Source organism: Castor canadensis, chromosome 7, assembly GCF_047511655.1.
Source record: "Castor canadensis chromosome 7, mCasCan1.hap1v2, whole genome shotgun sequence".
Taxonomy (NCBI): domain Eukaryota; kingdom Metazoa; phylum Chordata; class Mammalia; order Rodentia; family Castoridae; genus Castor; species Castor canadensis.
The window spans coordinates 26,910,314-27,040,446 of NC_133392.1; the positions used below are offsets into that span (position 1 = coordinate 26,910,314).

At 43.7% G+C, this 130,133-nt stretch overlaps 3 protein-coding genes across 11 annotated transcripts; 1 reads left to right on the plus strand and 2 right to left on the minus strand.

Annotated features, from left to right (window-relative positions):
• Positions 1 to 2,295: 2,295 nt before the first annotated feature.
• Positions 2,296 to 60,034, minus strand: Wbp1l (WW domain binding protein 1 like). Of its 2 annotated transcripts, none has more exons than XM_020171191.2 (4): positions 59,902 to 60,034; positions 18,176 to 18,278; positions 7,150 to 7,311; positions 2,296 to 5,926 (listed from the first exon to the last, which is right to left on the minus strand). In XM_020171191.2, exons 1-4 carry the CDS (start codon positions 59,989 to 59,991, stop codon positions 5,181 to 5,183), a joined length of 1,101 nt encoding a protein of 366 aa, XP_020026780.1. In that variant the 5' UTR covers positions 59,992 to 60,034; the 3' UTR covers positions 2,296 to 5,180. The 2 variants fall into 2 exon arrangements, with proteins under 2 accessions (XP_020026780.1, XP_020026781.1); XM_020171192.2 differs by lacking the exon at positions 59,902 to 60,034 and adding an exon at positions 37,522 to 37,714.
• On the minus strand, positions 8,231 to 82,017 carry Sfxn2 (sideroflexin 2). 7 transcript variants are annotated; one of them, XR_012449639.1, is made up of 17 exons: positions 81,906 to 81,957; positions 81,247 to 81,339; positions 80,526 to 80,591; positions 78,153 to 78,330; positions 75,074 to 75,259; positions 74,745 to 74,915; positions 72,986 to 73,084; positions 72,061 to 72,136; positions 71,727 to 71,812; positions 70,139 to 70,199; positions 69,560 to 69,626; positions 68,879 to 68,928; positions 68,493 to 68,542; positions 67,330 to 67,377; positions 59,902 to 66,396; positions 18,176 to 18,278; positions 8,231 to 16,801 (listed from the first exon to the last, which is right to left on the minus strand). XR_012449639.1 is itself a non-coding variant. In XM_020171259.2 (13 exons), the coding sequence occupies exons 3-13, from the start codon at positions 75,232 to 75,234 to the stop codon at positions 66,297 to 66,299; spliced, it is 969 nt and encodes a 322-aa protein (XP_020026848.1). In that variant the 5' UTR covers positions 75,235 to 75,259; positions 80,526 to 80,591; positions 81,906 to 82,017; the 3' UTR covers positions 59,901 to 66,296. The 7 variants fall into 7 exon arrangements, 1 of the variants encoding a protein (XP_020026848.1); XR_012449638.1 differs by lacking the exon at positions 81,247 to 81,339 and having other exon boundaries at positions 81,906 to 82,017; XR_012449636.1 differs by lacking the exon at positions 78,153 to 78,330 and having other exon boundaries at positions 81,906 to 81,956.
• Positions 82,018 to 82,138: 121 nt separating this feature from the next.
• On the plus strand, positions 82,139 to 119,246 carry Arl3 (ARF like GTPase 3). Of its 2 annotated transcripts, none has more exons than XM_020171260.2 (6): positions 82,139 to 82,326; positions 89,645 to 89,788; positions 94,648 to 94,764; positions 106,140 to 106,190; positions 109,226 to 109,411; positions 118,968 to 119,246. In XM_020171260.2, the coding sequence occupies exons 1-6, from the start codon at positions 82,324 to 82,326 to the stop codon at positions 119,013 to 119,015; spliced, it is 549 nt and encodes a 182-aa protein (XP_020026849.1). In that variant the 5' UTR covers positions 82,139 to 82,323; the 3' UTR covers positions 119,016 to 119,246. The 2 variants fall into 2 exon arrangements, with proteins under 2 accessions (XP_020026849.1, XP_073934517.1); XM_074078416.1 differs by lacking the exon at positions 82,139 to 82,326 and adding an exon at positions 82,333 to 82,580.
• The last annotated feature ends 10,887 nt before the right edge of the window (positions 119,247 to 130,133 follow it).

Sequence of the window (130,133 nt, forward strand, 5' to 3'; positions counted from 1 at the left end):
AATATTACAGCTCCTCAGTCTGATTGACTAGTTAATTGTATGGTCTTTGGGACAACAGGTTTGGCTTCAAATTACCTGGCTCTGCGATCTTGGCTGTGTGATCTTGGACAAGTGAGTTCTTTCCTCTGAATGCTTCTTTATCATTGCCATTGATAAAAAGGAATGATTACCATCTATACCTAAGAGTGCTGTCTTGAGAAAATGTAGCCACCAAGATGTTTAAACAGGACCCAGTGTTGTGTGAACAGTAGACAAATTAAAATATTTTTATTACCTGCTTACCTCTCCAGCTTCATCTCTTGCCACTTCCCAGAATTCAGTCACCTAGAATTTAAGCTGCCTGTTACTTTCCATAGGACATGCAGTCTCCTGTGTAGGACTCCCCTGATTTTCAGCACCTGGCACAAAGTAAGAGGCACTCAATAATCTGAAAAACAAACACTTGCCTAGCATTCCTTTTGCCTTTCTTAACCTGGCAAGCATAGTTACTTCCTCCAGAAAGCCTGCTTGAACCCATAGTTGGGCTAAATTCTCATCCTCGGCATCCTAGACACACAAGCTTTGTGGCACTGTCACATGGTATTAACATTGCTGATTGCCTTGCTTCCTCTCCAGACTACTATTAGCTTTTCTACAGAGGAGCCTGGTTTGAGGCATCTCTGCATTCCCAATGCCTAGCACATAGTAGATGCTCAATAAAGGCTCAGCACTTGCTCTCAGGCTGGAAGCTGAAACCCAAACACATTCTCCTCTGCCAGTCCTTCAGCAAAAAGCTACTCAACAATCAACCAAGTCCACTACCCCCTCCTCCAGAGTCAAACCCTGGTTTTTGTACACATACACACACATACCAGCCACCCCACTGAAAACAGGAAAACTGGAGAATGGAGAGTTTCTTGAAATTATTATCAAAACTACTGTCTTATGCTTCCAGGCATTGATTGCTACAGTCTCCACCTGAACTTGGTCATGGGCCAACAGAGATAATCATCATACCTCAATAGAAAAATGTACTCAGTGACCCAGGAGCCTAGCCATCAAGGGTACAGGGACAGCCTCTGCAACCTGCCCATAAAAGCTGCACCATTTTGCTTTTGTACCACTTAGACATTAGCTTTAAAAAGGCAGGGATGGTGCGCACTTCAGTTCTTTCAGATGGTTTTAGAGTACAAGTGTTGCTAGTTGCTAACATGGCTCCACTAGGGTTGCCTGGAGGAGCCCAATAGTTGAGAAGGACCTTGACAGCAACTATTCCAATAGGGTCACTGAGGATCCAGGACAGTGTCCTCTGGCCCAGGGTCAAAGGCAGGGGTAGGCATCATGTCTGGTAAACCCTGAACTTTCAAAAAACAATGGGACTGATTACTGGGCAAGTCCCAAGTTTAAGGACAATACTCGCTGCCAGCACTCAATGAGACTAGGCCCATTAGTGAGCACTCTGCTTGGGGGTAGGAATCCTTCTGGGAGGGCTACTAGGCTGTGTAAATTTCCCCACCCACAGGTAGTCCAAAGAAAAATAGTGATGGACAGGGCTATCCTTCCCTGGCAGAGGCAGCTGGCTACTTCTCATGGTCTTTATTCAGGAATTTATACCTGCCTCAAAGTTCTAAGAGGGTCTTCATAAGAGGATAAAATGAACAAAGGAAGTCTGTTTTGGGAAAGAATCTCTGGTTAACAATGACAGAGGCAGGCAAACTAGGGGCTCCCCTACTACCTCAAAAATCAGTTCTGAGACTCCCTGCTTGGCATTTTAGACCCCCCCAGCTAGCTCCCACTACTGATGGAGAATATCTGAATCTGTACCACTCATTCCACCTCTAACTATCTCTGTGGTAGTTTGCTATTCCACACAGGTATGTTTTGTCTTTCAAACTATAATTTAAGATCTGGAGAACAAGGGCCTTGTCTTACATATGCATTCCACATTTCCTTAGCATCCAGCACTGTGCTGTGCACAAAGTGAGCAACTCGACACACATTTTATTAAATTCCATGGTCAAGCATCCACCTGCATTTGGGTCCTATAGATAAGAGCGTCCTGTTTCAGCTGTGGGGTATCTGACAAAACATTCCTGCTTTTTGGTTGGTTTTGGAGGGAAATTCCTCAGGGCAGAGTGCAGACTCAGCAGCAGCGCCCAGCCTGCCCTTGGTCTGTGGCTTGCTTTTGGCATAGCATCCTGTCCTCAACTGCTATGTTACACGGCTCAGTCTCTTCGTGGAGAAAGGAAAAGTGCTTATGGTTTGGGATCTCATCTGAGAAAGAAGAAAAAGGAACAAAGTGTGGCAAGAAAAAAGTGCAGTAGAATTTTTGGGATTTTTATTTGGGCTTCTCACAGTGGTTAGAGCCACTCTGTCTTCAGAACAATCACGGCACAGGAAATTCGTCACCACGACTGCCCAGAAAAGTCTGACCAGCTGAATCTTATTGCTTAAAATACACGTATTCACAATAACTGACAAATGGCGATGTGCTTCCCACAGGAATGTGCTAGCATCTGCAAATCTTCCAATCATAGCACCAACCCCTCACCAACCCCTTCCTTCTCATCCACCTGGTACACTGGACCCCATCAAGTCTCCCTCATTCTTCCTTCAATTCCCCATTTCCAGCTCTCTCTGAGCAGCAGCGACCAGACTGACTTGGCTATCAAGCCCAGCTCCACTGTTGCATTTTCTTCTCTTCAGACCTTCAGGGTAGGATGCTGCAGTGAAGCCAACAGTTCAACACTCAGGCCAGCCCCACCTCTAACTGGGGAAAGAAACTTGAAAGGGTCAAAACTCATCCATTTGATCAGTTAACTGAAGAAGGATTTATTTTGGTAAAACTTGTTCTCTTTTGAGACACTTCAGTGCCTTGTTTGGGATTAAAAAAAGAAGGTGGCAAGAAAAGTGAGGGCTGCTGCTGCACTCAGGCCCCTCTGGCCACAAACCAGCCTACTGGAGCCCACCAGACCTCAGCAGAGGAAAGTGAGCACTATGGCACAGAGTCTGCCAACGCCTCCTGGCAATCCCAGGCAGGGCAATGTCTGGACCACAGCCAGTCCAAGTTTGTCATTGAAGCTTCAGTCAAGATTCTGCCTGAAATTCCACCTTCACCTCTGTCCCCAGTGGTTGTGGACGCACCCCTGGGGGCTGATATAGAGGGCAAGGAGCAGCAGGGGGAGGCAGATGGTTCGGAGCATGTTTCCATGTACAAGGAAGAACACAGGTCTCTGAGTGTCCACAGAGCAATGTGCAAATCGCAGTGATGAGTAGAGTGAAACCTCTCCCTGGAACACAGTGTCTCTGGCAAACGATAGGCGCTGCTGTCGACAATGCTGCTGAACATACCCAAGTACACAGTCAGACACTTGTTTGGTAAACAGTAAGTGTGTAAAATAAATTACCTTGAGAGGGCCATTTGTGCTCCGGACATGTGGCTAGCGTGAGCAGAATGGCTGCCATTCAAAGTATTTCACAGGAACACAGGGCTTGGGACACACACATACATACACATAACACACACACACACACACACACACACACACACACACACACACACACACACACGCACATGTCATCCAAAGACATCATGTAGACTCCACTTTGTTCAACATAGATTTTTGGTTTTGTGGCATCCAAATGTAGACAGTCATTCACCTCACAGCCTTGGATTTGTCTGTTTTTGTGTGTGTGTATGTATGTGTGTATGTATATATACATACACATACATACATACATATATATTCCCCTCTCTCTCTCTTTTCCTTTCTTACTATAATATCAATACCTAGTCTGAATATCATTGTTCAAGAGCTGGGAAAGAACCAAACTCTTCATAAGGGCAGGGAATGTTAAGTTTCAGCGGCTTGTGTTGTCCTTTCAAAGTTTTCCTATCAAAGCTCTACTGGTTCTTGGAGGCCAAACAGTGACAAGGATCCTGTGGGTCTGTTGGAGGTGACCCTTACCTCCTGCCTGGGCCCCCAAGACTCTACACAGGCTATAGGAAAGCGAGTCATACCACTCCAGTAGCAGCAGGGATAGGACATGAGAACCACAGATAAACAAGGTATTTCTTCCAAGTGGTCAGTTTAAAACAAACAAACAACAAAAGACTTACTCAAAATTGAAGAGAAAATACTGTGAGAGAGCCAGGCTGTGGGACTGCCTTTCCAAAGACCCCCAGTTTCCTTAGTCTATCTGTTTCCAGAGAACAAAAAGACACAAAGACCCAAAGGCCATGCTGAGGATGGACGAGGACACTGGTCACCTGTGGGCACAGGTCAAAGGGCAGATATGCAGGAAGCTATACCTCTATCCTCCACCAGGTCTAGGGCATCCTGCTCACAGAAGGCCCAGATCCACCAACACCCAGGCCTGCACATTCTCTTCTGGCCAACTTGGGAAAGAGCCACAAAATTCCCTTGTCTAGAAGAGAATTCCTGCCTGCTCACTGGTAGCATTCTTCTTTCCTCCAGCTGGCTAATGTTATTTGTTTTTAAGAGAAAAACAAAAGTAGGCAGCATAATCTTCTACACCTGAACCAGCCTATTAGTCAGCCAGAGCTGCTGGGACGGGGCCACTGGAGGATGCACAGAGGTGCACTGCTCTAGTCACCTGGGATTTGAGAAAGCATCAAGGTTAATAAGGGTTATTAACCTGTCTCACACAATTAGCCCAAAGCCAGCTCTACAAACACTGGCAGCCACAGTGACAATGCCCAGGACCCTGAAGATTTCCTTCTTCACCCAGAACAAGGACAAGCTACTTCCTGGACTTAGACACAGCAAAATTCTCTTAAACTAAAAGTAGAGTATAAATCCACTCCATCACCAGGAATCATCCCAGGGTACAATCCCAGTTCCCCTCCTTGAGGGGCTTTCAAAACACACATCTCTCTGACCCAAGCAGGAAGGTGAGATATGACTTGAAATGGGGGAAGAAAGGGATGAGAATGGGGAATGAGGAATGAGTCACAGAACCAATTTCTAAGTCCTCCACAACACTGCACTTTTGTGGGGAAAAGGCATCCACACCCCAAACTGTACCTGGAGATGTAGAAAATATGGGAGAGGAGAAGAAAAAAAACAAACATAAAGAGAACAAAGTGGCTGCACCACTTCTGAAAGTCACTTAATGCTTCTCTATGAGTCTTCCCTCCCCTGGTTGTTGCCAAGTTCCTGGGCACAGGCAGGCCTGCCCTAGCTCGGGGAGCTGCTGCTCTGGGAGTTTGGTGAGTCCTGTTCATTGATGGTGTTCAGCAGCAGGCAGGCAGGCAGCCGTGGCAGATGGGGGTGCCCAAGCTCTCGAGCCTGCTCCTCAGAGGGCTGGCAGAGTCCTTCCTCCTCATCAACAGGAGGCCGCACGTGGCAGCTGTCACAGAAGTCCAGGGACCCATCCAGAGCATCATCGATGAGTGTGTTGAACTCTTTAAGGTCATCATCATGGTGGCCCCGATTGCACACACACACTTCAATGCCTGAGTCACCTGTGAAGCGACGATGTCTGCCAGGTGTTTTGTCTTTGCTGTCAGGGAATACGCTATCATGCTCAGAGCTGGAATCTTTCAGCAGCTCCTCCTTACATTCTGAATCTTTGTCCAGGAAAGCCCCTGGGTTCAGCTCCCCCAGGCCGGCCACTGAGCCACTGGGCTCCATTCCAGGGGCTTTGGTGGCTGCTCGGTCAGCTGGCACATCAGAGGGCTGAGGATCAGTGATGCTCGGGGGTCTTGTGATGCTTCTGCTGGACCCAGATAAGGGGCTGCTCTGTGCACCCTGGGAGGTCTGGGTGGGATCGGCTCCTGGAGGGCTGACACCTGCAGGGCCACACTGAGGAGGCAGTTGCTGTTGCTGTTGCTGTAGCTGGAAGGCACTGTATGGTGGGGGAGGAGTTGGAGGTCGGTTCACCACTTCCTCATAAGGAGGTAGTAAATAGTTTGGCAAAAACCCTAAAACAGGGAGGTAGGGAGAAGAAATTACTGTATTAGCCATCAACTTAGAGCACTGAACATATGCACTGACCCTTCCTCCCCACCTAAGCAAAGACGCCAAGTGGTCCCTATGGCTCTTGGTTGTGTGCAGAGATGAGGACTACAAGCAACTGTGCAGAAAAAGAGGAATAGTTTGATCGAACCTAGCTTGTTGGCATCTGAGAGGCCTTAATATGCTTTCATAAGCAAGGACTTCTTGCCTACCTCACAGGGTGAGGCAAATGTGGTAGATGGCCAAGAAATAACTTCTTTCTGCCTGGAATGAACCTGTTTCCACAGAGATGGAATTCTCATGTTTCCTGCTCAGACTATAACTTCCATCTGTCCCACAGGCCTCAGGGTCAGGGGCCCTCATTTAAGACTACCTAACCACTTACTTCTTTCCCAGATCTTTCCAGATATATACCACATATAGGAACTTTTTCGGGGAGGTTAAAATCTGTGTTGTCTCACTTTTCTGTGATTGGAAGTAGTCTGGAAAGACAAACTAGGCTTCATTCTGACTCACATCATTAGCAAGTGGGTTATAAGCAAAGGGTGAGGGGCCTGGGTCACCCAAGGCTCATTAAAAACATGCCAAGTGAGTTGTCTTTTGAATGTGTAAATGCTTTGAGGCATTCATTATAATGAGATGATCTCATTATAACAGTAAGTACTAGCATTTATTGAGCACTTACTATATGCCAGTACTATGATGAGCAACTCTTCTAGATGTGGAATTCAAACATTTGTGACCCTTTTGTTTTATAGAACACTACAGAATGGCATGGGACAGGCAGCCCAGCAGGGCCTCCAGGACCATTTGAGAGGTCACGTGTAAGGAACCCCAGCAGAGTCCAGGTGACTTCCTTGATTCACCAAGTTTCTTGGTTCTCAGGAAGCTCCAATGCCACCCCTACACCTGCCCCTTTCATGGCAGCCTCCACCAGGCATATCGCATGGCAGCAAATGAAACTGGAGGAACAGAAACTTGGCCAGAACCCAGCTACTGTTAGCACCAGCTCCACTGTGCTGAAGGAGCACCCCTGTCCCTGTACTTGTGAGCCTTGCTCTGGGTGGGGGGAATAGGGACAAATGTTCTCAATGCCTGCAGGGGCCCTGACCACTGATGTACAGTCTGGGACTGTCTCTGTGTACCAGAGTTCCTAAGGGTGGGGTATGGTGGCTCTTGGTGTACGTACTGAAATAAAATGGCAGCGCTGAGTAATTGTGGGCTTCCCGGTAGGCAATCAAGTTGATTTCATGTTGTCGCTGTTGCGCCTGAAGGCGGTGCTTGGCTCTGCGGTGGTGGCAGACACAGCAACAGCTCAAGATGATGATGATGGTCCACACCAGCCAGAACCCTGGGGAGTGGGAAGGCAAGGCAGAGAGGCATGCACACACAGTGAGCACCAGCCAGACCGGATGGGGCAACTCTCAAATAAGAAGGTCCCCAACCCTGCCCACATTGTTGAGGCTGACACTGTTGGATCTCACTGTTACTTTATGTTTAAGCCATGGATTCATAAATGTCTGGACAGCTAAAGATGCATAGATAGAAAGGGCAGGAATGTGAGAATGACAACAGCACAGAAGGTCACTTACTCCAGGGTGCCTCAGGGGTCTTGGGGGGAAGGAAGGGGGCCAGGGCCTTTCTCCAGCACCACTGACTGGTCCTGTGTTTTAAGTTTTGTGGGCATTAAATATGCTCACCTTTCAGAACAGTGTCCTCTTCTTCTCTTAAGAGATCTTAAAGGAAATGCTTTTCAGCTTTCCTGGGCTCCATCCCAACTCTCCTCCCCACACCAACTCACAAGATTAGCAATCATAAGGGGCTTCAGAGGTGCCAGATAAAGGAATTGTTGGGCTTCTCCTGATATCGCAAAAAAATAAAAAAATAAAAAAACAGGGGCTTTTTTTTTTTTTTTGTATGCCCCTGCAATATGACAATTGCTAAAGTTAGAGGTAGAAAAATTCTAATTGCCCAGGTCTAGCTCCCTCCTAGGGAGTGTAAATGACTTCCTGCTCGCTATAATCCAGTACAATCCCATCTCCTACTGTCATAATCAATCTACTCCCACCTCCCTCTAGTCTTGCATTTAAAAATTATGTGACTTATTTTTATTGGCTTTTATTTTTAATTAATAAATTAATTTGCACAGAGGTTTTTTTTTAATTCCCCTGGGACTGTTTTCAAACAAATATGATTTATAGAATATTATTTTTGACATATAAAGAGTTCCTGATGTTAAATGAAATAGGCAGGTTATAAAATGGCATGAAGTATGATCCCAATTTTTTTCTACATGGCTTGATTCTCACTGATTTAATCTCTCTCTTTTTTTTTTTTTTTGGCACTGGGGCTTGAACTCAGGGCTTGTAAGGTAAGCATTCTATCATTTGAGCCATTCCACCAGCCCTCACTGATTTAATCTTAACAAGACCAATGAAGTTACAGATAAAGAATGATAAAAAAATTCAATTAAAATATGTGGTGTATAAATATTTTCATATGCCAAGCTTCCATTTGTCTTTTTAAATTACTATAGATTTTACTTATTTAGTTTTTTTTGAGATGGGGTCTTGCTATGTAGCCTAGTCTGGCCTTGAACTCATGATCCTCCTGCCTCCAGAGTCTGAGTGCTGGGATTATAGTCATGTACCTCTAGCCCAGCATAATGCTTTTTGTTCTTTTTAGTGGGATTGGGGTTTGAACTCAGGGCTTCCCAGTACTTGAGCCACACTTCCAGCCTTTTTTGCTATAGTTATTTTGGAGATAGGGTCTCAGGTTTTTTACCCAGACCAGCCTGGACTGTGATCCTCCTATTTTATGCTTCCCACCATTACTGGGGTGACAGAAGCTCACACCACACCCAGCATTTTTTGTCGAATAGCTTGGGATGGCAGACACACACCACCGTACCCAGACATTGGTTAGGAAGGGGTCTATCGAACTTTTTGCCCTGGCTGGCCTTGAACTGTAATCTTCCTGATCTCAGCCTCCCAAGTAGCTAGAATTACAGGTGTGACTCACAGGTCCTGGCTTATTTTTTATTGACACATAATATGACCTGATTTTTGCTTTAAAACAATTGTACGTATTTTATGTATTTATATATGGCTAGGCATGGTGGCTCCTTGCCGGAGGTGGAGGCAAGAAGATCAGAGGTTCAAGGTCTGTCTGGACTATATAGTGAGATCTTCTCTCAAAAAATAAAAAAATTATATAGTGGTTGAGGATGTAAGCTCAGTTGTAGAGCACTTGCTTACCTAGCATGGGTGAGACCCAGAATCCATCCCCAGCATAATAAACAAACAAACATATGGACAGAAGGAGAGGGATGGTGAGGGAGCTAACCAGGAGGTTATTCTGGATGCAGGACAGCATCAGTTCAGGCACCAGTGCCTTCCTTTTTTGCTTATCTGTATTTCCAAGACGAACAAGTACTTCTTTGAAGTAGAATGAATATTTTTTCTCAAAAATAATTTTAAAATGCATTGTTATTGAATGAGAGTAGATACTGTTATTCATTTGTTTTCTATTCCTGAATAACTTCAATTGTTTTTCCACTATACATGCTATATGCATTTTTATTCACTTGCTTTGTAATTATAAATTTCTGTTTACAATTTTTTTTTTTTGAGACAGGTTTTCATTATGTAGTCCAGGCTGGCCTGAACCTCTCAATCCTTCTACCTCAGCATCCCAAGTGCTGTGATTACAGACACACATCGTCATGCAATCAGCATACCCAAGTGTGTTTATAATTTTTAAAGTATTTCCACATGTATCTCTTGTCAAAATGAGTTAAATCAAGTTAACATTGCTTTTAAAAAAGAAAAAAAAATCTTTCTCTCCCCCAAAACATTTGTAAATGAATAAATTCAATTTTTCTCCATTTGTATATACACAATATTCCAAAAGTTCCCGGTGACATTTAGGGTGTGATGCCTGACAAGACTATTCTTCACTGAATCCCCACAAAGCTGCCTCTGAGGCAGAGGCAATAGCCTGATGACTTTTTTCCTTTACCCATCAGCAGACAGGGGATGTATGCTGAAGTTACAATGCTCCCTTTTGGCCCTTCCCAGATTATACTACTGGAACTTACTTAACTTCCATTTCTTTCCTATCAGGTAGAAGGATAATTAGTATCTAACTGTATTTTAACCCCCAAGTCATTTTCTCAGTATTTCCTTATCTAAAGGTAAAACAACTTGTTTTATACTGTAGTAAGTGCTATCTAAGACATGATTTCTCAGCTTTCATAACTTTGTTTTAAACCCATGCATTTGGGGGAGAGGGACCGGGGTTTGAACTCAGGGCTTTGCATTTGCAAAGCAGATGCTCTACTGCTTTAGCAACACCTCCAGTCTGTTTTGCTGTGGTTATTTTGGAGATGGGGTTTTGAGAACTATTTACCTAGGCTGGCCTGGAACCACAATCCTCCCAATCTCAGCCTCCCAAGAAGCTAAGATTACAGGTATGAGCCACTGGCACATGGTTAAACCCATGCTTTTATAAGAAAAATCTCATGAATTGGTTTTCAGGTTCATCAAATATTCCTGGTCCTCTTGGCCATGTGGGTTGGCTTAAACCTCCTGACTCTCTGTGGTTGGTGAGGCTGTGGGACTAATTCTAACTACGGAATTGCGACTGGAAGTGACATATGTCATTTAGAGGACAGAACATTTCTTGCAGATGTGAGACTTTCATCTTCCCTTTGCCAAGGTAACTGGCAGATGGTTATTTCATGGTCAGCCTGGGTCCCAGAGGATGCTGAAGTGGGAACAAAGCTCACACTCAACCTTTAGTGGACATGCCATGCAAGAAACAAACGGTTACTTTAGGCCACTAGGATTTTGTATGTGTTTGTTTCTGCAGCAAAACCTAGCCTATCCCCTTATCCTGTCACAGTGTGTTCACAAGGTTTTCTGGAGGGGATGATTAGGAATCTTTTTTTCTTTTCTTCAGTATTGGGGTTTGAACTGGCTTAGAACTTGATAGGCAAGAGATCTACCGCTTGAACCATGTCTCCAGCCCCTCATCAGGACTCTTAAAGGAATTTCTAATCTAGACAAAGGATGAGGTCCACTGAATGGAAGTATAATAGAAAAAGACGACTTTTTTTTTAAGGAAAAATTAGAACAGATAGCAACTAGGAGAAGAAATGAGACAAATGCAACATATATCTTCAGCAAAGTTATCTTTGTCACATCTAACATAGCACAAAAAAATTTACATGCCTAGGGAAATCCCACAACTCTACTACTTTTTCTTCTTCTTCTTTTTTTTTTTTTTTGGTGGCGCTAGGGATAGAATCCAGGGCCTACACCCGCTTTACCACTGAGCTGCCCCCACAGCCTTAGCCTACTTCTTTCTCTTTTTTTTTTTTTTCTTGGTAGGATTGAGATTTGAACTCAGGGCTTCATGCTTGCAAAGCAGGTGCTCTACCATTTGAGTCATACCTTCAATCCATTTTGCTCTGATTGTTTTGGAGATGGGGGTCTTGCCTCCTTACTTGCCTGGGCTAGCCTCAAACCATGATCCTCCGCAGTTCAGCCTCCCACATAGCTAGTGAGCCACTGGGACCCAGCTCAGCCTATTTCTTTTCATTTCATATTATCGGAAGAAAAACTACCCCTACTATGTGCCAGCAGTGTGATGTCTCAAACTGAGTTACAATTTCTTCATTTCTAGCATTAAGACCATAAAGGAATTATTTGTGTGGCTCACAACTGGAGGAAAACTAACTTGAGAGCAGAATAGGTCTAGCGGCATGATGGGGTCAGTATAGGTTCAGAAAAGACCCCTAACAAGCTAGTCCCACTTGATGGAAAGTAGGTCAGAAGACATTCTGATTTGGCCTCACAAACAGGATCCTCTTAGAAGTCAAGCTAGTTAAAGTCATATCCCATCAATTTTAAAAAGGGGAATATGCAGACTAGTCCCTATGGTGTTGGGCTAAACTGTATTTAATCTTTTACCTAGATTTCAGAAATAAGGCAGAAAGGGTTTTATTTTTTTGTTTGCTTGTTTGTTTTGGGCAGTACTGGAGGTTAAACTCAGGGCCTCATACTTGCTGGACAGGTATTACTAGAGCCATGCCACCAGCCCTTTTTCCTGTTGGTTATTTTTGAAAAGGGGTCTTGCTTTATGCCCAGGCCAACCTGGACCATTTACTTGACTCTTATTTGAGCTTCCCTGCATAGCTGAGATGACAGGCACATACCAACCATGCCTAGCCATTAGTTGAAATGGGATCTCACAAAAACTTTTTGCCTAGTCTGCCCTCAAACTGCAATCCTCCCGATCTCTGCTTCCCAAGTAGCTAGGATTACAGGCTTGAGTTACCACACCCAGCCAAAAGAAAGTTTTAAAAAGTAAAAGCTCATCAAAGACACACACAAGAATAGAAAAATATGACCCTCCCATTATGTTCCTCCAATACACACCCACCCAGAGACTAGTCTTCCATGAAAAATTGAAAAATTGTGACCTTAGCTGGGCATGGTAATGCACACCTGCAATCCCAGCATTCAGGAGGCTGAGGCAGTAGGATCATGGGGTTTGAAGTCAGCCTACAGAACACAGTGAGATCTTGTTTTAAAAACCTATGTGTGAGGGAGTGTGTGATGGGGCATGGTGGTTCACAACTATAATTCCAGCTACTACACAGGAGGCACAGATTATCTAGATTTTGAGGCCAGCCTGGGCAAAAAGTACAAGACCCTATCTGAAAAACAAGTAAAGCAAAAAGGAATGGGAGCATGGCTTAAGTGGTAGAGTGCTTGCCTACCAAATGAAGGTCCCAGTACCATCCAGAAAAGAAAAAAAAAAATTATAATCTAAACTCCATGGAAGGGGGAAAAAAAAAAAGGCTGTGATCTGGTGATGGGGATCATTTGTTATGCTATGCAAAATGGAAAACATATTTTTAAAAACAATCACAGTCCAATGTAGGAACTGAGTCATGTGCCCCAGAATTCACCACAAACTTGGGAAAACATCACTCTTCAACTGGCAGGAAATTCCTCACCAGGGAACCAAATCATAAGATAAGTTAGCTCTCCTTCTATCCCATAGGATGGTGAGTGACTTCTCTGTTCCTTTACAGCTCTCAGCAGGAGCTCCTGCCACTGCCACTGTGGAAATGGACTGAATTTGGAAAATGAAGACTTCAGAGACTTGCAACTTCATCTGAAAGACAAGGTGACTTTCCTCTAAGTGTGACTGTAGATCCAGAGGAGAAGCAGGTGGCCTAGGTTCAAATCCTGCCTCACAAGGAACATTTTCCAGCCTTGTGATCTTGGTCTTTTTGTTTTTGCTTCCCTCATCTGTAAAAAGGGAAGAATAACGGTCTCTGCTGCATTTAGTCGTTGTAAGGTCTGAGTTGACACATGTAGAGTACTCAGAGCCGTGCTTATGCATGCTAAGTTCTCCAGTTTATTATGATTGTTGTGTTACAGGCATAACCACAGACAGGAAGGATTTCCTTTTAATTTCTTTTAGTCCCCTAAAAGTATTCTATAAAAACCATGGGTTAGGAACAAGTCCAAAAAGTTATTCTAGTTTATGTTCTTAACAAAATTTACTGGAAAAATCATGCAACTCCTATTTACTGAACTCCTGCTTTGAACAAGGAGCTTTGTCAGCTAATACCAGCATCCCTGCTCGGATCAACCTACCTTTGCCCAGAGGCCTGGACCACTTTGCAGCTCAGCTCCAAGTGGGGCTTGGAAGGAGGCCCCACTTGCAGGCCTCCTACAGGCCAATCTGCTCAAGATGGCAAATGCCATGGACTTTCCTTTACAGCAGCTCAATAATGGGTATCTTAAGGCTGGGTGCATGGCTCAAGTGGTAGAGGGCTTGCCTAGCAAGTGCGAGGTCCTGAGTACCATCAAAAAAAAAGGGTATCTTAAGGCAAACTAAAAAAAAAAAAACAAAAAACTTATACATCTATTGGAACATTACATGGTACCCCATAAATAGGTACAATTTTATAAAGGCAATTAAAATAAATCTTTGTAGATGAAAAACAAGTTGGATAGCACTGACTGGATTTGCTAATAACCAGTTTAAAGTCATCTCAGAATGACTGTTCTCCCCACTTAAGCCCAAACCAGGGAAAATGAAGTTGGAATGCGTTTCCCCCAAATGATCTCAGGAGCAGGAATTTCAGTTCTGACTTATTGGAAAGTGTACCTTGGTGAGTGGAAAGAGCCCTGGGATGAGAACTGGGAGATCTGGCTTTGGACTTTTTGGTTTGAAGGATGTTCCTGGACTCCCCAGGTCTCATTTGCTCTATGTGTTCCAGGGAAATTCACCCACACACATAAGGCATTCAGGGTCCTCAGTGACCTGAGCCCATAATCCTTCCAGCTTGGAGCTCAAAACCCTGGAAGAAGGGTGGCTGTGGAGTGAGGCCAACTCTGCTACTTCTCAGTTGCACCCAATGGAGCATTTTCCTTTTAATGCCCCCAGATCGGAGAAGCAGGGATAGCATGCATACCTGGCAGGGTTGTCACTCAGGTTAAATAAGGTGATGCAATGGAGACCCTGCTTAGTGTCCACCACTGGGAAGAGTTTTATCCACATACAAACCAATCTCCCATCTCTTCCCAGGCAAGCCCCACAACCCTAGGGCAGTGGTTCTTTCCCACAGGGCCGTAGATTATGGCAGTCTTCTGTCTAGGAAGTCCTTTTGGCCTACCTATCAGATATAATCCTATCCACCCTATAAGGCCCACTTCAAATGCCACCTTCTCCACACAGCTGCTCAGAAGCTTCTCAGCCAAAGCAAACTCCTTATGAACACCCACAGCACATGGGCACACACATCCACCTTTTCACATTACTAGCCACACATCTTATCTCTTCTCTGTGATGGCAAGAAGTATGTGGTACCCCCACCCCAAGTTTCTAGCACAGAAGAGGCCATGATATCAACTAAGAACCTTCTAGAACTGCAAATTCTCAGGTCCACCTCAGGCCTGCTGAATTAAGAATCTGGGAGTAAGAAATCTGTTTTAATAAGTCCTCTGAGAAATTCTGATGCCCACTGAAGTCCAAGACTATTGGAATACAAATCTGCTGAATGGCTGACAGAATGAATTAAAGTTCGAATACATGGAGGTAGTCATACCAATTACCAAGATGTTATAGCCTCAACCACTGTACTGGTTAAGTGGGTTGTTTTTGTTTTGTTTTGTTTACCATACTAAGGTTTGAATTCAGGGCCTCATGCTTGCTAGGCAGGTGCTCTACCACTTGAGCCACACCTTCAACCCTTTTTGGCTTTTTAGTTATTTTTCAAATAGGGTCTCCTGTTTTTGCTCAGGTGGGCCTTGGACCACAATATGCTTCTTAACACATTATAGAGATGCACCACCACACCCAGCTTGTTGGTTGAGATGGGGGTCTCATTAACTCAATCTACCTTTACCTCATTTCCCAAGTAGCTGGGATTACAAAGGTGTACCACCATGCCCAGCCCAAAATAGGACCTTCAATTCCTGTCTCATGCAGGCCCAATAATTGGTTTAGGTTACAACAGCCCAAAAGCTTGCTAGTCAAAGCTCAAGGTCAGAGTGTGCTAGTATGTCTATGTAAAGTGTGTGTGTAGTCATCAACACACAGGAAAAGTCAGTTTAAGAGAGGTAAAAGGGTTGGTGGAAACAGCATTTTTCTCAAGGACTTTCTGTAGGCTGTAGGCTACAGTTAAAAAGTAGGCTACAGTTAAAAAGGCACCTTGCCTGAGGAAGACTCTGCCAACTTTTTTTCTTCCAAAGGAAGGAGAGTGAGACACCAACCCAAAGCCTGTTATTTTCACATTTCTGGCAAAGTTAAGAGGCAATTAGAGGGAACATGATTCAAAGAAACAAAAAGTGTAGTTTTCAGCATTTGGGATGTAGAGGCAGGAGGACTAAGAGTTCAAGGTCAGCCTAGGCTATATAGTGAGTTCTAGGCCAGAATGGATTACACGGTGAGATCCTATCTAAAAAAAAAAAATTATATATATATAGCTTTACTGAGAATTTCATGGCTCACTCCAACCCCCAACCTCTTCTAGCAGAGGCCATGACCTGAATCAGGAGGAAAATCAAAGAAGCTCCTGAGAGGGACAGAATATACACTGGGCAAATCCTGACCAGAAAGCCACTGCTGGGCACAGTAAGAGGAACATTTTGCTTTTATGGTCTGCGTCCCTCTAGAATTTGGAAAGCATATGCCAACCTGAACAATGGTTAAGTCCTTTAGCCTCACATAAATGTTTGTTTCTCGTGAACCTCCTCCTTTCCCCATAACTGAGCATAACTGGGGAGACAGTGGGCTAGCTCTTCCTTGGACTCTAAGTCCTTGGGGTGAAGCACAGCTTCACAAACAATCTCCCTGCCATGTGGGTCTCCCTGTCCCAGCCACAAACCTCCCACTCCTGCGGTTCTGGTGACCCAATTCTGGTGGCTTCAAGGTCTGCTCTGTAGACGACCCAGGAGGCCTGTAAATCTGAATTGGAGCCATCAGCAACTCTGTTCCTTTCCACAGCGGATGCTGCCTGGGCTGGGCCCCAGAAAAACAAACTGCAGCTCTGGGGCTTCTTGGCAGGCCAGCTTCAGCTTTTGTTTTAACAAGGGGTGGGAGGGAGAATTTGAACCCTGTGGTTATCTATATTTTAAAAAATTTAAACACAGTCAGTCCACCTGCTTGGCACTTCATGTTCTTAGTCAGTTTCTCAGCCCTATCCCCTCTAAAATAGCAACAATTCTGTACCCTTTTTTGTTGCCGCTTGTGTACATGGAGGCCTGGTGGGAACCTCAGGAGCTCTGTCCACTCCTCCTGCAATGGACTTTCCTCTGAAAAGCAGATGAGACAGTCCTCAGTCCCCAAAAGGGAAAGGCAAGGGCAAGGTTCTATATGGAGGACCCACCCTGTTGATTATGAGAGACAACTGCATTTCATAGCGACAGACTTCTCAGCCAGGAGTCGGATTGCCCTGCCAGACCAAATAATAGTCCTTGCTGCTTTCCCTACCATATTGCTGACAATGGCGAGGGGCTGAGGGTGAGAGAGGAAGGGAAAAAGTCCAGGGGTAGCAGTGGAAGTAGGGACAGAGTTTGACAAAAAGCCCAAAGTTCATTTCCATATGGAGGCAGGGGTTCAGAATCATCTGCAACAACAGTTTACACTTTCCTCGGTCAAGATACAGTTGTAAGGGCTGGCAGAGTAGCTCAAGCAACAGAACATCTGCCTAGCAAGCCGGAGGCCCTGAGTTCAAACCCAGTACTGCCAAAAAAAAAAAAAAAAAGAGAAAGAGAGAGAGAGAGAGACAGTTGTGAGAACCACTGCAATGTCAGTGACCTGGGGGCTCTCTACTCTAAGCATGCCCCTAGTCTCCCACTCTTTGTATAGCAACTTACACCACATTGTCTCATCTGAATTCCAAAAACATCAGCGTACAAAGTGTGTCAGGTGAAGCCACCCTGAAGACCACAATGTCACCACTGTTGTACAGCTATGGAAAATGGCAAGTGGTCCCATACTCAACCTAACCAATGGCAAATGAGGATTGTCTCCATGTGGCATTCAGCTGACAGCCACAGGTTAGGTTCACTGGAAATGCCTAGCTAGCTGCTTCCGTTTGAGAACAGGGGAAGGAGCACAAGAGACTGAACATCAAGACTCCCTCTCTCCAGAAGGACGCCACCAACCGAGAACTAGGGGAAGAGAACTACTCTGAGTTGCCTCTCAGAAAGAGGCCGCTCCATGAGGCTCTATGGAGAATTCTGGACACATGGTGGGTCCTATACTAAAATGGCACTGGGGCTAGCCTACCTAAAGTTCAGCCTGGCACCCAAAGCAGCTTGGAGGCAGCAACCTCAACAAAGAGGACAAGTCTGGACCTCTGAGCCCAGCTTCCACAACAACATCAGCAGCTCAACACATGGAGGAAAGGTATCAAGGAGAATGCAGGCAGGAGCACCAGCAGCAAGCTGGCAACTGAGGCCTCAAAAGAGGCTCAGACCATTTTTCTTGGTCTTTAGCCCCAAGGGTACCAGAACTCTCCTGCACTACAAAGGAATCATTTCTGGAACCCACAACAAGTTTTTCTACTCACCAACACTATCCCCAAGAGAATCAGAAAAGGCTGTCCAGCCCACAGTTTCCCAAAGAGCAGAGGCTGTAACCAGGACCCTGGGATGCCAAGAATCCCTTGAGCAAGGACTTACACCAGAGTTCATAGTAGTAGTTGCAGCACTGAGACTGTCCACAGCAGTGTCCTGTATCACAGATGTAGCTTTGATTGTTGGTACCCACACAGGCTTCTTTATCCTAAAAAAATAAAGAAGCATTTCAGCATAATAAATGACAGCTTTTAAACATCACTTTTCTCCTCCTCCTCTTCTCCCTGGTTATCTGCTTGTTCATCCCCAAAACGGTGCCAAGGATTATTCCATTAAAGACACAACATAAAAAGAGTCACATAATGACAAACAGAGTTTAGAAAAACAAATAGGTTTATCAGTCGGGGAGGAGATCCAGCACATGAAACCAAGCAGTAAAGAGTGAGGCTCCCCCAGACAGAGCAGAAAAGAGTTGCCTCAATTTCTTTACGTCTAAGAAGAAACATTTTGTGTTCATGTGTTAAAATTGGCTGATAGGAAGGTGATGGTTCTCCTGTGATTAGCAGTAGGTTTTATATGAAACCACGTTTCGGTGAAACTTCAGAGACTCTATGATTAGCATCTAGTCAGTCACTCCATTTTCCCTTCAAAACACATGTTCTCCAACATTACTTACAGAGAGGGTCAAAGGGTTTAAAAATAAAACAAAACAAAACCTGCTCCTCAAATCTTCACTCTTCAGAATAGGTGAAGCCTGGTCAGGTGACCTCATCCAATTTCAATTTGCTAGGTCATTTTTGCTTATCAAACCATCTCTTAAGAATCCTGACTGAACCTGGGTTTTATACTGCCCCTTGTCAGGGACAGCTACATAAAGGGCACTGCTGAATAACCATCTAGCAGCTTGCCAACTTCTGTTTATAGCACTGGTGGATGAGGGTGGAGGTGAGCATTTTTTGATATACATATTTCACATCTAAGATATGAAATGCCCTATCAGCCAACCTTAACCTCAGCTTCAGCCCATAAGTACTTTGGGCTACCTCCAGTCATCTGAAAGTAATCTGCTGTATCTGGCTTTGATACTTGTTTGTTCATTTAGGAGGCACACAGTCTGCCAAGCACTGTGTTGGGTACAAGGAATACAAAGATGAAGACATTGTTTCTATCTTCAAGAAGCTTAGGGTTAAGAAAGAAAACCCTGCTCAGCAAAGAAACTCAAACCACAGGATTGTATTTGCGACTCCTCAGGCTGACCCTGCCCATGGCACACATCCGGGCCCACAGCTGCCAGTGGAAACTTAAGTCACATGGTCAAGCCTCCTCTGTGGGACTGGCTTTACTACACTGTCTTCTTGGCCATGGCTATACACAAAGCACTCCAGTGACTGTCTACAGGGCCTGAAGCCAGGCAGCAACAGTACAGGTACCTGAAGCCACCCGGAGAAGACAGGAGAAAGGACAGGGCTATACCCCAGATCCCTGGCTTAGTGCAAGTTCCTACCACACATCCTTAGGTGTTTCTTGGTCTTTAACCATCTCATATCCTGGGATAGGAGAAGAAAACATGGGAAAAGCCATTTTGTAAACTCTGACAATGAGGGTTTCATGACATTGCAAATGGAGTTCTTTGTTGTCATTATCCTAAACAAAAAGACACTAGCAGGTGGCTGTCCAGCTGGAGGCTCCCTCAGAGGGGCTGGTGGATGTGGAGAAAACATAGCAATGCTTGCTGCTTTTGCTAATACCCAGCCTCTCCAACTTCAGAGCAAAACACTCCTTTCATAAGGACATCCGAAAGTTTCTCCCAAGTTCACCAGGCCTGCAAATACCATTCTTCTGGTACTGGCTTGTAAGAGCAAGTTCAAAGTATCCACATAGTTTCTAAAAGAGGCTGTGCTGCATACACCCAAGCACATGAAAGAATTTAGTGACCCTTCTGCCTGGGGAAAATTCACCAGATGCTACGTGAGGCAAGGCATGCAATGGAACATGCCTGAAATCTAAACAAGTGGCATCCTTATGACCTACTGGTGTCAGCTTTTCTTTTGGCTCTTCCATGCCCCGAGGCAGGAGGCCTGGTATAAACAGAATGCCACTGGGTTTGCCACCCCACCTCCACTTTCCCAGGGAGAGCAGAACAGTTAATGGCACCACGTGATCCAGTTCCTCAATCACACTTTAACCTATGATAGCTAGTTCCCTGTGCGGTTCTGCCTCTCCCAAATACAGGGTCCCCACGCTGCCTGGATTGGTCTTGGCTACAGGAATTGTTACTTTCTGCTGCAGGAGGAAGGAATGAAGGCAGGCAGTTAAAGAAGAGAAGAAGTAGGATCTGAGAGCATTATCAGTAAAGAAGTAAAGGAGGATTCAGAGGATGTGAGATGTGAGTGCGAGGTGATCTCCAGTAAGACCTGCTAGTATAAAAAGAAACCTGGCAGCTTTGGATTTGGCCCCAGCTCTGCCACTATAGACAAACAGGACTTTGGAACAGGACCTGGCCCTAGGACTAGTTAAAATGATCTCTAACTCTCCTTTAGCCCTAAGGCTTTTGGGAGGTTTTGCTAGGTAATGAACCCAGGGTTGCTCAGCACAGGCTCTGCTACCCTAAAATTTTCAATCTACCCATTCCCCCATCCTATCTCTGACCCAGCATCCTCAGACCAATACAAGACCTCATGAAATCTATGCCTCCTTTCAGTCAAGCCAACAGCAAAGAACACTGGTGTGGAAATGCTGCCTGGTGCTTTCTCATCCTTTCTATATGAGGAGCCTAATTGTAGATCACCCAGAGGACTCTCAAAAACCTCCAAGCAGCTCAGGATCCTCAAAGTTTAAGTGGTTAAGAGTCAGCTAGATCTGGGTTCAAATCCAGATCCTACACTAGGCCTATTTAACTGTTTAAGCTCCCACTCTCAATATTATTCTGTGTCATAACTGCTAGGCATGGAAGAACATCCTAACAACACTTTGCCTTACTTAGCATTATTTCAGAACAACAGTAAAGCTCACTGCCATCATGTGGGCTGCTCCAGATACATGAAGAAAAATAAAAATGCAATGGAATGAATGTGGAAAGGTCAAATATGTAAAACTCCCAGCACCCTTTATGATTACCCTTGCTTTCCTCCTAAGCATCTTCAAGTACATTATATGTGTATATCATTCAGCCCAAGTCCTGAGTAGTAAATATCCCTTCTGCTCCTCCAATTCCAGAGGATGAGTCCAAGAATGACCTGTGATCTCCCTGCAGGCAGGAGCTGTACCTTCTCATTCCCTCCACCATCACATCATAGCACATCACAGTGCTATGAGATGATGGCCATGCGGCCTCCATGAAGACAGAGAAAGCTAAGGAGAAGGACAGCCCATGTGTAGCATGCACTTCCTAGGTGCCAGACCCTGTTCTAAATGCTTTCCAGGCATTCTTTCATGGAAAGTTCAGAGCAACTCTAAGTGAACAGTAACAGGGCACTGAGGCCCAGAGAGACTAAAGAACTTGCCCAAGGTCACAAATCTAGGAAGCAGTCCCATCAAAGTTTTCTGACTCCAGATGCTGAGCTTTTAACTATTAAGCTATGGCCTGCTCGGGTAAAGTTATACCTTTTGGGCTATTTCCCATTCTTAACTGCTTAAATGAAAGTCCTAAACCAAACAAAATCAAGGATTTACCTTTGATGGAAAAGATAATGACTCGTCCCTGGGGACTCTAGACTTTGGGAACAGTATACCTTATCTTTTACTGAGCAGCAAGAAGGGGGTGACATGCTTGGGGCTCTTTCCTTCTTGGTTTAAAGGATCACATTTTCACATACACTTTTCTGACGAGAGGAATAGTATCTCATCCCAGTATGGAATGCAGGACCTTCATTCCTTCCTTCAGCATTCATTGAGTGCTTCACTGTACCTGCCCTCAGCTAGGCTGGGGAACACAATGAGCAAATAAGCAAAAGCTATCACAATCGCTGTCCTCACATGGCTTCTCAGTCTAAGGAAAGATGATGACATAACCCACAGAGAAAACTACAACTAAGTTTCTAAAAGATCAGCTCTAGTAGCTAATAAATAAAGTCCAGATTGGCTTCTGGGAGGAAGGTAGGCTTGAACTAAGAGAGCCAGGAAGTCATTATCTAGAGAAGAGGGACAGGACAAACATTCCACACAGAGAAAATGGTACCTAAATTCTTTGGCTAGAAGGAGATGATTGAAAAAGTAGGTAGGGAAGTTAGGTAAAACAGGGACCAGATAATGCTGGGAGGTGAAGATCAGAGTCGCACTTTAAAGTTACCTTTTTCTTGTCAATGTTTTCATTTGTACAAAACTCCATAGCTAAAAAAAAATAAAAAATTAATGCTAGAAACAAAGAACTTGACAAAAAGGAACTTTATATGAAAAATGAGTGCTCTTATGCTGAGGCCTTTCACCTGAGGAAAGGATCCTTGTTTGTTTGCTATAAGTCTGTTCTTCAACCCTGGTACCAGAGTGACCAGCAACAAGAGACAGAGCACACATGGTCACCAACAAAAAGCATAGGCACAAAAACAAAACGAAACAAATGGAAACAGTACGCCTTCTGCACATATGCAAAAAATTATCTCATGTCTTTAGTGGCACCATAAGCTGCAGGACTGACAACATTTTCCTTAACAGTTTCCATGTCTTGTAGTTACTATTCTTAGCTGAGCCACTGTAAAGGTCAATTTAATCAGTGTAAGAACTTTCTAAGTGCCAGCATAAAAGGAGACACTGAGCGGTAATGGTTCCCCAGGCATGGTTTTAATTTGCCAATTTATGGAGTTGGAAAACCCTGCTAGCAACTGGCTGATGGCAACATCATCTTCAGTTCCTTAGGAAAACACTAGAGTTTTCAAGTTCAAGAGTGAAAAACAGGAAAACTGAAGTCCTTCATCAGATGTTAAAACACAGGACACCAACTATTACAGCTGCTTGATATGAGTGACTTTGGAGCACCACCACTGGCTCTACTGCAAGAAGAACAATTGCTAACAGAAATGTTCAGCTCCCCAAATCACTTAACAACTATGCATTGCCCCCTCCACCTCACCACATGCTAGGCACTCTGTGGGATGCTATGGCTATGAGCAATGAGCAAGAAATATGGACTATGGGGGTGGAATTCTGCTTCTAACAATACAAGTAAGTAGGTAGCTTTAAAAGTTCTCTATCACAAAACTCCCAGAAATACTGGATATATAACAATATCCTTTTAATTAGTTGAGCTTGCAAAGAAAATTCCCAGAGACCAAAAATGATAGGGGGAAACTAGAAACCACACGTAAATGAGGTCAGGCCTTTCCAGCTGCCTAGAAAGTGGGCTAGTTCGTTGATCTGGGGCAAAACAGGGAGCTGAAACTGAGACCCAATATAAAGCTGGGATCCTCAAAAGAAAAGAACAGATCAGGGGGGAGAAAAATTAGCTCACTGGCACACAGTGACAGGAAGAAAGGTCTGGATGGAAAGGAAAAAAAAAAATTGTCTAATACCTTCTCTCAAGCTAACTTGGGATTTGAATTATACTACTTACATGATCTGAGAATCTCCAGGCTAAAAACCTAATAAAAAAGTAGTCCCAGAGCTGGGCATGGCGGTACATACCTATAATCCCAGCATTCAGGAGGCTGAGATAAGAGGATCACATTTGAAGCCAGACTGAGCTACACAGTGAGACACCATTTTCAAAAAAAAAAAAGGAGGGGGAAGGGGTCCCAGGGTGGCAATATCCCTGTGACATCTGGCAAAAGACATATAAAACCCTGAAGAGATCACCCTCAGCAAGCACCTGAAGGAATCCCACAAACAGAACTCTGTTGAAGGTGAATTCATAATCCAAAATACAAGAATACAAAATACAAAAACATATGCAAAAATAATCTGTTACAAAAAAGACAGGAAATTCAACAAATAGAAGGTACCCAGAGAGGGGAAACAACTGACGATATCAGAATGATCAGATGCTCTATAAAATATAAGAGGTTTCAAATGATTAAATCCAAAAAGGAAGAATTCAAAACATGAGAAAGAACATTACTAAAACATGATAGTGACAGGTAGATTTGGGGAAAATGTAAAAATAAAACTTACTGAAAAATAGTTGTTGAATTAAAAACTCAGCAGATGGGCTACACAGAGATCAGACCTAGTTAAAGAGAGAATAATGGCAGGGTGCTGGTGGCTCATGACTGTAATCCTAGCTACTTGGGAGGCTGAGACTAATAGGCTCTCAGTTCAAGGCCATCCTGGGCAGTTTTCGAGATCCCATCTCCAAAATAACCAGAGCAAAATGGACTAGAGGTGTCGCTCAAGAGGTACAGTGCCTGTTTTGCAAGCATGAAGCCCTGAGTTCAAACCCCAGTTCTACCAAAAAGAAGAAAAAGAGAATTAATGAACTAGAGAACAGATCTGAGAAAATTACCGAGCAAAGTACTTCTCCCAATTAGGAAAAAATATGGAAATAGAAAATGAGAAACAAGAAGCTCAAGAAAGAAAAAGAGAATGGAGGAGAGGTGGTATTTAAAGAGATAACTGAAAAATTTCCAGAACTGGTTAAAGATATGGATTTTTCAGATAATCATAGACTCACACCAATGCACACTGTTTGAAACTGCAGAACAAAGACAAAAAGATCTTAAATGCATCATAGTTGAGAAGATTAACAACAAATAAAATTAGAATTTAAATAGTAATAATCTCCACACAGACAACAAAACTGGAAAATAGGAGAAAGATTTAGACAGGGTGGTTAGGAAAGGCCTCTCTGAGAAGGTGGCATTTGAATTGAGACTCAATGACAAGAAGGAACCATCTTAAGCAGGCCTAAAGGAAGTGTTCCAGGCAGACAGTATGTCAAGTTCATGCAAAGACACCAAAGCAGGAATGAATTTGGTGCTCTCAAGGAACAGAAAGGTTAGTGTGGCTGAGTACAGTACATCTCAGGAACAGTATGTGAAAGAGAGCTGAGAATTCAACAGAGGCCAGCCTTCATATACTTTGTACAGTTAAAATAACATCCAAAGCACCATATCTTGCAAATCCACCCTGTCTTTAGCTAGTTTCTCCCTTTGGTTATGGTGGAGATTTTAATAGATATAAAAATATTTTTGCAACTTTTACATTTACTTTTCAACTTGTGTTTCTTTTTTTTTTTTTTTTTTTTGGTTCTACTCAAGCTGTAGCTGCTATTACAGAGTAAGCAACAAAATCAATTTTCCTTCCATTCTTAAACCAGGAAGGCTTTCTAGAAAGTAGACCAAATCTAACACTGCACATCTGCTGGGGCAGAGTTCTTTCAGATTTGGGTACTGCTCTGTAACAGAAGGACAATGAAATCTCCATAAACAAGACAGACTTGAAATGGCTGAATAAGAAAAGACAGCAAGCAACTTTAACTTAAAATAAGCTATTTTTGTTCTATCCTAGATAGAATCTTCAAATTCTGAAAATACAGCACTTTTATGGCTAGGTCCTTAGATCTTTCTTTAAAAAGATCTATAAGTGGACATGAAAAATACTGTTGAAAGTTTCATGGATTTACCTATATTTTTACAATCAGAAAGTTAAGATCATGTCACCCTTAATACTATTGGGTTTTAAGGTTGTTGGTCAAAGAGTTAAGGGAAATAAACAGAATTGTTCAAGGGTAGATATTTTGAATTGGGTGAAGGGGGTTGCAGAAGAATTGGGATAAAGGAAGAGTTGGGATGAAGGAGAGTAAGCTCAGAATAATTGAGCCTGAATGACAAGGAGTCATCTTAAGCAGGCCTGAAAGAAGTGTTCCAGGCATAGGATGTGTCAAGTTCATGCAAAGACATCAAGGCAGGAATGAGTTTGGTGTCCCTATTGTTTCCTACCTGGTAGTCAAATCTCCCTTTCTTTGATGGTAGGACTGTCATATACTATTTTTGTACCCTCCACATTACACCCCATACCTCACAATTACTGTTAAGTTTTGCTAGCTAAAATAGCTCAGTTTCATCCTTTCTGATGATGGGCAAGCCATGCTGAGAGGTTAACCAAGGCTCAACCTTGCATGCACTGGGAAGTCAGGAATGGAATTTTATGCTAGTTAGCTGAATTCATCAATTTTCCAAAAGAGCAAAAAGCCTGGGTTAGGTGGAAGGTTCCCCTAACCAAGCCAGTATGTCTTGTCTGACAAAATTCAGGAGTGACAATGTGGTTCACCCTGAACTCAGTCCCCATCCTCTAGCCGTAGTGTCCCCTAAAGAGTAAAGCCAAAGACTAGAGCTAGTGACACACTTCAGAAAAGCCTAGAACAAATAGAGGTAGTTAGTGCTGCTTCCAGGTATGCCTGGAGTGTGCACTGCTGAAGAGGAGTTCCAGGGGCCCTCCTGCAGGAGGACAAGATTCATTTCCTTCAACCTCTGAGGGTCTTCTGAAACAATCTAGTCTGAGGCCTCCCAAAGATTGATACAATCCAGGAATCTGAGGAAGAGTAACACAATGAATCAAATCAGTGTGCCTTACAAATAAATGAATATGCCTCCAAACAACTAGGTGCATACTTAGACAATAAATGTAACAAAATATAATGTGTTTCCCAAAGTGTGGTTTGTGGTTCTCAAATCACCTTGATATTAAGGTGGGTGTGTTGGTATGCATCTATAATCCCAGCTACTTGGAAGGTAGAAGGCAAGAGGATCTTGAGGTTGAGGTCTGCCCAGGCAAGTTAGCAAAACCCTATCTTAGAAAAAAAATACCAGGCTGACAGAGTGGGTCAAGTGGTAGAGTGCCTGCCTAGCAAATGTAAGTTCAAATCCCATACCAGCAAAACAACAACAAAATGGGTAGGGGCTTAGCTCGAGTGGTAGAACACTTGCCCAGCAAGTATGAGGCCCTGGGTTCAATCCCCAATACTGGGGGAAAAAAAAGTGAAAACAAGAACAACCAACTATATTCTTTTTGTAGAATCCCAAATAAGTCCCAACACAGTTCCCCACAAGAGTACCTACTTAGAGTCAAGGAACATTAAATTATTTATACTCTCTCTGCCTCATTCCATTAAAAAATGCACAATAAATAATAATGTAAATTTGAGAAGAGCTGGCACATTGGTTGGGCACACTCCTATCTCACCAGCACTGCTGGTGCCAAAGCCACCCTGCAACTGGATGCTCATAAACAGCCCCCACAGAGAAGGCAGTGAAGTTAAAACCCATTTCCTGTGCTGTTATCACGAACCCAAATAACAATTCAGAAAAAGCCACTTGACCCTACAGGAAAATCCCAGAGCAAAAATTAGAAGTTGCAACATGTCCCCTGGTCTTATTAAGGTCCACTTGTCCTACTGCATGCAGGCCTGTGGGGTCTGGCTGACCACATGGCACAAGTTACTTTCACCCCTGGATGCCCAGAATACAGCCTGCCTTGAGGTACCCCTAAGCAATCCCTCCTTCTTCTGCCACAGCTTAAGTCACTGAGAAGTATGGTTTCTTTAACAAGGGCTGGTGCAGAGCTGAGGCCTGAAATAGCAGATGATTGTAGGTAAGATGCAGTAGTGCAGCTCAGTAGCAGGTGGCACACAGGTAGAGCTTCCTGTCATCTGTCCAGTTAATCTGGACAGTCTGAGCCAAAAACTTTGCAAGACCCCATCCTAATGGAAAAAAGCTGGGCGTGATACCACACCTGTCATCGCAGGTATGGTAGGAAGCATAAAATAGGAGGATTGAGGTCCAGGCTGGCCTAGGCAAAAGTGAGACCCTATCTCTAAAATAACCAGAGCAAAAGGGAGCTAAAGGCATAGTCAAGTGGTAAACAACTGCCTAGCAAGTGCATAAGCCCTGAGTTTAAGCCCCAGAACACCAAAAAATAAAATGATCTATAAAGTGGCAAAGCCTCAGTCATTATTTAGAGAAATGATGATATGGACACATATGTAAACACACATATATAATTAATATATGTCACTCACATTGCATAGTGTACTCAAGTTTTCAAACTGCCACCTCCTCACCACTAGACAGATGAGGAAACTGACCCTGAGACTTCAGTTCAGTTGGACTGTCAAACTCTGCTGTTCTTTTAGTTCCATATTCTGTGACTGGGTTCTAATTCATCAATGTCTTTATTGTATTCTGAAAATGGCTCTTGAACAAATAAAAATAACCACTTTTTGCCTAGAAAGATGATAAAGTTTTCAAAGGGATCTGAAATATTGAATGTACACATTCATTTGTTGTTGGTGTACTTTAAGAGATTCCCCAGTTTCATCTGAAACTGAAAAGTACACGCCATTAACCCACTCATTTTAAGCATAATCTCAATTTAACTCCATCTTTTTCTCAGCAGGTTTCTGTTGGAAGCAAAGCAGATCTCACAGTAAGATCTGTCTCATGTGGTGGTCTAGAGACAGCACTGGAGATTTATGGCCAGCAAAAAGTTTAACACTGTTCAAGGAAACTGTTTACTTCTACCTTAGGCAAAGGGTCACATTAAAAATGTTCTCACTGCAAACAGATACAAGAAAAGGAAGGCTTTGGAGTAGAGAGGCTATGTCTCTAGAAGATTCTGAAAACTTCAAAAGAAACAAGAACGTTCTGAAGTGTGAGGTCTTGCACTTAGCGGTTAAAACAGACTCAGATGACTTAGAAAAGTAGGGATTTATGATGCTATGAGATCACAACAAACCCAGCCACAGCACTAGGTACCTGGCTTGAAATATGGCTGTTATCTGAATAACTGCAACCCAATTATTCTGTAAGCTGTATAAAGTTATCCAGGTATTACTGAAAAACCAGGGGGTGGTTGTTCAGATAACTCAGAATGAGATGAGATTTCATCAAACCCCAGAAGGGTTTGATCTTATCTACTCAAAAAAACAAAAAACCATATATACATATATATGGTACCTGCTAGGTAACGGGGCAATCAAGATATCAAGATTCTAAATCTCTGGGCTAGTAACTGAACTCAAGTGATTTAAAACAGCAGGAAAAGATATGCAGGCTTTCCCTTCATTAAAACAACTCAAGCCAGGAATAGTGGCATACGGCTATAATCCCAGCTACTGCACAGGCAGGAGGAAGATCATCAGTTAGAGGACAGCCCAGAGAAAGTTAGTGACACTCTATCTCAAAAACAAAATACTGCTAGGTGCTGGTGGCTCATACCTGTAATCCCAGCTACTTGGGAGGCTGAGACTGGGAGAATCTTGGTTCAAGGCCAGCCCAGGCAAATAGTTCACAAGACCCTATTTCCAAACAACCAGAGCAAAATGTACTAGAGGTATGATTCAAGTAGTAGAGCGCCTGGTGTCCAAGCATGAAGCCTTGAATTTAAACCCCAGTCTCACCAAAACAAAACAAAACACAAACAAAAACCCCACACCTCCTTTCCTTGGGCCCATGAGTCAGGCTTTTTAAGCAGAGCAGAATGCTGTGTAGCAGGAGTTTCTACCCCAGGGTTTCACACTCCTGACACCAGGAATCAGACAGTTCTTTGTTGTAGAGGACTCTCCTGTACATTGTTAAAATGATTGGCAGCATTCCTGGCCTTTGCTCACTAGATAGCAGGAGCAATTACCACCTCCTCAAGTTATGACAACCAATAATACCTAGGGATGTTACCTGGGGGGGCAAAACTTCCCTGAGTTTTGAAACCCTGTTCTAGTCAAATTATACCACACAATCTTGTACAGAAATGTGTTCCATCCAGTCTTGCTCCCTTATTGCCTCATGGGCTCTGTACTCAGTAAATTCCCAAAGGGCAGAACTGATGTCAATGTCACAGGTTTACCTAGCCAAAAAAAAAAAAAGCCCTCAGAAAGTACTGGATTGGGTTTATGCCTGTAATCCCAGCTAATTGGTAGGTAGAAAGGAGGATCTCAAGTTCAAGGTCATCCCAGGCAAAGTAGTATGACACCCCTTCTCAAAAACAAAAGGGCTGGGATGTAGATTAAACAGTACAGCATTTACCTAGCACGTATGAGGCCCTGGGTTTAATACCAGTGCAGGAAAAGAAAGTATAGACCTGGGGAGTGTGGAGTCAAGGAACTCTAGGAGCCAGCTCCCACCCCAAGACTCCTCCTGCATCTCAGGCACACTGTACAAGCAGCAGCATGACCTGATCCTCTGAGGATTAATGCACATTGGTGAAAGACCAATCAATTGTTGTCTGGGCCATGACTGTTTACAGGAACCCAGCAAAATCTGAGCCTGGCCCCTAAATCCAGAATCTCACATGGAGATGGAGAAGTGACTGCACATTCTATTTTTGCTGGCAGTCTACACCAGTGTATACCAGGCCTCCACACCATACTCCAGAGCCACACCCATAGAGGTTAGAGGTCACAGGTATTAACACCATTACCTGGTGGGAAACCAGCAATTTCTAAACCCTTGATGAAAACATGGTAAGTCAGCTGGTGTTTGAGACCTGCAGTCACAGTTCAGTGGGAGCCCCTGAAATCATGTGTTTAGTTAAGCAAGAGAAACAATGGTAATAAACACCCTGGCTTCCCTGATAGAAGGCCTACGGGAATCAATGTCTTATGTACAACACAGTACCAGTAAACTCTAAGCCACTTTCAGAAAAGAAGTCAGTGTGCTACACTCCAGCCATTGGGAAGGCAAGTCTCCTTCTCTCCAGAACTACACATGGCCCTCTTCTCTTGTAGTTGAAAAAACAACTTAGAATTTGATTTCTTTTGTTTTTTTTTTTTATTTTGGTGGTACTGGAATTTGAACGCAGGACCTCACACTTGCCAGGTAGGTACTCTACCACTTGAGTTACTGCTTTAGTTATTTTTCAGGTAGGGTCTCATGGTTTTACCCGGGGCTGGCTTCAGCCAATGATCCTCCTACCTACAGACTCCCAAGTAGCTGGGATGACAGGCCACCATGCCCGGCTTATTGATTGAGATGGGGCCTCTCTAACATTTTGACTGGACTGGCCTCTAACCAGGATGATCCCCATCTCTTTATTCCCAAGTAGCTGGAATTACAAGCAAAAGCCACCAGGCCTGGCCTGATTTTTGTTTGCTGTATACCCTGGCCTGGCCTCAAACTTTAGATCCTCCTACCTCAGCCTCCTGAATGCTGAGACTACAGGCATGCACCACCACTCCTGTTAATCACCCTTCCAAGACTGAATCACTACTTCTAGCAACCAGCAACAGAAGCCTCTTGTGAGGTCCAAGGTTCAAGTTCAGTTGAGACCTGCCCAAAAAAGCAATGGCTACAGAGGGGCACGGAAATGGCAAAGGCAGGTCAACATTCTGGGCTGTTTCAACTCACTGTTGTTATAAATTAGCACCAAATAGCAAGATGGGATAGGGAGGGAAAGTTAAGAAACCAGTGTCTGGCTGCTAGGGAATAAGGGCAGGAGAAGGAATTTTATAGCAGTTTTAAAATAGCCCCAAGTTATTCTGTTTTCATGGACTAAAATTTACCTCTTCAAGGAAAAGAGGTGGGAAGGGGTGGGTCAAACTCATGGGATATCACTGGAGGAAGTAACTGTTTTCTTTGGCTTCATCCTAGATAAAAGTTTCAAAATCAGTAGATCCAGTCCTTTTTTCCACTAGGTTACAGTCCTGTCCACTGCTTTCTCATCAGAGACAGAATGCAAAACAAGCCACACCCCCTTAAGCCTCTTTCAACAGAGATGGCTGGGGTTCCAAGTTAATGTGAACGGCCTTGGGTGAGAACTGCCTTCTCACCTTTGGGTAGTGGTCACTTACAGAATTTTTACAATCAGTTCAGATAAGGATTCTGGCTTCAACCTTTGTAGTACAAACAAATGTCACCTTGCTGTCTGCTGCATTATATACAGCTAGTTCCTATCCAAGAAGGCTCTTGCTTAATTTGTCCTACCCTGGTGGAGGGAGGCTAAACTCAGAAAGGTCACAGGCTGACAGGTCAGTGCCTAGGATCCTCTGCAGAACACAGAACAGGCAGGGCGGAGGAGACCTGCAACAGACTCTGTGACAGATGACCAAACCAGAGTGCTGTGTGGGCACCCAGGATGCTCCACAGCCACCACTACCACCACACATCAACCTTGTAAGCTGCAACACAGCCCTTCTCTTGAGCTCTAGTTTCCTTATAGTAACAAGGAGATAAGACTTCCTCCCTCATGAATGACTGTGGTGAGGTAACAAACGGCCAAGGCAATGTTGGCTAATAGCAGTTTGGGCTTAAACTGGAGGTTGGCAGATTCCCTCTTCTGTGTCTTGGTCTACCCCTGCAGCTTGAGCTAAGCTGGGGATAGAAGCTAGGGCCTTATGCATGATAGGCAGGTACTCTATAACTAAGATACATCCCCAGCCCGCTAAAAGCACTTTCTGTGCCTAGGGAATAACTAGTTCAGCACTCTGGTTAGCTTGTCATTTTCAGCATCAGGTCAATCAAAAGCCTGTAGGTACCAGCTCACAAACAGCAGCTGGGCACAGTGAAATGCACATATATAATTCCAACTACTCAAGACACTGAGGCAGGTGGATTGAGAGCTCAAGGCCAACCTATGCAACATAACAAGACATCCCACACACAATATCTCAAGAGGTTAAACAAACACAAAAGGTTACAAACAGCCCCTTAGACCAGGAGTTAGCACCCTGGGCCGTGACAAATTTTAAAATGGGAAAGGACCCTAACAAGGGTCCCTCTTCTATCACAACTCTGTTGGAGACCATTCATTTCCAGTATTAGGGGTCACCTCACCTCTTTTTTTTTTTTTTGATGGGGCCAGGGTTTGAACTCAGGGCTTCCTGCTTGCAAAGCAGATGCTCTACTGCATGAACCATACCTTCAGTCCATTTTGCTCTGATTATTTTGGAGATGGGGGGTCTCGCAACCTATTTGCCCAGGCTGGTCTGGAGTCTCAATCCTCCTGATCTCAGGCTCCCAAGTAGCTAGGACTAGAAGCATGAGGCATTAGGGCCCAGCTTATTCCACCTCTTGCTATGAACAATTTGAGACACAGTGGGTCCCTCCCAAAGAGAAAGGCAACATTGTGAGGGGTGAGTTGCAAATTACTGTCTTAATGGATCTAGTATACATTCTAACAGCTAGAACTTACCATTCACTGGTCTTTCCACACACCTAACACCTACGGTGCAATAACTGGTACTACTGGACTGTAGAAGGGGCCAACGCATCATACCTCTGAACTCCTGCAGCATTCTGTCCCCCTCCAATGTCATTTGTCATCACTAGCCAAATATTCTGATTTTATCTGTACACTTACTCTAGTTCCCCTACCTGACATTAAGCAAACCTCTTGGGGCAGCAAAAGCATTTTACCTCTTTATATTGACAACATGCTTTGAACAAAATAACTGCACAAATTTTCAGATATAGAATGCTGACCATTAAAATTCTCCAGCATTACTAAATCAATGCCTCCTAATTGGAACACAAACTAGAATTCACTCAGATCAGCAGACTACGCACATGCTGTTGCAATCTTGTTCTCTGGAAATCAGTAATTTACCTGTTAGGTGTAAAAGCCAGAAAACCTATCTTTTGATCTTTTCAGATAATAAAGGGACAGCATGGTTAACTCTGTGCTATATCTAAAATATGGTATATGGTTGCATACCCAAAAAGTTTAGCAGGCAACTTTCTTCTACTGAACTTTCTTTCACTCCTCCACTTGGTCATTACTGTACCTTCCAATGAGCTGTCTTCATTGTCCCTTGCATGAAAGAACTCATACATCCTGTGGCCTACTCCCTTTTACATACATCAAAATCAGGCCACATTCCTTATTAGACTAATGAGGCCCTAATGTATCCCTCCTACACTGTCCATAAAGCACACCAATACCTGTTGAGCCCAGGGGTCCTTGTCTTACCTCAGGCAAACTCAATTCTGAGACTCACACATGAACAAGTTTCCCTTCTCATCTGCAGGAACAAACAAAAACAACACTCCCAACCTGATCTGTCTGGAATGTTCCTTCCTCAGCTCAGAGGTCTGGTAAACTCCTACTCTTCCTCCTCAGATCAAATATCACCTTTCCAGACAGCCTGCCATGTCTGCCCAGCCTGATTTAGGTGTTTCTCCACCCTTTGCTACCTAGTCCCTGGACATTCTCTGTTATAGTCTCAGCCTACTGTCTTATTATTTCCATGCTACTGAACTCCAGGGGCCAGAGGCTCTCCAAGCATAGCCAAAAACAATTTGGGTCAGAAACACCTACAGAACTTAATAGAAATACATATTCCTGAGCCCTAGACCAAGACTAACAGAATTTACCTTCTTTGTTTGTTTGTTTTTGGGCAGTACTGATATTCTACCATTTGAGCACACTGCAAGACTTTTTTTGCTTTAATTATATTTTAGATAGGGTCTGGGTTTTTTCGTTTGTGGCTTCAAACTGCGCTGATCCTCCTACCTTCACCTCCTGTATAGCTGGAATTACAGTGTATTGGGATTGAGGGGTGGGGGGGTCCTTGCTAACTTTTTGTTCAAATTATCCTCAAAGACTCTTTGATAATAGCCATCCTAACAGATGTGAAGTGATATCTCATTGTGGTTTTCATTTTCATTTCCTCAATGATTAGAGATATTGAGCACCTTTTTCTTTAAGTGTCGCATGTCTTTTTTGGAAAAACGTCTGTTCAGGTCCATTGCACAATTTTCAATTAAAGGGTGGTTAAAAAAAAAAAAACTGTCCTCAAACCGCTATCCCCCAGATCTCCACCTCTCAAATAACTGAGACATACAGGTGTGTGCCATAACTTCTGGCTACATTTTACATATAGTAAGCCCTACTCTCAGGTGGTTTTTATTTTTTAAAACAACTACATAAGAATATAAGCTCTTTGGAAGTAAGGAGTGTCTATCTTTGCATCCTTTGTGCTGGGCCATGCTCATGAAGTGGTCTAAGTCTCCAGGCAGTGGCTATTCTGTAGAGCTGCAAATAGGAAAGTCTTCCGGAGTCAAATGCAAATGGCAATACAAAGAGCAGGTGGTGCCTTATCCCTACCTGGACAGGCAGGAAGTAAGTCTGCCCCAACTAGACAACACAGGAATCCTGTAACACTCTCACACACACTGGCAATGCAGTCTAAAGAGTAAGAAAAATCTAGGATTTAGATAACTCAGATTTTTTTTTTAATTTTTTTTAAACTTCAATTACCATTTCCCTAGCAACTTGGGGCAAGTGGCTTAATTTCTACAATCTTTCACCTGCACTGCTGTTAAGACAGAGTAATACTATCACACAAGACACAAGTTGCTGTGTGGGTTAGGGAACATAAATAAAAGTAAATTCATATTATATATGATGAAGAGCGATTGTGTGTATGTGTACACATATATATTTGTGTCATTCTTTTAAAATAGGATGATCACCAAGTAGTTTTTGAAGGCTGGCTTTTACATGGCCCCAATACAAGACATAGTGATACTGTCAGACCCAGAAATGCTAGAAATATACAAAATTATGTGACAAAAAATACTCCCAAATTAGTGCAGGCAAGGTTTGAGTCTGAGAAGACAAGGGAGGGAAAGGCCTCTGATCAGCCTTCTACCAGGAACCTGTTCAGAAACCAGCCTAGAAACCTGTTGCTAGTACTTTTATACCCTCCCCAACAACTATCCAGTCAGCTCTCTGAGGGTTTTAATTTGATGCTACCCACCACTTCATTCTCCCACTTCATTGAGTGGGGGTTCTGGGACACAGGGCTTTACTTTTCTGCCACCTCAATATATAAGATGAACGGTACATTAAAGACAGCCTCCCAACTCTAAGTCAGTGCACAACATAGGCACAAAATGACTTGGTGCACAAGCTCACTGAACTTACACCCACCTCTATTGTCTCCTTCCCACCACAACCCCCACTTCTGCAAAGGTACCAGTCCTGCAGTTTTTAGTTGCCTATACCCCGGCAGTCTTGGCACCTTTAGGAATGAGTAGATCAACACAATAGTTTAAGGGCTGGAGGTGTGGCTCAGTGGTACAGCACTAACCTAGCCTAACAAAACGAACACTTAAGTGTTTACTAAATGACCACTCTCTGCCAGCCTGATGCTAATATTTGTACACATTCTTTTGTTAAATCCTCTTCAAGAGTATTCTTCTCTGCATTTCAAAGATGGCACCCAGAGCTACTAAGAGGCCTGCCCAAGACACTAGATGTGTGTGTTGCGGGGGCGGGGGGCGGGGGGGGGGGGTGGTGTGTGGATCCACATGACTTCCTGGATCCCAACCTTGCTCTTTCCACTGTCAGGCAAGTTCCCCTCTCTGGCTGCTGACATAGCATGGGATGCTTCAACCATCTTATTTCCAACACTGGTCATCATCCTCTCTTGGATCACTCTGCCCACAGGTTAAAAAGACAGCTTCTCTTGGGGGAGGGTGCAAAGGATGCCCAAAATGGGGCTGCAATTCTGCCTACTGACTATATCAAAGGAACACTCTGGAGATGATCAAGAGCCATCTGTGATGGACTGTTTGGAGCTTTTCAGAGAGGCTTACTTTTAAAAGAACTTCAGGCAACCTAAGAGAGATTTGCCTAGCACTTTCCTTTCAATCTGCCCTAGCAGACTTCTGATCTAAGCTCATCTGCAGCTTTTCCTCCCCTAAAGGACAAGCAGAAGAGGTCTGTCCCCTAGGCTCTTGAAGCCCTGCTGCTGGTTACATTTACACATTCCAAAACAGACATGCCTCTCACACCAAAGAGGGGGTGGGGGTGTCCAACTCTCAGAAGCCCTGGAACAAATAGTTGGCAACAGCTGTGTTCTCAGCGGACAGCAGTTGGTCCCTTGCTACTGTTTGCTCATTCCACACTAGGTTACTGGCTATAATTTAGTGCCCCTTACTTCAAACAGTGGCTAACAAAGCAATCAGGTCTCTGCTGCAGGGGTCTGTTTGCCTTGCAAATCAGACAGCTGGGCCCAAATAGGATCAATTCCACACCACATTCCCCTGAGGTGTCCCGGGCATCCCTCAGCCACACAGCCTGACCACATGCTTAAAAGGAAGAAAGCCTGGGAATATTTTCCTTTACAAGAACAGAGCCCCACCACACATGTACACACCCATCCCTCCGCTAGCCCCTTCAGAACCAGAGAACTGTGAAGCAATCTCTGCTAACACACCAATCAAAATGGAGAGGGAACAAAGGGATCTGGAGCAAGAATCTCACTCTGCCTCTCCCCGCCAGCTTCACTCTTCAACTGTTTCCCTCATAAATCTACATGAATGGTTTATGGGGTCTAATGGGAATCAGAACTGGACTGCCCATAGCCACCTCAGGAACATAGAGGGCTAAACATACGGTGCATCCAGGGGTCAGGAGCAACCAGCAACCAGGAGAAAAACTGCACATTTCCGTGGAGAACTGGCCTGTCAAGGCTGAGACATTTTCCAAAATAATCCCCTCACCCAGAGCAGTAGTACAATAAACACCTCCCACCCTTCTCCCTTTCCCAGCCCTAACCCATCCACACAGAACCATTCAATTACCTGTCTAAGACCCAAAAGGAAAGGCATCCTGCAAGAGCATCATCCACACTAACGTTTGGAACAAAGGGCTCTTAAAAGTTCAAGTTTTGGAATGAGCATGGCCTCTGGAGGGCTTGACTGCTCTGCAGTCAAGGCGCTACCAGTTAAGCCTTCCAGAGCAAGAAGAGAAAGTAAACAGAGTCCTGGGACCCAGCCGGCAGCTCCCTCCTGCTGTCCTCAATACTCCCCCCTCCCCCTCTTGGCTGTGGCCTACCCCCACCTTCTCGTGACTTATCTCAGGCTCAGCACAGCCGAAGCTGTCTGCCAAGGGGGAAGTGACATCAGTTCAGGCACAGCAAAAAAAAAAAAAAAAAAAAAACTTCAGACAGCTGCTGTGGAATACTGAGGAGGACATGCTGCAAACCCATGATGCTGGTCAGACCCACTAGAACTCAGGCCTACAACTAGGAATGGTGGGGGCTGTCTCCCACTCCTATTAGTTCCCCTGGCTCTGAGCAGGTTCTGTGTGTGTAAACCAGAGCTGAAGAGAGCTATGCTTTTCTGAAAAATGACTGACTGTAACTCCCCACGTATTCTCCTTGGGAAAGAAAATCAGGCCCAATGACTGTCAGAATCACAGAAACTTTCCACCTCCAGCCTAGTCAGAGTCAGTACTCAATAAACAATAGTACATTAAGCTGGCTGTCCCAACCTTCTCTAGGAAAGGAGGTAAATGCAGGGAGGGCCTAGAGAGGTACCTCTTCCCAGCTAAGGTAGGCCATGGTACCTTGGATGCTGACCTCCAGGGCCCTTGTTCTACAGGAAAGCTTATATTTCATAAACAAACCACACATGCACAGGGGCCAACATCTTTCCTCACTTGTCTTATAAAGGGTACAACAAGTCCCATCACTGTCTCCAAGTTGCCAGTAAAACAGATCAGCTATATTTAAACCAACTCTTGCTTCAGAAAAGTTCACTCTCTTAGATTTGTCATGCTTCCTTCCCTAAGTTCAGTTCATGGAGAAAAGGGTTCTCTAACAGCAAGCTTCGCCCAAGACACAAAGGCCCTGGGGTCGGTGTCCTGATGTGACTTTTCCTGCTCAGTGATGTAAGCCAACTCTTCATTGGCCACCACCCCTGGAATAGCAGGTCACAGCAGCTCTCCCCAGGCTTGAAGCCTACACCAAAGATAATATTAGCAAAAGACAAAAGGTTCAAATTTGGGTGTGGATTTGCAGAAATGACTTCTTACTTCTATTCAAATTTTTTAAATTTTTTACTTATTTTTTTGTGGTGCTAGGAACGAAACCCAGGGATTCACTATATAGCAGGCAAGGGCTCTACCACTGAGCTGTATCCCCAGCCCAGAAGTGACTCTTGATGAGAACAGTCTTCAGAGGAATTTTATCAGTACAAAACTATGTAATAACTTCTTATACTACAAATTAATTGTATGTTCCATGACTCAATAAGTACAGCTCATCTTTATTTCTATTTTCTGCAATAATTTTCCCTCAGTGAAGGCCTCCATGACAATGGCACGGCACTGGGCATGACTCACGTAAGTCAAAAGTGACTCTTGCAAATTAGTATCTATAACCCCCACCTAGGACAGTAAATTAGCAGCACACAACACTTTTGGTGCACAGTGAGATGCCAAAAGTACTTTTTGATCATTAGAATCACCTAGACACACAATGTGCTTGCTACAGGTCACCACTGATGGTCAAGGTCACAACAACTTTCATGACAAGCAAGAAATTGCGCCAAGCTGGCTGGGTCATTTCCTCGAGGCTCATGGAAGAATGGATCCCAGCCTCACTGCTATGCAGAACAGAAAAAGGCTGGTGTGTAGAGGAAGTGGCCTTCTGCAGGTACTTGGGGACTGGGGAGCCATTCTTTAGCAAATAACATATTCTCAAGACACAGTCAAGACAATCTATCCCACTTCCTCACAAACAGGCCAAACTGCCAGACAGACAAGGCTAGAAATCAAGGCACAGCCGCCAAGGAAGAGCAATGAGGCTGCCTTCACCCCCTCCTCTCATTTCTTCAGTTTCCTGGCAACCACTGGGAACCAGAAAATACGTACAACTAGATTAACTCTGGCAAGCAAAATGGCCCTCCTGGGCAACTCTGGTCTGCACTGACCCAAAAATACAGACCAGCACCTGCAGTTCTCCACAGAAAAAAACACCATGGCACAAGCAAGCCCATTCATTCACTCCACACCCACTGAATGCATGCAGCATGCCAGGCACTGTTCTCAGCACTGGACACACTGGCCATGATCAAGAAACACTTCTCCAAATCTTGTTCTGACAGGCTATGGACGTCTAAATAACATTCATCAGTGGTGATTTCAGAAGAAGTGGAACTTTAACAACATTACTAGAAATTTTTTTTAATGAGCAAAAATTGAATCAAAATTATCAAAATTGCATCACAGACTTCCTGATTTCCCCCCAGTGAATCATCCTTTTATGGATGCTATTCAAGACAAGGTTTCTAATCAGCAGTTGTCTGGTTTTATCTTCACACAGGATCATACATTTCTGAGTACAAAGCAGCATTTACCCCCAAGCACCACATCACATGCTATGAAAAAGTGGCTGCTGACAACGTTTCTCACTAATCTACTTCTCGCTTCAGCCCCTCACTGACTAAGCTTCACTAAGCATTGAGATGGGGATGCAGAGTGAGGAGACAAAGGGACTGAATTAGCAAATTCAGGCATTCCCAACAAGGTGAGTTCATTTTCTGCCATGCCCTAGAAATATCACCGATCTAATGATAAACTTTGGGATTTAAGAAGCAAGATGACCATTAGCCACTTCTGCTAGCCTAAAAAGTGACCCGGGTTCATATACATGATGGGCCAAGGTAGGGCAAGGCCTTCTTCAGATAATTTTAGTCATCTGCTTATCAATGCAGAATTAAAGTCAAAGATGAATTTACCAACTTAAAAACAGAGAAAGAATAATAGGAGCAGGAAGGGGAAGAAGAAGAAAGGCGTCAGACTGAACTAGAATTAAGCCAGTGTAATGTGAAAATGTAAGTTAACCTCCATTTATGGCCTCACGCAATGTGGAAGGCATCCTTCCACTGACCCAGCCCCCTCTTCTCCAGTTCAGATTAGTATTGTTGAAAATCTTGCCTTTGGATTCTGATTAACTTAGTATTTAAGAAGACAAACTGCAGCCGGGTACCAGTAGCTCACTCCTGTAATCCTAGCTACTCAGGAGGCAGAGATCAGGAGGATCATGGTTTGAAGCCAGCCCAGGTAAACAGTTCTGCGAGACCCTCTCAAAAAAACCCATCACAGAAAGGGTTGGTAGAGTGGCTCAAGGTGTAGGCCCTGAGTTCAAACCCCGGCACCGACAAAAAAAAGAAAAAAGAAGTACTGCAACAACATATGTTCATGGAATTCACCTTTTTTTTCCCCCCTGTACGAGGGTTTGAACTCAGGACCTAACACTTGCTAGTCAGGTGCTCTTCCACTTGAACCACTCCTCCAGCCTTTTGTGTGTGTATGTTGGGTATTTTTAAGATAGAATCTCATGAACTATTTGTCCAGCCTGGCTTCAAACTGTGGTAGAGTCTCACGAACTATTTGTCCAGTTGGCATGTGATCCTTCTGAGCTCTGCCTCTCCATAGCTAGCATTACAGGTGTGAGTCACAGGTGTCCTATCAGAATTCACTCTTTAAGTTGACTACAGTCAACTTAAATCTTTTAACAACATTTTTCTAAGCAGGCAATACTTCTGGGGCAGGGGCAGGAAGAGACAGTTACTTGTTCAACCCTGACTATGATCCAGACTGTGTGGAACTTCATCTCACAACATCTCCCTTAACATCATAAGAACCCCTTAATGTAGTATTGTTACTCCTTCCTGTTGTTACTCCTTCCTGTTGCTCAGGTGCAGAAACTTAAGTCATATGGAATTCATAAAACTTGACCAAAGTCACACAGCTAGCAGGGGAAGAGCAAGGATTTGAACAGTCTCTGGCTCCAAAGATTTTTTTCCTTCATGATACAGGAGCCAAATATTAAAAGACCAGAGTTACCAACAAGAAATAAAAAATAGCGAACCCCAGAACTGATATGCAGATCCTTTCAGTGCTCCAGAACTCCTTTATGAGACTGTCACTTCTACTGGTGTTGGGGAGTGTAGAGTCAGGGACCTTGGGTCTCACTTTGGAAAGCAGGAGGCGAATGACTGGGAAAGCCTAAGGTTCTCATTAGTCCCCACACACAACACATCCCCACGCAGGAACAAGCTGGAGATCTTCCCCAGCTTTGGCTCTCAGGTACCCTGTGAAACTGTTCCCACACCCAGATCATACGGACCATGGAGGCTGAAGAAAATGGGGGCTGATAGCTGGGGTATCTTATTGCAATCAAGGAATCTGAAGGCAGAGAGTGGTGTCAGAACAGGATAGTAACTGCCAGGCTTCTAGGATAGGAGATAATCTCTAGCCCTAAAGCCATCATATTTCCAGCTTTGAATCAAAGCTGCTTTACAGCACAGAATATCTGAGATAAGACTTTTCTTATCTTTTAAAATGCTTTAGAGTTCTGGTGTGTGTGTGAAGAGAAGAGAAGACAAGAGAAGAGAACAAGACGAGAAGAAAAGTAAATACTAACTGAAACCCCAAACCAACACGAGTGCCACAATGAAAGTTGAAAGGAAACTTTTTTTTTTTTTTTTTGCGGCAGTGGGGCTTGAACTCAGGGCCTCGTTTGCTAAGCAGGCACTCATCGCTTGAGACATCCACCAGCCCAAAAGGAAACATCTTCATGTGACGGGTGTAAGGCTACACAGCAATAAAAGAATCTTGAAGTAATTATTTTAGAGAATACCATGAGACTAATTTCAAACCCAGATAAAGATTTATAGAACTTTGCTAAGCAGAAATGCAAAAGACTACTCAGCTGCTAGAAACCAAGAATTCTAGCTTATCTGCACACTGGGGCTGTACAAAGGCAGATATGTGGCAGGTCTGTTGAGGCAAGAAACACACACCTCTTCTGGTTTCTGAGCAGGACAAAGAGTTCTACAAATCACGGGGCTTGTCCTTCTACAAAGCATCCCATGGTTGCTTTCCTCTGGCTGTGTCTTTCAGGAAAGATGGCTGGGCAAACAGTCCTTTACTACAGTACATAATCACTTGCTACTGAACCATAATCAGACAGGGAAAATTCAACACATGTTGAATCATATTTTCAGACAATCATATTTTCCAGATAAAAAACTTGAGCTTCAGTGCCATTAGGTAACTCCTTCAAGGATATTTATCACATAGGTCATTACAGCCAGCATTTCAACTAGGCCTGTGGATTCCAAAATGTCTTGAACACACATGGAGATAGTATTTTGATATTAATTATAATTGTCATTCTACCATCATTTGTGACTTAATATTTATAGTCATACCCAGCCACTGAGGATGTATTGTGAGAATGACAAAGACACACTATTGGACAAATCAGTCTTGTCCTGCACGGTTTATTTTTTTGTATATGTGCTGCCAAAACAAGCACAGGGTTTATTTTTTTGGGAGGAAAGACGAGCATACATAAAAACAAAAAACATGTGCACTGCATAATAAATGTTTGTGTGGGTAGGGCGGGGTGGTGGAACACAAAAGAAGAGCTCAAAGAAGGGATAATCCAGCCAAAGAAAATTTTATCAAGAGATGGCAGCAGTGCATAAAGCTTAAGGCCACCCAGGCAAAGTTAGAGAGACCCCATCTCAAAAAACCTAATAAAATACAAATAAAAGGGCTAGGGATATAAAGTGACAAGAGCATGTGCCTAACATCCACAAGGTCCTGAGTTCAAAAAGAAGTACCACGAAAAGAAGAAAGAGAAAGAGACAGAGAGACAGGGGTGGAGGGGAGAAAGAGATGGCTATGAGAACAACATGGAATATGTGGGCAGGAAAGATGAGCACACTGCTGGGTCAAGCATGGACAACAGTATGGAAACAGGAACACAAAGAGCACACATGAAAGAAAGAAGCAAAGATTACTCGGAGGTAGAATGTGGAGACCGTAATCACGTGTGTGTTTGATGAGTGCCTTTGAGCAGCCTATTTTTCTTATGTGTGAAAAGATTATGATAGCACCATTATCATCAAGTACAGGAATTCCAATTTTACTAAGTATCTTAGGCCCTCGTTTTGTTGCTTTAATTATATTCATTACTAAAATAGGGTAATGTTGGAGTTGGTTTTGCTCTACTGAAGGGAATGGGAGAGATGGAGGGAAGATACACACGTCAATGGTACAGCCTCAGTCTTTTAAAGAGAGGAAGAGAAGTGAAAAATCACAGAAGCATTTACAACAGCTTCCTGAGGTTTCTATCTCTTGTTTCTCTGATCGCCAACAAGAAAACTGTTCTGTAGTTGAAAATCAATCACTCATAACTATTACCTTTATAGAGGAGCATTCACTGCCCCCTCCAGAGTGTCCAGGGGTCACTGGAGCTTGCCCCTGACAGTGGGCTGTCACCAATGGTTAACAGGCTCTCACTAGATCTGCAACTTGAGCTTCAAGTATAAGACAGACTTGTTTGGTTTTCTATCAAAATGCTACGTTTGTTTTTCCCACCTTGTAAATAGCTCAACCCCAACCAAAGTGGCAAGTAACCAAGAATTACATGGAAATAGCAAGTTACAGCTCAGGGCTATCACCAGACATATTTATGCATCCTAAACTAAAGACTGGAATAAGAGGAGTCAGTGGCAGAGTACTTGTCCACCATGTATGAGGCTCTGAGTTCCACAGAGGAGGAGAAGATGGGAGGGAGGAAGGGAGAGAGAGATGGGGATAGAGCGGGAGAAGGGTGAGAAGAAAAGATTAGAATAAGAACAAAAAGAGGGACAGAGGTCACATCACTAGGATGAATGGAAGTGAATACAGATATAAAGAAAACAACACTGGCTGTGATAAGATGCTGAAGCTGGGTGTTTGGACATGGGACCTCACTAAACCATCCTCTTTGTCTTTATTTTTTAATATGCTTGAAACTTTTGATAACAAAAAAAATTAAAGAACTCATTGCTAAATCAGAGTCCTTATTAAAAAAACTAAGGAACACCAAAAGTACAAACAACAAAACAAAAAATGGATTAATTAATTAGACTTTAAAACAGGTTAAAAAGACAGCTTCTCTTGGGGGAAGATGCAAAGGATGCCCAAAATGGGGCTGCAATTCTGCCTACTGACTATATCAAAGGAACAGTAGGATTTTTCCAAAAATTCTCTCTACACTAGCAAGTGAGGGCAAAAGTCTTAAATTAATCTTTCACTTTATACGTTAAGCAAAGATTAGAAATCAATATAAGGGTCAAGGAAAATGACAAAGAAAAGTGTTTTGGGGGAGGGGAAGTTTTGCTATGATTAAAACTCCTAGATCTGTTCAGGTAACAATGAGAAGCTAAAGCTAGAAGAGTACTTTGGACACTCAAAGGGTTGAGGGGTACAGTTGGGAGTAACTCTTTTGTAAAGTAATAGAACACTATGAGAGTTCTCAAAGAACTTTCATCATTAGCTAAATGTTCTAATACTATTCTTCGCCTAGATCTTACTTAAAATCTCATATACAAGATCCTATCCTACAACATTAAGGAATTAGTGTCCATTTTTTAGGGTGTGATACAGTATAATGGTTATGTTGAGGAACAGAATCCTTCTCTTTTAGAGATTCAAACTTAATTGTTTACAGCTGAAACAATAACGAGTCTGCAATGTGCTTCAACATAACTTCACTAGGATGTTTCAAAGGATACCATCAAGAAAGGAGTGGGGGGGACATATATTGGGAGAAAACAGTTACAGCTTATTCATCTGATAAGGGATAAGTACATATTTGTCAACTGTGGCACTCTTCAGAGGCCCGACTCTTAGTACATGCATGTGACACTCCAAAAGAGACAGCCTAGTTCTCTGGCCACATGGGCCTCTTATCACAGAAATGGCTGGCTGTGGAGCCATTTCAGGACAATGTTGATAGAAGTGTGGAGGCTCAGGGAGGTTAGCTGGCCCAGGGTCAGGAGTCTAGGTGGTAGCATGACCAGGTCTGGAATGAATGTAGGAACCCAGACACAGCCTAGTTTAAAGGGAAAAATCTTCCCCTGGGCATCACTGGAGTCCCACAGGAAAACTTCTTCCCCTTCCGTCAGATGCAGACTTTAAAATGGGCAAAGGACTGAATTTTTTTCTCCAACGTAGTTATAAAAATGGCCAATAAGAACATGAAAAAAAAAGGGTTTAATCCCCAGCATGACAAAAACAAACAAACAAAAGGCACAGGGGGAAAAAAACACTCAACACATCACTAATCATTAGGGAAATGCAAATCAAAACCACTAGAAACTACTTCACTGTCACTAGCATAGCTATAATAGTAATTAAAAAAAAACAGACATTAACAAGGCTTAGAGGTGATATAGAGAAACTGGAACCCTCACACATAGCTGCTGGGGATGTGGAGTGGTGTAGCTGTTTCATCAAAAGCATGTCAGTCTCTCACAAAGTTAAACAAAGGCTGGGCATGTGTGCTCACACCTGTAATCCTAGCTATTTGAGAGGCTGAGATTGGGAGGATTGCAGTTCGAGACAAGCCCAGACAAAAAGTTTGTGAGACCCCATTTAATGGAAAAAAGCTGGGCATGGTGGCTCACGCCTGCCATTCTAGCCATGGCAGGGAGCCCAAAGTAGGAGGATCATGGTCCAAGACTGTCTGGGCAAAAAAATCTAGACCCTATCTCCAAAATATCTCGAGCAAAAAGGACTGGAGGTATGGGTCAAACAGTACAGTGCCTGTCTATGAAGTGCAAAGTTCTGAGTTCCAACCCCAATATTGCAAAAAGAAAAAAAGAAAAGAAAGAAAAGTTAAACAGAGTTACCATATGACCCAGAGATTCCACTCCTAGGTATTACCCAAGAGATCTGAAAATTTATGTCCACTTAAGAACCTCTACATCAATGTCCACAGCAGCATCATTCGTAACGGATCAAAGGTGGAAAACAGCCCAAATGACCATCGACGGATGAATGGTAAGTAAATCCATATAATGGAATATTAATTGGTTATCAAAATGAATAAACTACTGACATATGCTATGATATCGATAAACCTTGACAATAGTAGGCTAAGTAAAAGAAACCACTCCACAAAAGCCAGATGGTGTACCATTCATATGAAAGGCCCAGATCAGAAAATCCATAGAAAGAGAAAGATCAGTGGTTGCCTGGGGCTGGGTGGGAGGGCACAGGAAGAAAGTGGGGGAGAGTGAATGCCAAAGACTATGGGGTTTTTTCTTTCTGATTTTTATTGTTGTTGTTTGGTAGAACTGGGATTTGAACTCAGGGCTTTGCACTTTCTAGACAAGCACTCTACCATTTTAGCCATACTTCCAGTCCCTGTGGGGATTTTTTTGTGATGATGAAAATGTTCTGAAAGTCAAATAGTGGTAACAGTGGTCCAGTCTTCTGAATAAACTGAAAATCACTGAATTGTACCCTTGAAAGCATGAATCTTTAGCAGTACTGGGGTTTGAACTCAAAACCTCCCCCTTATTAGGAAAGCACTCTACCACTTTAGTCATGCCCCTGGCCCTTTATGCTTGAGGTGTTTTTCTGAACAGGGTCTCACATTTATATCCAGGTTAGACTTGGATCTGCCTCCCAAGTAGCTAAGGAGCAATCAAGCTATAAGAGCACTGGCCTAGCAAGCTTGAGGCCCTGAGTTCAAACCACAGGACCACACACACACACACACACACACACACACACACACACACACAAAAGTAGTTAGAATTACAGGCATGAGACACTGTGCCTGGCACAATTTCTTTAAAAAAAAATCTTCAGGGCTGGGGATATAGCTCAAGTGGTAGAATACCTGCCTAGCAAGCATGAAGATAGGCATTCAAACCCCAGTATTACCACCAAAAAAAGAAAAAAAAAAAAACAAAAAACAAAACAAACTTCATAAACCATTCTCACTTCAGAAAAGGAAATACAAAATGGAAGTTGGGGACAGTTGTCAAGAAGCCCCAGGGAAGGTGGGCCTGATGGTTCACTTCTGTAATCCCAGCACTCAGGAGGCTAAAGCAGGAGCATCACAAGTTTGAAGCCAATCTGGCCTACATAGTGAGACCCTGTCCAAAAAAAGGAAGAAAGGAAGAAAGGAACCAATTGCTGAAAAAACACCTCTTATGTTATATGGAAAATAATTCACTTGCCTTTTGGACTGAGAATTAATCAAAACAGATTCTTAAATTCTTCCAATGAAACCAAATCTTGAGTCAGAGAACAAGGAAGCCCTAATGCTTCCTCAAAGGTTGAGGAAAAACAAAAACATAACAATAAATGGCAGGCACTGTTTTGTTTTATACAGTACTGGGATTTGAACTCAGGGCTAAGTAAGCACTCTACCACTTGAACCACTCTACCAGCCCACTGTTGTGTTTTCTAAATATTGTAACTATTAACTTTCACAATAACCCTATAAGCTTGCAGATGGGGAAATTGAATTATGGGTAGTGAGGGTACGGGCTGGCTTCAGATGCAGGCAGGAAGACTTCTGAACCTGCCCTCCTAGCAATGCTACTTGCAAGTGTCCCTGCTTCTGGGATGACCATACAGAAAGGTGACTGATCAGGTTCACAATCAGACTTGCATGCCATACCGTAATTGGAACTAACCTCCACATCACCTGCCTAACATCTTCCAAGGGACCACAAACCACTTCCTTAGCACCTGGGCAGGCATGTCTAGTCTTCTTCAATTACAGGTTAACTGTCCTTGGGTGAACCCTGTTCCCTGCTCCGTGGAGTTAAGGACTACAGACAGGGAGGAGACTGGAGCTAAGCAAACAAGAGACTAATAGACTTTTGAGAAAGTACAATGAAATATTCCCAAGTCTTCAAAGATAAGAAGAGGGTGTAGGTGAAGAACCAGGCAGGGGGGGGTTGTCTTACACACCCTATAATAGGAATGAAAATGGATAAAACCACTTTGGGGGGCTAGAGGTATGGCTAAAGTGGTAGAGGACTTGCCTTGCCAATATAAAATCCTAAATTCAACCCCAGTTCAAAAAAGAAAAAAAAATTGCAATCACTTAGGAAAGCAATTTAGTACTATGTAACTTACATAGTACTAACTTTTAAATGTATCTACCCTACAAACCTGTAATCCCCAATTCCACATTCAAGAACAATGAAATAGGTACAATGCTCACCAAAGCACTGTGTGAAATGGCAAAAGCCTGGCCACAATATATGTTCATTTATGGAGGAATGGTTAAATAAATCATGATACAAAGCAACAGGATACTGGCATTTAAAAAAATCAGAGGCAGCCGGACACAGTGGCATACATCTGTAATCCCAGAACTAGGAGACTGAGGTCGGAGGATCATAAGCTCAAAGCCAGTCTGAGCTACACAAAAAAACAAAAAAAAAAAAAAAAATCAAAAAAACAAAAAAATCAGGCCGGGCACTGGTGGCTCACACCTGTAATCCTAGCTACTCGGGAGACAGAGATCAGGAGGATCATGATTTGAAGCCAGCCCAGGCAAACAGTGCCACCAAAAAACAAAAACAGAGGTATATATATATATACACTATTATATATGTTCATAATAGTGTATAAATAATAATTATAGATTATATACTATCTATATAATATATTGTATAAAAATTACATAAAGTATCCTTTTTTTTTTTGGGGGGGTGGTACTGTGGTTTGAACTCAGGACCTACACTTGCTGTGCAGGCGCTCTACCACTTGAGCTACTCTAACAGCATTTTTTTGTGTTAGGTATTTTTGAGATAGGGTCTCATGAACTATTTGCCTGGGCTGGCCTCAAAACTCAATCCTCCTGATCTTTGCCTCCCGAATAGCTAGGATTATAGGTGTACCCCATTGATGCCCAGCTTATTTTGTGTGTTTGTGTGTGTTTGTGTGTGTGTGTGTGTGTGTGTGTGTGTGTGTGTGTGTGTGTTACTGGGGTTTGAACTCAGGGCTTCATGCTTGCTAGGCAGGAGCTTAACCACTTGAGTCACAATATCAGCCTTATCCTTTTATTTCTGAGACAGGTTCTTGATGTGTATCTCACCCTGGCCTCAAACTCATGATCTTTCTGCCTCAGCCTCCCAAGTGCTGGAATTGTAGGCATATATCTCCACATCCAATTAAATTATTCAATTTTTGTTTTAAAATAAAGACCTCACCCACATCGTTTGTTTATATATATGAAGTATTTATATATTATATTAATATATCTATACATAGATAGCACAGGCAGAAAAAAATCAAAAAAAGCACATCAAACCATGAACTTTCACTTAGTGAAAGTGATAGTTCATTTCGAAACGAATACACTTTCAATACTGAAAACAAGTCCTCTCTAGAGAGAGAAAATGAGAATGACTGAACTTTCAGTTTTTACTTTAAATATTTTTGGATTCCTATATTATCTACCATTGTTATGAGCATGTGTTGCATTGGTAATTAAAAACTAATGTAGCTGGGGGCGTGGCTCAAGTGGCAGAATACTTATCTATGTCTTGGAGGCCCTGGGCTCACTCCCTATAACCACAGGGGGTGGGGGGGACCGGATATAAATGATAAAAGGTATCTTAAAGCTCAAAGAAAAGCAGCAATGAGCTCTAGGAAGGCAAATGAAAAAGATAGTTCATAGTGGACCTTGTACCAAGTTGGACTGGAGAACATTTTCTGCTCCTATTCCCTGTGAACACAGCAGAAGATTTGCAAATTTAAACCCAAGAAAAAGAAAGGAGAAAGCAGGATGAACTTGTCATACTACTCAACTCTACATTCAAGTCTCAAAGAGCTACAATATTCCAACTTCCCACTGCAGAAAGCCAAATATCAACTTCTCCCAAATGAAACACTAAAAAGGTATTTAGATCTGATCAATAAATTAAGCTGCAGAGTTTTTGCTGTTGTTTCTGTGTTTGGCAAAAAGGGCAGGTGGAATTTTAAATGAGGAAAATAAATTAGGAGATGGAAAACCAAAAAAAATTCACAGTTTTGAAAACTATGAATATTTGCTCCATGAACACATACATACATGACTGATCTGAAAGAATGTGTAATAAAATTCTTCTTGCTAGATATTTAAAAATCAAAATAGGCATGTTTTTGTAACTTCATTCTGAGACAAAACCCTCCAAGCTACAAATATTCTAAATATTCTATTTTTGCCTCTTCCAAAAGAAGTTTAAAGTTAGATTCTTTAAAACACCTGAGATCTGGAATAAAAACTTAGCCTTGGCACTGTGATGATGATGGCACCAGGGGCAAAGGATACACATCTCATCTGTTTTCCCATAGAAGAAAGCATGGAAAGAAGAAAACCAAAAGTAAACAAGTCAGAACTATGAGAATGTTAGTGAGTAAGCCAGAGTATCCCAGAAACCCACTCCATCCAAGATTGCTGACCAAAAGTCTGAGACTATGACCTACTTTAATTCCCACATTAGGAAAGCCCAGAATTGGATCAAGAAGCCACAGAATTCAATAGAATGGGATTAGTTTCCCTTTCTTGACTTCCTAGGTTGCAATGCTCTGGATTTGTGTTTCTTTGTTTGTGGTTACCACATCCCATGCACAGTTCAGACCAGAATGTGCCCTACCTAGTGGAGCTCAAAAGCATGGTCCACAGGAAATGCCCATAGGCTAGACCTTAGCCCACTGTATGCCACTGAAAAGACAGGTCACCAAAACCTGCCATCACTGCTTCCTGCCACTCAATGGCTGCTCTTCTGGGCTATACCATTAACCAGGTCATCAAGGCACACTGATGGTTATAGGGCAAGGAATGAACCCAAGTCATTGTACTACTTGGATCTTCATGGTCCCCCAAGTGTTAGTTCTAAGAACTGAAGCAGGCAAGGGAGAGGCCCTCTCAGAGGTCTGGATGGTCAGACACTCAAAAAGCAGTTGGAATTCTGAATCCAAGATCCATAAAATACTCAGAGGATCTATAAAGACTTGCCTGCTGGTGACAGACACCTACTGCTGAGGTGCATGCTGGAGGCCTGAAAGACAGGGCTCTCCTTTAGATATAACCACCCTCTGCCTGAATCTAAGACATCTGGCTTCTCTTATAGCAGAACCTGAGAACACCCAATGGTTTCCACAGCATGTGTGAGAAGAAGCCAATATCCCTGAGGCCAAAAATGAGCACAGAGCCAAGACTTGGAATGGGGAAAGGAAAAAGTTCTAAGAACATGACTTATTTGGTTATAGGATCATGGAGGACACTGGCCACTGGGCTTTCACTGGTACAAAAACAAATTATGTTCTTAAACTAAAACCAAAGGGCAGATCAAAGCAAGAGAAAAGTTCAAGACTGAGTGAATTTAAGCATGCATAAAAGCCTGAGTCCCATCCTTAGCACTGCAAAAAGCAAAAGATTGAGAAAATAAGGGAGGTTTACCTACTCACTAAACCACAAACTAAAGTACTTTTTTTAAAAAATATTTGATGTTGGCTGACAAAACAGAGCTGACCAGTAAAGTGTATCATTGAGATTTAGCATATTAAAGCTTAGACTTGTTCCACCTAAAACTTGTAGTACAAGGTTATTTCATATAACTCACAATGTTGTTCTCTCCTTTGAAGTCTTGCAGACTTCAAACTGCAAGAGTGAGGAAGAGCTGGTCTGGAGTGGACGAATACCACTAATTTAGGGCTCTTCCACCTTAGCACCAGGTGGACACTGAATTCTCTGTTGAGAGAGTCAGTCTTGAGTAGTATGGAATGTTTGGCAGCATCCCTGGCTTTCACACACTAGATGCCAGCAGCACTCCCAAGTTGTCACAATTAAAAATGTCTCCAAACACTGACAAACGTCCCGGAAGAAGGGCAAAATCATCTCTAATTGAGAACTACTATTATAAACACACAGGTTCACCATGAAAAGTAGTCTACACAGCTAAAAGATCATAGGAACAACCCTAAACCCAGATGCAGAACAGAATCAAGGAAGTCAGGTAAAACTCCCCACATCTTAGTCTCTGAACTTACTTTGGGAGTTGACACTAACTTGCCAAACACCTTGTACTCTAAAGACCACCAATACCAATAATAGTAAAAATTATCATTATACTTGATCATTAACTATATCCCATGAGCTTTAAATAAGTTTTCCCCTCATGACAACCCTATAAGATACATGCCAGTACTCTCATTTTGTAGAGGAAGCTGAAACACAAAGAGATTAAGTAACTTTCTCAAGGATAGTACCGGTTTGAAATTCAACTGGTCTGATCCCAGAGCCGTGACTTTCCTATTATGTTAGACTATAACAAACCTGCTGGAAAGCTTAGATCAGCATTACCCATTATGTAGTCACTAGCTATATGGACACGTTTAATCTACTGTAATTAAAGTTACAGAGTTACCATGTGACCCAGCAATTCCACTATTAGGTAGATATCCAGGAGAACTGAAAGTCTATGTTTACACAAAAGTTTTTTTTCCCTTTTTTTTTTTTTTAACAAAAAAAAGAAGATATATTTATTTGACAGCCTCTGACACTGAAAATGCATCATGATCTAGGATGATTTTGTACTTAGACATATTTAAGAACTATTCACGATAGATAGTTCTACACATTCAAGTTTTCATCTAAGGTCACACAGTCCACAGATTGACAGCTAAATGCCCAGCACAGGTAGGTGTGTACATATCAGTAGCTGATATTAGTTTTAGAATTCCACAGGAAATACTAATGATAATGTGATAATTTTGTTAAAGTTAACATGTCACAGTAAGCACTAGTCTAATTTTCAAGGCCTGAAGGAGAAAATACCTGCTGTTTCAATATTCTATGGTCAAGGAGGAGAGATTTTCAAGCAAGGAAAGAGGTATGCACCCCACACTGATGGTGCCATGCATCTTTTTATCCTTTAATCTCTTGGAGGGGTTGACAATGGCTGTGGATTGTTCTCGGGTGGCCTGTGCTGTCATGGCTGATAAAGACCATTGTCACATAGAAACCTGAGCAACAGTGAGTCGGTGGCTAGTTTCCTATTTCCACATGCAGTCATGCTGGACAGCTAGAGATGCTTCTTCTGTCTTTATCAACAGCTGAATAATAAAGGAGGTCATCCAGATCTAGTATTCCTCCAGCTCCATGCCCCAGGCGATGCACCTGTATCTAGTAGTTTGGCTCCTTCCGGTAGCAGGTCATCACTTGCTAAATGAGGTTGCAAATTTTCATGTACCCATCTCTACACAGCATGACCACCTGGATCCTCCCAAAGCACACAGTCACTTTGATGGCAGGTTGCCGCAGCAGGCCAGCTGCACCCCTCGCTGACTTTGGCATCTCTGGAATGGGGCGGCTGGACGCAGCTACAGGATGACTGCAGGGGCACAAGCAGGTGGTACACTAGGGAGGCGCAAGCTCAAGTGACACCCAGCCCACTGGCTCTCACTGTTCCTGGCTCTGCTTGCCTCTCCTAGCCTTCTACCACCTGCTGGGGCATTTCTGTGTGCTCAGCCTCAGCAGCTGCCCTGATTGTGTAGCTGGGCAAAATTTCTATAGCAATATTCAACACTGCATTATTCCTAATAACCCAAGAGTGGAAACAGCCCAAGTAACCATTAGTTGATGAATATATAAATAAAATGCAGTGTAGCTACACTATGGAATATTAATTAGCGAGTCTAGTATGATACATGTTACAACATTACCATGAAAACATGGTAAGCAAAAGAAGCCAATCATGAAGGACCACAAAGTACACATTTTCATTTATATGAAATGTCTGGATGAGCCGGTCAGGAGGCAGAGCTCAGGAGGATTGCAGTTAGAAGCCAACCTCAGGGAAATAGTTCTTTAGACCCTATCTCAAAACCAAAAAAAAAAATTCTAGACTGTATCTTCAAAAAAAAATCACAAAAAGGGGCTGGCAGATTGGCTTAAGCTGTAACAGCACCAGCCCAGCAAGCATGAGGCCCCGTGTTCAAAACCCACTATAGCCCCCTACCCAAAAAAAACTGAAAAAAAGAAATGTCCACAATAGGCAAGCCACAGAAACAGAAAGTAGACTAGTGATTGCTAAGGGCTAGTGGAATAGGGAGCAACAGGCTATGGGCTTTCTTTTGGAGGGGGGGGTTGACAAAAATGTAAAATTAGACAATGGTGAGCACCACATGATTTTGTGACAAACTAAAACAGCAATTTATGTATACTTTAAGAGGGTGGAGTTTTGCTTTGCCTTGTTTTTTGGTGGGACTGGGGTTTGAACTCAGGGCTACACAGTTGCAAAACAGGTATTCTACCACTTGAGTCACACCTCCAGTCCAAAAGGATGAATTTTTGGCATGTAAATGATACCATAATAAAGCTACAAATTTTTTTTTAATTTTTATTTTATTCATATATGCATACAATGTTTGGGTCATTTCTCCCCCCTTCCTCCCACCCCTTCCCAGGCTATAAAAATTAAGTGATTAAAAATTCAGTTTCTCAGGCATCCTAGCCATGGTTCAAGTGCTCAACAGCCACACGTGGCTGAACGAATACTGGAATTGGGCAGCACAGACAGATGTCATTTCCAGGATCACAGCAAGTTCTACTAGACAGCATAGCCTTAGACCACTAGATGAAAAGGCTTCCTCACCATCGGCAGCAGCCTCCCTTTCAAGGCTCACTTTTGTCACTCTTCCAAACCCCCATACTCAAAGCTTCCATCACAACTATGTGTCACCTCCCAACAACCTCCATCTTCACTCTTCTACCATGGAATACACTTTCCCCTTCTAGGCACCTAGATATTCTATGAATCCATAACAACCATTAAAGTCTAGACCAAATGGTATTCTTCTATAAAGCTTTCCCCAGGTTCCCATCTTTCTCTTGCTCCTACTGTCCTTCATTTACACTTCCATTTCAGCACAGAGCCCTCTGACTACAATTCATTGTATATCTTATCTATCCTCCTCACAAGAAAACCAGATCCTTGAAGTCAGGGATTCTGTTACGCATTTGATGATTCCCAGAGCCTAGCAACAGCCTGTTAGACTTTGGTAAATGTCCATTCTTTGAATCCTACAGAATTCTACCAGAAGGAGTAACAGAAACTCAAGGTGCTGGTTCTAGATAAATGCTCACTTTGGGATGTCAGACAAAGAGAATGAGACAATGGGGACCAGATTCTGGAAGCCTTACATCCCACTATTTTATAAGAACGAATGATGATGATTGCCCAAAATTCTATTAGTAAGAAAGGGAGTGGAACTTATAATCCTAGTAGTCAGAAGGCTGAAGCAGGAGGATTCTGAGTTCGAGGCCAGACTGAGTTATGTAGTAAGGTCCTGCCAAAAAAAAAAAAAAAAAAGCCAGGCACCAGTGGCTCACATCTATAATCCTAGCTACTCAAGAGGCAGAAATCAGGAAGATTGTGGTTCGAAGCCAGCCCAGGTGAACAGTTGGCGAGAAACCCATCTCAAAAAGAAACCTATCACAAAAAGGGCTAATGGAGTGGCTCAAGGAGAAGTCCCTGAGTTCAAGCTCCAGTACTGAAAAACAAAACAAAACAAAAACCAGAATGGTATTTCCAGACTAAACACTGGTGACTAAAGGTGGTGTACAACTAAGGGATATTGTGGAAAAACTAGCAGAACAGGGGCCCTACCCAACTTGAAGTTTTAAGATTGGCAGAGAAAAGGTAAAGACAATCTTGCTGGGCACTAGTGACTCATGCCTGTAATCCTAGCTATCTCTGAGGCTGAGATCAGGAGGATTAAGGTTTGAGCCCAGTTGGGGCAAATACTTCACGGGACCCCACATTCAAAACAACCAGAACAAAAAAAGAAAAAAAATATATGGACTGGAGGTGTATCAACTGGTAGAGCAACTGTTTGGCAAGCACTTGCTTTCTAAGAGCGAAGACCTTTGCAAGTGCAAAGACCTGAGTTTAAACCACAGTCCTACAATTATTTTTAAAAAAGACTACATCTCTACAGATTTGTGCCCAGACCATTGACTGTGTCACCTTACAGAAAAAGACATTTCTATAAGTTTATTTTAAGTAAGTCAAATATTCTGGTTGAATCTAAACATTAGAATAAAAGCAACTCTGTTATCTCCATCATAATTTAACTAGAGGAAATACATCCCAAGGCCTTCCTGTCTGGAAACTCTGCTGCTCTTTTTATTCTCTGCAGATTCAAGGAATCACATCTGTGAGTCAGAGTGACCTATGGGACAGTTAAATCTTAGTTCCTAATTGCAGGAGTGAGCTAGGTTGACGAACTTTCTAGCCTGCATGGCAAGAAATGGCTGTTCTAGTGCAGAGCAAGCCGCCTATAAATATCATATACTTCAGATATTAAATGTATGTAAAAAAGATTATATTTAATAGATGCATTTCAGAAAGGCAAATGCAAGATGGTACCCATACCATTTTCCATACAGAATGAGTTCAACAAGTCCTCCTCAATTCAAAGTGAGTCAAAAGTCACTGTTGAAATAAGATCAGTGAGTGCCTGAAGTACATTCTATGCCAAATGATCTCTGGATTTTTTTTTTCCTTACTGATGTGTACAAGCCAAAAACAAAAACAAACAAACAAAAAAACCCTAAAATGATTAAATTGTAATAGACTCAGAGTTAATTATTATATGGTTACTTCCATCCCTAAGGTTAAAAATCAAAACACAAATCTCACCATCTGTATTTACTAGTATTCTTGGACAGAAAGAGACAAGGATGTGAAGGGTAAGATGGGGGTGTCCAGGCGAGGATACGTAGAGGGTTAGGAAGAGGGAGATGGCTCATTACAGTAACCATGTACTAGCTGATGGTTAGTGCCAGCACCCATCCAAACGGAACAAAGTATAAAAGCCACTCTGTCCCCAAAATAAGTATTAGAATGCCAGAAATATGATAAGCAGCTTGTGATTGGCAAACTGCAATTACTGCATGACACTAAAGATTCTCTTCTACATCTCACCACTTTCCAGGGTCCAGGACCTGCCAGGAACAACCACCTTCCATTCTTTTCCTTGCTGATAGTTCCTGATTATCAGCCAGCCCTCCTCCAAAGGCTCTACATTCCTCAATCAACCTTCTAGCAAGGTTATTTAATGGTTACTGGGAACAATCTTTTAAGGTACTACAGAAATAGACATGTGCAAAACAAAAAGTAAGTTCATTCTATATTTTGTTCTGTCAATACCTATACTTAACTGGGCACCAGTGGCTCATGCCTATAATCCTAGCTACTCAGGAGGATCATAGTTCGAAGCCAGCCTGGGCAAATAGTTTCGTGAGACCCTATCTCGAAAAACCCTTCACAAAAATGGGGCTGGTGGAGTAGCTCAAGGTGAAGGCCCTGAGTTCAAGCCCCAGTATCACACACACACACACACACATACACACACAAAACCTATACTTAATTTTACCAACTTGAGAGTTATAACCTTTCTAGTAAAGAAAATTTGTCTCTCCTGCCAGCTTACAATTTTAACTGGGAAAACAAAGAACCCAAACAGAAGCTAAAACTGAAGGGTCTCAGTTCTAGAATAGAGAGTATCCACTTGACCACAAAGCAAGCTCTGCTTCTCTTCACATGTCATTTCCAATATGCATAAATATATTCTTGAGAAAAAAATTAAATTCTTCAACAGATAAACTGAAAACAAATTGTGGCATATATACACAATGGGACATTATCCAGCCATAAAAAAGAAATGTAGTTCTGGTACATGCTATAATGTGGATGAACCTTGAAAACATACTAAGTGAAAGAAGACCTCTTATTATAGAATTTCACTTATATGAAATATTCAGAATAGGTAAATCCATAGAAATAGAATGCAGATTGGTGTTTGCCACAGAGTAGGGGAAGCAGAGATAGGGAGTAAGTAAGTGGTTAATGGGGACTGAGTTTTCTTTAGGGTGAAAATGTTTTGGAACTAGATATTAGTGGTGGTTGTGCAACACTGTGAATGTACTAAAATTGTTCATTTTAAAATTGTTGATTCTGTTATGTGAATCTCAACTCACTTAAAAAAAAAAAAATGAAGCTGGGCATGGTATTGCATGCCTGTGATCCAAACACTTTAATTCTCAGTCACAGGTGGCAGAGGCAGGAAGTTCTCAAGTTTGAGGCCAGCCAAAAAAAATTAACCAAGTCCCAGCACTCGGGAGGCTGAGGCATGAGAATCACCAACTTGAGGGCAGCATGGGCTACATGGCAAGACCCTGTCTCAAAAAAAAACAAAATAACAACATAATCAATTTCTTTAAAGCTGAGGATACTAGTGGGCAAAATAAGATGCCCATATGAAAAGGCATCTTATTAAACTCCTAGGGAAAAGATAAGTATTTGTGCTTGCACTGTTTCAGCTCTTGATCACAACATGAAGTTCAAGTGCTAAACTGTACAGACTTTGCCACAATGCAGTTTGTCTGTGTACGTGAAATCCCTTCTGAAAGACAGTGAAGACTACACAAAGCAAAGAAAATAAAATGGCAAACGCTTTGCCAAATTTAAAGGAGGAGGGGTGATTCCCCCTACTGCACCCCACCCAATTTGGCACCAAGAGTAACGCTCCCATTAGGGTTTCGAAATGCCAGTCGGGGCTGGAATCAGCACCAGCAAGCTTCTCTGCCTGAGTAAAGAGCAAGTCACCAGACAAGAAAAGCTGGGGTGCTCTGCTTGTTGCCCATACTGGCATTAGAACCACCCTTAGCTCAAAAGCTCTGTGCTGGCTCAGATCAGCATTATCTCTGATCATCTCTCCCAGGCCAGCCAGCCCAACACCAAGGGCTTCTTACAGCTCCTGTGCCGCTCCTCCTGGGGGTCCCACCCTACCTTATCGCACCTCTCTAAGAATCCTGCCGAACAACATGCCACCAAGGTACCATGGCTTACACCATTCGAAATGGAACTTTCCCTTGTCCAGCCTGAAATAAATATCCTCTCAGGCCCTCCTCCCTCTCAGGCCAGTTAAGCAGCCTGTGTATTCCTAAACATACAGACTTGCACACAGCCTCACCTGCCTTATAGGGGTGAAGAGGGGGGCTCGAATGAGCCCCACCCCACCCCTCTGCGAAAACCAGTATCAAGAAACAGCACACCTACCATGCCTGCCGTATCAATGGCCCCTCAGCCGCTTGGCACCGTGCCTCTGCCCCCTCCCTGACACCAAAACCGTCACAGGTGTGCCTGGACTAAACACTGACACCCCCTTAGCTGCTCTCCACGCCAGACACGGGCGCCCCTCTCAGGACCCCTCAATTCCTGGCAGCAAAACTCCTTAAGACTCCCTCCAGCCCGGCCTCGACGACCCCCAGGCTCCTAGCCTGACCCGGACGCCCCCTCCCCCCTTACCTGCGGGGGTTCAGCCATGACTGACAGGGGGCTGGGCAGCGCCTGGAGGAGCAGGAGCGCCATGCCACCCAGGAGCCTTCTCCTCTCCATCCCCCTCCTGCTCCTGCTCCTCCGCCACGGCGCCGCCACCTCCCTCCTCCTCCCTCTCTTCTTCCTCTTCTTCCTTCTTCCCTTCTCTTCCTGTTTCACTCTACCCTCCCGCTTCCGGCTCTGCTCCGCCCCGCCCCAGGCAAAACACCCTCCCAGACACAGGGGGAGGATCTCCAGTTCCAGCGCCTCATTGGCTCCTAACCCTTCGCCCACGGATCAAAATTGTTGTCTATCAAATTCAAGTCCCACCCCCATGAGCTGCTCAGCCAATGAAAAGTAGGAGGAAGCCGGGCCATCTTGAGTGCTGCGAACTGATGTAAAATGCGTTCAGACCCGCAGAGAGTGGCGGAAGTAGAGTCGACTGGGGGGGGCAAGACCCTCCAGAAGATGTATTGAAAAGTCCTCTTCGCATACGGCCATTTTGAGTGTGGCGGAAGTTTTAGGTTTCTATAGTTCAACAAATAAATGAGAAGAGATGTAATGATTGTAAAGGGTGTTTGAAAATAAGTGTTTTTTTCCAGATGGTAACCAAGCAATCCTAAAGAGGAAAAACAATTGCAATCTAAAAATCTTTGATGTCTTTTGTTTTGAAGCACAGACCCATTATCAGGGTTCCTTTGCCAATCTCAAACTACTCAAGCAGCATTTTAGGTCCTTTTGTATTCCCTATTACACAGTATTTTGACTGAAGCATGGTGCTTTGTCAACCCAAGTTTTAGGGACAAAATTCTAATGACTGTACTTCAGAAATGGCTGTGAAATTCACCTCTCATTTCTTTAACCCATGTTCTTATCTTCTGGCTAAAGACAAATGACCTCCCTGATAGCCTGCAGACTAACCAATTCTTCTCTATCAAATTCCCTCCACACACCACAGCAACATTGCTGTACCATATAAATCCAAACATTATGTGATGGCTTTCTCTTTTAAAACACTTCAACTGCTTACAAGATATTATCATTCAAGTTTCTCAATATGGTCCTTCCTGTGATCTGATCCCCACCTTCTTCATCCCATCTCCTGCCACACATGCCACAATGAACACTTAAGAGATACCAACTTCTTTACACGTTGCACATCCAGTTCCCTGTTTACAAATTCCAAGCTCTCATCCTTGTTTCTTCTGGGTTCACACAACCTCACACACTGTATAGAATCTGCCTACCTGGTTTGTAGATTTTTCTATGGCACACCAAGGCACTGTCATTGTCCTCCTCCTCCTCCTTTTTTAAATCTCTACAACATCCTATACAGGTCTGAACCATGAGCTCAATCAATATTGGTAAAGTAATTGAACATGCATAGCATGCATGAGGCCCTGGGTTCAACCTCCAGCATCAAAACATAAATAAACAAATAAATAAATAAAGAGGGGTTGGGGATATGGTTAGTGATGGAGCGCTTACCTAACATGTATGAGGTCCTGGGTTCTACCCCAAGCACCACAAAAACAAATATATCCTAGCTACTCGGGAGACAGAAATTGGGAGAATCACCATTCAAGGCCAGCCTGGGGAAAAAAGTTCAAAAGATCCCATCTCAAGCAATAAAACATGAATATGGTGGCATGCATCTGTCATCCCAGCTACACAGGAATGGAAGCACAAATGGGAGTGCAGGATAAGTAATGGGGAGTCGGGGAATGAAGGAGATTGATGGAGGGGTTGAATTCAACTATGATATTTTAAGAATTTTTGTACATATCATGATGTACCCCCAATACAACAATATGATAATTTTTTGATAAAAGTAAATAAATGAAGACCCCTGGCAAAGAACTCAGCTGAGTATTTTACAGGCTGACGCAGTCTAGCCCCCAGCTAAGCCCAGAGAGTAGCTCTCTCCTTAAAATGTTGGTAAAATGTGCCAGGAGCCAGTGGCTTACACCTCTAATCCTAACTACTTGGGAGGATGAGATCAGGAGGATTGAGTTTCCAGGCCAGCTTGCAGAAATAGTTTCCAAGACCCCATCTCCAAAATAACCAGAGCAAAATGGGCTTGAGGTGTGGCTCAAGCGGTAGAGCACCTGTTTTGCCAGCAGGAAGCCTTGAATTCATACCCTAAACCCACCAAAAACAAAACAAAATGTTGGCAAAATGAGAAACAGGTAAGAGTGAAGAAACCAGTTTTGTCCCAGCTTCACAATACCCATGGTTCTGCTTCTTATGTTTTTTTTTCCTTAAGTGTCTTTTTTTTTTTTTCTTGAGATGGAGTCTTTCCATTGTTGCCCAGACTGGCCCCAAACTCCTGGTTTCAAACAATCCTCCTGCCCCCACCTCTTAAATAGCTGGAACAAGCACAAAAAACCATGCCTGGCTCTGCCTCTATCTTGACTCCACTTTCTCAAGTGCTACAAAACCTGACAAGCATTTTTCCCAACCTCTAATTTCTTAGAAATTCAATCATCTCTCAAATCAAGCTCCTGAAGAGGAATTAAAGCTTGAGTACTGGGCCAGGGGCAAATTAATTTCCTGACACAGGGTCTTCCCAATTCTGGCCCCCAGGAGCCCTAAGAATTTCATATAAAGGCTTGGTAGCATCATTAGGAGATTCCAGTTCAGCCTGGCAAATGCAGGGGATTCTGTTCTATCTTTTTACCTGAGAGCAAAAAGACAAATACAAAACCCTTCATAATCTGGATTAGCATTTCCCACACTAAAGTCTTTTAGTCACCCTAAGTACCTTTTAACAACCCACAGGATACAAGTCAAAGAAGGCAGAGATGGTACAGAACCAGGCTGAGAAGCAATCTAAGGAAATGCCTGGAGCCAGATGTGGTGGCACATGTCTGTAATCCCAGCTATTCTGGAGGTGGAGATCAAGAGGATCACAGTTTGAGGCCAGCCAGGGTAAAAAGTTGGTGAGATCCTATTTCAACAAATAAGCTGGTGCAGTGGTATGTACCTATAATCCCAGCTACACAGGAGGTATAAGCAGAAAGATCTTGGTCTGATGTCAGCCTCAGGAAAAAATGCAAGACCCTGTGTGTGTGTGTGTGTGTGTGTGTGTGTGTGTGTGTGTGTCCTAAAACAAAACAGGGCTGGAGGTATGGCTCAAGTGGCAGACCACCTTCCTAGCAAGCGTGAGGCACTGAGTTCAAATACCAGTAAAAAGCTGGGTGCTGGTGGCTCACACCTGTAATCCTACTACTCAGGAGGCAGAGATAAGGAGGATTGTGGTTCAAATAGTTCATGAGACCCTATCTCAAAAAGCTCCTTACAGAAAAAGGGCTGGTGGAATGGCTCAAGGTGTAGGCCCTGAGTTCAAACTCCAGTACTACAAAAAAAAAAAAAAAAACCCAGTAAAAGGCCTGCCTAGCAGGCTTGAGGCCCTAATTTCAAACCTCACTACTGCCAAAGAAATAATAATAACTGAAGTGCCCTTTGGACTGGGGGTGGTAGAGCACTTGCCTAGCATGCACAAGGCCCTGAGTCCCATCCCAACACTTCAAAGATAAATAAATGAAAGACCCCTGAGTACTGAAGCCACCACCTATTCTTGACTTTTCAAGAGTGATTGTCTATGAAGAGAAGAGGCGTGCATGCCAGAAGGCTTGAGAAGCTGGAAAGCCAAGGGAAAGGCTGTTGGTCTTGAAATAGTATCAGTGAGGAGCTGTTCCTGATTCTGGCTAGCTTTGATAATGTTACTTTTTCCTGTTTGCCTTTGGAAATGGGTAAAGCTAAAACCAGGCAGCCCATCTTAAGGAAGCTCACTCAAAGACGTTACTATGCAGACAACAGCTAAAATCAAATTGCCATGTTATGATACGGGTGAACATTATCCTCATTAAGTGCAAGAAATCAGAAACAGAAGGCCCCATTGTATGATGCCATTTACACAAATTGCCTAAAATAGGTCAGTCTGGAGACTAGCAGAGTAGTGCGTGTCTATAATCCCAGCACTTGGAAAGCTGAGGCAGGATTAGGAAATTGAGTTCAGTCTGGATCACATAGTGAAACCCTGTATCAAACCAAACAAAAATAGACAAGGGGTTGTGAGGGGGTAGGGGAAATGGGGAGTGACTGCTAATGGGTTTGGAGTTTCTTTTGGGAGGTAATGAAAATGTTCTAGAATTACAATGGTAAGGAGTCCACACTTCGGGACTAAAAACACACTGAATTGTACACTTTAAAAAAGGACTACACTTGTAGTCCCAGCACTCAGGAGGCTGAGTGCTGAATTTGAGGCTAACCTGAGCTACAGAGCAAGACTTTGTTTCCAAATAAGGAGTGAATTTTATAGGTGAATTATATTTTACTTTTTTTGTGTGTGATATTGGAGCTCAAACTCAGGGCTTCATGTATGCTAGTCAAACACTAAACCACTGAGCTACATCCCCAGCCCTGTATACCTTTTTTGCATTCACTTTTGGGATTTGAACTCAGGGCTTCACACTTGCTAGGCAGGTGCTCTGCCACTTGAGCCACTCCACCAGCCCCTTTTTGTGTTGGCCTTTTTTGAGATAGGGCTTCACAAACTATTTACCTGGGCTGGCTTCAAACTGTGATCTTCCTAATCACTGTCTCCTGAGTAGCAAGGATTATAGACGTGAGCCACCAGCGCCCAGCTGCCTGGCTTACTCTTTTTAAGTGTGGAGAAACAAATTACAGCTGGGAATCTCAGCATCAGAAAGGCGGTCCTTTCCCTTTAGAGCAGTAGCTCTCCGAATCTGGAAGACTAGCAGAATCAGCAACACCGGAGATTACTAGACATGCCCGTTCTCAGGCTCCACCCCAGACCTCAGAATTGGAAACTGGAGATGGCCTCTGTGATCTGTGCCTTTGTGAAAACAAAAACAGCCTGCCAGGTGAACAGTTATGCCCATTTTTAAGAGCCACTGCTCTAGAGTGTGGAGTGCCAGGGCCAGACAGTAAATATTAGACTTTGCATGCTGCATATATTGGTCTCTCACATAGACTTGTTCTTTTTCCCCAAAAAAATCTTTATAAATGTTCCCAAGAGGACAAAAAACAGGTAGCAGGTAGGTTTGGCCCTCTGTGTCATGGCTCACCAACCCCTAGGACAACAAGGCTTCCATCCTGGGAGATCTCTAGAGCTTCCAGCAGACAGGTGGGTTCTTTCCCTTTAATTAGGAGAATAAACAATGGTCTCCAGGCATCAGACAGGTCCGATGCCTTGTCCCCCTTAAGTTATGACATCCTTTGACATGCCAAGGACCAATAAGACCAGGTTCTGTTTCCCACCAGGTTTTATCATCTCAGTATGAAAACTGGTTTTCATGCTCTTTTAAGTAATTTATTTAATTCAGTGTTAGCCTTTGAACGGAATCAGCAAATCCCACCAGACAGAACTCATACACACACTGACCCCAGGTAGGCCACCCCAGTCCCCCAGGGAAGGGAAATGGTGGTGCTTTGCTTTGCACACTCTTAAGGCTCTTTTTTCCTGGCTGATTTCCAATCAGAGGTGTCCAAGTAAAACTCGCCTTTCCTATCAGTACACACATACCAGTCTCTCTCTGGTGTTTAACCTAGTGGACTGAGTAAAAGAGCAGCCAGGAAATCATATCCATTAACGCATGTGGCTAAGGCCTATATACATCCTTTTCAGTCATATTTAGGGGAAATTAATTTTTAAACAGGCAGTAAGAGAAGAGTTACACCATTTTAAAGTCCCAAAAATAGATCTAGACATGATTTTAGGACAGAAAATGAAGTCACAGGGCTTGAATTACCACATAGCTCTATACTTCATAGGGTGCCTTGTTGTTTTAGCACAAAAAACTCCTGGGTGTCTGATAAACTCAAGTCTAGCAGCATTCCCAAGGAAGCCTCCCAGCCAGGGGACAATGAGGAGAATGAGGAAGGGTGAAGATGAGCCCCAAAGTGCCACAAACTGCATTCCCCCTTCTCTTCCTGAGCCCAGCTAGAATTGAATGGATAAAAAGTTTCATTGTGGCCAGCCATGGTGGCTCATACCTGTAATCCTAGCTACTCAGGAGGAGGAAATCAGGAGGATGATGGCTTGAGGTTTGTGAGATTCCACGTCAATCAATAAGAGCTGGGTATAGTGGTACATATCTGTCATCCCAGCTACATGGGAAGAATAAATAGGAAGATCGAGTTCTAGGCTGGCCTGGACATAAATGAGAGACCCTATTTGAAAAATACCTAAAGCAAAAAGGGCTAGGAGTGTGGCTCAAGAGCACCTGCCCACTCCTCTGCCCCAATCCAGCCTGGCTTTCAGACATTGCTGCAAAAAGGAAGTTAGCACAGGCGAGCACAGCAGCAAAGAAGGAAATGATGAATATGGGAATAGACTGGTCCTTGCTGGTGTGGGTTATTTAGAGACCCTTATTGAAGTAGACATAAGGTATATTTTCTCCATACTTGGTCTTGATTGTGTCTTGGAGCTCTGGTTCCAGATAGTGAACTGGCAATTTACTGAAAACAGAGTAAAAGGGGGTTATAAGCATGTCACCCAGAACAAGTGGCAAATTGCCCTCAGGAAACATCCAACCCAAATATCACCTCCAAGAAGCCCTTCCTGATTTTTCTAGCCAAAATTATTTTGGTTACAATGTATTTGTATGCTACAATGTTGCTTTTACCTCTACTTCATTCTCCCTGGGCTGTTCTTTGTTTAAACTACCATCTTCTCCACAGCATTATAAACACAATGGTCAGGACACAGGGAGTGTCTAGCAGATGACCACAGGATGAGAGTACTGAGGAAGGGGAGACAGCACCTTCTCCATATACTCTCAAGCTAGTCCTGTCTCCCAGAGCCAGTCACTACCCCTCCCACACACAGTCTGATCCCTTCTCTTTCCCACCATCCCTTCTCCCTTGTAGTACACACAAAGGAAAGTACAGAAGTCCAAGTCAGTGCAGAGGTCCAAATATGAGCCAGAATAAGCACCTTATTCAATTTTAAACACCAGATCCAGAAGTCTTTGCTCCCATTTCTTTGGTGGGGAACAGGAAATGCTCCTCTCTCTCTTTTCTCCCTGTTCCTCTCCTAATAAACTTTACTGTTACTTTTATAAAAAAAAAAAAAAAAACCAGATCCTGCCAGGGAAGTTCCTCCTAATAACCCAGCCAGCAGGAAAGAAAGTCTCTTATCCCTCACCATCTAAGGCAGCCCTTGCTCCACTGGGTGGGAACAACCTCACTCTTCCTCCTGCTTTCTCCCTCCCTTGGAGATCTGGCTGGTTTGCCATTCACCAGGTGTTAAGATGGCCAGAGTTTAAGCTGATAGGCACTTGTCCTTGGAAAATGGTGCCTTCCTGTCTTGTCCCTCTTCCCTGGATGGAAGAGGAAGGGAGCAAAGGCAGGGTGTCCAATAAAACAAAGTAAGCAGCAAACAGCCAATACCATTCCTGTGGGAAGAGTCCACATGCCACTGGCACCATGAAGAGGAGGCTGGAAGAGAGGAGAAACCAAAATGTTAGTGGTCATCTCCCTGCAGCGCCGCCCGCACTCCATCCCTAAGTCCTAGAAGGAAGGGGAAGATGCCCACACACCTGGCCTGCCTTCCCAGATGGCCCCACAGTCCTCTCCCTCCACTCTTCTCTGTCCTCTGAGTATCAAGAAATTCATCTTGGTGTCTCATCTCAGTGCCTCTCCATCCCTCACCCCAGCCCTAACCCCACACTCATGTTTAAGCAGATAAGGAAAACAATAAAATGACTGGGGAAAGAAAGGAGTGGACCATGAGACCACAAGCAACCATGTCAAGTAGCCATGTCTTGTCATTAGTCTGCTGACCTGGCAAAGCATGATTAATGCTAGGATTACATCTGGGCAATGGCAAGCTCCTAAGAATGCTGACATGAACCTGAGTGCTGGTGGCTCACATCTGTGATCCTAGCTCCCCAGGAGGCAGAGATCAGGAGGATCAAGGTTCAAAGCCAGCAGGGGCAAATAATTCATTAGACCCTATCTTGAAAAATCCTATCACAAAGAAGGGTTGGTGGAGTGCCTCGAAGTATAGGTCCTGAGTTCAAACCCCAGTACCACACAAAAAAAAAAAAATGCTGTATCATTTTCTTCCTGCATGAGGCTGGGACACCTGACAGTCCCAAGCAAAATTGTCATCATTCTTATATCTCTTCTCTAAAACTGCTACAGACTTGAGGTCAGAGGGGAGACCCTGGGAAACATCACACCTTCCATTCAGAACTGTGCACAGAACCTAGTCGTCATCCCACTGACCTCCAAAAGAATTAAGTGAAAGCTTTCCAGGTGGACTACAGGTATCCTGAGCTTAGCTTAGCCACTTTTCTCTCTCTCTCTCTCTCTCTCTCTCTCTCCCTTCTTTCCTTTTTTTTTTAAGACAAGGTCTTGCTACATAGCCCAGGCTAGCCTTGAACACAGATGCTCCTGCCTCAACCTCCCAAGTGCTAAGATTACAGGCGTGCACCACCATGCTCAGTCAGAAAAAGGAGCACATGCTCTCTGATACAGGCTACACAAGAAGACTGGTCTTAGGTACCCCAGCCACTACAGAACCCAAACCATCAAAATACCATACTCACAAGCACCCAGACAGCATAACTTGCAATGGGGCATGCAACACCTTGACTTTCTGCACAAAAAAAAAATAAAAGAAAAGCCCACTTGGGACTTAAATACCTTAAGGTGGACTCCATGCCTGCCCTACCAGGGATCAGTCAGCTAGAAGAAGCCTGAGACCAGGACCTGCTGACCCTGAAGGAGAGATGGGGTATTCTCCTGGCTGTCTGCAGACAATACCAGGAAACTGGCTCTGATGATTAAAATGAGAGGCCAGTGGGGACTATAGAAGTTCTACTTGAGTGAAATGATGGAGTGGTGGATAGAGGGGAGGAGGGAAGTATCAGGAGACCCAGGCAGTGTGGCTGGAGGACTCTAGGAAGGGAAGATACCAGAGAACCCTTCTCACCCTCATGAAATGCAGTTTCTCCAGCCTTTCCATGATGACAGGCAACAAGACTGGAAGAGAACAAGGAGAAGCTGAGGGGAGGGCTAGAAGACTCCCCAAAATGCCCTTCTGCAGTCAGAGAGGCTTTGGAAGCTTTGGAAAATACTTGACACTGGGGAGAAGAACGGAGACTGTGTAGGAATGGCCACTCCCGACCTCTCTCCCCCGAGTCCCAGAGAAAACATGCTTCCCAAACTTCTCAATGTACATACCTGTAACAAGAGGAGAACCTGTATCACTAAGCCCAAAGTAGCCCTCTCAAAATTAAAAACTTTCTTTGAAGGCTCATGCAAACAAATTTTATATCCTACTGTGTAATATTTCCCTAATGGAAGCAAACCATGGAAGGGAATTTATTTCTACTACTGTTTCCTTGTACCCTACACTGCCCAGCACAATAAGCACTGGTGCTTAATTAGTATTAGTTGAATAAAAATAACTCCACCCCCCTCCAACAGCTCTGATGAAACAATGTTCAAGGAATGTGTGTGATCTCCTGGGCTTTTAGCACTCACACAAACCAGTTGGAGAAGCATAGCTATAAGAGGTTGATATCCCACCTCCCACCTGAAAGCTGAATGTAGTTGAGGGTTCTGCCATGTATTCTAAGATCCCCAGGATGAAAGGGGTTCCCCATCTTACTCATGCCAGGAGCTGCCATGGTGATCCGAGAAATAACCACTTGAGTGATGCCTATAGCCGCAGCTCTCTAAGGGCAAAAAGATTAAGTAGTCAGGAATGACCTATCCAGTACACACATGGGCTGCATTGCAGGTCAGGTTATGGACAAGTCTGAGCTGGCTTTAGAAGTAGAAATGAAGACAGGCACTCACACCTGTAAATCCTAGCTCCTCAAGAGTCAGAGATCAGGAGAATCATGGTTCAAAGTGTGCCTGAGTAAATAGTTCGTCAGACCCTATCTCAAAAAAACCCTTCATAAAAAAGGGCTGGTGGAGTGGCTCAAGGTGTAGGCCCCAAGTTCAAAACCTAGTACCCCAAAAGAAAAAAAAAAAAGAACTAGAAATGGCAGAGGAAGGGCATAAGAGGTCTGTTCTGAACAAAGAAACCTAGGGAAAATTTAGTAGGGAATGAGGATGGAGCCAGGGACAAGCCATCTCACTCCTATAATGGCAGGCACCCAGGCCTGCTCTGACCACTAAGGAGGGAACAGGACCTAAGAGTAGAATTCCTTCCTCCCATCCCAAGGGATGTCTTGCTCACCTGGGAATGGCCAAGCTCATTCTGATTCCCGTCCTTCACGCAGACGCCCTGGATGAGTTCCCTAAACATAAACAGGAATTGCTGGACTTGAGAAAGAGGTGTTGGGAGCCTGCCAGGCATGTGACACACCAGGGGATCAAGGGCACTCAAGCTCTAGGAAACCCCTCCTGCACCTGGCCCTTCTGCACTCCAGAGAATGGTATCTCAGAATGATCTAGAGCAGTGGCTGAGAGTGAGCCTTAGGCTTATACCACCTCGGCTGACTCCTGAAACTGCAGAGTATGTGTGTGACCTACAGCATGATCCTTAATCCTTCTAAAACCTCAGTTCTCATCTGCAAAAATGGGGCTAATCCTGGCACCCACTTCAAGGAATATGGTGAAGATTAAATGAGGTAATGCCTGTCAAGTGCTTAGTTCAGCACCTGACAGAGTGACCACTTTGTCACTCTGACTGTTCTTCTAGGGCCAGCTCTTGACAGCACTCACTCAACCTGGGACCAGGTAGTTTGCTCCACTCATTCATCTGCTGGGAACAAGTGGATGGGGGAAGGACAGAAGAGAGAAGCAATGTGTATGCATGACCTTCTTGTGTTCTTTCTACAAGGACCACTGTGGCAAATCTCCATTTGCTAATAATCCCAAGAAAACATGGCTTGTGGATACTGACAATGATGACAATGGTACCAATAATAGCCGATGCTTATGCAGCATTTGTTATGTCCCAGTGGTGTTTGGAGTGCTTCACGTGTATTGCATCTTCAAAACCTTAAAGCAGGGGATCATCTATGTGCTCTCTATTCAAAAGACAAAAACTGACCATTTAAAAAAACAAAAAATGAAACAAAAAATAATAAGCAAAATTGAATTTAAAACAAAAGAAAGAAAAACTGGACTGGGAGTGTAGCTCAGTGGCAGAGCACTTGCCTAGCATATAAAAGGCCCTCGGTTTGATTCCCCAACACCAGGGAAAAAAAAAAAGAAGAAGGAAGGAAGGGAGGAAAGGAAGGAGGGAGGGAAGGAGGAAAGAAAACTCGTGAGATCTACTGAGTTTCTCTTTTACCTTTTATACTGAAAAGTTGAGAGGCGGTTGCCTGGAAAACATTTATCTATTCCTCTTCTTTCTTTCTTTTGGCAGCTCTGGGGTTTGAACTCAGGGTCTCATGCTTGCTAGGCAGGCACTTTACCACTTGAGCCCCTCTGGCTTCTTACAAAGCTTCTTGGTTCTGCTCTATCTTTAGGTGTCTCGCTCTGCTAACATGACATTGGGTAAGCCATTCCCAGGGTTTTGGAAGACAGAGTTCATGACTCTAACACCATTTCAACCAGAAAGACAGGATGCAGTATAAAACCCCAGAGATTCATTCTCTCTCCCCGCCACCACATAATAAAAGCCTCCCACAACACTCAACACACTGACTAACCCTACCTGCCAATCCTAGGACTAACACTCCAGGGGCAGCCAGTCAAGGACTTCACAGACTCAGCCCTTGGCCCTCTCCTCACCAGCTCAGCCCTACGAAGCCCCCATTGCCTTGTTTCCCCATAGCCTTGTGGTGCAGATGTAGAAAAGGGCTCCCTGTACTCACTGCTGTCGCATCATTGGGATATTGACACAGTTAGCTGCAGCCACAGCGGCAAAGGGCACCCAGCGGCCCACCAAGGGTGGAGCTCTCTGTTGAGGGCAGGGAACAATGGGAGTTGTTTAAGCTCATGGGAGGATGGGAGTGGAGGGGAGGGGAATTCAGGATTATAAAGAAAGAAAGACAATTAAACCTTGCTACTGCCACAACTCCAGACACCCAGTCTGTGACCCCAAATTCCTGCAAAGCCAGGGAAAACCAACCTGGGACAGCCCTGATGTCTTCCCTAGGACTTTGCTGCCCCCTGGTGGCCACTGTGCTCAAGGCGGCCCAACCTTACCTTTGTCCACATGTTCATGCCCACAGCAGTGGCTACAGCAGTAGTAGTAGCTGTGAAGTAAGAGAGGGCCATCTGCCTAATGGAGGAGGGAAATGACAGGTGTTGGGAGTGGGGACCCTGATGGCTGAGGCCAGGCCAGGGACTCAAGTGAGGCTTCACATCTCATGTGATCTGTCCCCAACCTCATCTCATGGCCCTTTGCCTCCTCATCGCTCTCAATGCCCTGGCTTCCTTGGCCTTCTTTCAGTATTTTAAACACATCAAATTCTTTCCTGCTGCTACTCCCTGTCTGGTTAATTCTTCCTGCAGCTGACTCTTTATCCTTCGGAACTCAGCTGGAATGTCAACTCTACAAAGAGGACCTCCTGACCAGCCTATTTACATGGACACCCCTTTGCTGTTCATTGCCTTGTTACCCACCTTGTTTATGTTCTTTATGGTAGCAATCCCAATTTTTGAGACTTTTTTTTTTTTGGAGACAAGGTCTTTCTATGTAGCCCAGATTTACTAGGCAGTCCAGGCTGGCCTTGAACTTGTAACCCTCCCGCCTGAGCCTTTGAGAGAGCTGGAATTACAGGTGTGCATCACCACACATGACTTGTGCTTGTCTTCTTGAAAGGCTTTAAACTCCACTAAAACAGGAACTACTACAATGCCTTAATTTACCAAGATATCTCCATGTCCTAGAACCCAGACTGATACATAAGACAAATTTGCCAGGTGAATGAATGAACACATTTTGAGTTGGTCTAGGAAGAAGACGCTCTCCTAGTCATCTGAGGAAATACTTCCAAACCCTAGAAAAGAGTGACTTGGCCACCTGCCCAGTCTGGATCCCACCTAGGGAGGAGTGATAGCCCAGAGACACTTTGGAAGGGTTATTCTTGGGGAAGCAAGAGGACAGCCTGGGGTTCAGGCCTCCTACCTGACTGATGTGGGGGAAGCTGCATTCCTGTTGGTATAGTTGACTAAGGCATTGAAGGATTGGTTCACCCACTGCCAGAAGACCACCGCCGGCATAGTCCTACCAGGAAGGGAGGCCAGGAGAGGTAGAGAGGATAGGAGGAACAGCATGGATACACCAGGTACCACATCACCTGCAGTTCCCTAGGCTGTTCCCATTCTGTTTTATGTACCCAGGCTTTTGCACAGATGGGGCCCTCTTCCTGGAATATCCACCATCCTCCTTCCATACACAGCAAAATCCTGCTCTGTTGAGACATCATTTCCTCCTTGGAACCTTCCTGACCTTTCTCTGCCCCTCCTAAGTCAGTCATCCCACACGCCCTGCTCCCACAACCCCAAATTCTTCCCCAAACCTACAACTTACCAAGCAGCACTCCATTTATGTGTTGGCGTTCTCAACAAACCTCCCTGAGGGAAAGTCTTTATATCCCTAGCACCTGGCCCAAGACCTAGCTCAATAACTGAACAGATGAATGCATGGGGTGGGAAAAGGCAGAAGAGGAAAAGCGGGGATCAGGGAAGGAGGAGGAGGAAGGAAGAAGAGTCACACATCCACCAGCCACCAAGAAAGCTTATTTCCTCCCCGAGCCAAGAGAAAGGATCTTTTCTTTTTTAAATTTTGGTGTTACATTAGAAAAATAAATTCATTGTGGAGTATTTTTCTTTCTTTTTTTTTTTTTGTTATTTTTACATTTTTTTTAAATGGGACTGGGGTTTGAACTCAGAGTTTCATGTTTGCAAAGCCACATCTCCAGTCAATCATTTTGTTATTTTTGATGAAATTGTGAGTGGAATTCTTTTTTTTAAATTTTTTTATTATTCATATGTGCATACAATGCTTGGGTCATTTCTCCCCCCTGCCCCCACCCCCTCCCTTTACTACCCACCCCGCCCCCTCCCTCTCCCCCCCACCCCCTCAATACCCGGCAGAGACTATTTTGCCCTTATCTCTAATTTTGTTGTAGAGAGAGTATAAGCAGTAATAGGAAGGAACAAGGGTTTTTGCTAGTTGAGATAAGGATAGCCAAACAGGGAGTTGACTCACATTAATTTCCTGTGCGTGTGTGTTACCTTCTAGGTTAATTCTTTTTGATCTAACCTTTTCTCTAGTTCCTGGTCCCCTTTTCCTATTGGCCTCAGTTGCTTTTAAGGTATCTGCTTTAGTTTCTCTGCATTGAGGACAACAAATGCTAACTAATTTTTTTAGGTGTCTTACCTATCCTCATATTTACCTTGTGTGCTCTTGCTTTTATCTTGTGATCAAAGTTCAATCCCCTTGTTGTGTTTGCCCTTGATCTAATGTCTGCATATGAGGGAGAACATACGATTTTTGGTCTTTTGGGCCAGGCTAACCTCACTCAGAATGATGTCTGGAGTAAGTATTTTTCAAAGAAGAACTTAGGATAGCATATTTGTTGAGTTCTAGAGAGGGCTGCTTCCATTAAGATCCAGGCACCCACAAACTTAGGTGTGCTGACTACATGAACTTGGATGTGTTACTTAGCCTCTCTAGAGCTCCATGTATCAAATAGAAAGATATCAGTACCGCTTATTATACGGCTCTTGAGAGCGTTAAATGAGGCAACACATGCAAAGAACTCAGCGGAGTGCCCAGGCTCTGGTAAGTGACTAGCAGAAGGGACTGTTACTATAGGTTGACTCCCTGCCTGGAAGACCCGGGCAGCTGCGCATCCTGCTGTCTTGTCCCCAAGGCCCACCTGTAGAACTGGAGCATGAAGCCAGTGATAATCATGCCACCAGGGACCTGGAAGGACATCCGTCCAATGACATTCATCTTCTCTCCAGTGTCAGGATGGAAGGCTGAGTCATACAGCTTCTTGGCATACAGTAGCTGCTCCGCTTTGGTGCCTCGGGGCATGAGCCCCATCCTGTCACCCAAGGACAACAGGCAGTTGCCACCCAGCCTTAGCCACGTCACATCTCCCAGTCTCCCCGCTCTCTTTTCTCCCTCCTTCCAAAGTCCTTCAAGAGACTGCTACCTACTCCTTCATGCGAAGGCCTCTCGCTCACTCCCTTGACCACTCACCTGCTCTTCTCCACCATGGCCTTGGCCCAGTCCAGCTCTTGCTCTGATACAAATACAGTGCGGGGATCTGTGACGTTAAAGAAGTGCTTCACCCGCCCAAGGAAAGTGCTCTGGTCCCACTGAGGAGCATCGATGTTAAAGCCAGACAGGTCAGCTTCCATCTTGCTTACTCATAAAACTGTGGACCTGAGAAACAGAGGGAGAATGAGGATTGTCCCCCAACCCAAAGCCTGCCCCAGAGGCCCTGAACACATCCACCATCATAGACAAACTCACCAGCTCCTGATCATTCTCTGATTTGGCCAGGGTGACCCCTGTGAAAGGACACTGGGTGCCAACATGCATTTCCTGGGAGCCTGCTGGTGACTGGCCCTATGCTTGCTCTATAGAAAGGACTGGACAAAGGGATAAGGCAATGCTTGTCCCTGGGGAGCCTGACTAGTGCCCACCCGTGAAATAACATATAAGATTCCTAATGTTTCTGGTAGGGAAGTGGGAAAAGAAGCCATTTTGAAATAGGAACATTCTGATCTTCTTCCACAGGCCTGCCCTCAGGGAAACTCTTCTTTGCCAGAGTCAAACCACCTTGGGGGCGAGGAACTCTAGCCCCCTGGAGCCTTTCTGCCTCACCTCAAGGAATGAGGTGGAGACTAAGAAGCAGCTGTGAAGGCCAAGGGGGCCAGGCCTGAAAGACTGAGAGCAGATGCTTCCCCTCCCCCACCTAACCACTGCTTCTGTAGGGCTCTTGTGTAACAACAAGAGGTTCCAACAGAGAGATTGCAAGTTTCACAGCTTATTCAAGAAGTCTCTATGGGCTCTGGGGAGGCTTAATGGTAGAACAAGGCTCTGCATTCAATGAAGAAGAAGAAAGAAGGAAAGGAAGTGGAGGAGGAGGACAAGAAGGAAGAATGAGGAGGAAGAGGAAGAGAAGAAGTAGAAAAGATGATGCTGGGCACCCTACATGGAATCCTAGCTACTTGGGAGGCTGAGATCAAGCAAATAGTTCATAAGACCCCATCCTCAAAATAACCAGAGCAAAGTGGACTGGAGCTGTAGCTCAGGCAGGAATGCTTTGCAGCATAAAGCTCCGAGTTCAAACCCCAGTACCACCAAAAAAATAAAACCAAAAAACATAAGGCCCTGAGTTCAAACCCTAGTACTGGCAAGAAAGAGAGAGAGAGATAGAACAGTGAGTTTGATTTTTCCATGTGTTGTTTCAAGTGCCATGGACCTGCAATAGACTGCCACCCCCCCGTCTTGGTCCTTTCCAGATGCCTCCCTGTTGGTATAGCTAGGATCTGGAATGTACCCTCAAAGGTCTATGTATTAAAGGCTTGGTCCTCAGCTTGGCACTATTGGAAGATGGTAGAAACCTTTGAGAGGCAGGCATAATGATAGGCCTTAGGTCATTGGGGGTATGGCCTTGAAGGATCTTTCTCTCTCTCTCTTTCTCTCTCTCTCTCTCTCTCTCTCTCTGTCTCTCATTGCTTCCCAACCACCTCCACCAGGCTCTCCCCATCATGATGTATTGCAATCACAGACCCAAAAGCAATAGGGCCAGCTAGCAAAAGACTGAAACTTCTAAAACTGTGAATCAAATAAACCTTTCATCTTTTTAAGTTGATTATCACAAGCATTTTGCTACAATCACACAAAGTTGACTAACACACCTGTGCAGAATGTTGTTTCCTACCTTTTCTACTAAGTAACAGCTGTTCATTCTTTTATTTTTTTTTTTTAGGAATAATTTCAAATTTACTTGTATACCTTCTACTACCAGGACATTTGTCCTTTTTCTTGAAAATATCACTTTGACTAAAACATTCACCTGTGATGTCAGAGGGCGTATTCATTCTCCTTACCACTGTCACCCTGATGCCTACCTAGCACAAGTACAATAGCTCCTGAAGGAAAGGTCCTGATTGACTCAGGTGGGTGTTCAGGCTGGAAAGAAAAGCACAGAAGTCAAGACTACAAGTAAAAACCTGAGTCTGCAGCACTGAGGTCGTTTAAGCTAAAGTCTTCCAGTGAGAATACACAGAAATGGAAAGGAGAGAGAGCTGAGGACAAACTCTGATAGACAGCTACATTTAAGAAGCAAACTAAGAAAGGGAAGGCTCAAAAGATAGGCAAGAACATCAGAGACAGGTGGGAGGAACTGTCAAATGGGGAAAGGAGAGTAGTGGTCAATTTTAGATTTTTTGTTAGAGTGGAAGAGACTTCGGGAGGTTGATATGCAGGGAGACAGTCATTTCTAAGAGGAAAGAAAGGAGAGATCCAATGTGTACCCTTGTCCAGCTAATATAGCAGTCTCTGGGGAAGACACAAGCAAGCAACAAGCATTCACTGCTTAACTCTGACTTCAGCAGCTCTGGTTCCACTTGGCCGCCTACAGGCTGGTTCAAAGACCAAAGGCATTGCCCTCAGTCCCAACTGAGCACAGAGTGGGGAGTGGCAAGAGTTCACTTTTCAGACTCTACAAGAAGCTTAAAGGTGTCTGGCTGCCCAGTTGATTACACTGTGCCTTGACTTACAAAGCCTCAGGTTCACAGTCACTAGAGACAGCCAGACCGAGCAAAATGCTATGCCTTTCCCTTAACACCATGCCCAGGTGTACACACACACACACACACACACACACACACACAGAGGTAAACACACAGGCACACATGCATACATGGCCAACCTTCTCTGACATTTCTCTCCACCCTCAACTCACCATTGCAAAGTCCACTGCCCCTCATAATGGGGTAACCACCTACTAAATTATGGAAGAACTGGGGTTTGAATTCAGGGCTTTGTGCTTGCAAGGCAGGCACTCTACTGCTTGAGCCACACCTCCAGTCCTGGACCTTTGCCTTTTTAACTGAGGTCAGGACAGAAACTGCACAGTCCTTGCTTCATATAAACCATAAAGATCCCCAAACATTACATTATCTTTCCAGAGCATTTCCTTCCACAGGACACAGTTCTCTGACTCCTTCAGGGCACTCAGGTCCTTCTGTTATATACCCCTACAGCATCCTGTCCTTCTTTGCAGCATGCTAGCTTTTGAAATTGTCACTTTCTTGTCACTTACAGTTTCTGTGTAAAGTCTGTCTCCTCTGACAGACTGTAAGGTTCATTTGATCATGGACACAGCTGCATTGCTCCTATGCTCTCTAAAAATATTTACTTCCTCCCTGAAATTCATTCCAATTTATTCTTAGGTTCTCTTGTCATCAAGGATGTCATCTCTTTTGAATCAAACTCAGAACCTGCATTGGTTACAGAAGATCAGGCTTTCATGAAATTGCAAACTGTCATCCCCACCTATACAACCCATCTATATCATGGTCTGTAAATCTTCTCCATAGTCATTCTTCCTCCTCCCATACAATGCATACCTATTCTTCCCTAGAAAGGTCACCATCATGTCCATGGTGGCCCTACTTCTGAAGGCTTATGATTCCACTACTAGGAATAAGGTGAGAGGTGGAAATCAAACAGGTGACTGACCAACTGATGCCTCCCTTCTAGGATTAGAGGATGTCAAAGTTCAAAGACATTAGGGACCCAAGATCTCAGTTTACTAAAGCCTAGAAGGTTCACACTGGCTGAATAGCACAGTGAGCATTTATGGCACACATGGCCCTGTACAAAGCACTTGTGGCAGATATAAAGGTGAACAATAAACAGATGCAGTCCTCAAAGATCCAACAATAGCAGGACCTCATTCTCCCAAAGCCACAAGGCTCTAAGTGACTCTAGATACATCCTCTACCCACAATGACCTATTTGTTTTCTCTTTTAAAAAAGAAAAAGAAAAAGAACAGGCCTGTATCCAAGCACTTAGAAGGCAGAATCCTGCCAGGTTTGAGACCAGCCTGGACAAGACACTGTGAAAAAAATGAATGCTGAGGGCGGGAAGTGTGGCTGAAGCAACAGAACATCTGCCTAGCAAGTGCAAAGCCCTGAATTCAAACCTCAGTACTAGGGTACGGGGGAGGGGGGAAAAGAAAGAGCAAGAGAAAGAAGGAAAAGGCTGGCACTGGTGGCTCACACCTGTAACCCTAGCTAATTGGGAGACTAAATCAAGAGGATTACTGTTAGAGGCCAGCCCAGGCAAATAGTTCATGAGACCCCCCCCATCTCCAAAATAATCAGAGCAAAATGGACAGGTGGTGTAACTCAAATGGTAGAGCACCTGCTTTGCAAGTGCAAAGCCCTGAGTTCAAACCCTAACAAAAAAACCCATAGGCTGCAGTGGCTTATATCTGTAATCCCAACTATTTGGGAGGTGGAGACAGGGGGGATCTCTATTCAAGGACAGCACTGACAAAAAGTTAGCAAGATACCATTTCAAACAATAAACTGGGTATGGTGGCATGCATCTGCTATTCCAGCTATGCAGTGAAGTGTCAATAGCAGAATCATGGTCCAGGCTTCCAGGGTGCAAATGTGAAACCCTCCCTCAAAAATAACTAAATCAGGGCTGGAGATGTGGCTTAATCTATAGAGTACCTGCCTAGCAAGTACAAAGTCCTGAGTGCAAACCCCAGTACTGCCAAGGGCAAAAAATTAGCAGGTTATCTCAACAAATAGCTGGGTATCCCAGCTATCCAGGCAGCCTTGTTGGAAGATCATGGTTTGAGGCAAGCCTCAGGCAAAAACTGGAGACACTTCATGGTGGGGAATAACAAGCAAAAAAGGCTGGGAGTGTGGCTCAAGTGGTATGCCTAGCAAATGGGAGGCTTTGAGTTCAAACCCCAGTACCACCCAAATTTTTTTAAAAAGAGGGAGTGAGCTGGGCACTGGTGGCTCATGCCTGTAATCCTAGCAACTCAGGAGGCAGAGATCAGGAGGATCGGTTCAAAGCCAGCCCCCGGCAAATAGTTCACGAGACCCTATCTTGAAAAAACCCATTACAACAATAGGGCCTGTAGAGTGGCTCAAGGTGAAAGCCTTGAGTTCAAGCGCTGAGTTCAAGCCCCAGTACCACAAAAAAAAACAAAAGGTGGGGGGGAGTGAATGAGAAAGGAGAGAGCTCTGGATATAGCTCAAGTGATACAACACTTATCTAACAAGCTTGAGGCCCTGGGTTCAATCCCCAGTACTGCAAAAAGAAAAAAAAAATTTTAATTAAAAAAAAAAAAGAAAGAAAAAGGAGAGGAAAAAAGAGTACACTTCCCCCAAAGTAACATTTATCCTTTCTAGAGAAAGCTGAGAATAGTCTCAAACAGTATCAGTGCTCAGAGAACAGGGGCATAGCTCAGTGGTAGAATGCTCGCCTAGCATAAGCCTAGACTCTGACTCAATCCTCAGCACTAGCAAAGGGAAAAAAAAAAGCTAAGGGTACAGGCTTCCAAACCTCTCCTGAAGTATCTTCTTATAAGGAGAGAAAGTACTCAGATTTCCCTGTTTGTAGCCCCAGGTAAGGGAGAAAAATCAGATCATCATCATTGGTACTCACATCAGAAGGAAATCAAGGCAGCTTAAGATTCGAGAAGAACTAAGGGCAGATTCACATCAAGGTTGCCTACAGCAAGTTGGGGAATGAGAGAAATAATTAAACCAGCAGCCCAGGTCCATGCTTATGGATACTCCTCTGACTCCAAGGCAACTGTGAAAGAGACAACTAGAAAGAGAAACCCGCTTTGTCATTTCCACAAAAGAGCCAACAATCTGGAGAAAGGCAGATTACAGGGGTGCTCACTCTAAACACTCACTTTGCACCCCTTTAGTCAAGGTTCTGAACTGAGTTTTCTCTCCAAGGATCCAATGCAGGTATGTGAATAACAGGATTTTTTTTTTAATAATTTAGTTGAATGCATAAATGGCTAAAGACCATTCAGGGAAAATCAGCCTGCTGGTAGTGGAAGGAGGTGAATCCCAAAAATCTAGATGAAACTATTAATAATATCAAGCACTTCCTTTGTGGCAAGCAATGCTCTATGCACTTATAGGGCCTAGTAAGGTAGGTAACAGGCACACATGATCGGCAAACTTCCAGGTGTATCATCTGTACCCAGACTTTATTCAGCTTAAAAAAGTCTTGTTTTACATCACAAATATAAACCACTCTCCAGCTGGAGACGGAGGTCAGTGGTAGAGCACTTGCCTACCATGCCCAAAGCCCCGGGTTCTAGCACCTGCACTGTGCAGGGAAACACAACCCACTCTGTTTCTCCTACCTGGACAACAATGTTTATGAGCAATACCATAAACAGTGTTTACATGTCGGTTCAAGTCCCAGTGCTACTGTCTGCAAAAACCAATTTCCAGGGCTGTGAGAATGAAATGAAATCTTGTATGAAAAGCATTTCACTAGGAAGGATGTCCTTTCTAGGAAAGCAGATTGTATCTGCTGTGTCTAGAACCTGGCCTGGCACATTTGCAAAGGCTAACTCTTCCTACAGTCCTCTACAGGTGAAAGGGGGTGCGAAGTAGCACCTCCGGGTCAGATGTAGCTTAGCAAAATCCAGCTGATCCCCAAACGCCTTTCACTCTTGCTGTCATCTTACCTCAGGGCTCAGGGCTTAGCCCACTCCTACAACCTCCCCACAAACAGGACCTCGCCCCCACCATCCAGGATTCAATTAGGGCTGTAGAGATGGGTGCGTAGACCATAATACCCCCGCCCCAAAACCTGGCACTAAAAGGGAACAGGGATCTGTGGGGACGGATCCCTGGGCAGCTCTAGTCCACGTGGCTTTTTGCAAGTGGCAGGGCAGTCCAGGCTGCGCTGCGCTGCAACCCCGCCTGGACAGAGTCAGGACAGATTCAAGCTCCCTCCGGGGATATGGAGATTGGAGGTAGATGTGCCAATTGACCACCTCTCGAGGTCCCTTACCTGGTCCCAGGAGGCATGCACAGAGACAACTCCCACCAAATGCAGTCCGCCTTGGAAACCTGGACTAGATGGGAACGCCCCCTTGCCCGCCCCCACGACTCTCTTTCCTGACCAATCACAGGCAGGGAGGCTCCCGCCAGCCACGTGGGCGAGTTTTCAGCATTCCCTGGGTCTCTTGCAAGCGAGCCCCGCCTCCCGCCGCTCCAGGAGCCCGCCTGCGCAGTAGGAGGACACCTTGGCGCGCTTGCGCACTTTAGCGAAAGCGGCGCTGGACCCCGCCCCATACCGCTGCTTTGCTCCTCTGCTGTGCGTGCGAGGGACGTCGGGGGCGGCGCCGGAGCAGTTGCCCCTGGTAACGGGGAGTCAGGAGGAGGAGGCGGAGGAGGCGGAGGAGGAGGAGGAGGGACTCGGCGGGAGGATGGTGAGTGTGGGGGGCCCCGGCCCCTCTGGAGTCGGCCAGTCACCCCCCCCATCCTGTCCCCAGGCCCAGGGCGGGGCACTGCGCTTAAAGCCGAGGAGGGAATGGGATGGCGTTCAGCTTGGTTCAGATTGGCTTTGGGGTCCGCAGGGAGCCCCGAAGGTGGGCCCTGGTGGGAGGCCTGGGCCTGGCGAGGAAGGCGGGGCTTGCGATGGATCCGAGGCTCCGGAAGGGACCAGCAGATGCTTGGTGACCGGGTACGGAGTTTGGGCTCCGTCATTACTCTGGGTGCAGGGATGAGCTTGGATTCGAGGAGCTACGGGGAGCAGTCTCAGCACGCAGGCAGGTTTTCATGGGGAAATCGACCTCCCTGCTCCCCAGGACAGGGGAGGGGGGTCTGCCTGAGGCCAGGCAGAAGTGGGGAGATGGGCCGGCACTGTGGCCTTGGAGATCACCCTGGCGGTACCAGGGGAGATGGTAACCTCGCTCTCCTCTTCCTCGCAAAGTGCGGGTGCCTAGGTGAGGTGGGTAGGGAATAAGTCCCAGGACACAAAAAGGTGCTGCTTGGAAAGGATGCCTGGTGGATTTTACCCCCTCTCAGTGTCTGCGTGGTGGCTGCACTTCCTCAGCCCGCAGTTACTTATTTGCTAAGAGTTCTGCAAGGTCTGGTTGTTGTTGATGACCAGTTTTTATTCCCTACTTAATGCATGTCAATAGGTGCAAATTAACCGCCTGGTATTTGCCCCTAGCATTTCCATCGAAACCTGTTGCAAACCCCTTTTTCATGTGGTCACAATAGGACCAAAGGTCTTAATCCCAGGTAGGGTACCCATATTAAAAAGAATGGAACCTAAAACTTAAGAGAGTGAGCATCAATTTGGGAAAGTCCGTTTCTCTGTCAGCCGTTAATTTAAGCTTTCCCAGTTAATAGTGACAATGTGTGACAGATTTGACCATAGACACTTAGTTTCTTGTTGATTTTTGTGTGGTAGATGGAGGAAGCAAAAATTAAATTGAGGGAAATCGAGATAGCCAAAGAAATATTGATTTTAAAGTATTTAGAGCAGTTTGGTTGGCTGTCTGCAAACAGTTACAGTTACTTCTCCAACTTACCACCTAGTCTCTTTTTGACGTTTAAAAATGTCGAATCATTTCTTGTGACTTGTAAGAAAAAGCTAGATGTCTAAGAGGAAAAAATACATAATATGCCTTTGGTCAGATTATCCAGTGAGTAAATTTTAACTAAAAAATTTCAATTGGTTATACACTGCCATATTGTTAAAGTAGAATTATTTGCTCTGAGGTTGGCAATCACATTTCACATTTGCTACATGTGCAGTTTTTTAACCTCAGGCTATACAGATTTTTACAAGTGTTTTCTTTTTTATTAATCATTTATACATTAACTGTCCATGTAAAGGCTAAGTTTATCTCAGCAAATGAGTACAAATGTAAGTATTTACTCAGAAAATAACTAGAATTGAAATGAAAAAGACATGTCAAATTAACAGAGAATGAGATTTGCCATCATAGATGAGAAATACCAGAGTTGGCTAACTTTTCTCAGTTTGTTGATCAATTAAGTGGACTGTGTAATTTTACGATTGTTTAACTTATAATTATAGGCCACAGTAAATTAACCACTGCTCATGTTTCTAGGTGCAAATTGGCACTGTATAGAATAAATTGACACTATGTACAATACTGTTATATATGACTATTATTTGATGATCAAAACAGATTTTGTTTTTCTTAAAATGAACAATAAGAAATTAGGACAAATTATTCCAGATTCTTTATCTGATTTCCCACATACATTTTTTTTTCTATCTCCAAAAGTATGTACTATTCTTAGAACTGGAAGTGGAACACTGAATTTAAACAGTCAGTGAAGTGATTGTGTCACATCTGATACCCCATCAGCCCCCATGGTTAGCTGTACAACTGAAAAGTGAGCTCCAGGTTTGTGTGTGTGTGTGTGTGTGTGTGTGTGTGTGTATTTTAAACTATAGCTAAGACTGATACTTTTTTTCCCCCAAAATTTGAGTTACTGCAACAAAAACAACAAAAATCTATGTGTTTCCCTGAACATTTAGGATCAGCTATTTGACTCCTACCTTAGGACACCAAGTCCCTGATGAAATACAAAGATGGCAGTAATTTTGGCACATAACTAATCACTGTAATATATAATTCAATTTGGTAATAATTTATGGAGTACTTGCTACATAGAGAGTTTATAGTAATTATTAAGCATGTTTAACATTTGAGAATTGTTCCCAAAAGTGTATATGGTTTTTGTTCAGAAAATAGTCTGTGAAAAATTCAATTAAGAAGAAAGAACTTGTATGCACATATGAATAATAAAAGAAAAATGAAAAAAAAAAAAGAAGAAAGAAAACACAGCCAGGACTTGTGGCACATACCTATATTACCAGGACTCAGGAGGCAGAGGCAAGTTCCAGGCCACCCTGGGCTACGTAATGAGATCCTCTCTCAAAAAAACAAAACAAAACTACTTTTTTTTTTTGAAGGAAGAAACATGGGACTGGAAGGATAGCTCAGTGGTTGAGGGTGTACTCAGCTGGGTTTACTCTCCAGCACCACACAGTTTTTTTCTTTTCTCCTTTTATCATTTTTACATTTACTTACATGTGTATATATTGTTTATGCCACCTTCCCTCTCCCTCTCCTCCCCTCCAAAAAAAATTTTTGAGTTAAAAAAAAAAAGAGTGTGGTAGCTCACATCTGTAATCCCAGCTACTCAGGAGGTGGACAGGAAGATGGAGGTTCAAGATCATTCAGGGAAAATGTTAGGGAGACCTTATCAACAAATAAGCCGAGTGTGGTGGCTGTTACCAGGGATGCCAGCTACAAGCCATGCAGACAGGAGGATCATGGTAATGTTGACCTGGACAAAAATGAGAAACCCTAGCTGAAAAATAACTAAAGCAAAAAGAGGGCTAGAGGTATGTCTCAAGTGGTAGCTACCTGTCTAGCAAGCACCAGGCCCTGAGTTCAAAAAGAAAGAAAGAAAAAAACCACACAACTAGTTTTGAGTAGCTACTATATATCATTTAACCCTCATAGTGGTTTTGTACTTTTTCATTTTCTGCCTGAAAGTTCCCAGGGTTTCTCAGACAGGGAAGCTGAATACAGTCTGAACTCTATAGGCAATGTTCATCAGACCTCTCCTCAAGTGGAAAGCCACTCTTCTGCAGAGATGCTACATTTTGTTCCTTAGGAAACATTCGTATTTATGTTGTAGAAAGTAATGAGACAGACAAAGCTATAGTTCGGTTTTAAGAGGAAAAAGAATTAAAAGTCAGTTCCATTGAAACTGTTTTGGCTTAGTAGTGTTGTTTTCAGGTACTGGGGTTTAAACTCAGAGCCTTACGCTTACTAGGCAGGCATTCTACCACTTGAACCAGCCCTCTTTTGTGTTGGGTATTTTTGAGATAGGATCTCACTAACTATTTGCCCATCCTGGCTTCGAACTGAGATCTTCCTGATCTCTGCCTCCTAAGTAGCTAGGGTTACAGGCATGAGCCACCAGCATCTGGCTTTGGCTTAGTAGTTTTAACACTTAAATTTAGCAACTCCTCATGGCCATAAATATTTTTCATATTCCAACCCTTTCCTCTGGCCCTCTACCATTCTGGTTCTTTGAATGACCTAGTACTAGGTCAGCGTGTCATGCCTCTGCCAGCCATGAAGTTTAAACTTGATTTTGAGGCAGATAAAATGTCTGAAAGTTCTATGAATAGTAGTACGTCTATTCATGATTTGCTTATAGAAAAGTTTGTTTAAATGCTTTATGACTGAGTCAGAGCACTTGTGTCCACCAGGGTGCAAATAGCTTGCACACACACAGGTTGAGAATACATACATACAATTATCTATCTGAAACTCTTGTTTCTTAATACAAGAGCTTCAGATAATTCTTTAATGTCATAGGAGTATAAATCCTGCATTGAGATCACGTCTATTGTGCTCAAGGCACATTATAGGTGTTTATAATAATGGAATGAATGGGTATTCGGGTCAAAAAGACACTTTAAAAATTAATTTCATTGTATTTATGCTGTAAAACTCAGTGCAATCACAAATTTAATTTCTAATGGCTGTCTCCTTTCCTATGACATTTAAAATAAAGTGTGGCACATACAGATAGAAGTATAGAATAGACTCATTCTGCTCTTTCATCTAGCCTCTTAAATCAGCTTACTTTGTATCTTTTGGGCAGAACCCTGATACCTATAAATATCCTCTTCCCTGTTTAGAAAACCAGGATAATCCTGTGATCCTCTGTCCTCAGAGGCTGGGTTAATGTGATGCTGTATTGCCTTTGCACTTTTCTTCCTGAGGTCATGTTTTAGATGTCATTTATTATTTTACTGGAAAAAATTAGCTTCCCATTTCTGTGTAATTTCATGTAAAGGTGATACATTTGATGTTACTGTTGCCTAATAAGGCAGATTACTCATGAGAAGTGTAGAAATACTGTATTTTATGCTATTGGAGTCATAAAATGTATCTTTACTTAGAATGATTTCTTTCTGATCTGTGCTTTGCTTCACTCCTTTTCTTTTAAGATGAATAGAAATTATGCCGGGCACCGGTGGCTCATGTCTGTAATCCTAGCTACTCAGGAGGCAGAGATCAGGAGGATCACAGTTCGAAGCCAGCCCAGGGAAGTAGTTCGCGAAACCCTATCTCAAAAACCCTTCACAAAAATAGGGCTGGTGGAGTGGCTTTGAGTTCAAGGTGAAGGCCCTGAGTTCAAGCCCCAGTACTGCAAGAAAAAAAAATAGAAATTATGGTTTGCCCTTGACTATTCAACTTCAGATATTATGAATGAGTAAAAAGTCTCAGCCTGCAGACAACAGCTTTTGAGTTTGTCAGTTTGTTTTTTGACAGTACTGGGGTTTGAACTCAGGGCCTCACATTTGCTAGGCAGGCACTCTACCACTTGATCCACCTTCCAGCCCTCTTTTGTGTTGGGTATTTTCAAGATAGGGTCTCTCAAACTATTTGTCCAGGCTGGCCTCTAACCTCAAGCCTCCTGATCTCTGCCTCCCAAGTAGCTAGGATTATAGACATAAGCCACCGATGCCTGTCCCAGACAACAATTTTTTTTTTTTTTAAGAGAAGAAACACATGCTGAGCATGGTGGTTCATACCTGTAAATCTAGCTACTCGGGAGGTGGAGATTGAGAGGGTCATCGTTCTATACCAGCTAAGCAAAAAGTTAGCAAGACCCCGTCTCAATCAATAAGCTGGGGGACATAGATAGGAAGATTAAGGTCTAGAATGGCCCAGGCAAAGACCCTACCTAAAAATAACTAACACAAAAAAGGGCTGAGAGCTTGGCTCAAGTGCTGCAGTGCAAACATAGCAACATAGGCCCTGAGCTCAAACCCCAGCTCTCCCCAAAAAACAAAGAAGAAACACATGCTGGAAAATCCAAACCATTCATTTTAAACTTTGAAAATATTTTATAGGCAACAGCATCTTCCATCAGAATTTCTACAGTAGTAAATAATGCCCAAGAATTTCACGTCTGTCATTTAATGTACTTATTTGATAAATTCCACTTGTTTTAGAATTTATTATAAGAGATAATGAGACCTTTCCCCATCCAATCAGGAACTAAGGATAACTAGTACAATGTGTTTTCCCTGTTCTTTAGCCTTTTGTATCACCAATTCCCTAAGGATCTCCAAATCGTGATTTTAACTGTTCGAAAAGGCGGTATTCTAAATGAGTGATTGCAATATAGCTAATAGTAACCCAGGAGACTTCTTATAAATATAGTTTAAAGAGGGAATGCTGTCAAAGGATTCAAGACCAGACAAGGAAAAAAACAAAAGCAAAAAAAAGTTCTGCCTTTAAAAAAAAATCTTGGGCTAGTGGAGTGGCTCAAGTGGTAGAGTGCCTGCCTGCCAAGCATGAGGCCCTTAGTTCAAACCCCATGCTGCCCAAAAACAAAACAAAACAAACTTTGTGCTTTTTAAATTTTGTGTTTGTTTGTTTTAAATCGATTTAGTCTCTCTCTCCTAAGTCTCTTGGCATAAAATTTCTTTCTGTCTTTGGCTAAATCTTCTATTTATTGCTGGAAAAAGATTGAGGCATATAAAGAGGTGTATATGGTCCTTAGCAAGTGAGTTCGAATACGGTACTAGAATGGTAAACAGTCTCTAAGGCAGAAAGAAGTTTTTAGTAATTATACATGTTTGTGTATCATTGTCCAAAGACCTAATTGTTGAGAATTATTTCACAGAAGCATCATTTGATCTTAGTGAGCAAACTGGTTTGAATTATTGCTTGGAACAAAAACAAGCATTTTATGTGAGTCTCAAGCTCAGCTAGAAGGAATTTCTAGTCTGCCTGGGAGATTAAGTTAGGTGCCCTTTAAACTCTGGAGTCCTTCGATTCTTGTAGTCATGCCTCATTAGACCAAGATTGTCAGCTATAAGACAACAAATATTGATCATATTAAATTTTCCTTATGTTCTTAAGTAAAGAGCAACATGGCTTAGGACTAGAGGTATAGCTAAGTGGTAGAGCATTTGCCTCACGTGTTTGAAGCCCTGGGTTCGATCCTCCAGCACTACAATAAATAAATAAATACATAAATAAAAAAGGAACCTTGATTAAATTTTGATCATGATGCCTTTTATAATTCCCTATCTTTTCTGTTCTATCAAATTTTTCATCCAAAAAACACATCTGTATTATGCACCTATTCTATGAAGATATTATGAAAATTGGAGGATGGTAAAGTCTTAAATGTGAACTGAAATAAAGTTTTAAACAGAGAGCATGGCTACCATTTTATACTTCCTTTTTGTATAGCACCTTAAATTTTGCATTAACCTGGATGAATAATTGTATATAATTTGACAGCTGTTGTCTAGTGTCTATCTAACATCCTTCCCCATAAGAAACTTCACTCCAGTAAAGGAGAAAAGTAGTTACCTAGCCTTACGTGATGAGTGTTCTAATCTGTGCGCATGTGAAGAGCTTTAGGAGCCCAGGTGGGACAGTAGTTTTACACTTCCAGAAGATTTGGGAGGACTGCTAAGCTGAATTAACAGAAGGAACAAGAATAAGCTATGCTATTTATTAAGTTGCTGAATTTACTATAGTACTTATCAAACTCAGAAGTAGGAAGCAAGTGGAACAAATAGCCCTAGAGTGGAAAGGAATAAGCTTTCCTTAACCAGGGACTTTTTTCTAGGAGGAGAAGTCACTCTGATGTCCAGTAATGTCAAAGTCAGTGCCCCCAAGTAATCTGTCTCCCTCATGGTTGTTGAAGGGCTTACTCTCCATTTTGCGCAAGTTGAAAAGTGCACCGGACCAGGAGGTGCGGCTCCTTCTCCTGGGCTTGGATAATGCTGGCAAGACGACCCTGCTGAAGCAGCTTGCATCTGAAGACGTCAGCCACATCACACCCACACAGGTGAGCACTCCCTTGGCCCCAGCTGCTGTGTCACACATGGAGGACGGTGACAGCAATGGGGAAGATAAGATGGACATGGTTTTGTCCATGTCCAAGTTTTGTTTCTGAGAAAAGTATATGGTCTAAAGATTTCAAATATGTATGTATCTATAGCAAGAGATTTGATGCACATAAAGTATTTAGAGTATTCAAATTCACAGAGAGTAGAATGGTCGTTACTGGAGCTTGGAAGTGGGGAGTAAGGAGCTTTGTTTAATGGGTATAGTCGGTTTTGTAAGATGAAAACAGTTCACACACACTGTAAATGTACTTAATACTACTCAACTTTGGACCTTAAAATGGCTAACATGGTACATTTTATGTCATATATGTTCCATCACAATTTAAAATATATATACACACACAGATACTCATATACATATGTATACATATGTACATGTGTGTATCAAGACAGCCACGTCCCTCGGATCTAAGTGATTATATAGCTCTTTCTTTCTTTCTTTCTTTTTTTTATTGCGAAGCTGGGATTGAACCCAGAGCCTCGCCTCATTCATGCTAGGTGAGCACTCTACCACTGCACTATATCCCAAGCCCTACATATTCTTTAAAAAAAAAGAAAGAGAAAGAGAGAGAGAGAGAGAGAGAGAGAGAGAGGAAGGAAGGAAAAAGGAAAGGGAAGGGAAAGAAAGAAGGAAAAATGAAAGAAAGGAAAGAAAGAAGGAAGGAAAAAGGAAAAGAAAAGGAAGGAAAAGGAGGGAAGGAAGGAAAAAGGAAAGGAAGAAAGGAGGAAAAAAGGAAAGGAAGCAAGGAAGGAAGGGAAAAAAAGAAAGAAGCTTTATCAGGGTCAGGGGTGTAACTCACAGATAGCAAGCACTTGCCCAGCCTGTACAAGGCCCTGGATTCCATCCCTAGCACCACAAAACAAAAAAACTTTATCTTCTCTGATTATGAAATTAGTGCTGGAGGCATGGCTCAAGTGGTAGACCACCTACTTAGTAAGTACAAAGCCCTGAGTTCAAACCCCAGTACCACCAAAAAAAAGAAAAAAGAAATTAATACTTGTAGAAAATACAAAGAAAGTATAAAATTTTTTTTAAAAAAACTAAAGAACACGCTAGTAAAACCACTGTTTATATTTTAGTGTATATTTTTCAGGCAATAAATACAAATATTTATTATAGGGGTTTTTTTTGTTTTGTTTTGTTTTTATGGTACCGAAGTTTGAACTCAAGACCTTGTGCTTGTTAGGCAGGCAGTCTGCCCTTGAGCCAGTTCATTTTTAAATAAACAATAGAGCCGGGTGCTTGTGGCTTGCACTTGTAATCCTAGATACTCAAGTGGCAGAGATCCAGAGGATCAGTTTGCGGCAAATAGTTCATGAGACCCCATCTCAAAAATACCCAACAGGCACACAAAAAAAGGGCTGGTGGGGTGACTCAAGTGGTAGAAGCATGAGGCCCTGAGTTTAAACCCCAGTGCTACCAAAAAACAAACAAACAAACAGAAAAACAATTAGCAAGGCATGGTAGCTTGCAACTGTAATCCTAGGTACTGGGGAGGCAGAGATCAGGATGATATTGGTTTGAGGGCAGCCCAGCCCTGGGTAACAGTCCACATGACCCCCAGCTCAACAATAAAAGCTGGGTGTAGTGATGTGCCTTTCATCCCAGCTACTAGGGAAACTTAAATAGAAGAATTGTAGTCCAGGCTGGCCTGGGCATAAAATGAAACCCTATCTCAAAACAAACAACAACAACAAAAAAGGGCTGGATCATGGCTCAGATATATGGCCCTGAATTCACCTTCCAGTACTGCCATAAATAAATATATACATAACAATTACCTCCTGCTTTCCTCAGGCCAAGGGAGCAAAATGCAAAAGACAAGGCAGTGGTGCTGGTCATGGAGGTGTAAAGACATCCTGGTTGGAGAACTCTAACAGACTTCTTTAGGTACCTGTAGGAAATGCTGAGAAAACTTGACTTTGGACCAAGCCAACAGAGACAGCTTGTTGGTCTTAGTCACTTTAAAATGTTTGAGCATTAGATGCTTTAGCAAAACCTGAGTTATTTAGCATTTTCTGTCATTGAACTGTGAGGTTTGAATGGCTGTGCTGGTGTGTGTTCTTCACGGCCTATAAGTCTTAGTGATTCACAACTCCTTGCAGAAAAGTCATTTCAAATGAGTAATTTTACAGCTTCTGAACAAATTTAATGTATAGCCCAAGGAGGAACAAATTACAGCAGTCTAGGCTAGAAGGGCTGAAAACACATATTAGTATGTCAGGATTTCTGCCAGAAAAAGAAGGGCTAGCCTTTTTTTTTTTTTTTTTTTAAAGTATTAGCAATAGACTGTATTTCTCAAGAGCACTAAAATGAAGGCTTCCACACTGCAAACAGAAATTAACTCAAAGTTATGAATCCAAAGTTCTAATACTAGCCTCCAGGCTTGCTTTTATGTGTTATAGATGACTATTATTACATTGTGTAAAGGTTTTGTATTCTTTAAAAAGAAACTTTATGGTATTTTTATTTAGTATTAGAAAACATAGACTGATGGAGTGGCTCAAATGTGAGGCCTTGAGTTCAAACTCCAGTGTTGCCAAAAAAGAAAAAAGAAGAAAACATAAAATGCTTATTGTAGTAAATTTAGAAAGTATAAATAAATAAAGTTGTGAAACTATAAATCACTTATAATGCCCAGACATAACTGCTGGTAACATTCAGGAATGTATCCACTCAGTTTTATTTTTTCATATACATATTATATATATATATATATATATATATATATATATATATATATACACACACATACACACACACACATATACACACATATATGAAAGGTATATTTAAATAAAAAATAAAAATGGCCCATAGAGAATAGTGTTTTATACTATCTTTTTCACTTAATAAATCACGAACACCTGTGTTGTTTTATCTTTAATACACATCTCTAAATGTTTGTACACATTTATTATTTTTTTTTAGAATGATTTCCTAGTAGATTTGCTAGATTTGATGAATACACAAGTTTAAGGTATTGACTAGCATGTGTACTTCTGATCCTTGGCACTGCAAAAAGAAAAAGAAGTTTAAAAGAGTTGATACATATGGTCAAATTCCAAAATTTAGTGTTATTTTCCCCACTTCATTCGAGAAAGGATTTATTATTACTAGGTTTGATATTTAAGATCATCATGAGTATAGAGTTTTAAATTCACAAAAGTCATATTGTGAGTGAGTCAAAATGAAGCTGCCTTTTACAGTAAGCTTCGTCAATTTCTCTGTAGAGTTCCGAAGCTTTTAATTTATTCAGTCATTGGTGTTTCAGGAGAGCCAGCGCCGCCCCTAATTGTTCTCTGGTGACTATTCCTCAGTGGAATTCAGGTGACAGTGTTCCTGTACCACTGTGCTGAGCCTTGGTCTTGTGCACAAGACTAGGCAGTAGTGTTGGCAGGCTGCTGGAGGAGGCGGGTGTTTACTGAGGCATCCCCAGACCCACTGAGCTCCAGTTTTCCTGGATGAAGTGTCTCTTTTATGTCACAAACAGTGCTTTGTATTTTTCAAGTTGTGGTTCATTTTATCATTCTTACAAGATTTTTTTTTTAATTCTTGCTCATGAAGTGCTTTCTCTCTGAACCCCAAAGGTCTTGTTAATTTGTTTCTCTCCGAGACACACACAAACTCCCAGCTCGCCATTCTGCCCATCCCTGGCTTACTCACCTTCCTCAAAGTCCTACCTTGAGTAACTTTCCTAAAAATGAGACTTTTCCTTCCAAGTTCATCAGCGGTCCCTATTAAAGCAGTTTTAAATGCTGCTGGTTTCTTGTCTGTGTACATCACTGTGTGTAATGATGGCTTCACTTTTAAGCTTGAGCATGCTATTCCAAGAAGGCCTCACCTGCCCTCTCACCAACCTGACACTCCAGCCACATGCCCATCCTCCCCAAATGTCCTCGTTTATTTCCCTCTTTTTCCCCATGAATCCATATGCCGACATTTATTTTGAGCCACACATGGAGAGTCTAATCCTCCAGACTTGTAACTCTTGCTTCTTTTTTTTTTGGGGCGGGGGGCAACACTGGGGTTTGAACTCAGGTCCTCATGCTTGCTAGGTAGGTGCTCTACCACTTGAGCTACCCTACCAGCCCTCTTGCTTCTTTTTAAACTTAGCATTTGTTCTTTTTTTCAAGTTCAGCTTCTGATTTTATTAATTACCTATAATGTCATGTTCAATTCACCATTCTGAGGACTCTTGTTACAGATTTACATCCTGAGGACTCATCAGGGCATGTGTGGTCTGTTTTGATTATAAGGTTTGGTTTTGTTTTGTTTTGTTTTTGCCATGCTGGAGAATTGAACCCAGGGACTGTTTCATGCTAGGCAATCACTCTACTACTGAGCCTTAGTGTATTTTTTCATTTTAGAAAACGTCATCTTAGCCCTGACATTGTCAACACTGACGGTGCAACCTGAATAAAATAAGCATGTATAAAAACATCCTCTTCCCTAACACAGTGAACCATTTTCAGTGTTAACAGTAGCACACCAGGGGGTGGGGGAAGGGGGAAGAAATGACCCAAACATGGTATGCACATATGAATAATAATAAACATTTTAAAAAATAAAACAGTAGCACATCTGGAAAAAAAAGTACCTTATCTAGCAGAGTACTTTAGAATTAATTTTAAAAATACTATCAGAACCTGGTATAGCTCAGTGGTAGAGTGTGTACTTAGCATGCATTACAGGCCCTGGGTTCAATCCCCAGTACACACACAATTAAATATGACTTTGGCAGAATTAATAAAACTTGGTATTTACTTTTCTTTTTTTCTGTTTCCTCTGTTTCAGGGTTTTAACATCAAAAGTGTACAATCACAGGGTTTTAAACTGAATGTATGGGACATTGGTGGGCAGAGGAAAATCAGACCATACTGGAGGAATTATTTTGAAAATACCGATATTCTTGTAAGTACTCCTTCTGACATGCTACTTCATAGTCCAGTGTAATACTCTTTCTTGTCAGTAATGCCATTGCCTTAACAAGAGTCAGACTCAGCAGGGCTAGCAGAAGGATGCAGATTGTGGAGGAGAAACATTTCTGTATAAGTTGTTTTGCTGTCGCTCAGTAACAGCATTGTGCCCATACCACCTTGGAAAAACAAAGTGTTTATTAATTGCTATAGTGATCTGAATAGCAGAAAGGAAGTTAGAAAATCATGCCCTGACTCTCTCACCCTAAGCGAGTCAACAAATCAAGTGCATCCTGAAGAGAACAACCAAGAGAGTGAAAGCCCTGAAAACCGTGATAATAATAATAAGGAATGCTTGAAAGGCCTGAAGTGTTCTCCCTAGAAAAGAGAGTGCTTGGCACTGTCTAGTTGCTTCCAGAACTGCCTTAAGTCTAAGGGATCAGTCTCATCATGAGTAGTTCTAGACAACTGAGCTAGAAACAATACGGAAAGTATATTATTAGAGTGATGGAATTTAAATCAGAATTAGGAGGAAGTTTCCTATAACTGTCCAGAAATAGAAGACACTGCCTCATGTGTTGAGGATTCTCTGGGTCAGGCTGGGGCTGAGACTAGCTTCCGGCTCTTTGTTACTTTCTCTAGGACTACTGTTCCAGGGTCCTTGGAGAGCTCACTATCCACATACAGGATTTCTTCGGTACCCCCAGCCTCTCAGTTTCTTCACTTCCCCTCCTCCAGTGACCTTGCATCATCCACTCTCGTGATTATACTCTAAAACTAGGGGGTCTCATGAACTTGAATAGTAAAAACAATTCATATCATGTTTACCAACCTCTAACTAAAAGTTTGGGTTTACTTTAATTATGACCATGGGCAATAAATTGCAATACTGTCAGCCTTATCTATGTTCTTATTACCAGTAGAAATCATCTTGTATCCAAATAGCTTCACTCTCTTGTATCTCTCTCTTTTGGATCATTCCTTTCCACATGCATATATCTTGTAGGTTCATTTCAAAAAGAAAAACAAAAACAAACTTCTCTTGACCATACATTCGTCCTCTAGATACTGTCCTATTTCTCAGCTTCCCTTTACAGCAAAACTCCTTGAAGGAGTTTTCTCTATTCTGTTACCACCTCCTCTCCTGACAGTTTTGTTTTTTTTTTTCAGTGCTGGGGTTTGAACTCAGGGCCTATAACTTGAGCCACTCCACTAGCCCTTTTTTGTGATGGGTTTTTCAAGATGGGGTCTTGAGAACCATTTGCCTGGGCTGACTTTGAACCACGATCCTCTTGATCTCTGCTTCCTGACTAGCTAGGATTATAGGTGTGAGCCACCAGCATCTGGCTTGACAATCATTCTTAAACCTTCCTTTCAGGTTCACCAGTATTCCCATTGCTGAGTCCAGGGTTTGGCTTTAAGTACTTGTCTTCCTTGACCTCCCGCCATATTAACATAGCTGGTCATGCTGTCCTTGGGACATTTTCTTTTTGTTTTTTTTTCTTTCTCATTTTGTCATTTTTACATTTACTTCATGTGTATACATTGTTTGTGCCACCTTATCCCACCCAACATTTTCTTAACTCCAGGATACCATTCTATTTTCATTTTCTTACTGTGCACTGGTTGCTCCTCTTCAATTGCTACCTTTTTTCATCTCTCCTGCTATAGTTTGGGTCTAGAGTGTCCCCCAAAGGCCCATGTGTTGACAGCTTTGTCCCTACCTTAGTGCTAGTGCTATTGGAGGAGGTGGAACCTTTAAGAAGCTGGGCCTAGAGGGAAGTTTTAGGTCATCAAGAACATGCCCTCAGAGGGCATTGTCAGATCCTGGCCCCTTCCGCGCGCTCTCTCTCTCTCTCTCTCTCTCTTTCTCTGTGTGTGTGTGTGTGTGTGTGTGTGTGTGTGTGTGTGTGTCAGCCATGGGTGAACAGCTTTGCTCCATCATGATGCTACCTGCCATGGTGTGCTGCCTTGCAACAGGCCCAACAGCAACAAGGCCAGCAGACCCTGGACTGAGCCGTCAAAGCTGTGAGCCAGGGACTGGGGTTTGCCTCGTGGTAGAGCATCTCCCTAGCAAGTGCAAGGCTCTGAGAGCAAACTCCAGAGCTTAAAAAGAAACTGTGAACCAGATTCTTTTTTCTTTATAAGTTGATTATCTTGGTAATTTGTTACAATAATTAAAAGCTGGCTAGCACATCTCCTAACCTCCAAATGTTGGGATGCCCCAGAGTTCAGTCCTTGTGTTTTTCAATTCCTTGTCACAGCTTAGGTAACCTTATTCAATTTCAAGGTTTTAATTACCATCTACATACTAGTGAATCCCAAATAGTTATCTCCAGCCTGGAACTCTTCCCCTGAAGTAGCTCTTACAGCACTATCCTTTTTGGCACTATTATTTTTCTTTGCTTTTCTTCTTTTTTTCCTCTATCAGACCTACCAGTACCTAGTACCCTCAAGACTATTTTTTTCCCAAGCAGACAAAGTTTTGTTTCTTACTCATCTCTCCCACTAGCATATAAGCTCCATGAGGACAAGAACTTTTGCATTTTTAAAAACCATTGTATGCCCAGTGCCTGGAAAAGTCCCTGACTGAATTAAACGAATCATCGTTATGGTTTCTGACATCAGGTAACATAAAGAGTTGTATAACATCGAAATTACCTTCCAGCTCTAGGGTCCTGTCCTATATTATCATGGTAAAGTTTGGGCTTGCTGATTCCTTCTATAAAATGAAAATCAGCTACTTCAAGGAGAGGGAGGTCGAAAAAAAGTAAATTCATTTATTCATTATAATTCTTTTTTTTTTTTTTTGGTGGGCCTGGGGTTTGAACTCAGAGCTTCACACTTGCAAAGCATGTGCTCTACTGCTTAAGCCACACTTTCAGTCCCTTTTGCTCTGATTATTTTGCAGATTGGGTCTCAAGAACTATTTGCCCTGGCTGGCCTTGAACCACAATCCTCCAGATTTTAGCCTCCCAACTAGCTAGATTATAAGCTACAAGCACCCAGCTCACTATAATTATTTAATGGAGAATACCAAAATATAAAATTACCAACAAGCATATTTGAGGTACTGAGATGAGCATCACAAGTTCATTTTATTTCTTGCCCTCTGTGAAGGTAAGTTCCAATCTATTCCTGATGCCAAGTTAAAGGTTTAAATGGGTGGATGAGAAGACAAAGATGAAAAAACATGCTTCCATCCATTTTCCTTTGACGATAGAAACAAGCCCCCCCCACAAAAAAAATGAATTTTAGACATAAATGTAAAACCCCAAACTATAAAACTTTACAGAATACCATAGGAGAACATTTAAGTGACCTTGGGTTTCAGTGGTAAGGCTTTAGATCACCAAAAGCACAACCATGACAGAAAAAAAATAAGTTAGACTTAGAATTTAAAGCGTCTGCTCTGTGAAAGGCACTATTAAGAGAATGAAGAGATAAGCGACAGATTGGGAGAAAATATTTGTAAAAACATATCTGATAAAGGACTTATATCCAAAATATATAAAGAACTCAAAGCACAACAATAAGAAAATGAACAATCTGGGTTTTTCATATTAGCATACATGCATAGTAAGAGGGGGGTTTGTTGTGATAATTCCATAAATGTGTACAGTGTAATTTGAACAAGTTTTACCCCCTCTATTATATTACCTTAACTCCCCCTTTTCTTTTTCCAGTACTGGGATTTGAACTCAGGGCCTACGCCTTGAGCCACTCCATCAGCCCTTTTTTTTTTTTTTTTTTTTTTCCTTTTTCTTTTATTATTCATATGTGCATACAAGGCTTGGGTCATTTCTCCCCCCTGCCCCCACCCCCTCCCTTACCACCCACTCCACCCCCTCTTGCTCCCCCCCCCCAATACCCAGCAGAAACTATTTTGCCCTTATTTCTAATTTTGTTGTAGAAAGAGTATATAAGCAATAATAGGAAGGAACAAGGGTTTTTGCTGGTTGAGATAAGGATAGCTATACAGGGCATTGACTCACATTGATTTCCTGTGCGTGGGTGTTACCTTCTAGGTTAATTCTTCTTGAACTAACCTTTTCTCTAGTACCTGTTCCCCTTTTCCTATTGGCCTCAGTTGCTTTTAAGGTATCTGCTTTAGTTTCTCTGCGTTGAGGGCAACAAATGCTAGCTAATTTTTTAGGTGTCTTACCTATCCTCACCCCTCCCTTGTGTGCTCTCGCTTTTATCATGTGCTCATAGTCCAATCCCCTTGTTGTGTTTACCCTTGATCTAATGTCCACATATGAGCATCAGCCCTTTTTTGTGATGAGTTTTTTCAAGATAGGATCTTGAGAACTATTTGCTCAGGCTGCCTTTGAACCCAGATCCTCCTGATCTCTGCCTCTTGAGTAGCTAGGATTACAGGCGTGCGAGACTGGTGTAACTCCCCTTTTCAGTCAGTGCCCAGTGGATCATTATGCTATCTTTATGTATGAAGCATCTACCCAGTTAGTTGAAAACTTTCACTCCACGCAGAAACTGACATATAAATGTTTGTGGCAGCACTATTCCTAATTTCCAGAAATCAGTAGTAACCAAGATGTCCTTCAACAGGGAAATGGATAAGCAAACTGTGATTCACCCGTTTAATGGAACATTGTTCAGTGATAAAAAGAAATGCATAAATGAATTTTAAAAAACGCATTCTCAGGCCACATAGAGGAAACTTACATTGCTAAGTTAAATATGTCAGTCTGGCCTGGTGCCATTGACTCATGACTGTAATCCTATCTACTCAGGAGACAGAGACCAGGTCCATCTAGGTTCAAAGCCAGCCTGGGCAAATAGTTCAAGGCCCTATCTCAAAAAAAAAAAAAAAAATCACAAAAAAGGGCAGGTAGGGTGACTTAAGTGGTAGAGCATCTGTCTAGCAAGAGTGAAGCCCTGAGTTCAAACCCCAGTGCCACAAAAAAAAAAAAAAAAAAAGTCAATCTGAGGCCTGGGGTGGTTGTGCACACCTGCAATCCCAGCACCCAAAAGGCTGAAGCAGGAAGATGGAGACTTCGAGGCCAGCCCAGGCAAACAGCTCTTGACACCCTATCTCAAAAAAAGCTATCACAAATAGGGCTAGTGGAGTGACTCAAGGTGTAGGCCCTGAGTTCTAACTCCAGTACTGAGAAAAAAAAAAAAAAAGTAGCAGGGCACCAGTGACTCAAAAATCCTAGCTACTCAGGAGGCTGAGATCAGGAGGATTGAGATTCGAAGCCAGCCTGGGCGAATAGTTTGTGAGACCCTATCTCAAAAGTAACTAACACAAAAACAGTACTGGCAGAATGGCTGGCATAATGGCTCAAGTGATAGAGTGCCTCCCTAGCAGTGATTTCAAACCCCAGTACCACCAAAAAACAAAAGTAAAACTAAATAAAACTGATCTGGGGATGTAGCTCAGAGGTTTACTGTTTGCCTAACATGCATGTTGTCCTGGGTTTGATCTCCAGTACCACAAAAAAAAATTAATAAAATTAATTCCTGTCTCTTGTGTGTGGTTGCTAGAGGTCCAGGAAGAGGGAGGGGTTTTCAGGGTGAGGAGGCTGTTTTGTATGAAACTGTAATGGTGGATATATGCTATTACAGTGTTGGGATCAAACCCAGAGCCTCATGCATGCAAGGCAGACACCCTACTACTGAGCTGTATCTCCAGGCCAAAACCTATACAACTGTAAAACATCAAGAAGGAGCCTAGTGTATCAATATTGTAGCATATGTGCCACTTTAAGAGATGATGTTGCTAGGAGAAACTGGGGTGGGATAGAGGTGGGGTAGGTAGATAGAACTCCCTGTGCTATCTAATTATTCTGTAAATCTAAAACTATAGTAAAAAATAAAGCATGCTAATTTTTAAAGGTGTAGACTCCTTTCCATTTTTGAATCAAGAATTGGGAAAAATTCTTGTTCTCTCTCTCTAGAAAATGTGTTCCTCTCCTAATAAACTTTACTGTCACTTTCACTAAAAAAAAAAAAAAGTTGGGAAAAAAACAGGTGTCTGAGAGAAACAATTCCTATCTGTTCTTCTGCTGGATTAAGGTACTTTGAAAGAAATAGCAGAAAAGAACAGCATGGAAGGACATTGATGACTGTGCAACTCCACAAGGAGGTCTCAGCCACTTTCTGGTCCACAGGTCAGAGTGATTTTAAATCATAAGCTCTGCCATCTTGACAGTTGTCTTGTGAAGTGGGTGTGATTGACCCTGGCTCCCACATTCTCATTAGCTACAAGTGCCCAGGAATTAATGTGCCACCCCACAAAAACCAGTTCTGAGCAACGCTGGAGAAGCTTTCTTCAGTTACATTACCTAATATTTCAGATTGAAAGTGAGCCTCTCGTTATTTTCCAGCACCATTTGAGATTAAACAAGTTTTGGGAAGCAGCTGGGTCCCCAGGTTTTGTAGTGCCTGGAGCAGATTCCTGGTTCCATTTGTGTGTGTGTGTGTGTGTGTGTGTGTGTGTGTGTGTGTGTGTGTGTGTGTGATAGTCTTCCATTGTTGTTTGAAAAAAAGGCCTATTACACCAGACTCCATGCTGCTAGAGGAGCAGGATTGAGGCTTGACACATTTTGTTGCCTAGTTAAGTCTTTTCAGTTCTCTCTGGAGTGCCATGGTAAAAGCTTGCTTCAGAGCAGAGGTTGACAGATTGATCCAGCCTGCTTCCTGTTTTTGTATAGCCTACAAGCCAGAATGGTTTTTATATTTTCAAGTGGCTGAAAAGAATCAAAAGAATAATGTCTTATGATACATGAGAATTATATGAAATTCCAATTTCAATGTCCATAAATAAGGTTCTGTTGGAACACAATCACATGCATTTGTTTACTGATTTCTTTTGGTTGCTGTCTTGCTACAACTGCAGGGCTCAGTACCTGCAAGCAAGAGTGTAGGTGTCACAAAGCGGGAAGCATGGACTACTGACTCCTTCCAGAAAAAGTTGGCCTCCCCTTTGTTTAGAGCATTCAGTGGTTCTCTAATGGTTTGAAAGAGTCGGGGCAAGTCCAAAAGTGCCAGTGTTATTCTCAGGGAGGTGATGCTGGGAATATCTGACTCCAGCTGTATTAACGTAGGGGAACTTGACTTATGACAAAAAGAAGTGGGCAGGGTGTCTTCCAGTTCTCTTCAGGCTAGGAAATGATAGCAGAGAGATAAATACAAGTAGGGCTAGGGCATGGCTCAAGAGGTAGAGCACTTGCCTAGCTTGAGCAGGAGTCTGGGTTCCATACCCAGGATCACAAATAAAAAACAATCAAAACCTAAAAACATAGTAAGGTTTTTTTTGAAGGTATATTCATACCACTACTAAACTCCATTTACAATATTATCAGTTTTGTATTTTAAACTTAAGATAATTTAAGTTTGGCACTGGTGGCTTATGCCCGTAATCCTAGCTACTCAGGAAGCAGAGCTCAGGAGGATCGTGGTTTTGAAGCCAGCTCTGGGCGAATAGTTTGTGAGACCCTATCTGGAAAAAAATCCATCACAAGAAAGGGTTGGCAGAGTGGCTCAAGGTAAGAGCGCCTGCCTAGCAAGCGTGAGGCCCTGAGTTCAAACCCCAATGCTACAAAGAAAAAGAAGAAAAAAATTTAAGTAAAGTAACTTTGTTATCATTTCCATATATGAAGAAGAGCACATTAAGTGAGATTGCTCTCAAACACCGAGGCACTAAGTATTTCTATAATTTTATTATTTCCATAATATTGCTTATACGCATTGGTCGTGCTGGAGAATAGAGGTGTCCCAATAATTGAAAGGCTCAAGTCATCGGACACTGCATTCATCAGTTTCATCTCCGTCTTGGATTCCAACAGAAGCTTTCAAAGGAGAGTCACACTTCTTGATGCCTACCCTCTGATAGGAAATACTGAGGAACAAGAAAGTGGCCAAAAGGTGGCAGCAGGAGGGAGGAGGAGCAGAAGGAGAAACAAAGGGCCCTCGATTCCCTCTTCCTGAGTCAGAGTTGCCTGAACTTCCAACAAGAGAAACCTTTCTCCCTGGGCTTTCCTCCCACAAATAAGAATTTCAAAGCAGCTGCCAAAAAAGATGTGACTTGGCTTTGCCTGAAGCATCATTTTAAGTACAGTGATTATAACCTTACATTAGAATGGGTTTTATGAGTTGAGTTTTAAAATCAGTAACACGTGAGTGCTTAACTTTCTCTGATACTTTCTGGCTAAAGACCAAAAAAACTTTTAAAAAATGTTTTTCCATGACTACATTAACCAATTGGTATGTTTTTGTTTGTTTGTTTTGTTTTGTTTTAAAATTTTTCCCTATCTTTAGTTGCTATCTAGAAGGACACACACCCACCTGCATGGAGAAGTGAGGAGGGCTGGGGAGAGTGCACCACTGTGCCTCTGAGCACATTTGTGGGATCTCCAGAGACCAGTTTGTGCCTGGGACTTTTCCACTTGGTCCCTTTTTGTGTGTGTGTGTGCTGGGTATTTTCAAGATAGGGTTTCATGAACTATTTGCCTGTGCTGGCTTCAACCTGCAATCCTGATCTCTGCCTCCTATACTATGCTAGGATTACAGGCGTGAGCCGCTGGCACCCACCTTGGCCCTTTTTCTTAAGAAATCAATGGAGCAGTTGCTTTATGCATTTAATCCTAGAATTTTTGTATAGTGGTATTCAAGTATTATAAAAGTTACTTGAGAAGAATGCTAAAAAAGAGGACGAAGTTGTGTGTAGTTTAGGAAAATCCATTTTTTGAATCTGGTATCACTAATGTTTCTATGAAACTTCATGCCAAAGCAATGAATAGCAAAGAGCTATGAGTGAAAGGGAATGCTTTCTTCTCACTGGCCTCAGCCTCTAGATGCACTGGTATTTTACTGGTTTATTTTTCTTCTCCACTATTTTATATGTATTTAGGGAGTGGCAGGACTGGGATTTGAACTCTGGGCCCACACCTCCAGCTCTCTTTTTAGTTTGGTTTTCAGATAGACCTTGAACTGCAATCCTCCCATCTATGTTTTCTGAGTAGCAGGAATTACAGATGTGAGCTACTATGCTCAGCCTCTTCTTTTCTACTGGTAAAACCATCTTTCCATTCTTCATTTCTTCTCCCAACTATGCTTTTTCGTCGTACCAAATGACCTCCTTTTTCTTCCCTATTTATATTCAGACTCTTGACTCCCAACTTTGTAATTCCTGTCTTGCCCAGGGACCTTGGAGCCCAAAACACTTCTCCCAGCATCACCTGACCTTCCTGCCCTCCCTCATTCCCTGGGCTATTGTTTCAGTGACAGTCATTCAACTCTACTGCAGATTCCCATATCTAATTATGTCTTCTATGCTGAGCATTCCTTCTTATGACATATGTTTATGCTTTTAAAATGTAAGCCCCCAGCACACACCAGGCCCTGGTTTTGATTCCCAGTACCCGAAACAAACAAACAAAATGTGAGTCCCAGTCATGTAAAGCAAGCTGTCACTTAGGAGACCTCAAGTCCTGATTATCTGTGGTGTGCATGGTCCATCAGTGCACTTACTGACAGTTGAGTCAGTGATGTTAACAACAGCAGTACTGTAATGAGCCATCCAAAGAATCCTAAGATAGCACTGTCTTTCCTCCTCCCGTGATTCTCCAGATAGAAGCATAGGCCATTCTTGAGAGGAAAGGGTGACCTTGGCTCCTGGTATAATATTTAGCAGCAGTGACTAAATGAGAGAGCATTAAGCAAAGACATTTTTAGCTTTTTCTTTTCCCACAGAGACTGAGTTTTCAAGGTAGCACAGAATTTGCCTTGTATATAGAAATACCTTTGTGCATTGCAGTGTATCAGTTTTGGTATTTAAGGCATATAATAGTGAGGGTTGAAGTTTTTGTTTGTCTATTTGTTTTGGTGGTACTGGGGATTAAATTCAGACCCTTGCGCTCTGCCACTTGAGCCATGATCCCAGTCCTTTAGTGTTTTGTTTGTTTGTTTGTTTGGGTTGTTTGTTTTTTTTTTTTGGCGGTACTGGGGTTTGAACTCAGGGCCTCATCCTTGCTAGGAAAGTGCTACATTAGTCTCCTGAGCCACTCCACTAGTTCCCAGTCCTTTAGTTTTTCATTTGTTTTTCAGATAGGGTCTTGAGCTTTTGCCTGGGCCAGTCTTGAACCAAGACTCTCTTACCTCCACCTCCCAAGTAGCTGGGATTACAGGTGTTCTCCACATATTGAACTTATTTTTGAGATAGAGTCTTGCTAACTTTTTGCCTGGGCTGGCCTTGAACCATGCGCCTCTCTCACCACCTCCTCAGAGCATGGTATATTACAGGTGTGGCTCACCACTCTTGGCCCTTATTTTCATTCTCTTTTAAAAGAGAATGTTTTCACTACACCCTTAGTTTAATGACAATGTTAAGTAAGGTGTGGTAGAAGATGACTAAAATCTCAGCGACAGGGAGGCTGAGGCACGAGGACAGTGATTTTGAGGGTAGCCTAGGCTACAGAGCAAGACCTTGTCTCAAAAAAAAAAAAATTACAAAAAACTGTGTCTCTAATTTTCTTTTAATTTTCATATGAAGGATGATTAGAAGGAAACTTCTATAAAAAATTAAAAGTTAATATGCTTGTCTTACCCTTGGATGTTATTTATGCAATAACTAAAATTCAGGGATGGGGGAGAAAGCTTGAAATTTATAATTTACAGTGAATCTCAAGATTTCCCCTCCTTCTGGCAAGGCCTGTACCCTCACTATTTCCAGTATTTGATCTTGACCTCCAGCAGCCTGGGAAGTAGGGATGAGAGAGACCACCGTGTCTCCTGTCTCAACCTCTGAAGTCAGCTTATAATTACTGCTGCAGTGGTGTTTCAGAGGCTTGATATTCGAGGAATACAGGATTGCGATGCCTCAGGTCACCATCCCAGGTAGTCCCTCCCAGTCTGGTGATTAGGAATGCAGCGCTGCGTGAAGAAGAGCAACTGTGGGCTCCACTGTCAAGTGTACTTGAGTTTGAATCCCAACTTTGTCAAGTACCAGATGTGACTTGGGCAAGTGACTTAACTCATTTGGACTTACATTTCTCTATGTATCAAGTGGGAAAACGATGAATCTGTCTCATAGGCTGAAAGAAGGGCCAAGAGTGGCTGTAGGAAGAATCACAAGTGCCCACTAAGTGAAGTTATTTTTAACCCCCCTTGGCCTTCCTGCTCCCTAGGCTTTGAAGCTTTACAGGAGGTATTTTCTGGGCTTCCTCAGTTATTTAATTTATTAGTTTGTTTATTTTGCTCCCCTAGATGAGGTGAGAGTTGCCAGTCCACTTCTATATGTTGTGCTAATCTGAAATCGGCTGAGTGGGATCACCTGTTCCTTTTGTTGAAGTCGCCCTGTCTTTCCCAGCTCTGTTCATTGCAGTAATTTTCCTCTTTGCGTTACAGATATATGTAATTGACAGTGCGGACAGAAAAAGGTTCGAAGAGACGGGTCAGGTAAACAATTCTTCTTTTGAGATATTTCCCAAGTCACTGGGTATTCATTAATCTACCTGGTAAAAGTGTGAGGGAGGGAGGTACTTTTTGTTTAACCTTTACAGTTCAAACAAGGTGCTCCTTCTGGCAAGCCCGGAAAAAAAAAATATATCAGCTGTCTAAAAAGAAATTGGTTGAAAGTCCTTTAAACAATTTTTTTCTTTTTTTTGGGTGGTGGAATGTAGGGTTGTTTGCTGGTTAGATGTTTGAGACAGAATCTCACTATGTAGCTCAGGCAAGCCTGGAAAATGCTTTGTAGTTTAGGCTGGCCTCAAACTTGTCATCCTTTTTCCTCAGCCTCCCAAGTGCTAGAATTATAGGCATGTGTGTAATACTGTGTTTGGCTTAAACAATTTTTTTTTGGCAGTATTGAGGTTTGAACTCAGGGCCTTATACTTGCTAGGCAGGCGCTCTACCACTTGAGCTATGCCTCCAGCCCTTAAATAATTTTTAGTTAAAGCCTTTTATCAGCTGGGTGCCAGTGGCTCATGTCTGTAATCCTAGCTACTCAGGAGGCAGAAATCAGTAGGATTGTGGTTCAACCAGCCTGGGCAAATAGTTCTGCGAGACCCTATCTCGAAAAACCCTTCCCAAAAATAGGTCTGGTGGAGTGGCTCAAGGTAAAGGCCCTGAGTTCAAGCCCCAATACCACCAAAACAAAACCCTTTTATCTTTTATCATATTGAATATACAAATATAAGCAAATGGAACTTAGAAGCCTGCCCCCAAAATCTCCTGCTTTCTTCCCAGACCATGTATTTAGCACTTCTTTCTTTTTTTTTTTTTTTTTTTTTTTTTTTGTGGTACTGGGACTTGAACTCAAGGCCTTCACCTTGAGCCACTCCACCAGACCTGTTTTGTGATGGATTTTTTTCAAGATAGGGTCTCGCAAACTATTTGCCCTGCCTGGCTTCGTTCAAGCCGTGATCCTCCTGAGTAGGTAGGAATACAGGCATGAGCCACCAGCACCTAGCTAGCTTTCTATTTACATTCTTCAACTTACTAACTGATCCAACAGTAACTTTGACAGATTTTAAAGGATGGGAAGAATGTACAAGTCAAAACTAAACTGCTCTTATTCTCAAGCCAGGAGATAAGATAAACCTTGAACTCAAATAAGGCTTTAAAGGCTGGTGGAGTGGCTCAAGCAGTAAGAGCACCTGCCTAGCAAGCATGAGGCCCTGAGTTCAAACCCCAGTACTGCCAAAAAATACATGAATAAGGCTTTGATGCAGGGATCATGTCAATATGATTACAAGATGTGGTTGTGTGTACACAATTTTGCATAGAGATGCAGTAGGCATAGACCATGGTACCCAGAGCAAGTCCACTGACAGAGCAGCAAAGGGCAGAGCGGAGCTCTTTGGAGAAGCATGCTTACATCTCATTGCAGAGTTTTGGGCCTGTGTCCTAAACTACCACTGGTGGACTTCCAAAGGCAGCAGTCCTCAAATTTATGCTTCTTTTTCTTGGAAAGTAGATTGAGAACCCTCCAGATGGACTGTTAGAGACAGCCCATTTCCCTTCATGCCCTGATGTAGGGGTCCTAGATAGTCATCTGCCTCTTGAGCTACCAGTTCTCTTCAGAAGCCCAAGTACTTAAAGTAGCTAAAATGTGGGCTTAATGGGAAAGAGGTGGGGCCTGTCATTTAGGTGAGTATTCACCTTCTTTTATACTTGCTAGAGCTCAGTCTATAACCTACAAATCAGGGACCTTACTGGGTGCCAGTGACTCATACCTGTAATCCTAGGTACTTAGGAGGCAGAGATGAAGAGATGAAGAGGATCGTGGTTCAAAGTCAGCCTGGGCAAATAGTTTGAGAGACCCTATCTCAAAAATACCCGTCTCAAAAACAGGGCTGGCAGAGTGGCTTAAGTGTAGAATGCCCGCCTAGCAAGCACAAGTCCCTGAGTTCTTTTAGGATGTTAGTTTGAAGGAAGTTAATGCATGTGCATGCATGTTTTGGAAATAGAGGTTGTTAAAACTATTATAATCTCTAATTGTCACTTTCAGTTTTTATTTTTTATACACACACACACACACTATCCAAGGGCGTATGGCTCCAAGGAGACAGCCATGGAGGAAAACCCCTAACACTCAGGGTGCTTGGAGTTCAGTGCTGTACTAAGGATGCTTGATTCATTTTTCCCACAGTGCCACCCAGCTTCCTCTAAAGCCATGCTGTCTTTCAGCAAATCTCAGATTTTCACTTTATCATTTAAATTAAGCATATTCACTTTCACCTTGCTTTTGGGCACCATTTGCTTTTGGGGAGCCATATTTTCTCAAAATTAAGGGCCGAGAAACAGCAGATCACGCAAACAAGTTAAACACAACTGATGATGACGTGGAAGGAACATAAAGCTTCTCCATATCCACTGAGCTGTGTAACGCATGTGCAGAAATTTTTGGTTTTGAAATTTCTTTGGTTATTTATTGATATATTTTTACCATGCTTGTCCAAACTGCATGTAACAAATCCACGAATAAGGCAGGCTTGCTGTATACTTATTCAAGTGTGTGTGTACATCTTTATATACACACACAGGAAATAAAAATTATTTGCAGGGCTGGGGGTGTAGCTCAGTGGAGGGCACTTACTTCACATATGTAAGGCCCTGAGTCCAATCGCCAGCCCCAAAAAAGAAAAATGTTATTTGCAGATAGTAACCTCGGAAAAGTTTTAATCTCTAGCCACCATTTATATTGTCCCTTGAACAGTGTTTCTCAAGCTGTGCGTCACCTACAGCACAATCACCTGAGGATTTGTTTGTTAAAAGTGCAGATCCCAAGCACTGGCTCAGACTTTCCAAAGTAGCATTTCTGGGCTGGGCCCAGGAATCTGCTAGAAAATTCTACAGGCACAAGCATGAGAGTCACAGCCTGGAAAGCTGCAGTTGATCAGCTCACCTGCTTTGGTATTTTTCTAATTAGAAGTTCATGCTTACATATCATAGACTTCACCTTTCCCTCCTCCCTTCCCAAAATAATCCAGGAGCTAGCCGAATTACTGGAGGAAGAGAAGTTAAGTTGTGTGCCCGTGCTCATCTTTGCTAATAAGCAGGATCTACTCACAGCAGCCCCTGCCTCTGAAATTGCAGAAGGCCTGAACCTACACACCATCCGCGACCGAGTCTGGCAGATCCAGTCCTGCTCAGCTCTCACGGGAGAGGGCGTTCAGGTGAGGCTATAGGAGGCTTGGTCCCTGGCAACTTAGCAACCAACCAGGATAGTCTAGTTGATCTAGTTAGAAAAAAATGTGCAACAAATAGCCTTTGATTGGCAGATGAACCATTCCAGGATGTGAAGGGCATGGTGGAGGGTGGTTCTTTTCTCCTTAGAAACCAAGAAAGCCCAGGTAAACCACCCTGCACAACCTTCCCTGTTTAAGTAGAATATCAGAAGAGGAGACTGTTTCTAACTCTAGAACTCTTTGATGATGGGGTTCTACCTTTTGTCTAGTATTATGGATGCTAAAAGCCTGTATTCTCAAGGTGATGGCCATTAGTAATCACACATGTGCTAGTTAGCCTGGAAGTTGTTTTTTTTGTTTCTCTCTGCCCTCAGGGTTGATATCTGTTTCCTGCTGCTGCAGGTTGGTTTCCCACCGGGAAGCTTCTGTGGACAGAAAGCCCATGCTTTATGCTAAGGAGCTGTACACCAGGAGATTGGGCTTCCCCTCATTTAATATTAATTTACGGCAGAACAATAAATTAATATAGCACAAGAGGCTATATTCTCAAGAATGATAAGTAGCTTCAGCTCTGATGCTTCCTACCAAACAACCTCAAATCAGTTGGCACTCTAGAGTCAGCCCTCTAGAACTACTTCCTATTCAAAGCCCCAGCATCCTCCACAGCCTCATTTTAGACATCTGGTATACCTGCCAGGATGTGTCACAGAGCTGTGAGGACCAGACCATACTGCTCTAGGATACTGAGGGGAATTCACCACCCCTAAAGAAAATATATCGCCCCTTGTTCCCATATGAGACGTCCATAATGGCAATAACCAGTGGCCTCTCTCTGAACTTGGTGTGTTGAATCCATACCTAAAATTCAATTCTTACTCATTGTCCTGTGGCCTCTTCCTATTTCCCTTGTAATATTCTCTCTCTCCTAAGACATTTGACACTGATTTGTATTAAAATGGTCCTCCTGCTTTTATCCCAAGCAAATAATCACTTCCTAGAATGAATTATCTCAGTCATGTCATGTTTGCTGCCGATTTTTTCTTTCTCCTTTTGTTACAAAAATAGCCGAGGCCAGCTTTTACATATGGCCTCTAGATCTGAGGACAGCCCAGTCAGCATAAGATAAGTGTCCCTCCTCAGACTGTGCATGCCTGTACCTACAGAAGTTCTCTGGGCATGTGTGTCTTCTGGGGGCTCCAGAGTAGCCAGAGATGACTGTGACTATATCTACAAAATGAATTCTGGAACTCTATGGATTTCTGTGAGCTTTAGGTTTAGGGAGTTGGTGTTTTGGGGTTTTTTAGTATGTGTACTGCCAAACACTTGCGTTTTTGTTTTTTCTATGGACTTCTATTTTTATTGTATTCACTTATTTATTTTTTGGCAGTACTGGGGTTTGAACTCAGGGCCTTATGCTTGCTAGGCAGACACTACCACTTGAGCCACTCTGCCAGTCCGGTTTTTGGGGTTTTTTTTTGTTTGTTTGTTTTTCTTTTATTCATATGTGCATACAATGTTTGGGTCATTTTCCCCCCTTTCCCCCAGCCCTTGGTTTTATTTTTTTTTAAGTCTTATTTCTTCCTTCCTAGATTCTGGTTATTAAAGCAATGTATTCTAAACCAGGTACAGTAGTGCACAGCTATAGTCCCAGCTACTTGAGAGAATCACTTGAGCCCAGGAGTTCTAGTCTAGCCTATACAAAATAGTGAGACCTCCATCTCATAAAAAGCAAAAAAATAAAAAAGGAAACAAAACAAAACAAACAAATATATATATAAAATATGCATTCTCATGGTTAATTATATGAACATCTATAAAGCTAAAAAATGAGGGCTGGGAGTGTGGCTCAGAGCACTTCCCTAGCATGCTCACGCCCAGAGTTCATCCCCAGCACCACCAAAAAATGAGAAGCTCTTTCCTCTCCGTAATGCTGCCCCACAAAGGACTAGCCCCATTAATAGTATTATCATTCTAGGTTCTTTATAAAATTGCTATCACATCAGTGATTATTTATTTATATATATAAAACTCTGCTATTATATATCAGGTTTTGTATTAACTACATTTTTGAGGTTTATTTACAAGCTGGCCCAACAAGTATACTTCAATCCAGGACGTTTTAGAATTGGTAGACTCTGATAATGTTAATAACTTTCTCCACTTACATTTCTTTAACACTCAGCTTTTACCAGGAACGTTCCCCTGCAGTTGTGTGCAGGATGGTTTACATGAAGTCTAAGTTCATTTTAGTAAAGATGTGGACCAGAAAAGGACAACAGCTGCCTTTTTGTTGTTGTTTTGCTAGTGATGAATCTCAGGGTGCACACTGAATACACACTGAACGCCAGAGCAGCCTTCCTGTTTCTATAAAGCACACCAGCGAGCGGAATCTGCCTCTCTAAGTGGTTTAGAACACAAAGCTAGATAGTCAAGAACATCTGAGATTGGTGCTGCAAAGGTGTGCATACTTACCACAAAGTGGGCTCTCAGCTCTATAATCTTTGCTCTTGGCCAGAGGTAGAAGGATGAAAAAACAAAGCTGAATTAACAGTGAGGCACTTAGTTTCTTCAGCTAGCCTTAGGAGTATAAAAAAGGAAGACCAGGCATGGTATGCACACTTGTTATCCTAGCTACTTGGGAGGTAAAGATCTGAAGGACCATGGTTCAAGACCAGCACAGGCCCAAAGTTACAATACCTCATCTCAGCAAACAACCTGGGCGTGGTGGGCCATATCTGTAATCTCAGCCATGCAGAAGGTATAAGTGGGAGGATCACAGCCTGAGGCTCAAGCAAAAAAATCATGAGATCCTAGTAAAAAATAAAGCAAAAAAGGATTGGGTTGTGGTTCAAATGGTAGTGCTCCTGCCTAACAAGCTTGAAGCCTTGAGTTCAAATCCCAGTACTGCCAAAAAAAGGAGAACCAGAGTGATCGAAGAGTCAGCACTGAGAATAGTGGCATTAAAGTTAGGGGCAAGCTTCAGAAGAGCCTGGAGGTGGAGAGGGAGCCCCGGCATCTTCTTCCATTCCCCCATTCCTATCAGGACAGAACTCTGTGTTCCTGGTTGTGTGACCACCGCAGACAGGCAGTGTCTGTTAGAGTTGCTTTTCTTCTTTTTTCCTTATGGTGCTGGAGATTAAACTCAGGGCTTCCCACATGCTAGGCAAGCACTTTACCTCTGAGCTGCCTCCCCAGCCCCTTTACAGGAACTTTAGAGTGCCAATCGAGGCAGCGAGCTACAAGAGTTAGAGGGTGGGTGAGACAAGCTAGCTTGGATAAAGTGAGGTGATGTCTATAGGTCGATTTTGGTAAGAAGTGCTTCACCAGTCAGGGCCTGGCAGCAGCCAGACACACAGGAAGTGATATCAAGAGAAATTCAGCAAAGAACCAGGAACACAAAAAATAATGATTTCATATGGAGGAGAAATAGTTTGAAGGTCACTTAATTAGTTTAGTAGATAGTACCACAGTGTATAGAATTGGGTAGTTAAGACTGGGATTTCAAGGTTAATGAGATTAGATTATGGTTAATAGAATGATATAAATTTAGAGAATTTAACCATTATTTGAAATGGGTTATTTAATAAAAATGTTAATTAAGAAGGGAATCTGCTGTCTATTGTCCTTTAATGGTAACCTTTGGGGAGCAGAGAAAGGTCGTGGAGTTTTCTGTGAAAACGCTTCTCACTGCGAGGCACCAACTGGCTGTGTCCCTCCTCCGGAAGTGCCTCTGACCTGTGCCCTTGCCCACCAGCCAGTTTCTTGGTTTTTACCTTAGGAAGAATCACTTAAATGGAATTCCTTTCCAGAATTTTGTCATTGAAGTATAGTTCTTTAGTGATTTTTTCTTTTTCAGAGGTACTAGGGTTTGAACTTGGGGCTCGGGGTTTTGTGTTTGCTTGGCAGGTGCTTTACCACTTGAGCCAAGCTTCCAGCCCCCCTTAATGATTCTTAATTAAGGCTTAAAATGTCCCCCAAAATGAAAGACTTCACTAGAAAAAAATGTCTATAAGATCTAATTATTTAGGCCTCACTTTCAGACATGGATACTGTGTAATAATTGTTAAAATTCCCTAAATTCCAATTTTGCCCTCCCCAGAAGCTGTTCAATAATAGGTAAAGCTATCAAAACAGTGAGATGCTAAGTAACATCTGACATCCCAGCTGTGATGAACCTGAAAGAAAATATAAGAAAGTTAAAAACAAAAGGCCTGGAATTTCTGTTTCAGTGAAGGTGTGAAAAGACAAGCCTGCCTGTCTACGTTTTGTGTTTGTGCAAGTGTTTAATAAAAAGGCATCTGGGAATCCTGGCATGGTGATACAGGCCTGTAATCACTTGGGAGGCTAAGGCAGGAGAATTAAGAGTTCGAGGCCAGCCTGGGCTACATAGCAAGCCTCTTAATTAAAAAAAAAAAAAAACAAGAAAAAAAAAAACACAGCGGTGTGGCTCAAGTGGTAGAGCACCTGCTTTGCAAGTGCAAAGCCCTGAGTTCAAACCCCAGTCTCACCAAAAATAAAAAGCATCTTGGAGACCTGTCTCATCCTGACAGTTACAGGGACCCTCACGTGGACAAATCTGCTAGTGGAGTGGTACGCCACACCCCTCCGTGGACTAAATAATCAGGCACATCACTTCTCAGTAGGGGAGTGATTTGAATGAATCGATGTGGAAGCTGGTGATTGCTTGGATGGATTAATTGGATCTTGTTCCACATAAGGTTCTCAAGGCAAATATATGCAGTCTTTACAAGGTAGGCGATATGTGGGCTGTCTACCAGCCCTGGCACTGGGTGTGGTTTGAAGGTATCAAGATAGTCTGGAACAAGTCTTTCTTTGCCTGGTTGATGGTGACTGTGAGACCACCCTATCAGGTAATTAAAGCAGGTTTTCATGGGAAACTGTCGGGTGCAGAGAAGAGGTAAAGGGCACAGAACAATAAAGGAGAGCATCAATCCTGGAAACTCTGTCCTGCCGGGAGGACCAGAGTCCCAAGGAGTGATCAGAAGAGACTCTGTTATGTCAAGCAGGTGAAGGAAGAAGGAGGGGAAAGTGAAATATGTCCAGGAGGGATAAACTCACTTACAACACGGAGACAGTCAACCTCCGTGCCCTTGATGCTAGGCCTGGCTGCCAGGGCCTCCAGTAAGATACAACATTTACCCTGAGACTCTTTGGCCTTTTCTTTTCCTGTGAGTATCTAGAAAATTTTGTGCAGAGGATCTGGCTTAGAACCAAGGATAGGTATAGAGAAACCCATCCCTCTTCCACCCTCAAATTCCACATGAATTTGAACCCCAAACCACAGTTGTCCTTGCTGTTGAAGTTTCAGGTGTTGGAAGTCATTTTCTCTCTTTAAGCACAGTGTGTGTGGGGTGGGGGGGTGTGGGTGATTATCCTGGCGCTGGGCTTCCCTTCAAAGCAGAGGTCAGCAGTTTTAAGCTGGGAACTAACTTTAGTCACCTGCCTGCTCCAATGGCTTTGAGTTCACAGAATGTTCCTTGGGTGCTTCTCTCCAGGCTGCCACCTCCACCACACCTTTCCATTTCAAATGCATGCCCCATTCCCCCTGTCCTTCTCCAAACAGGAGTGGTGACCCCAGTCACTGTCATAAAAAGGGTGGGCAGCAGTGTGAGCTGAGGTGTGCACTGTGCTTCGGGGCAGCCGTGCAGAGGAGCAACAAGCAGTCACTAAGCCCAGTGTTCTCCTGGCTTTGCTTCTTTTTCCTTAATCTTGAGGACTGTTCACTAATATGCCAACAGAAATTCGATTTGTTTGTTTGGTGCTGGAGGCTGAAGCCTTGTACATGCTAAGCATTTACTACTACTTTCTAGGCCTGACATGAGTTGACACTGAATCCAGGTGTACATAGAACGCTTATCTATGCGTCAGACCTCAGGTTTATTTTTAAATTTTCAAGCCCCTCTGTAGACTTGGGAAGCTCTGGACATGTGAATTTGCTCCCTTCCTAGGGCAGTATCCTTTGCCACCAGAAAAATATTAATAGCAAGCAATATTTTATGTATGCTACATCCAGCTGCCCTTGACCCTGGGGGCCTGTGGCACAATGGGACAGGCCGCATTTTTCAACAAGGGTTTGAGCTCCAGGTCATCTTAAAGCAATTACTGAAGTGACCACATAGTCAGCCTGGCTTTAAAGCCTGGCCATCCAACCCTGGCTGCTACTGCTTCCGTCCCATCACCCAGCAGTGACAGATGCCCTGGACTGAGCAAATTAAAAAGAGCAGCTTGGCCAGGACCACTCTACTCATAGAAAGAGGCAGTGCGCCTTGACTCTCAGAACACAGGACTCTGTGATTGGTAGGTTCCCACCATATGCTGAGGTGCAGCCTTACAGTTCTCCCAGTGGGTTATAGGGGAAGCCAAACAAAGCTCAGCATTTGAGGTTCGATGCCTCTCTTAGTCTCTATTATTGAATTGAAGCTAATCAATTCAAATAAGTTTCAGCAAGATTGGTCAGGAGAAGGGAAGGTGCAGTGGAGGAAGAGGTGAAGATCAAATGGCAGGAAGCTGGTCGAACCAATTTCTAACAATAAAGGTTCACCCATTAAAGGAGCCCATGCGCTCATTTCCTTCTTTAGAGGCAAAGGTGTCACCTTCTTCAAGGAAGCGATCACCTTTTCGTGTTTGTCTGTTTTACAACAGCAAAGCCTTGCCCATGGGGAGCATTCATTTAAATGTGAGAAGCAGCAGATTCCTGGCTTACACTTAGTTAGGAGTGTAAATGTAGTTGCCACCAGAGGAGGTGGTCTAGGTGGGTGGGATACACGAGGCTCATGGAGCCAGATAAACATCCAGGCTTTCACAGGCCTAGCTACCTGATAGCCCAGGAGTCTTGAGAGTTTTGTGGCCAGGAACAGCTTCTGGTCCCCTGGAGCTGAGGCAAAGCCAATGGGAAGGACACTGGAAGGGCTGTCTTCCCACCTAGGGACTCCCAGCTCCTCTAAGCTTGAGGCAGAGCCCTTTCTCCACCTGTCACCCATGGTCACAGGGAAATAGGAAATGGTTCAAGAGCAGGGACAATGGTGGACCTAGGTTGCCTAGCTTCACGGCCCACCTCTGTCCCAGACTGTTCTGTGTCCTCATTTGTAATATGGAAATAATAACAGCACGTACTTCACAGAGCTGTTACGAGGATTAACTTAAAAGATATAAATTAAGTGTGGACTGCAGGCCATATAGCCTGCCAGTTTCTATGAATACAACCTCAGGCAAGGCCCACATGGACCCTCCCCTCAGGGTCTTGGACACCACTATCATCTTTCCTTTTCATTGGGCTACTTGACAAGGCTTGCCCTGATTTGATTCGTGAGGTATTGTCCCCTTTGTCACCTCTCCACACCTCCCAGCTTCAGCTCAGTTCTCTCAGTAACAAGAAAGTTGCTCTGGGGGAATAGGGGGGAGGGGGGGTAGTGTTGAGGGGAGAAATGGCCCAAACAATGTATGCACATGTGAATAAATGAATAAAAAATTAAAAAAAAAAAGAAGAAAGAAAGGTGCTCTGCCAAACCCCAAGCAGGGCCTTACCCATGCCTGTCCCCCTCACCCCACATCCTCCTCGAAGTTAGGCCAAGCAGCGGGGTCCAAAAACTGGAGGTGGGTAGTGGGTACTGGCCTCAGAGCGCCCTCTGTTGGAGGCCTGTGGCTGCACAGGCCTGGTTATTGCTGGGTCTCAGACATCTGGAGTACACCACCCCTCAGCAGGGTTCATCCTTTAAACCCCCCACAGCAGATACCCAGGATAAGGCTACCTCACCCTCCACCTTCTGCTTTGAGTGCCTGCAGCTGAGTAAATATTTTCCCTATCTCTTTGCCTGCATTCATGTGCAGTTGGATATAATAAAGAGAAAAAACCCTCTCCTTCATTAGCCATAAAATAAGAAAAAAACAAAACAGTTCAGTTGTGCGGGAACACTGGTCGTTCAAGACACCAGGAAAGCTGGTGTGATGAAATGTCTCTGTAGAGGAAGAATATTGAGGTGGCACCTTTGGGTGTTTGTGCCGCTCCTGAAGATGGAAGGGCTGCGCAAGCACTGAGCCGTTCAGCTCCAGAGCAAAAGAAGATGGTTATCTTATTCATCCCTCTTGTATTTGTAAAATCTTTTCTGTCTGCTGGCAGGTGATCATTTTTTTCTTCCTGGAAACCAATTAGCTACTAAAATTAAACATGCTTCTCTTTAAATTAATCCTTTTCATAAAATGGTCTTAAAATTGGCCTCAGCTTTTCAGAGTGCACAGCTGACCCAGTTGTAATCGGAGATGTGCTGGGTGTTCCCCCTCACCCACCTCGGCATTCCTCCACCTGCCCCCACTGCACCCAGGTGCTCTTCACCTTGGGGCTTTTCGTCTTGGCAAAGGCCATAAGGTTCACCCAGATTATCTGATTCTCCTGCCCAAGGACCCCGGTGGTAACTGGCCGAGTTTTAATCACTATAAATGCAGGTGACAACCAGATTAGCCAGGAGAGAGGATGCCTGCTGGTTGTTTTGCAGTGATGTATTGTTTATGGGATTAATGTTCCAAACGGCCGAGGGTGTCAGCTGATGTTTATTACTGTAAGCTGTCCCAGCTGTGCAGGTTCAGCAGCTAGATCCATGACCACAGGAAATGTGGCTTTCTGGGTGTCATGTCTGCCTGATACATGCAAATGTGAGGGACCCAGATGTAGGGAAAAGGATTCATTGCAGGGGCTTCCTTGGATTTTGTTCTGGGCGTCTTAGGTAACTTGCACATCCCTCAAGCCTCAAGGTCAGGGAGTCTCTGGGGAAGGGGGATGCATCCAGGTATGGCTCCAAAGGGGGTTGAAAAGGAGGTCATGTCTGACAGGCCTGGCATCCGTGAGGAATTGTGCCGCCTGCCAGGTGGCTGTAAGGCATTGTGTGATTTTTACTTCTGTCTCTCTCCAGCTTTCTAAGAGAACACTTTTCAAGGTCACTGTGCCTTTAAGGGAACCTTCTCCCTATCCCTGTGCTTGGTAAAGCTTAAGTTTAAAGCTACAAGAAGCAGGCCAGGCCTTTTAAACCTCTCTATAGTGCTGTACGAAGAGAAATAAATGCACATTACTTCAGTGTGTGTGTAGTAACACACACTGTAGAGGGTTTGTTTTTCCAAGAAGAAATTTAATTTAACCCAAGTGTACACTGTCACAACTGTAAACACACTGGGGCACCAGAAGGGTGGCTTTTTGAATTTAATGCCCCAGCAAAGGTCAGCTTTTAGAAAAAGCCAAAAATGGCTGGAATCTTTCCTGATAGCTCCTCAATCAGGCCTTGGATCCCAGGCAGATGTGTTTATTTTTTCAGAGGGAGTTCCTGAGGGCCCATCTCAAGTTCAGCTGCTGGGCACTTCCCCTCCCACCTCCCTCCTGTGCTCTCAGAGACTTTTCTCCTTCTCAGGAGGTCACTGGCCCTGGTCACCCAGGTGGGCCCCTGGGCAAGCAAACACCCTAGAGCTGGTGGTCCCAGGCTGGGGCCGGGGGGCTTTCTTGAACTAACATTGTGTTTTTTTTCTGCCCATTTCCCCAAAGGATGGTATGAACTGGGTCTGCAAAAATGTCAATGCAAAGAAGAAATAAAATCTAGACGAATGGAGACGCAGGAACTGCGGGAGCTGAATTCAGTCCTGAAAAACACTGATTTGCTGCTTTCTGACCAAATGTTTTTCCATCTGTGTACAGCTACAGCTGTTTAAATTGAGGGAACAACACAGTTTAAAAAGAGTCCCCATTGCAGCAGTAGATTTAACTGATCTCTGAGGTTCAGTATCATTTTTCAAATAAAGGAATTACATTATTTCCTCTGCATAACTGAAATAGTATTAAATGTCTCAACGCACATGATTAGAAAATGAGATCTTTTAAATGAGCAAGAGATTGCATTGCACTTTAGACAATTCCAGTGGGCTTTTTTTTTTTAAAGAATGAGAAAAGAAAAAGAGGAAGAGCTGCTTAGGCTGAGTTCATTTATTTACTGACCTGTCCCTCACTCCCTTGGTGGTTGGAAACCACAAACGGTATCTGCTGGTTGCTGGTCAGTGATTTTTTTTCCCATCACCAATAGAACAAGAGCTTCAGTCCATCCAGCAGAAAGCTGCTAGGGCAGGGGAGGGATAGCAGATGATTAAGCCATCTTGTCATGCAGGTAGGAGACTGTATTGTAATCCTTACCCTTTGGACAGGCAAAAAAAAAATCCTTGCAAGTCACTACAGAAACATACCCCACCCTCCCTACCCCCACCCACCACACAGGGAAGCAAATTCTTAGTACTTTTGACTGTAATGACATCTGGAATGTAAGGAGAGGTGGGAGGTTTAATTCCAGAAAAATTACAAGGTCCTTAAAAAGCTCTCACATCGAGGGCTCAGGGCTTAGCGTAAACAGGCTTTCTCCAGCTCAGTGGAGCAGGGAGCAGCCAACTCAGATTAGCTGCCTTCTCCATGGCCTGTCCTATAAAAGGGATTTCTAAAGCTCAAAGAATTCTGTGTTTAAATGATCACAATAGGCTGCTTCTATCAGATTTTAAAAATAAATGCAGCTTTGCCACAAACCTGCTCCACTGAGAAAAGCCAGGCAGATCGATTTTGAGAAGAGATCAATTTTTACAGTGCTGACAACTAGGTGGTGTGGGTGGAGAGGTCTGCCGCTGGGTGAACATGAATGTGCAGTTGCAAGGGTCGTGTTCAGGTAAACCAGGCATCCCAGCTGCTGGTCACCCCTCTCTCCAGCAATTGTGTCCTCCGTTTACTGATTGAGAAGGAATGGCAGAAGCTGTCCTCTGCCTGGCGCTGCAAAAGGAGATTATTTTCCTGGGCCTTCAGAAATCCTCAACTTCAAACATGGGAAAGCAGGCCAGAGTATTGCCCAGCTTCTGAATTAAACTCTGTTCTGGGCCTGAGCTCAGGGGTTTTCAGAGAATGAATAAGAGACTGTCCAGTGCCTGTGGGTCAAGGGAAGCTAGCTGCCTTCTCATCCTAGGAGGTGGTCCTTCCCAAAGCCACCAAGGCATGTGAGCAGACGGAAGGGGCCACCAAAGGCCCTTAGTACCCAGCTTTTTCTGGACAAGACTCAGGTAAGAGAGACAGAAATTTGGCCAGTTTCAAAGGCGATCTGGGGGAAAGCCATTAACAAAGCCAAATGGAAGGAAAAAAAAAAAAATGCCCTGGGCTTTCTGTGGACCAACCTGTAAGGGCTTGCAAGACAAAAGGGTGAGGTTTCTAAACCATGGGAGTTACTTGCTCTCTGCACCTCTTCCACTGACTTCCATGGCTCACCGGAGCTCCTCTCTGGCTTTGAGCAGGGGCAAAAACAGAACTACAAGGAATCAGGAATCAGAAATGCAAAGCAGAACCACAAGAAGTTGGAAATCCCCCTTCTACCAGGCTGGAAATTCGGCTTTGGTCCTTGCAAATTGTTTTTCCTTCTGTAGTGCACCAGGGTGTCATCTGAGGGGCCAAATGCCCACTTTGAGGTCTGCAGTTTGGAAGCACTGTAGTAGGGAACTTTGACGCTGGCAGTGAATATCTGTAAAATATTTTTGCTCTTTCACCACCAATTTCAGGAACTGTTCTAAAGAGTCCTCCCCAGGCCCCAGCTAGCAGGCAGAAGCCACTTGCCCTACTCTGATAACCGCCTCTGTAAATGTCCACATTTACTTTTCAGCTAGAGACACTGCAAATGTCACAGGCTTTCATCTTCCCTTGGGAGCCCTGGTGAACCTTCCTGGGGCTCCTGGGGTAGATGAGAGGAGTGTGGAAAAATGCAGAATTTGAAAGCTCACATTTGTAAAAACAAAATGCTTTGAAAAAAAAAAAATGCCTTGAAAGTCCCCTTTCCTCTCTCCAGTGCCACCCCTACCCCCTGTCGCCATGACCAGAAGACAGACTGATACTAGAAAGGGAATGTCCCTTGTCCCTCCACTCCCGCCCACACCCCCTCCCCAGTGAGCCCTGGTGAGACTTTTGCTCTGTGCACCATTGCATCTGAATGTGTTGGGGAGAGAGCTGGGGCCAGAGGGCAGACAAGGCCCGGCAATGTGCGCACTCACACAGTTGTGGGAAAAACTGAGTCCTCCCCTCCTCCCCACCCACCCCATGCGGCTGCTTTTGGCTGGATTCCCCTCGCCCAGTGCAATACACCCTTTCCCCTTCGCTCTCCCTTGGTTACTATGGAAACAAGGGTGTCATTGATGTGGGCTGATCTGGGGAACATGTCGGTGCACAGCTGAAAGTCAGCGATTATGCTGGCGGTTAGCACCGTGCCAGGGGTAGAGAAGTCCACAGCCTGGGGACTGCCAGAGGACAAGTCCTGCCCCCTCCCCCTTCCTCCTCCCTCCGTCTCCACTCCTCTCTCCCCTTGGCTTCTGATGAATTTCTTTATTCCCCTCTGGACTAAAGTGGCGTCTATTTTTGTGCCACTCTCTGCCCCACCCTCACTGTTGGCCTCTCCTTATCCGGCCTGTCCTGGAGAGTGACACCATGTTCCCCTTGCCAGGATTTGTCCCTCCATTCCACTATAGTGTGCTTTGATTTCTCTTTCCTTTCCTTCTCGGGGATGCTTCTTACTTCCTTTTATTTTTAGCTCTGCGCTCCATGTGGTTTCAGGGTTCAGTCTGATCCATCCAAAGGTTCTTTTTTTATAGTTCCTTTTGAAAATGATAATCAAAGGAAGGGACGTGGTGTTTGGTCATGTGGAAAACTCAATGTATAATTTAGACGTCTGTCAAAAATGCGACAAATAAAATGTAGCTGAAATGAAGGCAGCCTGGAATGTGTTGTGTTCTTTGCTGGAGCGGCCAGAGGGCCCCAGCGGCTTTGCCCTTTCGGAGGTTAGCGTCCCTCCAGGGCTGTTTTCAGAAGGATATAGATAATGTTAGCACGAGCTGCAGCAGTAGTCACAGCAGCCTTTATTATGCTCCTCTGGCATGCCAGGCACTGTACAGACATCGTGGGCAGCATTAGCGCACTTTGCCTTTGGGGAAACAGAGGCATTGCCTTAGTTAAGGTCTTTGCCAAGATCAAAACACCAGTAAGTGCAGACAGGGCCTGAAACCTGGGTCAACTGCCACCTCCAAAGACAAAAACTTAATGGCCCACTTTCTAGCCATTCTAGCCCCAGCCTCCATTGTGCTCCTGTGCGCTGCCTCTTTCCAACATCCCTCCACACCAGGTGTCTCTTCTGACCAGCACTGGCCCCTGGGGCTCCCTGTCCCAGGTGGTGGGTGTCCTTAATCCTCATAGCAGCACAACCTTAGATCGTACCATCCTTTGTGCAGGTCCAGCCCTACACACAGGAAAAACGGAAGTGACATCATTAGGAAAGAGTTGGCAGGGACACTTGTAGTTGCCTAGTACTTCATACTATTCCCCTTGCTAGAGGGTTCAGAGATGAGAACTCATCCACAGTCACATGGTAGATGGCAGAGTTGGCAGGGGCCCAGGGCTCTGCTGTGGAGCTGGAGCTGGTCCACCCTTTCAGCAGCCTAGAGACATAGCAGCCCCTCTGGTCTCAAAGGGCTCTGTGCTTATAGGGTGAGCTGTTGGCAGGAGAGGGGAGCCAGAGGAAGGAGGAGAAGGAAAGTGAAGGGTTGCCAGATAAATTACAGGACGTTCAGTCCAGCTTGAGTTTCAGATAAACAATGACTACTTTTTAATTAAAATATGCCCCATGCAATATTTGGGACGTCATTATAGTACTCAAGAAAACTCATTGTTTATTTGAAATTCAAATTTAACTAGCCATTCTAGTTTTTTTGTTTGTTTGTTTTTGTTTCCATAAATCTTACACTCCTACCAAGGACTCAATAATAGAGCAGTACAATTAAAACGGGTGTTCTCTGAAACCAGGCCTTGGTTCAGTCCTCACTGACCCACATGTCAGCTCTGTGATCATGAGCCACTGACCTTCTTCTTCATCAATGACATGGAACAAAAGTTCAGGGATACTTAAGAGCCAGACAATGTGAATAAAACCCCTAGACCTAGGGCAACACTTAGTGAATATTAGGAAGCTCTGTGCCTCAATTTCTTATCTGAAACAGGGAATAATAACCGCCTCATGGAGTTGTCAAGAGGATTTGAGATTATGTATGTACAGTGCATAGTACATGCTAAATCATTGGTCTAAATCAGTCACTGTTACAACAACTGGCAGAAATTCTGAAGTCCAGGCCTTTCCAGGCTCTCAAGACCTCTGCCCCAGATGGGCACCAGTGGTTCATGCCTGTAATCCTAACTACTCAGGAAGCAGAGATCAGGAGGATCAAGGTTCAAAGCCAGCCCAGGCAAATAGTTCTGTGAGACCGAGACCCTATCTCGAAACACCCTTCACAAAAACAGGGCTGGTGGAGTGGCTCAAGGTGAAGGCCCTGGGTTCAAACACCAGCACCACAAAAACAAAACAACAACAAAAGATACTCTCTGTGTATGTGACTCTATGACTTTTAAAGCAACAAACAAGCAGCCTGCTAGCAGCCTTCCCAGAGGGGCTGGCAGCCCCCTTCTCTCTGAGGCTCCCAGGGCCACCCCAACCACACCTCCTACAATTAGATTTGTAAGTGGGAACAGTCTCTTGTCAGAGGCTCCTGATTGGCTCCAGGCAAAAACACAGTTTAGCGCTCAGTCAAGCTGCATTTTAGGGCCTCTGTCTCTCCCCCTCCTTCATCCCCCCTAATTGCAATCTGTTCTGTAATTTCCTTTTCCAACACTGCAGAACACAGAGAAGCTGCAGCCACCAGGAGCAGGGCAGGGAGGAGGGAAAGTGAGCTCCGGCTTCCTGCAGTGCATCTGCCTGTCCAGCACTCTTATAGGGGTGTATGTGTGCATGTGTGTGTGTCCACAACCAGCCACACACGTGAACTTGTGGAAGGTACAGCCAACACCCAAGCCCTCACAGTGTCAGTGTTAGGTCAGGAAGAAATTGTTAAGGAGGTGCCCATTCGTCCCAGGAACTTCCCAGTTATTACTGAAGGTCGTTATTAATTGTAGGTATTTTTTTCCTCTTTTTCTTTTTTCTTCTTCTGGCAGTACTGGAGCTTGAACCCAGCACCTTGTAAATGGTAGGCAAGTGCTCTGCCACCAAACTACAACCCCAGTCCAACTACAGGTATTACCACCCACAGTTTGGGAATGGGGAGGCTAATGGAATTTGAATCACTTGCCTAAGGTCACACAGGAAGAAGGAGACAAAGGAAGAATTTGAACCCAGGACTGTATTGACTGTTAGGCCCCAGATACCTTTTCCCCTTTTGATTTCTGAGGCTCTCAGAAAAAGAGAAGGAACCCTCTTGCACAAAAGAACACAGAGAGGTTTCTTTTCTCAGAATGAATAGTGATGTCCGGGAACAAAAAGCCTTTGCTGAAGAAATGAAATATTAATAACAGAATTGCCAGAGAGCAAGCAGAGTCCATTAGGGAATAGGGGGACTTCACTGGGATACCTGAAGCCAGAGGTTCAGGGAGTGGGGACAAAACATTTAGTTCAATAAACTGCCCTGTCAGTGATTAGCAGAGCAGATCCTTTTTTTATTTTTATTTATTTATTTTTTTGGTGGTACTGGGGTTTAACTCAGGGCATCATGCTTACTAGTCAGGCACTGTACCATTGGAGCTGCTCTGCCAGACCTGTTTTTGTGTTGGGTATTTTCAACATAGGATCTTTCAAACTATTTGCCCCGGCTGGCTTCAGTCCGTGATCCTCCTGATCTCTGCCTCCTGAGTAGTTAGGATTACAGGTGTGAGCCACTGGTGCCCCGGCTGAGCAGATCCTTTGCCTGGCTCTACTAGATAGCCTTTACTGTTCCTTGCTCCCAGATGAAGAAACCAACCCAGACTCACAAAGGTAGACCTCTGAGAAGTGCACAGATAGGAAGTGGCCTACGTAAGATTCCAGCTGACTTCTTGCTCTCAAGCCCATCTTTCTCCTTCCTAACAAAACTTCTGTGGCTGGGAGCTCTAGGACACAGCAAGGTGGGAGAGAAGAAACCTCACTGTTTGCGACCACCCTGGATCACTTGGCTGCTGCTCTGGATGCCACCAGCAGAGGGGACAGGGGGTTCCATCCCCTCACCTTGCAACAAAAGCAAGAGATTCTGCTGCCTCTCCCCTGCCTCCAGCTTGGACACCCTGAGCCAGGACTCTGGGGCAAGAGCCTCAGATCCCACTCTCCCCACCAGAGGGGAAGACAGAAGGCAGCCTGCAGTTTTGCCCTGTGAGCACAGCGCAAGCTCCTGAGTCTGGAGAGGGCTGTAACCTGGACCTCCCACCCCCACGACTCATTTGGTAGAGACTGTCCTACACCAGGGTGCAGTTCTGGCTCTATCTATGGGCCTCTCACTTGGGTACCCTTGTGTAAGGCATGAACAGCACAGCCATACTCAGTGGTGGCCCTGCTTATGACCAGCCAGACATCCCCCTGGGCCTGGCTTTCAGCATGATTCTCCCAACCCAGTCTCCAATCCCATCTGGATGGCTGCTCTTGGGGGTTGGAGCCCAGCAGCCTCCCTTCCCTGGCTTTCCTTATGGCAAAAGGTTAGAATTTCACAGAGTCAAGCCGGCACAGCAGTCACAGTCCCCTTGGATTCTGTCTGGGGGCCCAAGACAGATCTGATAGAGGGCTTCGAATACGAATGGGGCTTTCCTTGAGCTTCCAGATGACAGGGCCAAAGCAGTTTCCCTGCCTGTCTGCCACAGATGGCTTTTGGAAAGAAGGGGTTAGGAAGCTTTGAGTTGTCAGCAACAGCCTATCAGGGATCAGAGGACCCAATTCAGCCCAACCTTCTCCTCACTTTCCCTAGCTTCTATGGGAGGGGGTTGTTCAGCCTGGATTTCACCCTAACTCACTCCCCAAGCCCCTTTCCTACCCTGAGCCCTCCAGATCTGGCAGAGCAGTGGATTGGGAGAAGAGGGAGGAAGGGGCATTCAGGGGCTGGGATGCTGATCCATGCAAGGGGAGGTATCTGCACAGCTGCAGGGAGCCCCCCTGTCCTGAGTCTGTGAATGGGCTCAGCACCCCTCCTGCCTGCCCGCTCCATTCCAGAAACAGTTGGTCCTAATGAACACTAAGCAGGCAGGGCAGCTGTGTGCATTATCCATATGCATGGGGAGGTGTATATTTATCCTCACATCCCACCCCACCCTGCAGCTGCTGCATCCCCTATGCCAGGAGGGTGAGTGGGCACGAGGGCTCAGGCTGCTCCCAGTCTCTGGCTCCCCTCCCCAGCCCACGCCCACAGCCTTCACTTGACCCATTTTGGAGGCAGAAGTTTGTGTGTGTGTTTGAGAGCGAGAGAAAGAGAGAGTGCACACATCATTTCCCCGGTTGGTGCTTTTGATTTCCTCTGAAGCCTCTTGATTGCAGGCGCACAATGGCATCCTGCTGCCCTGCTCCCTCAGCAGCTTCTGGCTCCATGCCGCCTCCTCCCTAAAGCTGGGATTTTCTGCTGACTGTGGGCCCAGGTCTAATGGGCAGGGAAAGAGAAGGCCTCATGTAGGCTTTCACCCTTGACCCCAGCCCCTCCCACACCCCCACCTCTGGGCTCACTTGGCCCTCCCCCTTCCTCCCCACTGGCCACCTCCTCTCTGGCCACCTCCTCTCCTGCTGCTTAGCCTCCTGCTAGCTCCTCCCTGTGGAGGTTAGAGCCATTGTGCTGGAAGGCAGGCCCCCGGCCCCTCAGATGCCTTCTAAGGCCCTGCTGCTACAGGATGCTCTGGACCACGACAGTTATTCTTTTTTATACACTCTTCTACTGGCTCCACACAGATCCTGTGGCCCAGATGAGCTCGCCTCACTGCCCCCTCAACAGAGCCTCACAAGGTCACCTCCCCATCTGCACTCACAGAGAACTCCTCCCTTCCTTTGTGCCTCTCGGTTAGGGCATGGTGGAAGCCCCGCCTCCTCAGGAAGATAGCCCCAGGTCCTCTAGTCCATAGGGCTCCTGGTGAAGTTAGAGTCGTCATTGGCCCAGGTATTCGGCATTCATGGTTTATTTTTTTTCTTTTGCAGTACTGGAGATTGATCCCAAGGCCTCATGCCACGCTAGGCAAACATTTAACTACTGAGCTACACCTCCAGTCATCTTTCCTTCCCTTTTTTTTTTTTAATTTGGTGCTAGGGAGCAAACCCAGAGCCTCACACATGTTAGGCAGGGGCTCTAACCACTGAGGTACATCCTTAAGCCCATCATGCATTTATTCATTCAGCAAATAAATATCTCTTGATCAGAGGAAAGCACTTACAGCCCCATGCCCTGGCCTTGTCTGCTCACTACCTTGCTGATCTCATCACCCATATCACTTATGACTGTCCCCCACTCACTCTTTTCCTTCTTTTTGGGTGGGGAGGCAGGGCTTTCCGCTTGCTAGGCAAGTGCTCCCGCTCACTCTAGCCACCCTCAACTCTGAGACTTTATGCTTGTTCCCTCTGCCTGGAACACTCTTGCTCCAAATATCCCCGGATCTTGCCCCTCACATTCTTGAGATTTCTGCTGAAAGTTACCTTCTCAGTAAAACCCTCCTCAGTTACCTCCCTATATAAAAACTTCCATGCCCCCTCCCGCCTGATATTCCTATCCTTCCACCGGCTTTCCTTTCCTTTGTAGTAATATCACCAACCCACATTTATCTATTGTTTGTCACCTGTCTCTTCCCTACTAGATTATCAGCTTTAAGAGGGCAGAGTTTGTTCAGTGACATTGTTCCAACATTGGAGCAATGCCCAGTGCTAGAAACGTCTCAACAAGTATTTGCTGGATAAGTGAATGAATGAAACAGGCACTGTGTCAGACTCTGAAAAATCAGAGATATTGCATGTCCTCAAGGGAACTCACAGCCTAGTTGGAGGTATAAGCTGTGCAGCTTGTAACCTGACATGTAAATTGCAAGTAAACTTGGTAAAGCACAACATGTAAACTTGGTTTAAAAAAAAAACTACATGTAAACTTGGCAAAATACCAAATGAGAGAATGGAGTGCACAGGAGTACAGTTAGCACAAATGAGTATGAACTTATGTTACTTCCTGATGCCTGAAAGCTGGCCAGGCCAGCACCAGACCTGGCACTTCATAGATACCAGCTCAGTACTCCCCCAGAGCCCTCTGGAGAGGTTGGGGGAGGGTTACACAGAGGAAGGGAGACTTTGAGGCTAGGCAGAGGGGTCCACAAGTCCAAAGCCACATGGATGTGGAACTCTGCGTATTGTTGGAGCACTACATTAAGGATATGGTTTTTATAGGGGGAGGGGGCCTAGGGAGATGCAGCTGGCAGGGATGGCATTTGGTATGGCTGCTAAGTCCCTAACTGTTGGGCCTCAAGATGCCCATTTGCATCCATGCTCCCTCCTGCTTAGTGCCCTGCAGCAGGCTCTCATATGGACAATGTCTCACACCAGCATCCAATTCACAACCAGGTGGCTAGGACATCCATATGTCAAATGACTCACCGCTTTTTTTTTTTTTTCCCAGGTAGACCAGAAGTCCACAGTACCCTTAGAACTCTGTTCTTAGAAGCCTTTCCCTCCATTCCACTTCTGACCTGCAATTTTGAGGTGTTGTCTATGCCACCTCTAACCCCCATTCTACAAACTGCACACGGTTTCATTTATTGCCTCCTTCTTGCCTTAATGTAAATAACGAAAATAACCTATGGCACAGAGCAGATGGGTTCTTTCTCAAGAAAGACCCAATTACTGAAGATCTAGTGCAAGGAAAAGTCATAAATATCCCAGTTTGCTGCAGTTGAGAGAAATTAACCACACACCAATTAAAGAAAACTGGTCTCCTGTGGAGGAAACATTCAAAGACCCTCAGTGCAGAACTCGGATAAGTCCATTGCCAGGTCGTGCATCACAGATGCCAGGGATGGGAGAGTTCAGGGTGCAGCCCTGGGTTCTTTCCTCTCACTTGGGGGGTGGGGGGGTGATGCCCATATACTTTGGAGAATATGGTAGAGAGCAAAGCTCTATCCATCAGATTCTACTTGTCATTTGGAAGAACTTTCACGGTGGAAGGGGTGTCTTGGAGCTGTAAGCTGTCTGTCAGTGGAGGAGTTCCAGCAGAGACTATTGGAGTATGTCTGCCCTGGAGGGGAAGCAAGGCTTTTGAGCACAGGTTAAAGGTACAGTGCTGGGAAGAGAAAGAAACAAAAGGCAGAGATGGATGTTGTTGGAACCATCTCCTTCCTGGTCTGGGGCTATCCCTTCTCACCCCTCAACTCTAACCGCCTTTAACCCACACTGTGATCTGTTTTCCATTGCTCCCAGCCTCCAAAGAAGATTCTAGAATCTTAGCTCTCAAAGATCCTGAAATCCAGGCCATTGCCTCAGCTGTGTGCATAGAGTATAGGGCTGAGACAATTTGAGTGCCCACTTAACTCAAAGAAAAGGCTTAAGCTTGGTGTGGTAGGCAAGGCAGAATCAGGAGGCCAGTCTGGGCTAATAGCTAGATCCTGAAGAGAGAGAGAGAGAGAGAGAGAGAGAGAGAGAGAGAAAATGAATCATGGCTCAGAGAATTCTAGAACAAGTACCTGGATCCCAGGGTGTAGAGACTACCATTTCCAAAGCACTTCTTCACAGGAAGAGTTCTCAAAACCACGCGAGACCTTCACTTTACATTAGGGCTGAAACACGGTAAGGTCTGTCCAAGGGCATCATGACTCCACTCCTCTCACCTATATTCCTGGTAACCTTTATTTTATTATTTATTT

Coding starts and splice junctions, on each gene's coding strand:
- Wbp1l (XM_020171191.2), bottom strand. CDS start 59,991: ATGGAGAGGAGAAGGCTCCTGGGTGGCATGGCGCTCCTGCTCCTCCAG. Junction 18,279..59,901: donor TCATGGCTGAACCCCCGCAG/GTAAGGGGGGAG, acceptor TTATTTTTTTAG/GATAAAGAAGCCTGTGTGGG. Junction 7,312..18,175: donor CTACTACTATGAACTCTGGT/GTAAGTCCTTGC, acceptor CCCACTCCCCAG/GGTTCTGGCTGGTGTGGACC.
- Sfxn2 (XM_020171259.2), bottom strand. CDS start 75,234: ATGGAAGCTGACCTGTCTGGCTTTAACATCGATGCTCCTCAGTGGGAC. Junction 74,916..75,073: donor GCCATGGTGGAGAAGAGCAG/GTGAGTGGTCAA, acceptor CTTGGGTGACAG/GATGGGGCTCATGCCCCGAG. Junction 68,929..69,559: donor CATGGCAGCTCCTGGCATGA/GTAAGATGGGGA, acceptor GTTCTCTTCCAG/TCTTGTTGCCTGTCATCATG.
- Arl3 (XM_074078416.1), top strand. CDS start 82,428: ATGGGATGGCGTTCAGCTTGGTTCAGATTGGCTTTGGGGTCCGCAGGG. Junction 94,765..106,139: donor TTGAAAATACCGATATTCTT/GTAAGTACTCCT, acceptor TTTGCGTTACAG/ATATATGTAATTGACAGTGC. Junction 106,191..109,225: donor GGTTCGAAGAGACGGGTCAG/GTAAACAATTCT, acceptor AAAATAATCCAG/GAGCTAGCCGAATTACTGGA.